Source organism: Channa argus, chromosome 16 (genome assembly GCF_033026475.1).
Source record: "Channa argus isolate prfri chromosome 16, Channa argus male v1.0, whole genome shotgun sequence".
In the NCBI taxonomy this organism is placed as follows: Eukaryota; Metazoa; Chordata; class Actinopteri; order Anabantiformes; family Channidae; genus Channa; species Channa argus.
In genome coordinates this window covers 8411082-8551157 of record NC_090212.1, presented here as the reverse complement: position 1 = coordinate 8551157, position 140076 = coordinate 8411082, and the positions used below count along the sequence as shown (strand labels likewise).

At 39.2% G+C, this 140076-nt stretch overlaps 14 protein-coding genes across 27 annotated transcripts in view; 7 read left to right on the top strand and 7 right to left on the bottom strand.

The window, feature by feature from the left end:
- akt1 (v-akt murine thymoma viral oncogene homolog 1) overlaps positions 1-1243 on the top strand; it is a 26555-nt gene extending 25312 nt beyond the window's left edge. For all 3 annotated transcript variants that reach the window (XM_067480178.1, XM_067480177.1, XM_067480179.1), the window contains exon 14: positions 631-1243. In XM_067480178.1, coding sequence (XP_067336279.1) covers positions 631-710 — 80 coding nt within the window. In that variant the 3' untranslated portion in view covers positions 711-1243. The remainder of the gene's footprint in view (positions 1-630) is intronic.
- A 3721-nt stretch (positions 1244-4964) lies between these two features.
- Positions 4965-20876, top strand: cep170ba (centrosomal protein 170Ba). 5 transcript variants are annotated; one of them, XM_067480168.1, is made up of 19 exons: positions 4965-5172; positions 6576-6713; positions 8141-8230; positions 9064-9144; positions 9907-9963; positions 10258-10414; positions 12560-12688; positions 13348-13839; positions 13922-14808; positions 14971-15129; positions 15510-15648; positions 15767-17377; positions 18202-18343; positions 18753-18885; positions 19290-19424; positions 19515-19603; positions 19915-20008; positions 20093-20144; positions 20271-20876. In XM_067480168.1, exons 2-19 carry the CDS (start codon positions 6609-6611, stop codon positions 20492-20494), a joined length of 4776 nt encoding a protein of 1591 aa, XP_067336269.1. In that variant the 5' UTR covers positions 4965-5172; positions 6576-6608; the 3' UTR covers positions 20495-20876. The 5 variants fall into 5 exon arrangements, with proteins under 5 accessions (XP_067336269.1, XP_067336271.1, XP_067336268.1 ...); XM_067480167.1 differs by having other exon boundaries at positions 4966-5172; positions 14971-15090; positions 18097-18343; XM_067480166.1 differs by having other exon boundaries at positions 4966-5172; positions 18097-18343.
- A 1290-nt stretch (positions 20877-22166) lies between these two features.
- On the top strand, positions 22167-26070 carry LOC137101577 (5'-3' exonuclease PLD4). The gene is made up of 11 exons (XM_067480176.1): positions 22167-22312; positions 22484-22557; positions 22658-22818; positions 23266-23449; positions 23538-23658; positions 23751-23878; positions 23952-24152; positions 24322-24461; positions 24543-24708; positions 24818-24914; positions 25068-26070. The coding sequence occupies exons 2-11, from the start codon at positions 22507-22509 to the stop codon at positions 25268-25270; spliced, it is 1452 nt and encodes a 483-aa protein (XP_067336277.1). The 5' UTR covers positions 22167-22312; positions 22484-22506; the 3' UTR covers positions 25271-26070.
- Positions 26071-26306: 236 nt separating this feature from the next.
- On the top strand, positions 26307-28727 carry srp14 (signal recognition particle 14). The gene is made up of 5 exons (XM_067480183.1): positions 26307-26440; positions 27248-27320; positions 27436-27548; positions 27634-27666; positions 27813-28727. The coding sequence occupies exons 1-5, from the start codon at positions 26417-26419 to the stop codon at positions 27900-27902; spliced, it is 333 nt and encodes a 110-aa protein (XP_067336284.1). The 5' UTR covers positions 26307-26416; the 3' UTR covers positions 27903-28727.
- A 154-nt stretch (positions 28728-28881) lies between these two features.
- Positions 28882-33127, bottom strand: LOC137101582 (cytoglobin-1-like). The gene is made up of 5 exons (XM_067480184.1): positions 32912-33127; positions 31408-31515; positions 30023-30143; positions 29762-29842; positions 28882-28965 (listed from the first exon to the last, which is right to left on the bottom strand). The coding sequence occupies exons 1-5, from the start codon at positions 33070-33072 to the stop codon at positions 28888-28890; spliced, it is 549 nt and encodes a 182-aa protein (XP_067336285.1). The 5' UTR covers positions 33073-33127; the 3' UTR covers positions 28882-28887.
- Positions 33128-34812: 1685 nt separating this feature from the next.
- On the bottom strand, positions 34813-39691 carry LOC137101579 (neuroglobin-like). The gene is made up of 5 exons (XM_067480181.1): positions 39399-39691; positions 37998-38105; positions 36367-36487; positions 36118-36198; positions 34813-35205 (listed from the first exon to the last, which is right to left on the bottom strand). Exons 1-5 carry the CDS (start codon positions 39563-39565, stop codon positions 35134-35136), a joined length of 549 nt encoding a protein of 182 aa, XP_067336282.1. The 5' UTR covers positions 39566-39691; the 3' UTR covers positions 34813-35133.
- Positions 39692-48863: 9172 nt separating this feature from the next.
- LOC137101498 (neuroglobin-like) lies at positions 48864-51631 on the bottom strand. Its single transcript, XM_067479960.1, has 5 exons — positions 51172-51631; positions 50915-51016; positions 50492-50612; positions 50270-50350; positions 48864-49441 (listed from the first exon to the last, which is right to left on the bottom strand). Exons 1-5 carry the CDS (start codon positions 51300-51302, stop codon positions 49358-49360), a joined length of 519 nt encoding a protein of 172 aa, XP_067336061.1. The 5' UTR covers positions 51303-51631; the 3' UTR covers positions 48864-49357.
- A 975-nt stretch (positions 51632-52606) lies between these two features.
- Positions 52607-83035, bottom strand: LOC137101338 (pleckstrin homology domain-containing family G member 3). 4 transcript variants are annotated; one of them, XM_067479638.1, is made up of 19 exons: positions 82838-83035; positions 77711-77778; positions 68209-68750; positions 65736-65836; positions 63388-63457; positions 63245-63291; positions 62991-63141; positions 62756-62887; positions 61760-61942; positions 61470-61562; positions 61030-61116; positions 60908-60938; positions 60579-60680; positions 60374-60406; positions 59539-59549; positions 58815-59177; positions 57920-58036; positions 55662-57117; positions 52607-55537 (listed from the first exon to the last, which is right to left on the bottom strand). In XM_067479638.1, the coding sequence occupies exons 2-19, from the start codon at positions 77757-77759 to the stop codon at positions 55170-55172; spliced, it is 3936 nt and encodes a 1311-aa protein (XP_067335739.1). In that variant the 5' UTR covers positions 77760-77778; positions 82838-83035; the 3' UTR covers positions 52607-55169. The 4 variants fall into 4 exon arrangements, with proteins under 4 accessions (XP_067335739.1, XP_067335740.1, XP_067335741.1 ...); XM_067479639.1 differs by having other exon boundaries at positions 58902-59177; XM_067479640.1 differs by lacking the exon at positions 58815-59177.
- A 3854-nt stretch (positions 83036-86889) lies between these two features.
- Positions 86890-96586, bottom strand: spint1a (serine peptidase inhibitor, Kunitz type 1 a). 2 transcript variants are annotated; one of them, XM_067480017.1, is made up of 10 exons: positions 95837-96586; positions 95133-95290; positions 94765-94906; positions 92691-92858; positions 92187-92234; positions 89400-89528; positions 89232-89282; positions 88894-89064; positions 88121-88180; positions 86890-88005 (listed from the first exon to the last, which is right to left on the bottom strand). In XM_067480017.1, the coding sequence occupies exons 1-10, from the start codon at positions 96237-96239 to the stop codon at positions 87818-87820; spliced, it is 1518 nt and encodes a 505-aa protein (XP_067336118.1). In that variant the 5' UTR covers positions 96240-96586; the 3' UTR covers positions 86890-87817. The 2 variants fall into 2 exon arrangements, with proteins under 2 accessions (XP_067336118.1, XP_067336119.1); XM_067480018.1 differs by lacking the exons at positions 89232-89282; positions 89400-89528.
- Positions 96587-98768: 2182 nt separating this feature from the next.
- ppp1r14d (protein phosphatase 1 regulatory inhibitor subunit 14D) lies at positions 98769-105384 on the top strand. Its single transcript, XM_067480016.1, has 5 exons — positions 98769-98980; positions 99119-99331; positions 104345-104425; positions 104726-104758; positions 104901-105384. The coding sequence occupies exons 2-5, from the start codon at positions 99152-99154 to the stop codon at positions 104967-104969; spliced, it is 363 nt and encodes a 120-aa protein (XP_067336117.1). The 5' UTR covers positions 98769-98980; positions 99119-99151; the 3' UTR covers positions 104970-105384.
- A 114-nt stretch (positions 105385-105498) lies between these two features.
- Positions 105499-110455, bottom strand: zfyve19 (zinc finger, FYVE domain containing 19). Of its 2 annotated transcripts, none has more exons than XM_067480013.1 (11): positions 110230-110455; positions 109961-110082; positions 109819-109872; positions 109549-109733; positions 109296-109438; positions 109085-109193; positions 108700-108918; positions 108439-108515; positions 108107-108208; positions 107849-108012; positions 105499-107621 (listed from the first exon to the last, which is right to left on the bottom strand). In XM_067480013.1, the coding sequence occupies exons 1-11, from the start codon at positions 110281-110283 to the stop codon at positions 107543-107545; spliced, it is 1308 nt and encodes a 435-aa protein (XP_067336114.1). In that variant the 5' UTR covers positions 110284-110455; the 3' UTR covers positions 105499-107542. The 2 variants fall into 2 exon arrangements, with proteins under 2 accessions (XP_067336114.1, XP_067336115.1); XM_067480014.1 differs by having other exon boundaries at positions 109549-109715; positions 110230-110454.
- Positions 110456-110508: 53 nt separating this feature from the next.
- Positions 110509-114777, top strand: bub1bb (BUB1 mitotic checkpoint serine/threonine kinase Bb). The gene is made up of 9 exons (XM_067480015.1): positions 110509-110620; positions 111983-112138; positions 112246-112305; positions 112391-112535; positions 112628-112824; positions 112933-113096; positions 113209-113402; positions 113485-113585; positions 113942-114777. Exons 2-9 carry the CDS (start codon positions 112008-112010, stop codon positions 114228-114230), a joined length of 1281 nt encoding a protein of 426 aa, XP_067336116.1. The 5' UTR covers positions 110509-110620; positions 111983-112007; the 3' UTR covers positions 114231-114777.
- Positions 114778-117921: 3144 nt separating this feature from the next.
- Positions 117922-134454, top strand: LOC137101777 (serine/threonine-protein kinase PAK 6). Of its 3 annotated transcripts, none has more exons than XM_067480593.1 (9): positions 117922-118377; positions 126604-126851; positions 128132-128794; positions 129370-129903; positions 130348-130481; positions 131483-131609; positions 131691-131816; positions 131915-132049; positions 133033-134454. In XM_067480593.1, the coding sequence occupies exons 2-9, from the start codon at positions 126648-126650 to the stop codon at positions 133198-133200; spliced, it is 2091 nt and encodes a 696-aa protein (XP_067336694.1). In that variant the 5' UTR covers positions 117922-118377; positions 126604-126647; the 3' UTR covers positions 133201-134454. The 3 variants fall into 3 exon arrangements, with proteins under 3 accessions (XP_067336694.1, XP_067336693.1, XP_067336692.1); XM_067480592.1 differs by having other exon boundaries at positions 117922-118475; XM_067480591.1 differs by having other exon boundaries at positions 117923-118480.
- A 64-nt stretch (positions 134455-134518) lies between these two features.
- LOC137101778 (uncharacterized) lies at positions 134519-136702 on the bottom strand. The gene has a single exon (XM_067480594.1). It carries the CDS (start codon positions 136665-136667, stop codon positions 134949-134951), a length of 1719 nt encoding a protein of 572 aa, XP_067336695.1. The 5' UTR covers positions 136668-136702; the 3' UTR covers positions 134519-134948.
- Between the last annotated feature and the right edge of the window lie 3374 nt (positions 136703-140076).

The window sequence follows — 140076 nt, the reverse complement described above, 5'->3', positions numbered from 1 at the left end:
TCTTTCAGGATGAGAATTTTTTATTTTTTTTTTGTTTTTTTTCTAAAGGTTACTGAATTACTATTTTCACTATAAAGGCTACTAATTTACCGTCACTGAATTACTTGTGTAAAAACCTTTTGAGAGAAATCACATTTTGTTTTCCCCTTAGTGTTTAATTTTATATTGAAATCTGAGCACTCTGACTCATGAGAGAAACCTTAAAACTGAGCAAATTCATTAGTCAGAAGGGCTGGGTATTTTCCTCTGTGCCAAAATTTATACTAAATTCTTGAGTAGTTGAGACCTTACTTGGTTAAAGGAAGATATAGGCGATTAAAGAAACCATACTGCAGGCATATTTTGTTCCCTTGAGAGCAGTCTGCCCTCTCCTGGAGAGCTAGCACCATAAAATCATCAAATGCATGTGAATGGCAGCCAGTGTCTTTATGCAGAGGCGTGACGAAAAAGTTCACTCTGGGGTTAATATCACAGGAAAACAGGATTTACAAATATTAAAAAGTTAATAAACCTAATCATAGTTAAATTAAATTCCACCTTAAACTGTTGTTAATCGACATTCGGCACTGTGTGCAATTCACCTACAACAAACTTTTAAAAGTAACTTTTTTTATGTTGTTCTATCACCAGATGACAATATGGAATCCTTTGACAGTGAGCAGAGACCCCACTTCCCCCAGTTCTCCTATTCTGCTAGTGGGACAGCCTAAGCAACCTTCAAAAATTCCTCTGGTCCAACCATCTTCCCTCGACCCACCTGACTCCACTCTCAGAAAGAAGGGGGCCACTGCCCTGTCCTGCCAGCAGTGTCTGCAAATGCTGTCGGTGGATGTAACCTTTACAATCTGCAATTTGTGTTTTTACAGGAAGGAGGAAATTTAAGACAAATATAGTTATGTGTGGCCTTTGAAGACTGACCATGGAGAGACGGTTAACACTACCCTGCTTTTCCTGGTTGTTATGTTGTATACTGAGCGGGCATCCATACACCATAATGAATGGGGAAATGTAGTTATGCACAAATTTTTGTATTGAACGTAATTAAATACAAGTAATTTCCAATATAACATGGGCATACTGTGGACCAAAAACATCATGTTAGCAGAGAGTGTTTGTTGAGTGGGTGGTTAAAAACTGTTTCCTCTTGAAGAGTTCTGAACTATTTCAAAACCATTCAGACAAGACCTTTTTTGGCTTCAAAAGTGAATGTACCGTATCAAATAAAGTTATTTCTGCATACATACTTGTTGTAAAACATGGCTGATTCTCCTAAGACTGAAAATAGATCCTCTTGGAGAGGATTTTTATCACTTTTCTACTACCCTGTTTTTCAATCATGTCACACCATGAGGTGTCTGATAAATCAATTGTGCAATACAGTCTGGTGTGAGGAAGGGCAAGACACACGAAGAGTGCAGAGTGATTAATCATTAATTTCAAAGCTGGCCTGCAGTGGAATCCTTGTTATAACTGGCACTGAGAGACCCCCAGTTTCCTGTTCAGGATAATAAATACCTTCATCCCCCACCCAAATAAGTGCTTATAATTCCAGATGCCTTCTTATCTCGATTCTGTGCTGTGACACCACCTGGTTTCCCTCTGATCAGGGTCAATGCTGACCTATCAGAAACTTTTCTTTCCTCTGGGTTTTTCCTTCATGTACAGTAGCGTATTGGGTGTTTTCCATCCAGTGCATTCACTGCTGCCTCAATGAGGTTACTTTTACATAATACACATATTTAGGAGTACTTTGCAAACAGAAAACACACAGTCATGTGATTTGCTTCTTTCGGGACCGTTGTCCCTTGAGCTTCTGAGTTATTTATGAGACCAGCAGTGACTAAAATTAGTTTTACTGTGCCAATGATATGCACTTTGCTGCCCCCAAATTATTGTATTTTGACTCTTATTTGTACTTTATGGTTGGTAAAGACTAAATTAGCTTCTTGTATAATGTAAATTCAAATGTGGATGCAAATAAAACAAGATTTGTTTATTTTTTTTAACCCTTTTACAGACAACTGAGGCTAAACTAAGACTGAGACTCCTGGGAATTGCATTTCTTATTTGAAAGTGTACTAGGAGGTTTCTAAAAGCACTTCAGTATTTTTAAGATAATTTTTCAAAAGTGCATAATTTTGAATGTAATGGTTTTTTATCATATTGCAAAACTTTGTTTAGTTTTTGACTCTGATTGTTTCTTATTCCTATGCACACTTATCCTTTGCTGTCGCCTCCTGAAAATAGGGAAATTCATTTTATACTTTTTGTTTTTTAGTTCAACATTTTTGTACCTGCCCTCCCATATTCCTGAGAGTGAGGACACCAGCTTTAGGAAAAAAAAATAATATAAACGTTGTACACTGTTTTTACTTGTTTCTTTCAAATTGATGAAATAAAGGGTCTTAACAAAAAGCTGAGCATGCTCATCTTTTATTGTTAAACCTTAATTTGAGTGAAAACATAATTAATGAGAGAGACTGTAAGATTGTGATGACTGTGTCTAGACATTCTAAACATTTTTGTAGGAGTTGCAATCTTCTGAGGAAGAGAAAACATTTTTTTCATTTATTTCTAGTGCAGTTAGAGAACTTTCACACAGTTACTGTTTGTTTAATATCTTCCTTTGAATTTTTTTTTTTGTGGTTTTTGGTCATTGGAAGTAATTTTAAGCATGCAAAAAATGTAAATGGTAACCAGGATAGAGGAGTTTCTTCAGTTTCAATAACTAAATCAGTGGATTGTACCTACTCTCTGGCATGAACAGTAAAATAATAAGTCAATAGGAGCAGGAATTTTGTTTACCTAAACCCCTCCGCGCTCACACCCTACAGACAAAATGCAGCTAAGTGTATAAGACAAATGTTCCAGCACTCAGTGGCACTGACTGAGGATTGCTCAGGTCCACGTCTGTGGCTCTGCAGCTGGTCTGAGACAGAGAGAGATGCGCCCCCTGGGTCCTGGGCCAGATGGTACAGTCTCTGGAACAGATGTTGACAGCCAGTGCTCAAAGTGTGTCTTTGAGCCAGCTGCAATGTGCAGTGCTACACCGAGAGACCAAGGTTTAGCCCATAGTGGCGCTCACCTGACAACCATCCCTCACCTGAATCAGCAGGGCTCCCCAAAACACACAGCAGGGCTGGGGTTGCAGCTTTGCCACCGTCCTCCCATGGGTGATGTAGTGTTGTGCTGTGTGTAGAAGGTGTCACTCACGCACAGACTCCAAGTCGGAGGACATCCTCTCTTATTTGTACTGGATAAAAAAATACTACCCATGATGGCATTATGTCAAAACACACTGATCAGCCACTTCAGTAGATACACCTGTACAATCTAATGCGATCAAATATAGCAGTTGTGCTATGAAATCTACTTTTACATGGTGCATTATTTCTCTTTGAATGCTATGGGACACTATGCTTCATTACTCAAGGTAAAGACCTTTTTATTTCTCAAATACACTACTGATTTTAAGTGATATAGGCTATAAAATCATTGCACATATAATGAACTTTTAGTGACTGAGGGTCACATTTTCCCTCTGTGTTATTTACTAAGTGCAATGTATTAGCATGTGTTAACTAAAATGATTGTAACTGTAATGGACATAAGGAAACACTGTGACACTGAATCTATTAAATCGCCCTGAACAACTTAAACTAATTCCGCTACCAAAACTGTAATTTAGTTTGAGGCCAAAAACGGTACAACGGACTTACAGCGCCATCTAGTAGGTGCTGCATTTCTGTTGGATACGTGTTCCATATAATCAAATCCTCATATAATTGTTTGAATATAAGTGACAGACTGCGAGTTGCACGTTGAATATAGACTTAAAGAATGACATTTAAACTAATTGTCAACGTAAGAACAATAAGTCAGCGTTATGCGAAACTTATGTAAACCTGGTTCTCCGATGCAGCAGCTGCAACTCTTATTTAGCTCACTGCAAACATTGATTTTCTTGTACTCAAGGCAGAAAAATATTTGTATCCGATTTCCACTCGTTCATGCCAACGAGAAACAAAGGATCAACAAAGTCCTGTCGGGCAGTGAATAGAACCGAAGATCGTTTAAAACGACGATGCTTTATGTTAAAACTCTCTCCCGGTCAGCAAAGAGGAAACGATCACGAATATCTACGCATGCGCATTACGCTTGCATTTTTATTTCAAGATTTTTTTCTTTTCTTTTAAAATTATAATGTTTTCAGTAATTGTCCTACAGAGATCTACTTAAATGATTAGCTGTGTTACTATATTGTCATCAGTTTATACAGGAGTTTTAGTTCTTCATAAATTCGTGGATAAAGACTTTTTATAACTATATTATCACGTGCTACACACCATTTATTGAATGTTAAACTGTTTAAAATTGAGAACATTTTTAAACTCTTTCACGTTTGATCCTTTGCAGCCAATTTAATGCCCACTTCTTCTTACTCTTCTGTCAGAATAGATTTACAAAATAGCAATTACTCCACCTATATATACATGTGAAGGCTTCTTACATTTAATGAAGAGGTAATTGTGATATTATGATACTGATATGTAGATATTTGAACTTAAAGTGTGTCTGTTGATTTACTTACTTTTAAACACAGGATGTTCCCATGCACTGTAGAATTTATAGTTGTATTGGTATTCTTTTTCATGTAAGGGGCAAGTATATCGAGTACATAGACTACACATTCTACCAGTATAAACCTTAAAATACAACTATTCTTACGAAAGGCTACAGATATATTGTTTTCGGTAAAGTGTATGATATATTACATATTTTAACTATGTATCACGATGTTTAAATATGACACATATTGGTGTTTTAACTGCGCTACCTCTGGGAGCGTTCATAGTTCTATCCACGCTGTGCTTTCTTTCCCCGCACACCGAAAACGGACAGAGTGAGAGCTCCTACTTGTCCCACCTCTTAGCTCCAGCCCTGTAATACCTTTGATGGGACTTGTCAGGCTACGTCACCGTGTCGGGAGAAGAGGCGTTGGAGCAGACCCGTTTGTCATTCCCGGAGGAAGAGGAGGGTGTGCTCGACATTTACCTGTCCACTGTCACCTGGTGCTCCTCTTGTAAATACAGGTCGGTCGTCTAGTTTCATTTAGCTGTTGGACGTCAAACACTGGCTTCACTCAGGCGTAAAACGGAGAAGGCATTAAAGGTAGGTTAACTTACGTCCTTGTTGGGAAGAAATCACTGAGGAAAGCTTATCTCGGTCCCGCCGGAGACTCTCTAACCCAGGCGAAATAACCACAAAACAGTAGTTCCTGCGGTCATTTAAAACATTATTCGTGTTGCCTTTACGATACAATAACGTTGCATAGATTGTAATTTAAGCCGTAGACACTATTTTAGCTGATATGCCTTTGACACTAATGTTGACTTAACCAACAGGAAGTAAAAACCTGAGCACTGGAGGTTTGGTGCAGTTGTTGGTTAATGCTGCTCACTTTGCAACAGGTTTCCAGGCATGTTTAATAAAACACACACTTGCTGTGTTTACGTGGACACACATATACCACTGATAATTAGATTAAGATCCCAATCAGAATAAAAATGTGTAATACAAGCACGTTAATCAGAACATATTGGCCTCATCAGGATGATTTTATCCTGTGCATGAAAGGACTGGTTTATCCCTTTTGTTAATCTGATCAAAAGGGAAAACATAGCCTTTGAAACTCTTGATCTCATTATTTCTCTCTCCTTGGGCTAAATATATTCTTTCTGAGCACATTTGCCCGACTTGATGATAACATTAACTAAGGTGACATGAGGAGTTTCTTTTTTTAATCTTGACAAGGATTTGAAAAGGTCCCTATTGCACCGCACTGTCTTGTTTGAAAATTGCAGGAACTATATATGCTCCTTAAACTGCTGTCTAATGAGAAAGATCAGCAAATATTATTTCTATGACACAATGTGACTCGCTCCAGCCATCTGTATTCTTCTATTGAATAACCCCCCCAAAAGTTAAAAAACATTTATTGTCTTACATTTCCAACAGACTAACTGCTTCCCAGCAGGCAGACTGCTTTTTCCATGTAAAAAAAAAATATTTTCTGAAATAATATGAACATGTAAACACACATCTGATCAGATCAGACCACATAAACACTACTCAGAATCTGATTAATGCGATTTTCTCCATGTAGCCACAGCCACTGCTTATAAAGGGGCTTACTAGACTCTGGTTTATACTTTTATTTAGTTGAAAAAAGTGTGCGTGAACATGCTGTGTGCCCCCTATTGACACATGGAAACCTGGCTGTCCGTAAGCCATCTGACTTGGATGATTGGTTCTTTAGTTGCATTACCTGAGCAGTAACACAACCGGACCAGAATTGTTTGGATAAACAGGTCTTACTTAAGCACCTTTATGAAACTCCCTCTGTAATCTCTACATTCAAGAAAGCTTTCTTCAGAGCAGCATTGTTAGGGCACCTGGCATTGTTCAAGGACACAGGTATTGAATTTTGCGCATGCCTTCTTAATGCTACCTCATGATAGTATGGTTATTCAGTTCTCAGGTTTTCAAATTTCACATTTGCTGTCTTTACACAGGATGCTAAGAAGATCCTGACTCGTGGCCCCAACATGAGTGTGACATCATGGTTCCTGGTTAGCAGCTCAGGCACACGCCACCGGTTGCCACGGGAGATGATCTTTGTTGGCCGGGAAGATTGCGAGCTAATGCTGCAGGTGTGTGTCTTTTGTGTATTTAAGGGAGAGACAGTGAGAAAATGTGCACACAGAAAGTTTGCATTTAAACAGCAAACACAAGCGGGATGTCAGATGAACTGGTCTTCACTATAACCTGTGAGAAGGTGCCTAGGATACATTGCAGTAATGCACTAATGTCTTACAGTACGGCTAGCCACAAAAATATGTGAAACACCAGTGGGAGGCTTCCTGCATGTTTCGTGTATGTGCATGTCTGAGTGTGTAACCCAGTGACAGTTTCCTAAAACAAAGTCGGCCCTGACTGACAAACAGCGACTTAAAATGCAGCTTAAGCATTCCACAGCATTGTTTTTTCCATGCTGTGTCGGTTATAAACACAATTCCTTTCCTCCAATTTTGTCCTCCAGTGAAATGTTAGACCAGTAAAATGTCTGTCTCAGAAGCAGTTTGTGCTTTACTTAGTGTGTTATGCTCAGAAAACTGCAAACTGCTCACTGCCAACTTCAGAGGATCATTACATTTAAAAATCGTTTAGGCTCATGTTTTTGGGCGTTGCCAGATCCAGCCAAAGCCTCCGTTTCTCACAGTCTGAGATAATGCAGACTTTTCTATTACTCAGCTTAAGTGCTAAGAACAGCTTCCTGAGTTGGCAAACAGTTTGTTTCTGCCACAAATTATTTCAAACATGTTCATCTGTAGCTTTTTTGCAGTTTATAGCTCAATTCATTTTTTCCATTTAAACCAAAGTTGAATGTCTGTAACATCATAACTCTGTTGGGAAGAGAAGCGGAGAATGAAGTGGAGTTAAGTAACTAATGTGGATGATTGGACATTATTTCACAACTGGTTTCTAAGCAGTCTCTATCTCCATGACCAATAATTTGACCACGTATCTCCTACAATCATAATGACTGCTTTACTAGAACCAGAGCTTACTTTTTCTCTCTAATTAAAAAGGCCCAATATCAAGTATCAAGCATTTACAGGCATTTTTTTTAAAAGTCAACTTAGTGGAAAGATGGTGGTAAATTTGCAAATGAGTTTGGCAGTTAACTTCAGTCTATGTGATTGTTGTGATGAAGAGGCCCAGAGTGCCTAATGAGCAGGGAAAACACGGAGTTAGTCTGAATCAATTGTTCAGTTTGTACTCAATTGATGAAAGCCCATTTTGCTGGGCAGTATTTAAAACGTATCCGTAGTGTATACAAGGGGTAGGTTTGTTATTGGTACATTTTTATGCACTCACAGTGTAGAAAGATGATGCCTATTATGTCTGCAACCCATAAACAGACCTATTCATTTCTCAAAAGTATTTACCAAAGTTTGCAGAGCTTTGTCTTTAAATGTTGTTAGAGAGTGGTTCCTAAATAATTTTCTGTTGATTGACCAAAAAGATAAATCAACGAATCATAATAGCATTAACTTTTCCTTTACTTTTGTTGCAGTCTCGCAGTGTGGACAAACAGCATGCGGTGATCAATTATAGCCCAAACACAGACGAGCACATGGTGAAGGACCTGGGCAGTTTGAACGGGGTGAGTGAGTCCATCTCTAGCATCGGTCTACCTGCCTCAGCCCAGGGTGATAAAAGCCACAAGACTCCCTGAAGGCTTACATTTCAAAATACATCTTTGTGAGTGCCAGAGACGGTGGGGGGGGATAAGAACAGTACTAATCGGAAGACTGGATTTTCCTGCAGCTCTGGACCTTCTTCTTTCTTCTCATTCTTTCTGTCTCACTCTGCACCCCCCCTTTCCTGCTTTGTTTCCACTTCATTGCACCATTATCCCAATAAAATCCAGAGTTGAGCAGTGTGAGAAACCATTCTTTGTTCTCACAGTGGGTTTCTTCTGGCCTTGGTTACAGCAGACAAAGTAATCAGAGCATAACAGTGCAAAGACCTGTAACTGAAATCCAACATGGCAGTGTTGTATCCCCACTTACCTTTATTTAGACTGTGCAGAGTGAAATCTGCTCCTCCATTATCTCCATTGCACATGCCTAGCAGGGTTTTTCTTTACATTTAGTGATCTGATGGCAAACTCTGAAACCTTTGTCTCAATAATTGTTAGTTTAGACAGAGGTTGACCAACAAACTGCCCAGGGTTGCATGTATTTATTGCTACCTGGCCAGTAGGCAGTCTACAAAACAACAAGACAGCCATTGCATAACAACAAAATCTCATCAGTTTTAATGTGCCGTAGGATTAACTGTCAACGGGAAAAGCGCCAATTACAAAGACCCTTACAGTGTCTGGGTGTATGCCAAAAGTAATTTAAGAGCCAGTTACCTCTGACTAAACACATTTATTTCATGAAAGAACACTGAAAATTATTTTGAATTCATATTTTTTTCTTTATTTTGCAGACATTTGTGAATGACCTGAGAATCCCTGATCAGACATACATCACCCTTAAGCTCTCAGACGTCATACGATTTGGTTATGATATCCTTTTTTTATTTGTTATTTTAAGTTTGGGTTAAAAGCTTAACTTTGATGAATATGATTCATGTAACACAGTGTAACACTGTTCTTTGGATGGAACAGTTTGTTTACGGGTAGCAGCCCACACCAAAATGAGCCAGTGGTTGGCAGCTGTCTCAGTCACTAATTTTTTGCATTTCTTTTTTCCTCCATGGTTTTTTTGCTCCATCGGCATGTTAATCCTCTACAGTTTTCAGTCAGGGGTTTTAGATTATAGTCAATTGTGGACAGAAAATCGGCTGCACCCTTTGACCCCAGACCAGCACACTCAAACATGGTGAAATGTAGTTTAGATAACAACCAGCCATTTAGAATACAGGGACATTTAGGAATGTTTATGATCAGAACTGAACACACAAAGTGTGTGTTGAGCCATGTGGTATTGTGTGTTTCAAATAGTGGGTCTTGGAAGATTGTTTCAACAGCAAGTTTTTTATGCAAGTTTTTTATGCTTATCTATTTTCTTACCTCTTGTCAGCAGTAAAGAATATATATACTTCTTACATAGTTGGTAGACAAGGTGGATAAAGGCCATGAACCCAAATTGAGTGACTGAAAACTAACCGGGTATCAGATATGTGTTTTGAATGTGTGTTTTGTCCCTGTGCCAATACACATCCTCCCTGACCAGACTCACTGAACTCTCTCTATATAAATAGACATATTATCGCACTATTTTACAAAAGACATAGAAATGTCTATATACTTTAACTCCTCCTGCACATGCTCATGTATATATCCTGGAGAAGAGTCAACACAAGGTCCCAGAGGAAGCCCTTAAAGTAAGTAATACTGACAGTTTGTTCAATTTGCAACCATAGATCCCTGTAGGTAACTTTACTTTATAACATTAAATTAATAATTTAAATTGATTGATCAACCAGTTTTTGTTAGAAAAGTTTCAAAACTTTAAATGTAAGTTTTTACATACAATCATTACATACAGTTATCACCATTTCTGTGAATGTATCAACTAAATATCAAATGTAGTTCCCTGAGAAGTCTGTAGTGAATGTCCTTCCTGCCATATATGCCTGAGGATTTACATCCTGCTTCCCTCCTATGCCTGTCTGCAGCATGAGAAGTACACCAGCCAGTTGCAGCTCGGTATAAAAGCCCTGGAGGCCAAGGTGAAAGAAAAACAGCAGCTTCAAAGCTCAGAGAAGAGCAAAGACTCTCTTGCCAATGTAAAACTTCAGGACGGGGCTGAGAGAAGATCCAACCCTTTCACAGGTAAACATCTCTGTCCACACACAGGAAGGCAGTGGGTTTTATAATAACAGTTAGTTAATTGTATTGGAGAGGAACTGCTTTAACTGAAGTGGATTTAAATATCCTGTTCACACATGAGGGAAAGGAAGTCTTTGTGGCTCCATGTGCTGCATGACTCTGGCTGTGGATCCCCTGATAGTCGGTGGTGGCTTCTTTTATTAAGAGCTTCCCCCATATGAGATTAGGATGCCATGTGAGCTCAGAGGCTGAAGCTACAAGCCAATTGAGACGGTAAAGAAAAACATCTCAACAGCCTTGAGTTGGCAGAATAAGTGTTCTCAAGTAAGACCTTGACAGACAAGCTAATGGGTTGAGGACAAGTAGTCTTATCTTACACAGCCACACCGGACTTGAGATGTAGCTGACAAGAGGTGGGGTGCTGCCACACACACGAATGAACAGCGCAACACCATGTCATAGAGGAATTAGAAAGATGTGTTGCATTTCAGTGCTGGGGTTCTGGGCTTTTTAGTCCATATAGTTGGTGGAGTTTGTTCCTGCACAAAGGGTACAGAACAATTTTATCCTGCTTTACAGTTTAGGCAGTAGAGGAACAGTTCAAGAAAGGCACATTTGAATGAAGTTCATTCATACTGACAAAACCCATTCCAGCTGCTGTTGATTTAGCCATTCTCATGTTCTGCTCTGTAATTGCCCCTGTGAGCTTAGAGAGAAAACTACAACTTGTTCTTAAAATAGGACTTTTCCAGCGCTAGGCTCATATGTTTATTAGAAGCCATATTCTTACTGACTCCAGTCTGACAGTAGCTCATCCCTGTGTTGTTGTGGCCCAGACCCCCAATGAGATAACTGAACTAAGTTAACAGTTTTAAAAAGATAAGGATAGTATTCTGTAGTAGAAAATAATGCTTGACTGTGTTAACTCTTAGAGCCAGTGGAATGTGTTGTGATAACCAAATTTAGAGCCTCTCCCTCACAACACCAGTCTGTATTCTCTTTCATTTTGTGTATTTAAGTGAACTGCTGCTATTTTGCCCACAGTGAGACGTAGTCGGCATATGTCTGTTTACTTCATGCAAATGGGCTCTTTCTGGCAAAGGATATTTCACTAAAGACCTTGATATAATGCTTTTTAGCCTACTCTGGTTTGGATGTTTTATATTGGTTTGGTTCTGTTTTTTTAATTCCACGACCCTTGTGCAGTACTGCCAAAAGAGCTGTATTTCTTTTTCTGTATGCTCCTGCTTGTTTTTCCTTGCAGCTGTACAGGATGTGGAAGGTGTCCAATCCTCCAGCTGTCTGCAGGGCAGGACACTTCACTAGTGCAGTATGTGACTCAGTCAGGCCTACTTTAGACTGACGGGGCCTTTGGGAATTTAGCATTTACTAAAGGAGCATGCAATGGATGTTTCCCAGTGTTCCCTTCTACAGTACTCATCAGATCTACATGGTGTAAAATGTCTTAATGCTTCACGCCATTTGTAATTTATTACTGCGTTTTCCAGTTGTTTATACAAAGCTTATATAAACAATAACAAGCATAGAAAAAGTTTTTACTTGATTTATTTGCAACATTTTATTGAACCATGCATTTATGCCACACGAGAAATTAAATAAGACGTGGTATTTTGATAAACTGTTGGCTCTCTGGCTCTCTATACCCTCAGTCCAAAAATAATCTTTTAAATCTTTTAAAGTACTTTGCTCGTTAATAAAGCCATAAATGCAATATAACGCAGTCCACTTTAGCTGTGACACTGACCAATGTTGATATTGGCTAAAACCAAAGTACTGTGTATGGGAAATGGATAACTTGGCCCTTTGCTCACCTTTGATAGATTATTGTATGTGTCAAAGGCAACAGTGGTGAAGCGCTTTAGATGCTAAGGACTGTGAATCTCCACATTAAAAAGCTGGGAATTTGTTTAGTATATCAAACCATTAAGCAGCTTCTAGATTATCTGATTATCACCATATAGAAGGGTTGGCTTGTATTTTCTCATGTCACTTACATAACCGTGTTTACATATACTGGGGATTCTATAAATTCAGTTTATGTGGCTCTTTACTACTATTCCTCTCTGTGATGTGGCTAACGGTGTGTGTTTGTCTTTGTGTGCTTGTGTCTGTGGACTTATCTCTTAGCTGCCACAGATTCTCCAATATCCAGGCCTACTCCTCTGTATGGTCAGCCGTCCTGGTGGGGGGATGATGAGGACCCAGCCAATAAAAAACAGAGCAAAGATGAGAAATTGCCAGAGCAGGAGTCTTCAGGTCAGAGAATGTGTATTGATCGCACATACAGTAGTTTATATTTTTAACAAAAACATGCACTGCTGAATTTATAGTTTGTTCTATAATTATTTTGGGTGTCCCCACATCTGTGTATTACATTCTAATTTGTAATAACTTGTTTGTCTTTGGCACTGCAATGTGATGCCCTTTGTGGGTCACTTGGAGATGGATGTCGTTAAGCCCACGGCAGGTTTCTGGCTGCCAGTTGTAGACTGTTAGCCAAGCCATACCATGCCAGACCATTGGGCAGTGTCTGTCTGCCTCGTGATGGATTATGACCCTCTAAGCTGCTGGAGGGGGAGGAAGGCTGATTGTTTGTCTCATGTTACCCATGCTGAAACAGATTATTCCTCCTCAACAATGCTTTGATGCACGCCTGAAGTGCTTTTTGGCCACATCCAACTGGCACCCAAAAACCAACTGGCACATTGGTTTTCTCTGTAAAAGGACTGCAATATTTTAATGTTTGTGTATTCCCAGTACCAGGGATTGTTGTGACAGTGATGTCCCATTAAAGCTTTAAATATTAAATTTTTGATTATATGGGAATTTCCTTAATTATGCGAGTATAACTGTGTAGAACAAATCCATGCTGTGTGTTCTGTGTGTTTTAGCTTACTACTTTTTATTCCTAACAGAACCTGGTAAAGACATGGCCAAGTATGAAGTCAACGGTTCTTTATCTGACAGCCAGGCTAAGTCCGTCCTCTCCTACCGCCAGGAGCCCAGTTATTTTGAGATCCCAACAAAAGAATTTCATCAGCAACCTGTCAAAAAGCCTGATTCACAAGTTCACGAGGTTCCTACGAAGGACATTCCAGACCCCACTCAGTGTGCCATCTCCACTCCCACACCTCCTGTGGTCCAAAGCCATGCATCCTTCACTATCGAGTTTGATGAATGCACACCAGGTAAAATGAAGATCAAGGACCATGTGACCAAGTTTTCTTTTCGTCAGCAGCGCAAAGTACCTTCCATAGAGGTTGTTACCACACCTAGAGAAGTGATGTCAGCAGAAAGCAAAGTTGCTGATTGGCTTGTCCAAAGCAATGCTAGCATGATGAGAGGGAGGTCACAGGCTGAAGACATGTGCAGCACAAACAATGACCCAACACTGAAGATCACTAAAGGTGAGTCTCTAATATAGTGTCTGCTTTAAGTTGATTTTAATTTTCTATGAGGCCAGCTAACTTCTAGTCTTTCTATTCTCAGCAAGCCACGGTGAAGATGGCGCTTACAGTGATTCAAGAGATCTTGCAGTAAATGGAAACAACTTTCCACAACCTCTGAGAACCTCCCCACCACAACGCTTTGGCCCCCCTGACACTGAGGAACCTGTTTCCATCTCTCCTCCAGAGTTTCAGCCTTTTTCCAGTCTTGGCAAGTCTGAGCCTCACCAAGCCTTTGTCATTGAATTCTTTGATGATAGCACAAAAAAGAAGCGTTCCCAGTCCTTCACCAATAACGTAACCCCAGCCGAGTCCTCAGGCCTCAGGGTCCAGCTGGAAAAGACTAGGAAGACCTTAAGCCCACCTGGGGAGAAAGTCCCATCTTCAGCTTCCACTCCTCCCCCAACCCAACGATACACTGTTCCCCTGAAGGGCCCTGCTTCTACAGGTCCCCAAAGAACTGGCTCTTTACGAAGGGAGAAGACAGAGGACCGAATCAGCACCAGCTTTTCTTCCCGCTCTTCATCTTCTGTCTCTGTAAGACCCTTTAGCAGCGTGGGCCGGAGATCCAAACTAGCTCAGGAATTTACTGCTGAATTTCTCAAACAAACAAAGCAGGCCCCTTCTGCCTCTTGGGAGAAAAATACATCTAGTACCCCTAAAGCAACTAAAACAGAGGCAGTAATAGTATCACAGTCTAGTCCTCCTCCATCTAACACTCCATACCAGCCACAGACGTCCTCTCCTATTCACAAGCCTGTTCCCCTTAAGGCCCCTGTGATGCCCCAATCTCAGATTGTGGAAGAGAACAGCCCTCTTGTTGGCCCCAGAAATGAAGAGGAGGACAGTCTGAGTGATGCAGGAACATACACCATTGATACTGATGTCCAGGATAAAGAGCTGGAAGAGGCACGGAGCAAGATTGACCAGGCATGTTATTTAATCTACCTCATTTTTATATGAAAAGTTCATCATAGCATCTTGCTTTAGGGAAAACGTTCTTCACTGTCTCTATTACTCAAAGAAGTTTCCGCTCAGAATGGCAGTCCACATTTTCATTCCATGACACTTCCAATGCTTTGTTCCTGACAGGTGTTTGGTCTTGTTGAGAACCCAGAACACATGAACCACAGTGATGCAGAAACATCATCAGCATTTAGACCTGTTATGGCTCAGGGCAGGGAGCAGCATAGACAGAGTAGCTGTGGGGAGGTGAGGCCAGCTCCAGAGCAGGGACAGGGTCTTGTGAAGGTAAATTTTCCTGCTCCGGGTGGAACAAATGATTGGCTGTAATCAACAATTTAAAAACCTAATTCCAAAGAAAAAAAGTAAAGTAAACATAATGTTTACATGCCCAAATGCTTATTCATTATTATCTTGATTTATCTTCTATTTCCATGCTTTTTTTTGGTAACTCTCTTTGGCTTTTCTAGATTTGTCTCGTCTCTTCCTCACAGGTTATGGGTTCTTTTTTTATTTTATTTTCTGTTTAACCAAATAGCAGAAATTCCACCAACTCAAAAAACTAAGTCAATATTATCTTAAGTTTATTGAATAAAGTTCGGACTTTCTTTAAAAATTTTAATCTTTTGTTATTTTTTTTTAAACAAGTTGTATGTTATTTTATGCAGGTTCATACAGCAGGTGCAGTATTACAGGGCGGCCCTAAGTGGATGTCTTGCTGGGCCAGCTTGGCAGACAGCTACACAGAATCTAGACCTTCATTCGGACTCTTTGACATCCCTTCCCAGATGGAGCTGTCAGGAGGGGGTAAGCTACCTGACCAGACATGAGATTATTTGAAATGATAATGAGAACCCTGATGAATATGAATGATATTCAGTTTCTGTATGTGTGGTTAATATGCATTAAAACCATTTTATTTCAGCACAAGCTACGATCATCCACAAGGCCACACAGAGCCAACGCCATGACAGCATCAGCTCCAACGGTTCAAGAGCTGAGCGCATCCTGCCCCAGGTAGCAGCGGGGGAGGAGAGTGACATTCCAACTCCCAGCATCCATGTTCATTATGACCCACATTCAACATTTAATGTAGAAGAGAGAAGCTTGGTGCCCCCCAGGTCACAAGATGATGTTCACAGGTTGTTAGTGCAGGAAGATGTAGAGCCTGACAGCTTGAGTGATGCCAGTAAGTCCGATGATGGTTCCATCCTAGAGCAGAGGAGGAGACCACTGTCAGATTTGGAAAAAAAGAAAAACCAAGAAAAACCAAGACCTGCAGACAAAGCTACATCATTCTACATCGGGTCAGAGGGGCCTGCTTCCAAACCTGAATGCGAAGGCTCAAAATCCAGCACTTCTGGGACTGAGATAAAACTTGTAAACAAAACTTTCTCAACAGCCACTCTTACTAAACAGAGGGGTAACCAAGACTCGGGAAGGGTGAAGCCTAGTCTATCGGCTCCTATCCTGGGCCAGGGTACGGAGTCCAAGGAGGGCACAGTCTCCTCATTAATTAGACAAGAGAGCTTCACCAAGGAGCGACCTAGCAATGCCAGATTGCCCAAGATCTCTAGCCGACCTGCTCAAAAAGACCCAAACCCTGATTTTTTCTTGGGACTTGGCAAGCCGGACACTCACTCATACCTCAAAGAGACAGAGGATGTCTTGGCTGCTCTGGAGGCCAAACTCCAAGCAGGTCAGTCAGAAACAACTCCATCTCCCACGATGGACTCTCTTTCTGGAGAGTCTGATGTTGATACCTCAAGCACAGTCAGCCAGCATAGCAATAAGACCAAGCCAAACATGGCCTCTGTTCATGGCCTCTTAAGGGATAGGTCTTCTGCTAGTATAGCTAGTCAGGACTCAAATTACCAGTCCACAATATCAGAAAAGCACCGCTTTCAGGGAACAGACAGCAAAAATAAGACGGAGATTGTCAAGAGGCCAGTGGGACTTAGACATAGTGTTGGCAAACGTGGTTCCACAGACCTAAGTGACGACCCTCAGAGCTTGCCCTTCTCTGATCATGAGTCTAATAACCGCAAGAAATATACTGCGCCCCTTCAAAAAGAGGATGGCAAGACCCCCCGTGTGTCCCAGGCTTTAGGACGTGCCAACAGCTTGTCAGCTCCAAGACCCACCAGGGCATCAATGCTACGTCGCGCTCGCCTGGGAGAAGCCTCCGACAATGAGGGCACAGAGACCGACAGGCTAACCCAGGAAGTGGTTAACGTCTCAGCAAAGCCCCCCCAGGAAACCAAGAAGCTCTCCAGGCTGGATCTGCTGGCAATGCCCCGTAAGCGCACAAGCTCATTCAACACACCCAGTGACACTGAGGCCTCTTCCACTCCACAGTGGTCAGGCAAGAGCACGGGGTTCTCCAACCGGAGCACAGAGTTAGGCAGCAGTTCTGTTCGAAGGGCTTCTGCCCCGGGACCGAAGCCTGGAGAAAGGCCGCAGAAACCTGCACTCAACAAGCTCTCAGTCACTCGCGGACGTTCAGGCAGTGCCAAATATGCCAGCAGCACAGCGAGTGAGTATACTAAAGACCGACACATATCTGTTTCACTAAGTGTAAAGTCATTCAACTGCTTTAAACATTTACTTAGGCCTTTGTCAAACCTACTTTATAGGAAGGAAAGTAATTACTTAATACCTGTTCTCCAGTTAGTACAAAGCAGTGAATTGGTTTGATGCATTTTTAATCCTGAGTTCATGGACTGTACACTTCTGGAAATTTTACGTGGGTTCTGTACTCTGTCATTTGGGAAGCGAATTGTCTCTGGGCTTCCACTAACACAGTAACACATTTATTCAGCGAATACTTCAAAATACAATTGATTGTCCTTCATTTTTACAATGTTCCCATACAATGTATGATTTTAACTGAATTGACAGTCATGCTATGAGGATATTGTGGCTATGATGAAGACAACAATACTGGCAAAATGATTTACACTGCTCTTACCGTTTACTATGGTTCTCACTGCTCTACTTTGAAAATCAACTACTCATCTCAGATTGTGAATGATTTTAAACCTAAAAGAGCAATAATGAGTTAGTAATGGAGACATGAGATGACTTCCACAGCAACTTCTTGTCTCTTCTTGTGGGAGGAACCTTGGTGACTACATAAATACTTGGTGGTGTTGTTCTTGGTTGTATTCTCAGATGGCATCTCTCTTTCTTTTCTTTTTTTCTGACTTCTCTGCCCTTAATCATCTGGCACTCAAACTAATTCACAACGCCAAGGCTCCAGGAGACGACAGAAAGGCTCTGACTATACCTCTACCTCAGATGAGGAGTACGACTCAAACCAGAGCACTCCTAAACACAAACGCTCCCAACCTTCCTCAGCTTCCCACAGTCCTCGCAGTCAGCCTCGGCAGCAGCCTGTGGTCGCTCTCCGTCCGACACCCCGCAGCAGAGATTCTGAGGACGAGAACCATGAACAAGACACTGTCCACAACTGGTCCACCCACAGTGCTGAGATTGCACGGTAGGACAGGGAAGTGTATTTGTCTGGTGTAGAAGCTAATATGATTTCCGTCAGTCTGATATTTTTGTTACAAAATTTTCACTGACATGAAAGTCAGTTGCACAGCCTTTACAACATATAGAGCGTTGTGGCAAAGTGTGGGTACCTCTGTGTGATTTGCACGATTTTCTATTACAAATTTGATTTGAAATTATATGCGCACTATAACCAATAATGACTTGGTTGGACTAAATTAATTAAACCTCCTTAACTAATATGTCTTTTAACTAAAAGTATTGACACCCTTAATTTACAACTTTGTAGAAGTGCCTTTAGACTTACTCAAGTCCTCTTTGGTAAGTCTTTCCAAATGTACTTTTTGAAATTGCATTTCTCTCAGACAAATTCAAACACATTCTGTCCCCGCTAGGTTGAGTCAAGACCTAGCTAAAGACCTAGCTATCTTGGCCAGAGAGATCCATGACGTAGCAGGTGATGGTGAGCCTCAAAATCTTAGTGCAGAGAGCAGCATTCCCGTCACTACAGTGACTGCTCATGAACAGGTACATCAAGGAGAACATAGCATTTTTTGTTCTTACCTACGTCACCCATGCATCAAATATCTATTTGATTGAATGGCTCACACTGACCGTTCCTCCTTTCTGTTGTGTTTGTGACAAATGTAAGAATATGTCTACAATCCTTTTTGAAAGTATCTTTCAGTTCTTTTGTTTTCTTATGTAGTACATTGTTCTACAGTAGATATAATGATTTATTTTAAAATCTTAAAGTTATTTTGTATCTTAGTAATTAAATCATAATGCTGTACCCTAAATGAGTAAATCATTCGCTTCTAGTTTGTAAAGAACAGTAGATTATGGTCTTATTTTTATCAATTTGTTAACATATCAGCTCTAATGTTCTAAACAGTCTCCTTTGATAACACTGATTTCTGTTTATATTGCAGTTGATTCAGTGTGTTCCTGAGGCTGGATTGAACTATCAAAGAGTCCCACAAAGTTCTGCATCTACAAGTCAACCTGACCTGAGCTCAAGTGACCAAGAGCAGATTTCCAGACAGCGAGCATTGAGCAAAGACGAGGTGTGACACAATATGCCCTTTGGGCTCGAGTTTAAAACCTCTGACACTAGATCTGAGAGACCCTTGTTAACACTGTATTTTACCTACCAGGTAAATTTGGAAAATCTGATGCTGAATCCAGTATCTCAGATCATCATGGCCATCAGAGAAAACACTGAGCAGCTTGCTGAAAAAATGAAGTAAGATGTTGAGGAAACTTAAATAAACATTCTTGATTCCTGTGCTTAATCTGAGGTTTGATGAAAAACATTATTGAGCCTTTCTCACAGCCAAACTACACTGAGACGGTAATCTTATTAAATTACTGCCTCTTAGTAAATCAGCACAGTCTGCCTAACAATATGGGACTGAGTGAATGTTGAATTTACTTTTACTTGGTCTGAAACCAAGTCTCGTAGTTTCAGCAGCAGTGTTTTGTGCACAACCATTATTTTCTTACAATGGAAAAACTTCACTGTTCTTAGAACTGTACTTTGCATTATCCACACAGGGTACTTTTCCAGGACAGGATGGATATCTGGGAAGAAATTGAGGCAAAAGCTAATTCTAACATTGATGTCCCTGTTGTCCAAACATCCAACAAGGTAAGTGACTCTATTGTCCATTTTAAAGTTAAATTCATGTTAGTGAATCTTGTTCTTAAGCCAAGTTTGACATCTGTATTTCAGGAAATCGCAACCATCTTAAAAGAACTGAGGAGAGTTCAACGCCAACTTGAGGGTGAGTCACTTTGACCCTTTACAGATAACACAACATCTTCTTTTATAATATTTTTGCAAAATGAACCTGAATTCATGGCAAACAACAATCATTTTGTTTTTATTTTTTTTCTCTAACTCTATTCAGTCATCAACACAGTCATAGAGCCCAGTGGGCAACCTCATGTGTCCAAGGCCTCAGCTTCTGCCATGTCCCCCTTGTCTGGAGCTCAACCCTCCAAATCTCTTTCCTTGAGAGACTGGCGAACAGTCCACTCTGTCTCTAGACGTGGTGGTGGACCGAGGCCTGGTGATGGTGTTCGGAGAGCAGCTGTAACACCAAATGACCTCAGAGAGGGCTATTTGGTCTAAGATTTAATGCAGTCACATTGCTGAACGTCTTCTGCAACCCCACAAACCCAGGTGCTGGACCATCACACACTAAATGAAACAAACAAAGCAGGGGAAGTGAGACTGCATACACAAAACTGTAATACACACCTACGTGTGTGATATGCAGTCACTTCTGCACTACACCCTTGCAGTGCCCTCAATTAGAGCCCTGCGTATGATGTGCTGGTTTGAGGAAGTATCACAATACATAAATTTACTTTTCACCTCTGAAAGGCCTCTGAGCTGTGCTTGATTCTCTCTTTTTTGTTTTTTTGTTTTTTGCCAATGATATGACCAATATTGCTGATTTTAAAAGCTCATTGTAATTACTTGGTTTATTTGAAAACCAGCCTGGGCTAAATCAACTCAGGGAAATGTATTTATAATTACATATATATGTTTCGTGACACTCTTGAGGAAATGGTTCAATCATTTGTTTTTAAGGCAGAAAGAACAGCAGTAAAACCTTGGAATAATGAGTATTTGTATCCTTGGTAAATCCACTGCATTTGTGCACGTTTTGTCATTTGTCATTCTGTCTTTGTCACTTCTCTTTGTTGGCCAGATTTATGAAAGAATGTATAAAGTATTTATTAGGGGGCTTCTGTGAGCCGCAGGTTCTTTTTAACTGAGACAGCATAACATTAGGAGAGATTGTCACTTGACAAATTCATCATGTATTACACAGGTACAACCATCCATTTTTTGAGTTTGTTCATTTATTTACATTTATCAGTGTAGTGACTTTGAGCAGGTCGTCTTGTTCAGGTGAAAATCCCTCAGTAATGTGTCTCTGAGGAAGTTGTAGAAACCTGACAACCACCAACTCAACTTGCTATAAAACACTAGTTGTCAAGCATTCCTGGCCTCTGTCTTCAGAATAGTGTGTTTGTATTTGCGTCAGACACATTTGAGGGCTTGAAACTAGTATTTTGTTCTGTGTCCCGTTGTGATGCACTAATAGCAAAGCACTGTGATAAGTCTGTTCAGTCATAATCTTATGATGGCTCCACACATGACAGAAGTAATGTAATTTATAATTGTAATGTAATCTGATTATTAGTTTTTCACATTTTCTTGTTCAATATGTAAATATCTAAAGATATCCAAATCTCCTACAAATTACCTCTCAGTCTTTTGCACTAATGTAGTAAATTATCTCCTCCAACTGATGTGCCGCACACTGAAAGCTTTTACTCTCGTGTCGAAGATTGTAAACATCTGATTCTGCTGAGGGTGTAGGAGGGGAAAAGGCAACCGAGTACATCAGCAAGTTTCCCTCTTCCCAGTCCAGATTGTACATTGGGAAGTACCTAAACATACAACAGGTCTGTGTGGTTGTTAACAAAGTCAAGCAGGAATTAAAATGTTTTTCTTTTCTCTTTTGTGATGCTGCTGTTTATATTCTGTAAGAGTATTTCCCATTCTCTTTATTTAATGAAGTTAGAGAGCTGGGGGTTTAAATCTTGTGTGTCAAATTCTTTTTGACATTTTGATAATCAGTTTCCGTGTGTGGGGGGGGGGGGGTTAGATAGTAAAATGATTCTGTCAAATAAAATTGATGATAAAAACAGCTGTTTTATTTGAATGTTTGTCGTCTGTTCACTTCCTATATCTTTTTTTTTTTATACTGAGCTAATAGGTCTGTTAACCAGAAATGAAACTAAAAACAGGAACTCTGCTGTGTTGAATAGCAGATACATTGCTTCAGCTTACTTTTGAGTTAAAGTTGGAAGGGAGAGAAGCAAGTTTATCTTGAGCTGGTTGTGGTGGCAAAGTAGCTGAAACGACTGCTGTGTAAGTTGCTTTTTCTTCTCAACATTTTTAAAACTAACTTGTTTTTTTCTGAGATTTAAGCCATTTAAGGAGCCAGATGTTGAGTGCTACTGTCAGTGAATTGTAGGCTCTAGAATGGTTTTTTTTTTTAATTCTGTATAAGTATATTTTCCTGCATTTGTTGTTTAATAGGAGAGCAGTACCAAAAGGGAAAAATGTCCTCTACATACAGAAGCCTTCATGACGACTATGTTTCAAACAAAGGGGTAGGACCGTAAGAAACATCCACTAAGTTATTCACTGTCTGTTCAGAGGAATACGTGTTTTTACTCTTAGATATATTGTTTTATCAAACTTTGTTGCCAGAGGCCAACCAGCTGTGTAATGCTAGCTGTGATTTTGGGCTGTTTGACTGCTCTGGGTATTCTGATTGCCATTGCTGTGCTGGAGAGGCCCATGTCCCCCAAAGATCATAAGACACTTCCAAAGGACACTGGTGGGGGCAATTTCTCTACAAACCAGTGCAGGTAATGCTGCTGTTAAAACTGTTCAGTGTCTCTGCACCAAATCACATCGTGGGTTTAAAATACTTTGTATATAAAAGGGAAAGACTCATGTATTTGTTGACTGTTTTTAGTTAGAGAAATGATAATAGATTACAAATGTGTATACAGAACACAAAGTAGTGGCTGTATTTTCTGGCCTCCAATGTTTCGGAATACTTCAAATCTTGATGTTAACTTACTTAAACAGCTGATTTTGTTATGTGGAACAGTCTACATAGTGGCAAAGTAGCTGAAACAAATACAGTTTTTTCAACTCTTTTGTGCTCCATGGTAAATATCATGAACCGCGCAGTATTTGGAAGCACACGCACTAAACATACTGCAGCAAAATCGTCAAATCTATCAACTTTTCTAAACTGCATCGAAATTTTCTCCTGGGAATAAACTTGTCCTTGTTGAATACCTCAGTATGGATCTTGTCGAGAGCATTCCTCAACACTTGAAATATAAAGCAAATGTAACGTTCGGGATCCCTCTGGAAGAAGTGTGGAAAGATCTTATGTCCATGGCAATGGACGAAGTGGAAGTAGCCTCTTTTTACTGGACTTTAACTGGGGAAGACATCAACATTAACTCTACCTCCGACATACCTGTGAGTTATCAGTTGAAACAGAAAGATAAACATGAAAACATCCTCTTGAATCAATATTTTTTGAGTTCTGTTAGTCTGTCCTTGTTAGGGAAGGAACATCCTGAAAGAACTGGAAGAACTGCCCTCGAGGAACGTGACTGTCCGAGTGGTGACCAGTGTTCCCAGCACGAGAACAAACTCCACAGATTTAAAAGTCTTAAAACAGAAAGGTGTGGCATTTCTTTACATTCACTACAGCATGCGTTTTTTCACGCTGTACCAACTCTCCTTAACTGCCTGTCTCCATTTTGGATGTCTGTAGGAGTTCAGGTAAGAAAGGTGGATTTTGGCCATCTCACAAAGGGTGTCCTCCACAGCAAGTTCTGGGTGGTGGACAGAAAACATGTGTTTATCGGTAGTGCCAACATGGACTGGAGGGCTCTCACACAGGTAAATCCAACAACGAACTATTATTGGTGCTTGCTTGCAAACATTGGCCTAAAATGAATTTTTTGTTCCACAGGTGAAGGAACTGGGAGTAGTTGTCTACAACTGTTCCAGTCTAGCAATAGACCTCCACAAGATCTTCCAATCCTACTGGGTGATGGGACAACCCAACAGCTCTCTGCCACAGCCTTGGCCTTCAAAGTATGAGACTGACATCAACAAAGATCACCCTCTGCTGGTGGAAGCTGAGAATGTCTCCAGCAGGATTTACCTCTCAGTGAGTTCTTGTTTTCCATGTTTCAGTTCCTTTTTACTGGACACTGTTGTTCTGATGGACATGGAATTGTTTACAGAGAAGTGACCATACAGAGTTTGTATCACAGTTTTACCCTGGAAATCCCATTTTAGTAATGAAATGATTTCTGGTATTATTCGTTTTACCCCAGGCTTCTCCACCACCCTTCTGTCCTGCATCGAGGACTCAGGATCTAGAGGCGATTCTGTCTGCCATCTCAGAGGCTCAACACTATATAGATGTAGCCGTCATGGAATACTTCCCTACCACGCGCTTTGAAAAGCCCCGGAGGTGCACCTGAACCACAAATGAAGCCATTTGTTTCCCACTCGTTTGTTTCATTCCCTAACTTTGAGCTATTTATTTGAACAGATACTGGCCCCTCATTGATGACGCCATCAGGATGGCTGCATTTGAAAGGAAGATAAAGATCCGGATGCTGATCAGCTGTGGTCGGGACTCTGATCCAGCTATGCTGCCCTTCCTTCAGTCTCTAGCCTCGTTGGACAACCTTCACCTGGACATCAGTGTTCGGATAGTAAGACAAACATTACATACGTGTGTCTGTCTGCTGAGGGTAAACACGTACCCTTCACAAACATATTTTCTTTATTTTTTTTCATGCTTTGTTTTTTTTTTTTTTTTAGAAATTGTTCATTGTGCCAGTAGGAAACCAGTCTGATATTCCATTCTCCAGAGTCAACCATAATAAATACATGGTGACTGATAAAGTAGCTTACATTGGTGAGTAAGGCATCATCTTTACAGATAATATTTCTCTATGCTTATTGTAAAGTTTAAAACCAGGTAAATGTGTTGAGCAGTCAGGTGATTTTGAGGCCATGTTACATGTAAATTAGTTCATTATTGGCAGAATAAAATGTTGCTGTTCCTCAGGTACCTCCAATTGGTCTGGGGACTATTTTGTCACCACAGCTGGAGTGGGTCTGGTGATTTCCCAACATGCTCCTCATTCTATATGGCAGACCAAGGCCCTGCAGAGCCAGCTCAGAGGAGTCTTTGACCGTGACTGGTACTCTGAGTTTGCTATAAACCTTGCTGATCTGGGGCACCATCCAGACTGTGCACTATCAGAATGACAGAAACGTCTTGATGAAAGAGTTATTTAAATATGTTGTAAACATAGTTTTGATGTCCATCATTTTTATGATTTTATTGCTGTATTTTCTATGTTAAAATTAGCAGTTTTTTTTAGATTTCCATTTACTGAATGCTTAAAACAAGATAGTATAAATTATATTTTTCAAATCAGCGATATTTGTAAATGCACTATATTAAATGTTTAAAGTGTAGCGTGTGTGTCATTTTCAGCTATTTGACTTTAGAATGTGAAGCATCTGTATAAGGCTTGGTAACTTGGCTTGGAAGAGCAGTAGGAAGGGAATGCAGAAGTCAGCAGGATCAAATCCCAGACCAGGCCGTCAAATGCCGAGAAAGAATTTCATTGTAACATGTATGTAATGACAATAAAGGTTTCTCTTCTAATTGAAGTATTATTTCTGTATGTAATAGAAAGTTTGTGTTTAGTGCTGAGCTCACTGCTTACAGGAAATAATCCAGTTACAGTGTTTGGTTACTGAACATAATCAACAACAACATTAATACCAACTGGTGTTTCAAATGTTGTGGTGGATGGGTCAGTATGGACCTGTGCCTACACCGCCTTATACCAAGCAAGCTGTGATGCAGTGCTTGTTTTGAAACCTGTCAATCATGCACAGTATTAAATTTGTCCCAAGCTGGCCCCTGTCCACAACATTGAAACTATCCGGTGATGTAAAATATTATTAATGATTGGTGTATACTGTATATGATTAATGTGTTTTATAATTATTTATGATTGATGAACAAACATGACATTTTATATACATTTTTTGGCAAATTAAAGCTGTTAAAAAAACAATTATTTTTTTCATTACCTTTTTTAAATGAAGTGAGAATTTAAAAGAAGTTCCTACTGCCGCCATGTTCACAGCGACAACTGCAGTGGCCAAAGCCTGACGTCTATATTTTTGAACGTAGCCTATGGGTGCAGGACTGACGCCAGTGGACCTTTGTGTGCCCGCCCTTCCCCCCGGCGGTAGGTGGCGCTGTGTTTATAGAGCAGACTTCACAGTGAGGGACAGGGCGGTGTTGCGGCTTGTAGTACGTGTGCTTCACAGCGTCACAGCATCACAGCAGTTAGTAAGGTAGCGTAAAGGCTTTTAGCGGTAACAAGTCAAAACATGGTGCTGCTTGAAAATGATTCGGTAAGAGCAAAAAGTTAATTGTAAATTAATAACTTTGTCGTCGCTGTCTATTGTAAAAATAAAATGGTGACATTGATCTTTAGCTGTCCAACGTTTAGCCAGCTAACGCAGTCAGCGTTAGACAAGCTAGTCATCACACTAGCGTTAAGTCAGTAACTGCCCGCTAACGTTGAGCTTAACACTGGTTTAGGTTCGATATAATATAATATAACCTTGGACATAAACTCGCTTTTGTAATGTGAAGTCTTACAGAACTAGTTAATTGTATGTCTTGCACTATGCTACAGCTATAATTTGGCACATGAACTAACTGTGACTGTTACTGTTACATTAGCACTTAGCCAACATTTGGTGTGTCAAGCGAAAGTTAACAAGATAAAACTGTCTAACGTGGACTAAACTAAGTACCGTGTTATGGTTTTATATGCTAGATTCTCTATGGGAGCGTTCAGGTTTATTTGGTAACGTTTCAACTAAATTTAAAAATCAATTGTATTTTTTTTATCATGAGCTTAAAGTGTTTTTGATGTGTTGCCCTTCCCGTTTGTACTTGTGAGTGTAGACTAACACAGTTAAGACGTTGGCTAATGCAGTTTACCAAGTATGTATTGAAATTGAAATGCACTTAATTCACTTGAGCAAGGTTTGCCCGGTTTCTAGTTAATCCACGTCTTTTAGTAAGACAAATAAATGTGTTTTATTAAATGTGTTTGTGTATCTATGTGCTGAGGACAGTGTATACTATACCAGATTGCTAAAATGTTAATATTTAATTATTAAAATCAGTGTTTTCTCCGTGTTCTCCAGTTCCTCACGGAGCTCACACGGCTCTTCCAGAAGTGTAGAACATCTGGCAGTGTAGTTATCACGCTGAAGAAATGTAAGTAGAAGCCTCCTGAGTTTGGGGATGAATTGTTAAGTTAAGGAAGTAAAGATGAGTTTCTCCTTTTTCTAACTCTAAGTGGCTAGACTTAGGATGTTGTTTTTCTGCCCAGATGATGGAAGGACAAAGCCAGTGGCCAAAAAGGGCCACTCCGAGTCATTTGAACCAGCAGACAACAAGTGTCTCCTCAGAGCGTCTGATGGAAAGAAGAAAATTAGCACAGTGGTGAGCTAACATGCTTTCGCAAATTTTGATTTCAAAACTTTCACATACTGTTTTATGCTGAACTTCTTTCCTCCCTAAATTTCAGGTCAGCACGAAAGAAGTGATCAAGTTTCAGATGGTAGGTTTACCTCGTTTCATGTTGGGAAGTTACTAGTCTGCCCCACTGTTTGCATACTCTCTTGATTAAGTCTTAAGTTGTTAAACTGATCACAATAGTCTTTGATGCACAAGTGACTTAATTGTAATCTAAACCTGTCTTTGCAGGCATACTCAAACCTCCTTAGAGCTCACATTGATGGACTTAAGAAGAAAGACAAGAAAAGCAAAAGCAAGAAAACCAAAGCAACCCAATGAACAACAGACTCTGGCCTGTTCAATCACGAGGGAAATGGGAAAGGCCTGCTCTTGGTCTGTGACCCACCCGGATTTCCCATTTAGCCAAGGCCTTGGAATCATTTGGTGACTGCTTTGATATTTTGCCACTGCCTGCATGATAATGTCTCATCCCTGGCTGTTCAGATCCATCAGTCATTTGGAAAAGAAGACTGGAGGTTTTCTCATAACTAATACAGGATGACACAAGTCAACTTTGTTGAATCACCACCACCGGTTCAGAAAACAAGGGCATTAAGAGTGGTTTACCTCTTCTCTGAGCCAAATTAATGGGGCCCAATAATAATATTAATGGTTAACTTGGGAGCTGTGTTGGCTTTTAGCAAGTGGACTTTTTCTTTACAAGGATGTTTAATTTTCCACTTATTTGAAGCATTGAATTTGCAGAGGGGATGCTCAAAAATTATTTTATTTTTGTTTTTTTGTCATTTTGGTCAATGGTCACTGTATTTGACTGCTTGATACTAGATATTTTTTAATTTACCTTTTGAAGTACAGTGAGTATTTTTGTATCCCCTTGATTTTGAACCACGTCTTTGCCAAAACTGTCAAACTGTACGTGTTAATTTGCTGAATACAAATAAAATTTACAGAGAGTTAATGTGGTTCATTATAAGATTCTGAATTATGTTATGAATTAAATAGTGTGGACACTTAGGAGTGCCAACTATAAGGCAGGTTCAACTACAGCCTGTATACTGGATTTCATCATGAATTTGTACTGTCTGCTCAGGATCCTGAGTCTTGACTACATGGACAGAAATAAAGTACAGTTCAGGAAAAAAATGCTTTAAGACACCACTTTATTTTTTTCAATTCGGGTGAACAATGACTGGTTAACATGAGAAATGTAGATATATTATACACACACAACATTTCTATGCTGTACTGGTATAAACAGTCTGAGATGGGGTTAAGAGAATTAAGATCTCAGACTGCTGTGTGCTTATTTTTTTTTGTGCAAGATGGCGTTCTCCTCCTCATATCCTTTCTTCATATGCTTGGTCACGTAGCGGAACAGGGCCTAGATCCCAAACAGTGGACAATGAACTGCATCAGTGCTGCTTTCTTTAAGGTAAACCTATGCGACCATTGAGCTACAAATATGTGTTTGATGTGTCATTGTTTATTAAAAACAAACCAACAGTGTGTTAGGGAAAACAACTGGTTAATTTATCAGTCTGGAAGAAGACAAGCAGAGTTGTTCAATGTGCCTCAAGCCAATAACTATGATCAAATCATGTTTTTTTTCTGGGAATAACACAAAAACCTGGTTTACTAAAATAAAAAAAATAAAAAAATATATTTATCTATATATATATCTTTCTATATGTATATAGAAACACAAACACATGAGACCTAATTCTTGTGAATCTGTGTTGTTTTTTGTTCTAATGTTTTGATGAAATAGCTGTGTCCTGTAATTTTAAAGGGACAAATATTTGATATGATACAAATGAAATGAAAAATAACTTCATCCAACAGAGCAATAGAGGTCAACCACTGACAAATCTAAATAACAATGTATAAAGACCCAAATGTAACTTAAAATAAACTATAAAATGTAGATGAATTATGTCTTAAACCTTTTAGGTGTTATCTCTTGTCACATACACACCTGTATTAATTGAAAAACAATTAATAGAAAGAGAAGAGCTATTTACTGTGTGTAAATACTGAGCAACAACAGGATTATTTACGTGCGTCTGTAGTGGGATAATATGATGTGAGAGTCATGTTCCATTTTTCAACATGCTCATGTATTTCTCAGTGAGATGGAAATTTTCACATCAGCCAAGCTTGTGTTGCCAACTTCCTACCCTCCATGCCTCCTCTAGCTCAGTGGTCCACCTGTCCTTTATGGCGGGCTGCACAGCACTGATGAAATCTTCTACCATGTACTGGAAGATAATTAGAGAGAAACTCACTGATGGGGATTTTAGGGTCCTTAATATACGGGTGAGACTAATAATGAGCTACATTATGAATTGACATTAGAATATGTGTACTGATCTCTAAAAAAACACTATCACAATAAAACTGTCCGCAGCTCAGTGTTGTTAGCATCACTGGGGTCTTACATCATAATACTCTGCTGGAGCGTTGTAATTATAATGGTGTCTTCCCAGCTCCACAGCCAGTGCCTCCAGTCTCTCTAGGTTATCCAGTCTCGCCACAACTTTCTCAATAAAAGACATGACTCTGATGAAATATGGAGAAAAAAAAAAGAGGCTCAGGATGACCTACTGTCTTGAACCGATCCATCCCCACTGCAGAAACGTGTAGCACTACTCTGCATTGAACAGCAACAATACATCTTGGTTGCATATCTATTAATCTACACTGACTGTGCAGTGCTTTTTCCAACTTATCTTACATTTTTCTTGCTGCTGGATCAGTTACTTTGCAGGTTAGTGGGTGAGTGAGTGAGCGGGCGGGTGGATGGTTGGTTTGGTGTTGATTTTGCTCTCTCTTCATCACTATCAATGTGGACATTTACACTAAAGTCCCAGAGTGCAGTTAAAGGGTCATTTGGCCTGAATTTGAGAGCTGCATATTCACCTGTAACGTATTTTGACTGTGCAAGGATGTTGCAGTGCCACAGTAGCTTCTGTACCATCAGGTCCTTTGGCAAGGTTCCCACTAGCTTGATGCACCCGGGGGAACAACACACAAGTGCCTGTGATAGATGCTACAAGCTCGTGATATAATGATAATGATAAATTCATCCTAATGGCATGTAGTGCATGTGGCTGGAGCCTCTTATTTTTCTGTGCCACAGAAGCTGAGTGTTGTCTAAAAAGTATTTAAAGAAATATTAAAGCATATCAGTGTGCACTGTACAATCTGTTTCTTCAATAATAATAAACCTGCACATTGTAGGTTTTTAAGACGTTCCTCTAACCATAAATATTCACTAGAGCAGTATTCAGTGATTCCCATCTTAAACCCCAGTGGGTACATCTCTCATGGCGTATGTGGACCGTTTGCTAATTTAAAGAAAAAATATAATTACATATTTGTATCTGGGAAGAAAAATGAATGAGGATAACAAATGTTTAAAGATATTAGTACCCGATAAAGCATTGAAAAGCTAATTGGACAAATCACTGAATTAAACAAAAATATAATAATCCACAGCTAGAGAATTGTCCTCAACAAATCATCATTTTACACCAGTCTGAGTAATGTTGGCTCAAACCTACAGTATTTAACTGTAACATTACGGAACCTTATTTTAAAGCTGTTTAGTTTGAGCTGTTTAGTTTGAGCTGTTTAGTTTATCGTTTATTAAAATTCAGCATCAAGCAAACATTTGTTGAGATAGAAAATAGCCAATGGCTGTTACACTGTAACCTGTCAGTATAAGTTAGAGCCAGCAGAGGGAACTGGATATCACTGTTTTACTTTCCAGTGTATACTACACTATGCTTTCATTGAGTGATAGTGAACTGCAGTGTCTGACCGTAGGCCATGTTCTCTGAGCTCCCGGCTGGTCTTTAATATCTTCAGGTCCTTCACTTCTCGAAATAGGACGAAGACATCCTTGCATTCAGGATGGATCTCAAACAACCTGTTAACAAGACAACAACAGCACAATCAGCTGAGTATCTGAGAACTACTCACAAAAGATCAGTCTCTTACATTCATTCCCACACCAAAACAAGCCTCCCCTTGAGGCTTCCAACTACCATGACGTAACCCTAGAGAGGTTTCGGCGTGGCCAGTCGCACAACTGTAATCCTGAACTGACAAGTGTGAATGTGCACGTTGCGATTAGGGTCCTCGTTTTCATTCTTTAATCGTTCTCTCCACCCAAGACTTATAATTGATATCTCATTTGGCCTTTCTGTGCTTGACCGTGATGGTGGACCTGTGTTTGTTAGTCAGGAAACCCACTCAGAGCTGTGGTGTGTCAGAGCCAGGATGGAGTTAAAGGGAGCCACCACCTCTGCAAAAGTTTTCCATTTTCTCATTTAACCTCAATCAATTTCCTTAACCAGAGAGGAGACCTGACATGTAGGTTATAATCCGACACAGACCATCATCACATCTGTGGCAATGTTTAAGATCTAAAATTCTCATGGGGGTAACAGTCTAAGTGACGCTAATTCTGTTTTATTACTATGTTATCTTGTTTCTGGGCTTTATTTTAGAGTAACCCCACACATTGTTACTGTTTTCATTTAGTACATTATGCTTGGGTTCAGTTCTGTATTGGTTTTCTTGAACTTGCAGCCTCACAAAATAGAAATTGTAATTTTTTTTAAAGAATTCTGTATTTATGCTTGATTGAACATTCAATGTTACAGTGTTTGTACATGGTGTTTTACTTCACCAAAGAAGCCATAAGATAATTCATTTGGGGCTATATTAAATTACTTATAATTTAAACCCCTGCTCACCAACTTCACTGATGAGGGAAAAGAGAAGGCTGCTGTTTTCATTCTCGTCTCTATCTAGAAAAGATGTATTTTTCCCATTGTGAGTAGCACTTGTGAATGTGGTGCACGTGCAAGAATTAATAACAGAAGCCGACAACATAACACAATCTATAGCTCAAGTAGAATTTTAATTGGTTCTGTTCAAAGGTTGTCATCAACCATGTACTGAGACTTTGGAGTATCTCATAATGCATACATTTGACAAATTTTACTCCTCTTGTAAAAAACTTTCTGTACATTGTTACAACAACTAGTTAAACAAACTTAAAAGCTAAACTTCAAAGGCTAACACTTCAAAGTCAGTTATGTGACTTGGTTAATGACATCATCAGTACACTTAAACATACTTAACTAACCTTAAAATACATTTAAACATTCAACAATTTCAACATTATCAAAAATATTCTAACTTTATCATCCTGTTATATAGGCTGCTGTCGTGACAATGTGCCAAAATAGCATTTTGGACATAACTGTTTTAACAGTTATTCTGAAAAGTATTTTTGAAAGGGTCAATCTTCTTACCTGATGAATACAATAACCCCAATGGCATTTATGTCGTCGTGGATAATTTTCCATGACTCCTTGAGCATTTGGACCTGAACCTGGCTGAAAGGAGAAGGAGAATCCACATGTCTCATTTCACGCTCCTCTTTGTCTTCCAGACCTGACACTCTGCAGCCCATTTTTCTTTTAATGAAAAATTATACAAAGATATTTTCGACAAATGCCTGAAGAACACGAATGTTATTTAACGAAATGTGATGTTTCTGGCATCTTTGTCAAGTACATCCCTTTTTAAACTCCACTCCTCTGGGGGGCAGGTCTCAGATAAGTGTCAAATTGGTTTTTGCCATTGGTTTCAAAATAAAAGCCCTCTTTTATGAGGACATTACCGAAAGGCATTGAACAGTATCAAGCTTTTATATTGAAGGGCCTTCCTCATGGTGTGTGCATTTTTAGTGGCTACATGACACGGCTGATGAAGGATCCAATGATTCAGTTGAGGGAAACATGGGCTCCATCAGGACATTTGGCTGTGTTTAAACATTGCAAATTAGCGAACAGTGATTGATATGATACACACCTGTCACCTTCAATACACCCACTAGTTATGTATCTCTTTGTGATGGGTGTAAACCTATATATTCTATTAATATTGTTCTTTTAACTATTATGTTTGTTGACTCTGTCTTTCTTATTTCCAAAAACAGAACCCAGAATTTGCTCGTTATGTCCAAATAAATGACAACTCTTTCCTTTGCTCCATCTGGCCTTATATTTGAGTGACAGAAATAAAACATGTTATTAAATCAAATATGTAACTGTTCCATGTACCTTGTGGACTGTAATCTAATACACAGCTAACATGCTTTCCCATATTTTGATTTCAAAACTTTCACATACACACATACATCATTATGCTGAACTTCTTTCCTCCTTCAATTTCAGGTCAGCACGAAAGAAGTGATCAAGTTTCAGATGGTAGGTTTACCTCATTTCATGTTGGGAAGTTACTAGTCTGCCCCACTGTTTGCATACTCTCTTGATTAAGTCTTAAGTTGTTAAACTGATCACAATAGTCTTTGATGCACAAGTGACTTAATTGTAAACTAAACCTGTCTTTGCAGGCATACTCAAACCTCCTTAGAGCTCACATTGATGGACTTAAGAAGAAAGACAAGAAAAGCAAAAGCAAGAAAACCAAAGCAACCCAATCAACAACAGACTCTGGCCTGTTCAATTACAAGGGAAATGGGAAAGGCCTGCTCTTGGTCTGTGACCCACCTGGATTTCCCATTTAGCCAAGGCCTTGGAATCATTTGGTGACTGCTTTGATATTTTGCCACTGCCTGCATGATAATGTCTCATCCCTGGCTGTTCAGATCCATCAGTCATTTGGAAAAGAAGACTGGAGGTTTTCTCATAACTAATACCGGATGACACAATTCAACTTTGTTGAATCACCACCACCGGTTCAGAAAACAAGGGCATTAAGAGTGGTTTACCTCTTCTCTGAGCCAAATTAATGGGGCCCAATAATAATATTAATGGTTAACTTGGGAGCTGTATTGGGTTTTAGCAAGTGGACTTTTTCTTTACAAGGATGTTTAATTTTCCACTTATTTGAAGCATTGAATTTGCAGAGGGGATGCTCAAAAATTATTTTATTTTTGTTTTTTTGTCATTTTGGTCAATGGTCACTGTATTTGACTGCTTGATACTAGATATTTTTTAATTTACCTTTTGAAATACAGTGAGTATTTTTGTATCCCCTTGATTTTGAACCACGTCTATGCCAAAACTGTCAAACTGTACGTGTTAATTTGCTGAATACAAATAAAATTTACAGAGAGTTAATGTGGTTCATTATAAGATTCTGAATTATGTTATGAGTTAAATAGTGTGGAAACTTTCAAAGGAGTGCCAACTATAAGGCAGGTTCAACTACAGCCTGTATACTGGATTTCATCATGAATTTGTACTGTCTGCTCAGGATCCTGAGTCTTGACTACATGGACAGAAATAAAGTACAGTTCAGGAAAAAAATGCTTTAAGACACCACTTTATTTTTGTCAATTCGGGTGAACAATGACTGGTTAACATGAGAAATGTAGGTATATTATACACACACACACACACACACACACACAACATTTCTATGCTGTACTGGTATAAACAGTCTGAGATGGGGTTAAGAGAATTAGGATCTCAGACTGCTGTGTTCTTATTTTCTCTTGTGTTCTTTAGGGAGCAAGAGGGGCTTTCGCCTCCTCATATCCTTTCTTCATCTGCTTGGTCACGTAGCGGAACAGGGCCTAGATCCCAAACAGTGGACAATGAACTGCATCAGTGCTGCTTTCTTTAAGGTAAATTTATGCGACCACTGAGCTACAAATATGTGTTTGATGGGTCACTGTTTATTAGAAAGAAATAAACAGTCTGTTAGGGAAAACACCTGGTTAATTTATCAGTCTGGAAGAAGACGAGCAGAGTTGTTCAATGTGCCACAAGCCAATAACTATGAGTTTAATCATGTTTTTTTCTGGGAATAGCACAAAAACCTGGTTTACCAAGATTTAAACAAAATAATAATAATAAAATATATATATATATATATATATATATATATATATATATATATATAGATAGATAGATAGATAGATAGATAGATAGATAGATAGATAGATAGATAGATAGATAGATAGATAGATAGATAGATAGATATACATCTTTCTATATGTATATAGAAACACAAACACATGAGACCTAATTCTTGTGAATCTTTGTTGTTTTTTGTTCTAATGTTTTGATGAAATAGCTGTGTCCTGTAATTTTAAAGGGACAAATATTTGATATGATACAAATGAAATGAAAAATAACTTCATCCAACAGAGCAATAGAGGTCAACCACTGACAAATCTAAATAACAATGTATAAAGACCCAAATGTAACTTAAAATAAACTATAAAATGTAGATGAATTATGTCTTAAACCTTTTAGGTGTTATCTCTTGTCACATACACACCTGTATTAATTGAAAAACAATTAATAGAAAGAGAAGAGCTATTTACTGTGTGTAAATACTGAGCAACAACAGGATTATTTACGTGCGTCTGTAGTGGGATAATATGATGTGAGAGTCATGTTCCATTTTTCAACATGCTCATGTATTTCTCAGTGAGATGGAAATTTTCACATCAGCCAAGCTTGTGTTGCCAACTTCCTACCCTCCATGCCTCCTCTAGCTCAGTGGTCCACCTGTCCTTTATGGCGGGCTGCACAGCACTGATGAAATCTTCTACCATGTACTGGAAGATAATTAGAGAGAAACTCACTGATGGGGATTTTAGGGTCCTTAATATACGGGTGAGACTAATAATGACCTACATTATGAATTGACATTAGAATATGTGTAAATACACTATCACAATAAAACTGTCCGCAGCTCAGTGTTGTTAGCATCACTGGGGTCTTACATCATAATACTCTGCTGGAGCGTTGTAATTATAATGGTGTCTTCCCAGCTCCACAGCCAGTGCCTCCAGTCTCTCTAGGTTATCCAGTCTCGCCACGACTTTCTCAATAAAAGACATGACTCTGATGAAATATGGAGAAAAAAAAAAGAGGCTCAGGATGACCTACTGTCTTGAACCGATCCATCCCGACTGCAGAAACGTGTAGCACTACTCTGCATTGAACAGCAACAATACGTCTTGGTTGCATATCTATTAATCTACACTGACTGTGCAGTGCTTTTTCCAACTTATCTTACATTTTTCTTGCTGCAGGATCAGTTACTTTGCAGGTGAGTGGGTGAGTGAGTGAGCGGTCGGGCGAGCGGGCAGGTGGGTGGGTTGGGTGATTGATTTTGGTGGGTTTTGATTTTCCTCTCTCTTCATCACTGTCAATGTGGACATTTACACTAAAGTCCCAGAGTGCAGTTAAAGGGTCATTTGGCCTGAATTTGAGAGCTGCATATTCACATGTGTAACATATTTTGACTGTGCAAGGATGTTGCAGTGCCACAGTAGCTTCTATACCATCAGGTCCTTTGGCAAGGTTCCCACTAGCTTGATGCACCCGGGGGAACAACACACAAGTGCCTGTGATAGGTGCTACAAGCTCGGTCTTCTGCAGAGTGGTGAGCAATGATAATGATTATTACTACCTGAGGTGTTTTTCTCTTTCATTATCTTTTGATTTGTTACTTTGCATGTTTTTCAATATATGGTGCATTCTATTTCAAATATATTCAATCATATGTTTCTGTTCACTTTACTGAATGTGGTGCATGAAGACATAAAAAATTCCCTTTAATAATAAGGGGGATATTGTTTTATGTTCAATTCATTTCATGAAAAAAACAAAACCAATGATAAATTCATCCTAATGGCATGTAGTGCATGTGGCTGGAGCCTCTTATTCTTCTGTGCCACAGAAGCTGAGTGTTGTCTAAAAAGTATTTAAAGAAATATTAAAGCATATCAGTTTCCACTGTACAATCTGTTTCTTCAATAATAATAAACCTGCACATTGTAGGTTTTTAAGACGTTCCTCTAACAATAAATATTCACTAGAGCAGTATTATTGATTCCCATCTTAAACCCCAGTGGGTACATCTCTCATGGCGTATGTGGACCGTTTGCTAATTTAAAGAAAAAATATAATTACATATTTGTATCTGGGAAGAAAAATGAATGAGGATAACAAATGTTTAAAGATATTAGTACCCGATAAAGCATTGAAAAGCTAATTGGACAAATCACTGAATTAAACAAAAATATAATAATCCACAGCTAGAGAATTGTCCTCAACAAATTATCATTTTACACCAGTCTGAGTAATGTTGGCTCAAACCTACAGTATTTAAATGTAACATTACGGAACCTTATTTTAAAGCTGTTTAGTTTGAGCTGTTTAGTTTATCGTTTATTAAAATTCAGCATCAAGCAAACATTTGTTGAGATAGAAAATAGCCAATGGCTGTTACACTGTAACCTGTCAGTATAAGTTAGAGCCAGCAGAGGGAACTGGATATCACTGTTTTACTTTCCAGTGTATACTACACTATGCTTTCATTGAGTGATAGTGAACTGCAGTGTCTGACCGTAGGCCATGTTCTCTGAGCTCCCGGCTGGTCTTTAATATCTTCAGGTCCTTCACTTCTCGAAATAGGACGAAGACATCCTTGCATTCAGGATGGATCTCAAACAACCTGTTAACAAGACAACAACAGCACAATCAGCTGAGTATCTGAGAACTACTCACAAAAGATCAGTCTCTTACATTCATTCCCACACCAAAACAAGCCTCCCCTTGAGGCTTCCAACTACCATGACGTAACCCTAGAGAGGTTTCGGCGTGGCCAGTCGCACAACTGTAATCCTGAACTGACAAGTGTGAATGTGCACGTTGCGATTAGGGTCCTCGTTTTCATTCTTTAATCTTTCTCTCCACCCAAGACTTATAATTGATATCTCATTTGGCCTTTCTGTGCTTGACCGTGATGGTGGACCTGTGTTTGTTAGTCAGGAAACCCACTCAGAGCTGTGGTGTGTCAGAGCCAGGATGGAGTTAAAGGGAGCCACCACCTCTGCAAAAGTTTTCCATTTTCTCATTTAACCTCAATCAATTTCCTTAACCAGAGAGGAGACCTGACATGTAGGTTATAATCCGACACAGACCATCATCACATCTTTGGCAATGTTTAAGATCTAAAATTCTCATGGGGGTAACAGTCTAAGTGACGCTAATTCTGTTTTATTACTATGTTGTTATCTTGTTTCTGGGCTTTATTTTAGAGTAACCCCACACATTGTTACTGTTTTCATTTAGTACATTATGCTTGGGTTCAGTTCTGTATTGTTTTTCTTGAACTTGCAGCCTCACAAAATAGAAATTGTAATTTTTAATTTTTAATTCTGTATTTATGCTTGATTGAACATTTAATGTCACAGTGTTTGTACAAGGCTGCTGTTTTCATTCTCGTCTCTATCTAGAAAAGATGTATTTTTCCCATTGTGAGTAGCACTTGTGAATGTGGGTTGCACGTGCAAGAATTAATAACAGAAGCCGACAACATAACACAATCTATAGCTCAAGTAGAATTTTAATTGGTTCTGTTCAAAGGTTGTCATCAACCATGTATTGAGAATTTGGAGTATCTCATAATGCATACATTTGACAAATTTTACTCCTCTTGTAAAAAACTTTCTGTACATTGTTTCTACAACAATTAGTTTAATAAACTTAAAAGCTAAACTTCAAAGGCTAACACTTCAAAGACTTGGTTAATGACATCATCAGTACACTTATACATATGCTTCTTAAATTAACTAACTTTAAAATACATTTCAACATTCAGCAATTTCAACATTATCAACAGTATACTAACATTATCATCCTATTATATAGGCTGCTGTTGTGACAATGTGCCAAAATAGCATTTTGGACATAACTGTTTAACAGTTACTCTGAAAAGTATTTTTGAAAGGCTCAATCTTCTTACCTGGTGAACACAATAACCCCAATGTTGGATATGTCCTTGTGGATAATATTCCATGAGTCCTTAATCATTTGGACCTGACCCTGGCTGAGAGGACAAGGACAAACACCACCCATATGTTTCCCTTCAAACTCCAAATTGCCTGCCAGACCTGACACTCTGCAGCCCATTTTTCTTTTAAACAAAAAATGATACCTAGATGTTTTTCCACCAATGTCCGAAGAACACAAATGTTATTTAACGAAATGTGACGTTCCTGGCATTTCTGTCAAGTACATCCCTTTTAAAACTCCACTCCTCTGGGGGGCAGATCTCAGATAAGTGTTAAATTGGTTTTGGCCATTGGTTTCAAAATAAAAGTCCTTTTATGAGCAGATTTGCGAAAGGCATTGAACAGTATCGAGCTTTTATATTGAAGGGCCTCATGACTTCCGGTGTGTGCATTTTTAGTGGCTACTTGACAAGGCTGATGAAGTATCTAATGATTCATTTGAGGGAAACATGGGCTTCATCAGGGCATTAGGCAGCGTTTAAACAATGCAAATTAGCGAACAGTGATTGATATGATACACACCTGTGTTACGGCCCTGGCCTTATGTGTTGTTGTTCTTTTGTTGTTCTTATAGGTGCCCTGCCTGATTGGCCGGAGGCCGTACCGGAAGCTGATTGGTCCATCCTACACTTCCTGGAGTTTGAAAAGTATGGCTCCCAACAGCCATCCGGGCTTTTTCTGGCAGCAGCACCTGTTCTCTGTCCTTGGCCTCCAAACCTTGTTAAGCATTTTTGAAGTGTTAGGCTTTGTGCCATGGTTTTGTATAGATATTGTATATTTTGTAAATAGTATTGAATCTGTAGGGGTGAACCGCCATTTTCTTTTGATTGTTTTCTCTTGTTTTCACATTAGGGAGTTAGGGTTAGTGACTGTCTCTTTGTTTGTTTCTTTCTAGAGGCTAGCTAGCACTTTCATTGGGAAATAGCTTATTTTGTTTATTATTTTGGCCTTGGTTCACCTTGAGTTATAGTGTCATGTTTGTTTGACATTTTCTTTCGTTTAAAATAAATATCATATTGTTGGAACATCTAAATCCTGGATTTTGGTTTGGAGAGGAAACAGCTTAATTTATCTTTGTATGTTGAACCCCTTCCCCCTAGACAGGGGCGTAACATACAGTGGGGGCTCGTCCGGGATATTTTCTTCTTCTCATCGTCGCTCAGCGTTTTGTTTGGTAAGATATTTTGTCTTTACTTTTGGTAGGCAGTTTTTTTGTATGTGTGGTTTTATAGTATGGAATTTAACATGGATGAGTTTACAATAAACCCAACCATTGAGAAGTTGCAGCAATGCACCAAGGCAGATTTGTTTTTAATTGCCAGTTTTTTTTTTATGTCTCTGTACCTTTAAATGCCAGGAAGGCAGAGGTTAGGGCTATTTTGTCAGAGAAGTTATTTGAGGAGGTGGTGGTCACTATGCCCAAGCCTAAACAGAAGGTCATGAAGGTCATTCTGGGTGTGTAGACCCCTTAAGCTCTACTCCCAGTAGAGTGTGTTCCCTCTCCAACATCTTCTGACTAGTTTGATGTTAGTAGACACATTGTTACTTTAATGCTTTTGAGTGCATTGCGGCAAATTTAAAGTGGCCAAAATCATGTCTGGAGTTTGCTATTACAGTGCAAATTGGTGGGAAAAGCCCAGGAAGTGTGTGCAAGTTTGTCTGATGAAGACAGCTTGAACTATGATGTTATTAAGACCACGGTTTTGCACGGTTGAGCTTGTTGTGAGGCATATCGGCAAAGGTTTAGATCCTGTGAAAAATCTGCCAACCAAACGTATGTTGAGTTTGCAAGGGAGAAATCTGCTCTATTTGATAAGTGGTGCACAGCCAGTAAAGTGAAGTGGCTGAACAACTCCGTGAATTGATGTTGCTGGAAGAATTTAATACATGTCTTCCAGAGAAAATTGTGGTTTATTTGAATGAACAGAAAGTGGACTTTCTGTCCTAAGCTGCGGTGCTGGCAGATGAATTTGTCCTAACTCATCGTGTTGTGTTTCCCTATGTGCACGGCCAAAATAAGCTGATTGGTAGCACAGACAAAAAAAAATAAGTTATTTTCAAAAACGCCACAATACCCTAATCCTAGTTTCACTGAGAGCCGGGAATGCTTCTATTGTCACAAAGCCGGTCATCTCATTGCCTCTTGTCCTGTACTTCAAAGAAAGGAGCTGAGTAAAAGTGCAAGAGGTCCCAAAGCTGTTGGTTTCATACGATCTGCTCCTGCTACTATACCTGTTCATTCACTCCCCGAGAAAACTGGCTCAGACAGCCATAAAGCTGATGAGAGCTACAAGCCTTTTATATTAGAAGGTTTAGTCTCCCTTACAGGGGATGAAAAGGATCAGGTACCCGTTACTATTTTACGGGATACTGGAGCATCACAGTCGCTTATTTTATCAAACGTTTTGCCGTTTTCCAGTGACTCATTTTGTGGTTCAGATGCGCTTATTTGTAGTACTAAAATGTGCGTTATGAGAGCTCCTTTGAACACTGTCTTTTCAAGCTTTCCGTTGTTTTCTGGTCCAGTAAAACTTGGAGTTTTGCCAAGCTTACTCGTCCAGGGAGTAGCTTTAATTCTCGGGAATGATTTGGCAGGGGGGAGAGTTTTTCCGAATCCCGAGGTTGTTGAAAACCCCGTTGCAGACTCGTCTTTTTCGGCTCCCGCTGCTGTCAGCTCGCCCGCTGTGTTTCGTGCTTGTGCTGTTACACGCTCACAGATGCGCAAGTTTGATGATGTGATGGATTTGTCTGTTGACGCCTTGTTTGCCGAGGGTCCTAAAAAATAGAGCCACGCTTAGATAGCTGTGAAAAGCCTGTAACTGCCAACTTACTGCCTACTGCTGCTGATCTGTCTTTTGCTGTTGACAAAACCGAGCTTATAACCCATACAACAGACCGACCCATCTCTGGCTACCTGTCTATCCTCTGTCACCAGCTCTGACAAAACAGGTCCCTGTGCGTAGAACTTTGAAAATGGTGTTTTAATGCGTTATTGGCATCCTCCTCTGACTGGTGATTTAGGGTACAATTCAGTTCAGCAGATTGTTGTCCCAGCAAAATTTCGTTCTCAGGTACTTGGCTTTGCCTATGATAGCGTTTCGGGTCATTTAGGGATAATGAAAACTTATCAACGCATTCTGCGTTATTTCTTTTAGCCAGGCTTAAAAGCCGATGTTGCCAGGTTCCGCGCACCTGCCATGTCTGTCAGCTTTGTGGAAAACCAAATCAGGTTATTCCTCCCGCGCCACTGCATTCTAATCCAGTAATAGGAGAACAATTTAAACACATAATCCTCGATTGTGTTGGCCCCTACCAAAAACAAAATCCGGTCATCAGTACCTTCTGACCTTGATGTGCGCAGCACCCCGTTATCCTGAGGCCATTCCATTACGAACACTCAAGACCAAAGCTGTTGTAAAAGCCCTCATAAATTTCTTCTCCACTTTCGGCCTACCAAGGTCCATTCAAACTGATCAAGGTTCAAACTTCATGTCAATACTTTTTGCTCAAGTTATGTCTGAATTGTCTGTGAAAAAAATCCAGTACTTACCACCCACAGTCCCAAGGTGCACTTGAGCGTTTCCACCAAACCTTGAAGTCCATGTTAAAGAAGTATTGTTTGGAGTCAGGAAAAGAATGGGATGAGGGATTACCGTTCCTTCTCCTTCCCACACGTGAAAGTGTGCAGGAGTCCACTGGTTTTAGCCCTGCAGATTTAGCGTTTGGTCACACTGTGCGTGGTCCTCAGAGTATTGAAAGAAAAAGTTTTTTGTCGGAAGTTACAACCCCCACTACAAATGTGCTAGATTATGTGAGCTCATTTCGAGAGCGTCTGCACAAAGCCTGTGGCTTTGCACGCATGTCTCTCTCTGCGTCGCAGACTCAGATGAAAAAGAAATTTGACAGAAAGTCAGTAAGAAGTTTCCAACCTGGAGAGCAGGTCTTAGCACTACTTCAAATACCTGGTTCTGCCTTGCAGGCCAAATTTTGTGGCCCTTATGTTGTGGAAAGTAAAATAAGTGATAGACTGTTTTGTGCACCCCGGATACGAAACGAAAATCTCGTGTGTGTCACATAAATATGTTAAAGCCTTACTTCGCTCGTAAAGCTGCTGCTGCTTCGTCCTTCGTCGCGCCCTCTGCTGTGTCCACTGTTGCAGTTTCTCCCTCCCACTATTGTCCCGAGAGTGACGGCCTCACTGAACCCTGCTCCCGTCTCCAAAATTCAGAGATTGAGGATTTAGAAACCCATTTGTGCCACTTGGACAAGTCCGCTAGGCTATTCAGCTGATTAAAAATAATCCTACCCTTTTTTCCAGATACACTATCCTCTGCTCCAGCAGGAAGTTATCTACTTGTTGGAGAATGGTCTAGCTGTCCCTAGTTCCAGTGCATGGAGTTCCCCATGTCTGCTTGTGCCCAAACCTGACAAAACCCCAGGTTTCTGTACTGATTTTCGAAAGGTAAATGCAATAACCAAACCAGACTCGTATCCTCTGCCCAGAATGGAAGATTTTGTGGACCGCCTTGGTTCCGCTAAGTTTGTTACGAAGCTGGACCTGTTGAAAGGATATTGGGAAGTTCCTTTAACTCCGCGTGCTTCTGAAATTTCGTCACCCCCGATGGTTTCTTACAGTACAGTCATGCCATTTGGTCTTAGAAATGCACCTACGTTTCAGCGCTTGATGCACCTTGTCCTTGCTGAGGTTAACCACTGTGAGGTATACCTAGATGATATTGTGGCATATTCAAGTACATGGCCTGAGCACATGGAAACATTAAAAACAATATTTGCACGACTAATGGAAGCTTCCCTTACCTTGAATCTGGCCAAATGTGACTTTGGTAGAGCCACAGTGACATATTTAGGGAAGGAAGTGGACCAAGGTCAGGTGCGTGTGCTTACTTCAAAAATTCAAACGATCTTGGACCCTATACCAAAAACCAGACGTGAACTCTGCCGGTTCCTGGGCATGGCTGGGTACTATAGAGAATTCTGCAGAACCGTTGCTGATATTGTTGCTCCCCTCACCAGTCTCACTAGTGTTACCAGACCTTTTGTCTGGTCTTCTTCGTGTGAAAATCCATTTGGTCAAAGCTATCCTGTGCAGCACATCTGTTTTAGCAGCACCTAATTTTGCCTGCCCCTTTAAACTGGAGATAGATCAGTGGTGCCGGGGCAGTACTGCTGCAAGAGGATGGGCAGGGGGTTGATCATCCCAACTTTTACTTCCAAGAAATTCAACAAACACCAGTTAAAATACAGCACAATTGAAAAGGAACCACTCATTACTTTTGGCCCTCCAACACTTTGAGGTTTATGTTGGCTCCACCTCATTACCAGTTGCTGTATTTACTGATTACAACCCTCTTGTTTTCTTAGGACCAATGCAAAACTAATCAGAGCTTAAGGAGGTGGTCCTTGCTTGTGCAAGATTTTAATCTCGAAATCCATTACAAAAAAGGAACAAAATGTTGTTGCTGATGCTTTGTCACGTGTGTCTACCTGTTCCTAATTATCAGACATTTTAGATGTTCAAAAACATATGTATTTTAAGATCCGAGTATAACAACACTTTATTAATAAATCAACTAAGAATTATAGTTTAGCGTTATCTGTCAAGAACCCTTTAATGGACAAACAATGTAGTTAAAACTTTATTTAAAAATACATCCTGGAGCCTAATGCGGCATCCACAAATATCCTTTTTTTTTTAAAGGATTAATTTAAACAACTTTATTATGAAGATTAAAACAGTTGCAGAATAATTAGCTCACGACGGACTTACCAATCAATTAATTATTCATCGCTGAATAATTTAAATAACTTACGTTAGTCCATTTAAGGACAATGCAAGTCTGTTCTTACAATGTGCTGGCACACTAGGAGACATCTTTGGACAGCTATTGATACAGTTGTAGTCAAAGTTTCAAGATTCAGAAATGCTTCCAAAAAGTATTTTTAGATCCTGGAACAATAAATGACAAATCACACGGATAGCTCCATAGAAATTAATTTCTAGAAATCATATTTTCTTTATTAAAAAAAAAAACACCTTAAAATTTTCAACAAGCGTTCTTCATGACAAACAGATGACAGGGAGAAGTATTGCTGTGCTCACCATCTGACCTGAAAATGAACCAATTTAAATTTGCAAACTTCTTATGGCTACCTTTCTAAATAAAGTATAGATCTGTACAAGCAACTTAAAACCTGAGAACCTTTTTCCTAAAGGGTTTAATTTATTAGTTTTTCTGAATTAGATTCACCTGCATTGTGCCGATAACAGAGAGAGTCAAAAGGGGCTGGTACTCACAAATACAGAGCAGCTGGTCGATAAACGTAGCGTGGTCTGAAGCGTGGGAAGCAATTAAGCGTTTTCATGAAGGCTGGAAAGTTGCGGTGATTAGCAGACAATCTAGCAGCTTGGTGAAGGAACTGAGAAGGTATATATACAAAGTGATGGGAGCAGGTGAAACTGATTACTGGTGATTAGCAAATCTAGAACAATGTAACGGAACCAGGAAACAGGAAGTGACTGCAAAATAAAAGTCCTAAGGGCGGAAGTGAAGTCGGGGATCCTGACATAAATTCATGTCATTGCAGCCAGGCATCTGACTGGTACAAAGTTATATTGTGGACACTAGTATAACACTTTCATTAAATTGCTCACCTACAAAGTCTTGCTGATAACCTACCAATTCATTTTCCACAAGCCAAACCCCTACTTCTCCACCAGTCCACTGCTGAGCCAAAGTCTGTTAAAGCAAAGCAAAACACAGATTATATTGTATGTTCTGTAACATGATTTGGTATTAATGCTGCATCTATTAATTTTCTATATTGATAAATATATATTTTAAAAAAAATTACTATTTTCAGTAATTGGTTAATTATTATATACAAAATGAATCAAATGTCCATCAGTGCTCTGCATTTTTCCTATATGCTTTGTAGTTCATATGATAAGAGAAATTGACACGAATTCTCAAAGCTAAAAGTCAAACCAGAAAATATTTTGTCTTTTTTATTTAATAAATGACTTGAAAAATTAAATGATTATAACAATTATTCTATTAATTTTTTTGGATTTGGTGTTTTATGTCAATCAGAAGCTAGAAGACAACAATTCTGTTTGTCTTCCCTCTCTCCTCCCTCATCTTAGATGGTATTGTCCAGCGTCTGATAGACTGAAAACACCTTAAGTAATGGGCCGTGGGTAGGACAGGGATAGTTGGAACAGAACATGGACAGAAGACGTTGAGGATAACGGTTGAGAACCAATATAATTTATCAATTCAAAATACTTATTCTAAAAACCACACACGATCTGCTCTATTCAATGCACTGCTGTATTTCAGTATTCAAAACCTGCTCTACGGAATTTTCCATTCCATTCCGTTGCCATTTGCAATATGTCGTTACTTTCCAAATATGTAACGTTAAAGTTAATTCTATTCTTGCTAACACTATAGGCAGATTAGCAAACCTAACATTACATTACTGCTAACAAACAACAACACGTAAAAACGTTTGTGTGAAAATACTTTACGTTATCTATCTCGAAATCCAGAGATGAAGAAGACAAGTGGGAAAAAGTAGCGATACCGATGAAGGTAACTGCTGTCACAAAGAAGTATAATGTGGAAGAACCTCTTTTTTTCCGCGTGCGCACCCCGGGTGGGTAAATGGTAAATGGTCTGCACTTATATAGCGCTTTTCTACCTATTGGCACTCAAAGCGCTTTACACTGCTTCTTATTTACCCATTCACACTCACAATCACACACACATTCATACACCGATGGGGGAGCTGCTATGCAGCTGGCCAACACTCACCGGGAGCAACTAAGTTGGGGTTCAGTGTCTTGCTCAATGACACGTAACCGGAGGAGCCGGGGATTGAACCAACAACTGTGAGTTTGGTGGACAACCGCTCTACCTTCCTGCGCCACAGTCGCAGTGCGGTGTGGCCGCATGGTTATGACGTATATTTATATGTACTTATATATACGTAATAACCATAAATTCCACTTTTAGGTAGTTGGCAAGAGTATTAAACAGTAGGGTTTTTCATTATAATGAATATGTATCTATGCCATTTTCCACCATCAAATAATTTGTGTCAGTTTATAAGTAAACTGAATTAGTGGCTGAAGAGACACTCAGATCACTTACTTTAGTAAAAATAGCAATACCACAGTATATAAATACTCTGTTACAAGGAAATGTTCTGCATTCAAAATGCTCCTACAGTAAAAGTACAATTGTATTAGCTCAAACTTCTTTTGTGACATTAGACATCACATAAATATGTATCACTTTAATGTTGCAGCTGGTAATGATAGAGGTAAGGTGGTGAATTACTTTAAATACTGCTGGGTGACCTATTAATTTTTGTGAATTTTATGATTATATTATGTTTTATTTATCAGATTGTAAGGAGGACAAACTAGCATTGATTCCAACAATAGAGAAATTGAATTAGAAACTCCTCAAATGTGAATTTAACTAGAGTGCTTTACCACTTCACCACTTGAATTATGAATAAAAATCAAGTCAAACATAAGTGTGTGTGTGTGTTTGGGGGGATATTACCAACAGTGATTCTCACTGATGGCCCAACATTGGCCGACAGCTGACCATCGCCTTGATGTGTCAGTTATTCCCTTACAGTGAATAGTTGCTTTTTTGTTAGGGTTAGGCAAATACTAGTTATGATAAATAAAAGATGCCACAGGTTAATAAAAGCAAGTATGTGTGTGTAATCTGTGCAGTTGTGTCTTTGGCTGAGTTTGGAGGTTTGAAGACTTTTTATCAAATTTGAAAGAACAACTTTTGAAACAATCTGATGACGTTAAGAAGCCAACTGCCAACAACACTTGCAGATTGACGTAGACAACAGCGTTGGTCAAATAACAGTATCAGTTTTTTAACCTGTTGCTGGCAGTCTTTTCAATTTTAGGGTTAAATTCCACTTTTAGCTGGCAAGAGTATTAAACAGTAGGGTTTTTCATTATAATGAATATGTATTTATGCCATTTTCCACCATCAATTAACTCAAATAGCTAAGAGTGAAGAACCTTTACTTCTTCAAAGAGCATTTGTGGTACCCAAAGAACCACTTACAAACAAAAATGAATCTTTATGCCTGCATGGATTTTCGAAGAACCGTACAAGCTTCTGAAGAACCATTTAATAACCAATTTTTTTCTGTGTTTGACACAAGATGACACAAGTCAACTTTGTTGAATCACCACCACCGGTTCAGAAAACAAGGGCATTAAGAGTGGTTTAACTCTTCTCTGAGCCAAATTAATGGGGCCCAATAATAATATTAATGGTTAACTTGGGAGCTGTGTTGGCTTTTAGAAAGTGGACTTTTTCTTTACAAGGATGTTTAATTTTCCACAGAGGGGATGCTCAAAAATTATTTTATTTTTGTTTTTTTGTCATTTTGGTCAATGGTCACTGTATTTGACTGCTTGATACTAGATATTTTTTAATTTACCTTTTGAAGTACAGTGAGTATTTTTGTATCCCCTTGATTTTGAACCCCGTCTATGTCAAAACTGTCAAACTGTACGTGTTAATTTGCTGAATACACATAAAATGTACAGAGAGTTAATGTGGTTCATTATAAGATTCTGAATTATGTTATGAATTAAATAGTGTGGACACTTTCAAAGGAGTGCCAACTATAAGGCAGGTTCAACTACAGCCTGTATACTGGATTTCATCATCAATTTGTACTGTCTGCTCAGGATCCTGAGTCTTATCTACATGGACAGAAATAAAGTACAGTTCAGGAAAAAATTGCTTTAAGACACCACTTTATTTTTGTCAATTCGGGTGAACAATGACTGGTTAACATGGGGTTAAGAGAATTAGGATCTCAGACTGCTGTGTGCTTATTCATTTGTGTTTTGGCGTGGGGTGGCGTTCTCCTCCTGATATCCTTTCTTCATCTCCTTGGTCACGTAGTGGAATAGGATCTAGATCCCAAACAGTGGACAATGAACTGCATCAGTAAACTGCAACTGCTAAACTTATGTAAACTTATGCGACCACTGAGCTACAAATATGTGTTTGATGGGTCATTGTCTATTAAAAACAAATCAACAGTGTGTTAGGGAAAACAACTGGTTAATTTATCAGTGAGCAGAGTTGTTCAATGTGCCACAAGCCAATGAGTTTAATAATGTTTTATTTTCTGGGAATAGCACAAAAACCTGGTTTACTAAGATAAAATATATATATCTAGATATATATCTTTCTATATGTATGTAGAAACACATGAGACTTCTTTTGAATCTTTGTTGTTTTTTGTTCTAATGTTGTGATGAAATGGCCGTGTCCTGTAATTTTAAAGGGACAAATATTTGATATGACACAAATGAAATGAAAAATAACTTAATCTAACAGAGCAATAGAGGTCAACCACTGACAAATCTGAATAACATTTGTATAAATAAAGACACAAATGTAACTTAAAATAAACTATAAAATGTAGATAAATTATGTCTTAAACCTTTAGGTGTTATCTCTTGTCACATACACACCTGTATTAATTGAAAAACAATTAATGGAAAGAGAAGAGCTGTTTACTGTGTGTAAATACTGAGCAACAACAGGATTATTTATGTGCGTCTGTAGTGGGATAATATGATGTGAGAGTCATGTTCCATTTTTCAACATGCTGAGTGAGATGGAAATTTTCACTTCAGCCATTTGTGAAGCTCTGACACTGACACTAGCAATGACAACCAGTTAGCGTAAAGGTCTCTAATTAACACATACGTGAATGCAGTGAAACTTCTTACTTTCCAAGCCTGCTCGAGCTCAGGGGTCCAACCCTCCTTCATTACAGGTGCCACAGCATAGACAAATGCTTCTCCGAAGTACTGGAAGATAAGAGAGAGAGAGAAACTTGCTGATGGGGATTATAGGGTCCTTAATATAATGGTGACACTAATAATGAGCTACATTATGAATTGATATTAGAATATGTGTATTGATCATTGTTGGCATCGCTGGGGCCTTACACCGTAATACGTAGGTGGGGCTTCCCAATAATAGTGTTTTTTTCCCAGTTCAAAAGCCAGCGCCTTCACTTCGTCCTCTCTATGGATTGACGCCACGACTTTCTTCATGAACGCCATCACACTAGATGGGAAGAAAATCTCTCATTGGGTATGCCGAACGTTTGCTAATGTAAAGGAAAAATATACTTACATATTTGCAATTTGCATAAATGCAATGAGGATAACAGATGTTTAAAGATATTAGTACCCTATAAGGCGTCGAAAAGCTAATTGAACCAACAAATCATCCTTTGACACCAGTTTGAGTAATGTTTGGTAAATGTATTTAACTGTAACATTATGGAACCTTATTTTAAAGCGTTTTAGTTTGAGTTGTTTAGATTATCGTTTATTAAAGGGTAATGAGTTACTGCAGCTTCTGACCTTAAGGCATGTGCTCTGAACTCCGGGGTTTTCTGTAACTTCTCCAGATCCTTTGGAAATTGGAAGAAGACATCCTTGCACTCAGGGTGGACCTCAAACAGCCTGTTACGAAAAACTTATCATCCTGTTTATAAAGGCTGGTGCCCTGACAATGTGCCGAAATAACATTTTGGATAGAATTTAATAATAATTTAATAATAACTGTTAAACATGTGACCAACTCTGAAAAGTATTATCGAAAGGCTCAATCTTTTTACCTGGTTAACGCAGTAACCCCAATGTTGGGTATGTCTTTTTGGATAACTTGCAATGACTCCTTGATCATCTCGGCCTGATGATTGTTGACATGATAGGTGCGACTTGCCAGACGTGACATTCCAGCTCCCATTTTCTTTTAAACAAAAGACGAGACGATATTGATGAGAAGAATGCGTGAAGAACACGAAAGATATTGTTTTAGTGATTTCGGTCAAGTGCGCGACTTTTTAAACTCTACTCCACTGGGGGGCGGGTTGCAGATACGTGTCAAGTCGGTGAAGAGACGCAGGAAACAAGTTTGGCCATTGGTTCCAAAATAAAAGTCATCCTTTATAAGCACAGTTGCGAAAGGCATTGAACAGTATCGAGCTTTTATGTTGAAGGGCCTTCCACATGTTTTCCGGTGTGTGTGCATTTTCCACACACATTTCCACTGCTGTGTAAACACATGCACCCTCGAAAAAGCATACTGGCTACATAAGTCTGTCCTTCTGTAAGAAAGACTTTTCTTTTTTTTCCTTAAAAGTGCATGTCTCTCAGATTTGCGAGTCATGCAGTGCTTTGATCTGAAGTAGGTTTTATTATTTGGGGGATGTCCGACACTCTGCATGTAAAACAGTTCTTTCAGACAGAAACACTGATTCATTTCTGTCCAGTCTTCTCTGGACTGATATCTACCTATTGCAATCTTGGTCATTAAATCATTGTCTATTTGTAAGCTACTGTACTGTAATGGTTTGGTTGGAATGGGTTCAGGCGTTGGTCCTAATGGTATATGTGTTTCCCTTTTTCTTCTTGCAACTGCATTTTCATTTTCCTAATATGCCAAGGCTAAGGCTTCACCTTCAGTCCATCCACGTGCTTCTCGCTCCCACCTCTGCATGGCCACTCTGCTCTCGTTTCTTTTCATCCTTTTCTTCTTATCTGAGAGTTCAGTGATTCTGTTATGTCACCCTTCCTCCTCCTCACGGCAATACAACATTAAACATGTTTCTATTTAAGTTTTAATTTTTTTTCCGGTGGTAAAATACAAATTATTGTATGCACAAATACATAAAAAGCTCTCAGCATTGAGTTGTTAAAGTTTCACTGCATTTAATTTGATCATGTATGTCATTAAGGTAGTGTGCCAACTACATTCGCCTGTGTCAGCACTCCAAGACACACATTTTCCATGAGTTATGCACAATACAGAGATCCAATAGTTCATTTGTATTTTATTTTTTCCAAAAAATGAATTTAACCATCTGATGTTGTTGATTTCACTTAAACTACAGCACAAATGGATACACAGCATGATGAGATGGAAATCGCCCTGTGGACACTTTATTTCTGTTTTTTTTTTTTTTTTTTTTTGAAAATATGGGAAACTTCAAGTTTGAAACAAAATATATTTTCTGGAACTAAATAATAAAAATGATTGTGTCAGAAGAATCTTGTTTTAGAGTTTTAATTGCAGTAAGGAATTAATACATGTATTTTTGGAGTACAGTATCGACTACCAAAATGCAGTCAAGCCACACTTTCAGCTTTGTAAAAAAGATGACATTAGATCACACATAGGGCGATGCTGCTTCAGCCTTGTACTTTTTGTCAGGGAAAATGAGAAGATCTCTGGGAGAACACTTCCTACCTTCATGTCCTGATAAAAGGAGTACGACCTTCGACAACTACAATTTTGTGTAATAGTTTAAATGTAACACTAACTTTTTAAACTTTCACGCTGGAGCTCTCTTTTTTCGAAATGTGGAACAAAATGTACCAGACACTTTACAAAGAACAACTTATTCTGACTTTCCCCCCCTTCCTTTTATGTCTAGAGTCATTCTATTTTGGCCTACCCTCCTGTCAAGTCATGACATGATCCATGGCTCAATATTGCGACAATTTTAAATAGGCTATGTGGTAGAATAGGTTTTCCTTCTAAACAGGGGTATAATTCTTTGTATTGATTTATTTTTGCCTCTTTGTTTTCCCATTTCTTCTTTTCTGTTACTGGTGCGGTTGTCTGCTTGTCTTTTAACACTTGTTGATTGATATGTGTATCTTCTATTTTTGTAAACATTATGTCAGTTGATAATGATGCTGCTTTTTTAGCTTCCTCCTCCGCTTTGTGATTCCCTCTTGAAATGGGGTCAGGGTGTGGGCCACGTGCATGTGCTGCCCATTTACAGATTGCAATGCAACTTCTTAAAAAAGTGGCACTCAATAAGTCTAATATTATATTCTTTTGATTTATTGGTTTTCTGTGGACATAACCATTCTTCTGTTTTTCCACTGCTGTGCAAACACATGTACCGTCGAAAAAGCATACTGGTTGTCAGTATAGATATTAACAACTTTGTTTTTAGCGAGTTTGCATGCTTCTGTCAATCCTACCAATTCAGCAGCTTGTGCAGAATAATGTTTTGGTAATAGTTTAGTTGTGAGAACTGCATCTAGAGTCACTACTGCATAACATGTTGCATTTGTATCATCCAGGTTTTTTTGTTGTTGTTGAACCATCTACAAACATTGTTATCTCTGAGTATACATATGATGTGTCAGTCAGGTCGTGTCACGTTCAGTCTCTGAAGTCTTTTTGTGTCTGTAGTCTCTGGCCCAATGTCCAGATTCGCAACACAAATTATATACGCCTCTACTTCCTCTTCCCCAGTCTAACTGCATAAATAAGAAAAACGTTTCCCAGGTTTACCGATCATATGTTTTGTGATAAAGCTACATATCTGAGGTAGGTTTTATACCTTCTCATTGCATTATCTGGGGGATGAATGCCACTCTGCATGTCAAACTTTAAGCCTGATACAGTGATTCATTTCTGTCCAGTCTGCTTCGGCCTGATATTTACCTCTTGCCATCTTGTTCATTAGATTGTTGTGTATTTGTAAGCTCTGCAAATTTTGGTTGGTTCAGCCTGAGGGCTTTGTTTTTAGAAGAGTCACAGACTCCCCCGTGCATGGAGGAAAGGCTGTTAATATCTGGCAGGAAGGACCAAGCTAACAGAACCCCATTGTGCCTAATATTTGAGTGAAAAAAAATATCAAATATGTAAATGCTCCATGTACTTTGTGTACTGTAATATAATACACAGCTTGCATGAAAGATCAACCTTAATATCAATATAAAACAATGTTAGTTGCAGTACTAAATGGGGCCCAAATCCAAACAGAACATTAAGGTTAGTGTTCACTTTTTTCCCCTCAGTGTTGAAACACAAATTATTGTAGGCACAAATACATAAAGGGCTCTCAGCAAGTTTCAAGGCTGAAGCCTTGGACATTTTTTTTTTTTAACAGTTGAAATAGCTGAGATGAGCCCCAATCTCTGAGAGAACAAATACCTCCACGTCCGGATAAAAAGTGTTACAATTTTGTATAACAGTATAACTGGTCAGTATGAGGTCAATATCTCCCACGTATACAGTCTGATAAATAATATTCAAGAAAATATACACTTGTTAGGAAAATTAAAGCTCCAGTGATGTGCAAAAACCTATTTAGATGCAGCTACACTACACATGGAAACAAGTCCGTGCTGTAACCACACACATTAAAAGCTGAACAAAGAAACTCTCTTCAGTGTAGCTTCAGAAGCACTATGGATCTGTTGGCTCTGGATTTGTTTTTTCTTTCCCCTTTAACTCCAGCTCAAAGTTTACATGGGTAAATGCTCAGCGCTACTATGTTTTTAGCAGGAATTACCAACAGTCGTAATAAGACTAATCTGCAGTTGATACAAGGGATTATGTACACAGTTTTACATTTAACTTTGTATTGAATAGTGCAGACAATTACCCAAATGTACAAAAATACCAATACATCTATTTTACACAAAACACTTTCCCCTCACTGACCTAACCAATGACCAATATCCCTTTTTGGCTTAACTGGTGCAAACATCATCTCCCAGAGTCCCCTACACAGAGATTATCGTGCACACAGTAAATTACTTTCCTTTGGGAGAGACAACTGTGAAAAGGGTTGAAACTGTACACAGTTCACATGTTTATGAGCTTGTGCTTAAACTCGGAAACTTCTCTAGTACAGTCTAACAGAGCTTTGTGAAGGTCAGAGGAGCTTTTGTACTTGAGTGAACAGCCATTACACATGTTGGTAGAGCGTTCTAACGTCCTGCTTGGGATTGTGTTACTCCGGGTTACTTTTGAGCGGGGGGACTCTGAATATTTGGAGCGCAGCTCCTGCACATCAGGCCAATGGAAGGTTTCTGACTGTGGACTGTGTGGGCTGGTTAGTGTGCTCTGGGCACTGGCTGCAGAGCTGAAGGTCTGGGCTGAGCTTGGAGAACACACTTCATTGATGACTGGCTGATTGCAAGCATTCAAGGACAATTTCAGGTTGAGTTTACCTGCATACATAGAGACATACAGAGAATGATTTCAGTTCTCTATATTTGACCTTAAGTAGCAGATTATTGCAAAACAAAATCAAATATAAAAAATCAATATACCAAGCATTTCCTTCTTATTTACCCTTTTTCCTCAGCTGCGTCTTCTCCTCATGGACAGCAGGCATGTCTCTGAAGCCCTGTTGATTTGCCGTTTCTTGGTTCCTCTGCAAGACAATAGGTCTGTTATTTTTGATGCGTTGGCTGTACTGGCGAGCCAGCTGGAACACCTTGTTTTTCATCTTTCCCATGTCTTGTAGAATCTGGTCTTCTTCCATGCTTGCTCGAAAGCTAATAATCTTAGGGAGTTGGCCATGGAGGACACGATTCCTCTCTTGTGAGAGAGGACCATCACTTGGCTGAGAGTCCTGCTTAGGTTTACCCTCTATTGCTGGAGAAGATGTGGTCGGCGATGTAATGGAGGAGCTATCGGAGGCTGTGCTTATTTCAGACTCTCCTAAAAACCAAGACAGTTGTTTAATGGTTTTAACATCTAAAGTATCTAAGCTGATATCCTGCGTTACATTTACTCTTGATTCATTCAAGTTCTCTTTTCCCCTCTGCTGGACAGCCTGGTTTTCTTCTTCCATTTCAATGTCTTGCCAAGATTTGAGCATGTCAGATGATGATCTGAACTCTTCTTCTGTAGACGATTCATCTGTGAGGTTTTCCGATTTACCCTTGGGTGTCTCTTGGGGACTCAGTAGTTCAGTTTTCTGGTTAATTTTACTATTTTGAATTTTTTCTAAGCCAGGAAGGTCAAACACAGACCAGGAAGTGGGTCGGTTCCGGGTTCCTTTTCTGCAGACTGGGATGGCCTGATCCTGAGGAATACTGTTTAGTTGTCGACTCAGGTGCCTGACTAGACCTGGTGGGATATAGGAGAGACTTTCCCTGCGTTTGATGCTAAAGTTAGCATCTTGGTCCTCAGCGTGCTCGTAGTATCTCCTGATCTTGTGGATAAGCAGTCGATCTTGTTTAGAAAGAGTTGACCTGCGTTCCTCTTCAATGAGGGTGTCCAGTGCAGGTTCACATGCAGGGCTTGAAAAAATGTCCTCTGAGGTCATTTGTGGATCTGGGGTAGAGGTGGCCAACATCTGTGTCTGTTTGTCCAAGTCCACTCTGGCTGAGGGGCTTTTAAAGAAATCATTATCTGTTGAAGTTAAGGGGCAGGTAAAGGAGCTAAAGTCCTCTGAAACTTTACTGCTTTGTCTGGACAGGCTGCTGATGAAGCGCTCAGCTATTACACCAGCCTGGCCTAATACAGAGGAAGGTAGGGTGCTTTTATTGTCTAGCAAATCCTCTTCCTCTTCTGAAAGCTCCCCATTCGTCAATACACTCTTCTCCCCAACCCGGAGAAGAGAGGAGTCACTCACTCCATTTTCCTCTGCAGTTTCTGTACAGGTATCCTGACATCCTGGAGCTTCTTTTTGGGCAGGGGAGAGTTGAGAGGTGGGGCTTTGAGAGTAATTGTGTCCTCTTAGCAAAGGCAAGCAATCACCTGGAGCACCGTCTAAAAGGCACAGCTCCTCCATACTGACCTGAAACATGACAGAAGTGTTTGAAATAGTTGTCTTTTATTCATTATGTCCCACTTTGCAGAGTCAACTAGGCTGTTTAATGTAAATCATCGATACATTATTATTGCATTTGAAGGCTGATGCTAAAGTCCTTTTGTTGTACAGGTGGGTTACTTTCTGATAATTTAATGGTGAACAATTCCTTGGCCCAAACAGTCTTTAAATTGCTGATATTATTTCAGCCTGCCACCAATCAAAATTTTTTTTCAACTGCTGCCTCCTTTTTGGAATGCAAAAAGCACAGCTTGTATCTGTGGAGGGGAGATGAGCTTATAAGGGAAAAAAACCCTACACTACGCCCTTATGCAAGAATGCTGTGCAATGTTACTGTGAGAAGCAAATAAGAACTACACATGGCCTCCAAATCAAATTTGGGTGGAAGCGCTCTCTGTTTGTGTGTGTATGAGATTGTACAGCAGATACTAATATACTTTAGCTCCAGCTGTGACCTGATCTATGTCAAAGCTTACCAATTAGGTAGCAAATATATTTAAATGTTCAATGTAGTTTAAAATCAGTTTGCTTTTATTCAAAGAGACACACAAAAGCAAATACATTGCTATTAAAAACAGATAATGGTCATATAATAAGTTTAGTCATAAACAAGGCAATGTTAAGGACACGAGAATAGATTGAATGGGGAATTTTTTTTTTTTTTGACACGGTGAATACATGTCACACTCCAAAGTGGGATATGGTGTCAGAATGGAAATAAGGCTTAATGAATGTGTGTACAAACATTACATAAGGCTTTATTAGGTACCTGTGTGGTGGGTGTGTTTTTCATAGCTACATCCACACATTTGTCCTGCTGCCTGCAAGTTTCTGCCTCCTCTCTCATTGTAGGTTTCAGTTCAGTTGTATATCTGTTCTGATCATCCTGAAAGAGCAAAGGATAACATTAGGTGGGAGTTTTTATTCTAAATCCTCCATGAGAGATTACATTGGGAGGTACAGTAAAGTAACCTGTGGTAGTAGAAAAACTCTTCCTAGATACTTAATGTGTATTCAGGTCACCTTTGAAGCACATACTACAACAAATATAATGGCATGTTTTAATTCAAATTCAGAAACACTAGTAGCATTACAAGTAACCCAATTATGAGCACACAGAGAGAAAACAATTAGGAAATATGATTCCAATTGTATATGAATATGATTCTTTTATAGTTACCATTTAATGTGATGGCTAAATTAACCTTTGAAGTCAAGTAAAATTTAACAGAGTGCTTTAGAGCATAAGTTGCATCAATCATGTCCCAAAACACACAAGTATGAAGAGGAACATATACAATAATATAAGCATGCAAAGAAGAATGGCCTTCAACTCCAATGCAAAACAATGTAAACATAAACATGCAACAAGGTATATTTTCAAGTTTTCAGCAAGATGTTTTAGGATTCACCCTTAGTAGGTATAGGACGTCAATCCATGCACTATACAATAACATAAATGTGACCTAAGGCATTGAATGGGCGTAATGCAAAATGGTAGCAGTTGTTAGTTGGTTCTGTTTATGAATCTCACTCACACAAACACACACACACACACACACACACACACACACAAAGAGGAAGAGGGACAAGAATGGGAGAAAAAGTGAGAGAGAAAATTGGTAAGCCTATAGAATGAAGCAGGAAGTGGCAGAAACCCTCACCGTTGTGAAGTGAGTAGAAAGCAAAGCCCTGGCTCTATAGTGCCAGCTGGAGATGGCTGCTAGCACTGAGCTGGCAAAGTCAGCTACCTGGTCGTTTCCAATCTGTATATCTTCCTTGAAACTCTCCCCCTCTTCCTCCTCTGCCTTCTCCATCTCTAGTCCCCTCTCACTGGATGAAGAGTCCAGTTTCAGGTCACTGTCAGTAGGACTTAGCTGCTCCACAGAGTCTCTTCTAGGATTTAAAACCTCCACAAGTGACTTCTCAGCCTGGGGCTCATCATGAGTGGAGGCCACTATACTGACACTGGTGGCTGGCTGAATGGAGCACCTATCCCCCAGCAGTGCACCTTCACTGTCTGCATGCTGTGGCATGAAGTCATAGAGATGTAGTTTGTTACTACAAGGTCAGTGCTATAGCCATGTTGTAAAAACAAGGCCAGGAATGGGATGGAATCTTCAAAAGATGCTATAGCTTTGGGTGAGATGTGATTTATATTCTCCTTAGCAAGAAAATCTTTGTTCTGTGAGGATTCAATTTCCATTTTCTCAAATTTGGATGGATTTCTTTTGCATTTATAACAGACATTATGAGAGGCTGAATTGAAACCAGCTAAATCATATCTCACCCCAACACAATGGCCTACATAAACTGCTTTGCTACAAAGGAATGATAAAAGCTTTTCAAAGCCAAATGAAAGACAACCTTAGGATTTCAGAGGCTTACCTTTAAAACAGCTACATGTTGAACAAAGATTGGGGGTTGGGGTGGGGACAAATAAATGACAATGTCAGTAACACAAAAGCAAGTTAAATATTATATGCTAAAATAACGTCAAAACGGCATGTATCTGTTACTATTAAACAATTATGGTCAAAACACAATCTCTGGCAGGGAGAGCCTGAGGCTTAGTCTAACCCAGACTTTGGGAAAGCCATGTGATTAGATAAATACCAATTAGAACCATCTCTCAGATGCTCAAACTGGACATGATGCAATTAGCAAAGGATGTGATGAACTAATCCTTCACAGATGGGAAGGTTGATATGAAATAGTCTTCTTCATTACATTGGTTTGAATCTCTGTTCTAGACAGTGAGGAAAGGAGGACAGTGGATTAGGACATGGAGGTGGTCTCTTTCACAATGGGCAATTAGACTAAATAGGAACAAGACGAACCACAGATCTGAGGGCAAGGCTGAATTTGACAATTGAAAAGAGCTTGTTTATGGCAAACCCTTTGACCAACGTGGCATATAATTAACTTCGTTTTGGGTGAGGCCAGTGGAGTGGGAGTGGAAGTGAGAGTGAGTGTGTGTCCTTTGATCTGTTTTCCAGGTGTCTTTGTGGGAGAACAAAACATCAGTGCAGTGGAGACGTGAAAACCTCTTTTTTAAAAGACACAAAATAACCTTGGTTTGGGGGTTGTGGGGTAGGTGGGTCACTGGATAGCACACAGAATGTGGTTCAAACTTATCCACAGTTAATCAATCTGCCCTTTTGTCTGCTAAATACCTACTGAATATGCAGTGAAATAAACATATACCCCACCAGGTACAAACCTTTTGTTCCCTGCATGATTTGTTTCACAGGCTCTAAAAACAGAGAAAATTTAAATGGGACAATTCACTAGAGGTGTATTTGACAATGCGAAAAATATCAGTTGAATAAACAGTTTTAGAACATCACCCCCTATAACCATAAGAAATAGGGAGCAATGGTTGAGCGCCTTTAAAAGGTTACAAGATGGGCACAGGGGTCTTTTACCTGATCTCCTTCTCTCATTTCGGCCCCCAAAATGCAAGTCAGTAGCCTGGCAGGACTCAACTTTCTTCAGCCTCTCAGGGCTATAGTGGTACTTCCCTGAATCTGGGTAGTGGATATAGAAGATTGTTACACAGAACTGCAATTACACAAAACAGAAATTACTTCATACAAATAGATGGTTAAGTGGGTCAAATGTTAAATGTGGTAAATCCTACATTTTCCACTGAAAATAAACTGCTCCTCTCTTTCATAAGTGGCATCTTTGCTTGCCTTAGCAACATTTAATCTGGTACAGGCATAACAAAATGTATTTGATTTATAACACTTACAGTTTGAATTGACTGGTACAGCATCTTTTGCCTTTAAAAAAAGAGACAGTGTGTTTTAAGAAAAGGCATTTCTTTAGTAACGTTGGAGAAACAGCGGCTGTGTGAATGACAATGTTCTTGACCTTCTGTGGGACAACGGCGTTGTGGTTCTCAAGAATTAGCCTCTTAATGTGATGGGCCCAAAGATGCTTCTCTTCTACTGACTTGGCCTGCAAGAACAAGCACTTGTCATGTAGTAAATCTATCACATCAATAAGGACAAACCAGGTATATACATAAAGAAAAAAAACTGACTCCTATCAGGATTTGTTAATGCAAAAACATATTTTTAATAAAATCTAATTTTTTTAATCTCTAATTTTCTCAATTCAAATTCATTTTCTTGTAAAACTTAACATCCAACATAAAAAGATAAAAACATTAATTTGAAACTAATTAAACCATATTTAATAGGAGCACTGAAGGTCTTTTCTGATATTCCTGAATAGCAGCTATTATGCAACAGTATGTGTTATGTTGCTTTGTGGCAGAAGGAAAAAGGTTGACAATTACTCGTGCTCACCTGCACTGTGTGGGGTTGTTTTGGGTGCTTGAAATGGATGACACTAAAGAGCAGGGGATCCTTGGCACTGTCAAGTAACATTAGGGTGGAGCACTGAAACCATTATGAATGCACAGATGTTACTGGGGCTTAACTTAGATTAATTTGTCACGTTATTAAAATAATGCCTCTATGATATCAACTGTGTGTAATTTACCAGAAGACCAGAAGATTCTGCCTGGATAACATAATTTGACTTTCATTTTTTAAACCATTTAATCACTAATTAAAGAAAATGACAAAACACATACTGAGATGTGGATCTTGTAGACATAGTGTTCCCCTCTTTTCTTGGTAATGAGGAGCATCTTTTCGAAGAGGAAGAGTGTACGGGAGTTCTTCGCCCTTAGGACATGAAAGGTGCCCTCCAAAACCAACTCTCCATAGGTGGTCAAGTCAGGACCCTTCCAGTTGATCAGTAAAGACTGTATCTCCTGCAGATACACAAAAAAAAGCACATGCCCCCAAACAAACTCTTAATTATGTTCATTTGGGATTAAACAAACAAAATACAAAAAACAAATACAAACACAGTTTATAATCTTCATAAAGCATCAGAACAAAGAAAAGCGTAAAACTGAACAGACCACTCAGTCAATACCTAAACCAATTAAATCATTGCTGTCAATACCAAATTGTTTATGGATTTGCTTTGTGGATACTGTTTGGTATAAAGTCACTAAAACTATATACTATAAAAAACTACCTTTGGGCCAAAACACCAAAATTGAAAGAATACCTAACTATTGAAACCTTTTTCAAATATTCAAGGACTGGGGTCCAACCCTCGCAGCTACATGGCAGGAGTAAGGTACAGTGTGTTGGACACACAAACATTCCGTCAATAACATACTTAAAATGTCCGTGGCTTGCTGTAAGCAGCACACATTTCTTTCTGCAACCTGGCTGTGTGGGCATGATCGATCTTGTCAAAATCCCTAATATGTTTACACCTGGCCATTTCTGGCAGATGCAATACACTGATTATACATAAACTGACGACTATCATAATTTTTTGACAAGTGATTTATGTTTCGTTTAGTTTTTTCAGTTCTTTAGTAAAACTTGAAAATATGACTTACGCCATTATTTTAAGAGGGTGATGAACTATAACCCTGACCTTGACATATGCCATCATCATTGTCATGAGATAATCGATATTGACATCAAATGTGATTGGTCAACATATTTTGCCATAACATAAAAACACTTAAAATGATTTTGCAAACATGGAATTTTCATCTGACCTGCACTCTGACAGTGTGTTCATGTTTCCTCTTCATATCGTTGATGTACCAGGCCACTCCTGTCATAGTGTTTATTGCTTCCTGAACCACCTCATAGCCAGCCTCATCTGGATCAAAGTGCTTTGCAATTTCCTTTAAAAGGAATCAGAGATCAGCTTTTGACGAAGTTACCTCTGCAGGAAATAAGTTAAATCCTTTTGCTTTTTTAGCCTCTAGCCATGGTCAAGCACTGTACCAGAAGCAGCAGGTGATATTTCAAGATCCTCTGAACTGGCTTGAGCAGGTAGGAGCCCAAAGGGAGAGAAAGCCCAAGAGCGGCTTGACGATCCCTGAAGAACTTGCCTAAAGGTTTACTCCTCATGCAGTCTTTCAATGCTGCCACTGAGCTTGAGGATGACAAACAATAGTATTGATTAGCTCACCAAAGTATGTTACATGTGATATCATCAGCAAAATGTTATATAAAAATAAATATTTCTAGATACTTACTTGGGATAATTGGTGCAATACTGAGTGTAGATTTCAAAGTAATCACTCTAGGGAAACACAAAACATCAGACAAAACATATTAATAGTGATAATGAATTGAATGAATCACTGTAAATCTCTGTTAGGAAGACTATGTTGCTCACCTTATCTACAAAGCATTGAGCAATGGCCACAGGGTCATTTTCACACATGTCCAAGGACTGCAGGAGTTCACTAAAATGCAGAAATAGAAATTGGAATAGTTATGTGTTAATATAAAGGAATACAATAAATTAGTGTTATTTGATGGCACTTGATGGTCTTTCCCTTGAGTGAGATTCAACTCTTCTTCTCCACTAGAGGGAAGCATACACTACTTAACAAGAACCTTGTTTCCTGGAATTGTAAGAAATATGAGTTTGACTTGAAATTCCTGCTCATTTGGTAAAGGCAGTCGACCAAAGACTACAGGGTCAGTGGTTCGATCCCCGGTCCCGGCTATATGTCAAAGTGTCTCTGGGCAAGACACTGAACCTCTCACAGCCCATTTCCATCCCCAGCTTTTCAGTGCTGTTCAAAGCGCGGTAGAAACTGGGGAGGGTTGTGTCAGGAAAGGCATCCGGCGTAAAAACTGTGCCAAATCAACATCCAGACAATGATCTGCTGTGGTGACCATGAACTCATGGGATAAGCTGAAAGGACGGGGGGGGGGGGGGAAACAAAACAGCTCTAGGGAATGGGCTTGGGGATCTAGGTACCATGTCTTTTATTGCTTTATAAAGTGTGACATTACCTGAGTACACTGCAAGAGTTAAAGAAGGTATATAAAGGGAGAGTCATTTTGAAAAATTAGAACTGGGTAAAAACACCTTAACAAGTCATGTTTGTTGCATGCCAAATTTTTCATTGACATAATACAACAAAAAATATGAATTCATCTTTACACAGATCAAGAAACTTACTAAAAGCCATGTGTCAACATGTTCAGCATTGGTGTGCTGGTTTGCTTTCAGTACAGTGATTGCTTGGTCAACATTGATTATGGTCTTAACAAAGAAATACAAATTCCTGGATGAAAGGAAGACTGGGGCAGCATAGTGGTGCAGTGGTTAGCAGGTCTGGATATGAACCGGACAGCTGGCTGGGGCCATTCTGTGTGGAGTTTAAATGTTCTCCCTGTGTGTGTGAGTTTCATCTACCAATCCAAGGACATGCACTTAGTTTAACTGGTGACTCTAAATTGCAAGTAGCTACAGTAACAAACTGTACTGTTAGGGAGACATTTACTCTACAATCTTCTTGTAAAAAAGATGGTTTATATGGTCATTGAAATGTTACTTATTTACATGTCCATAACAGATGCTACAAAAGCTCTTCTTTATGTTTGAGCTGCCATCAAGTCTGTTGCTATATTAGGTAAATATACTATGAAATCTGTTCACAGGTTAACATGTGCCTTCCTGTACCAAATTATATTGTAAAAAGGAGAGTATCACTATCTTCATTGCTAATATAAAGAAAGCAGAACTCCCAAGTGCACATTTGGAAAAAATGTCTCTCTCTTAAAAAGGGCATTACATGACTGTAAATTGGTAAGAATTCCTCTTACACACTTGGTTACCATTTCATTCAAAAGTTAAAAGGCTCAAATCCATATTTGTTTGTTTTGAGCTTTGCAACAGCATTGGCCTTAGCAGGGAGGCTCATCACTGTGGGAGGGAAGTGAAATGATATTGTGTTTTGGCAAGCGGGATGTCCGGCAATAAAGACTTGTTGAGAGTTGAAGAAGACTAAATGTAAACTTAAGTGTGCCAACTATTTTGTGGTGGTCATATATTTAGAAAAGAGTTCTTAATAGAGAACGTGCAGCTGCATTGTTTCATACTTTGTTTGATACTGGTGCTTCTAACATTTTGGTCACCCCATTCAGTATATCAGTGAGGACAGGCTAAATAACAGAAACATCTGTCCGTATAAAAATTCATTACACTGTAGATTAGACTGACTTAGTTTTAACTGGGTAGACATGTCGTAGACTGAAAAATTTCTCCCTAAATTATCTCTTAAACATAACGAATGAAAACAAAAACCCTCAACAACCTCATCACTTTAAGAAGTTTAAAAAGTATTAAATAGGATTAAAATCAGTCACTATCACTCATTCATCCACTGTCCTGTCTCTGCTTCAGATATTATTCTAAATAAAAATGTGAAAAAGCTAATTGTCGTTGGTTTTCAGATTATTGTGTGTGTAACACCATATGTACTGTAACTTATCAGGACAGAAGAAAACAAGAATGACTTATAGAAACAATAAGTCACCATTGTTGTGTCTAGTAGTGGCAAATTTGTCAGAAAACTGTCCTTCTGGAGCAAAGCGTGAAAATAACAAAAACATCCCTAAAACTATTAGCAAGTTGCACCTGATGATAAAATGTAGTTGCACTGTGTCCAAAAATGGCTACATTCTGGAGCCCTGGATTGTGCAGATCAGTGTTGGGGGAGGTCTTACCTGTTGAACACATAGATGTCCTCTATATTTCCAAACAGGGCACACACTTGCTCTGGCCGTATGGGAAGGTTGCTCATGTCAATGATGTGAACCAAGTAATCCTGTGAAAATAAAACAGAGATTACTTTAAAGCTGAAATACCTCTTTTAAGTCATGTGTCATGCAGGCACTTGTAAATTCCTACCAGTGGAGGGAGCAAGCATATAGGGAATCAATTATATCTTTGTGTTCCTACATCCTGAGTGATGTAACATGACATTTGGTTTGTCTAATTGTTTGTTAGCATTTTAGGGCTGTGAAAAGTCATTTAATATATGAATACTCACTGGCCTTGTACAATCTAATGCAATTTTTGAAATTCTGTAGCAGATAAAAAATATTTAAAAACACAGAAGCTAACATCTGGATGAGTCTCCTCTCTCTTGCCCCTTCTGTGGCATACAAACAACTTCAAGTTGGTAGGACTAAGTTGACAAGTCGTTGATACACACATGCAGTAGCTATATAAAAAGACTTCACCAGTAAACAGCTTGTACACACAAATCAAACTCCCAGAGGATGTGGTTCAAATACACACAAACACAGGCACACACTTAGCTGGCCTGCACACACAGAGCAGAATAATCACATCATGCAAATAATGAGTTCCAGCCTGTTATAGATGGAGAATTCTAGTTTAGTGAAAGCAACACACATTTGAAGTCAGTTGGTATCTCAAAATCTCCTACAGAAAAGCTTCCCACCAGTGTTACACCATACATTAACATGTGGCCTTTAGCGAAGTGTGACATATTGTGTGTGGAGACTTCAAATTGTTCTTTAATGAAATATGAGCAGTTAGCAGGAGTGTTTCATTTTTCTAGCATTTTGTAAGATTAACCCCCCCTCAAAAAAAAAAAGTCTTATCAAGAATTGAACAACAAAGGTGATGTGTAAGACCAACTTTTTTTTTTCCTGAATTCCACAACCACTGTCCACTTTCATCAGAAAGTGCTCAGACCAGGTGTTGGGGATCTATTTGGACATGCAAGAACAGCTGCGTCAAACTGCTGTTCTTAAAACTTTTTTCCATGGACAGATATTAAGAGAGTGAGGGATTTGAAAGTAAGCACTTCACTAGATCTAAAGGCAAAGTGCACATAGCCTCCACAACTGTTTGTGTGTTCCATGTCAATATCAACTGAAAAATAGTTTAGCTGAGGAAACAATGCTAAATAGGGAAAGATTTTCACACATGTATGTCAGATTTAAGGCCCGGTGTGAAATTAAAATGTGCTGCATGGAGTCAAAAACCCATACATTATTTCATGAGAGGATAGATGATACTGTGTATTCACAATTTCTATTTTTTCACTTGTAATATTTCTCCAGTTGGCACAGAGCTGGAAGAGTGTGTGTTGGCTCAGGATATATTGCTGTGTGTGACTGAGACCACACCAGGCAGCCCTGCTGTTCCTCTCAATTTAAATAGTTTGAAGTCCTGCAAGTGTCCGGACCACACAGTCAACCCATACTCCCACCCCACCAACTGCCAGACGCCAGCAGAGTTACAGACGGTGAGGAGATGTGCTAATTATTTTACTGTCAGTCTCAAGAAATGTTTCACGACATCAAAGTGCACGTGATTCTATGCAAGACCATAGAGGGAAGCTTTGTTGGCTAGGACGTTTTGTGTGTCTGGAAGTCATTTCCAGACTACAAAGGTAAATAAGGTTATAAGGGGAAAGCTTTCTGGTGAGTGGAACATAGTGTTCTTAGACAATTTACCCTACTTCACATCTTTGACTTGAGGTTTCTACTATCTGAGATCATGTATCCTAGATTTACTGCCATGATGCAGTCTATGTTTAAACTCCAGATATGGGCATAGGCCAGATAATCCTAGGCCACAGGCTGTAGCTACACTGTAAATATAGAGAATGGTTTATAAAAAAAAAAACATCATGACCAGATCATAAATTCTACAGCTGTTATCTCTACAAACTAAAAACCTATAAACAAGGCACCCAATTAACAGATGTCAGGATTGCATACTTGTGGATTACACATGGATGATTTGTTTGGAAAGCAAACAAATCACAGAGACCTTGGATCTTGGGATCATCATGGAAAAGAAAAAGCAACTGGATGGTTTACAAGTACCAAACTAATTTGTGGAAAGAAACAGCTACTTAGAACACAGTAGACATTATTTGCTCTCAGCATTAGTTGAACTCAATTCTCCCATTTCTTTTTCAGGCTGGCAAACTCAATTCAATTTGCAATTCACCTCCAAAAAGTGCTGCCAAAATTAAGTCATAGGTGTCTATTAATCCAAGTTAAACACATGCTCTAAATACACAGAATAGTGATGATTTACTACCTTTGATTTAAGTGGTTGGCTCTGAGAAAATGCTTGACTGAAAAGGAAAAACACTGACTTTGGTGGAAATTTTAATTTGAGTACAGTCAGCATAACCCTGATACCACTCACCTCTACAATGCTTCGCAGGTCCTTCACATACATGCGCTCCGTCTCAATGATCTCCATCACAACACGGTCCACATAAGTCAGTTTTGGGTTGGGCGCCATAGTATCAGAGATGACAGGTGAGGTGGGGATGTGTAGTATTTCACCACTTGCCTTCCCGTTGGAGGTGGTGTTATTGTTGTTCCACTGGTGGCTGATTACCATTGACTTCAGTCGATCCTGCCAATGGCCCCTGGACTCTGTCAGGGTGGGACTTCGGTCTACGGCTTCCTCTCCGGTGCCTGCGGTTGGGCTCAGCTCCAAATCTATATGCTCCTCACTTTGTATGGGTGGGGTGGTTGAGGAAGGAAGGGCAATGGTGCTCCCATAAAGGCTGTGACTATCACGTGAAGAGCCAGAGGACAGGGTGGACACCAAACTCACAGGACGCTCACTCTCTCCATCCAGTAAATCCACACTTAGCCGGCTGTAACCATCTGGGCCAAAGTCAATGCTTTCCTGGTCATGTTGATTGGGGGAGAGGGGTGAGGACAACTGACAGGATTCTGGGACAGGTAGGAGGAACACAGACAGAAATGTAAAGATAAACAGTAAGCCAGTGTCTTTAAACATGTCATAGACCAAACATTTATATATCCAACTGCAGGAAAATTTACTAGACCTGTTTAAGCAATGTCATCAATCAAATTTACACAAGATCACAAAGCTGCCCTGTAATCTGCTTTTTACACCACACATTCACATCTTTCACTCTTTGTCATACTACTTCATAGTTTCTCCAATGTTTTGTTAATTTGTCAACACATGCAGTTATGTTGGCTTTAAAGTTGCAAAAAGTTGAGCCTTCAAAGTGTTGGGGTTCTCCTACGATGCTGCTTAACTATTAACAGCTCAGAAGTCTGCGTTTCTACTTTCAGACCAAGACATAAAGGAGATTTTTACAGTAAAAGGTCTGTCTCAAATCTTTAACTACATGGCTTAATTACAACACTGCATATTGAATGGAAACTCAGTAATTTCCTCTGGTTCTACTGAAGGCCAAACCTTGGAAAAACAGCAAAGGGGAAAATGAATGAGAAGAAAAAGAAAATGGAAATGGGACCATGAGCTTTGTTTATATTTTTTTTATTATGTCTAAATTTGTCTAAATTTAAAAGAAAGTATTCAATTTCACGTGCTTCTTGGCCAGATAGGGGATTTCCCTAAGAAATGTTTCGGAAATATATTAAGTCAGGGCAGTGTGAGAATGGGCCACTGAGTGGTCACTGTGCAAAGAGCTCAATTTCCTTAAAATATATAGGAGGGCAAACCCATTTCGGCAAGCTAAAAAAAAAAAAAAAAAAAAAAAGGAGCTTTGTTGCCAAAATTAACTTCAGCCTAATAAGCAAAAATCTATGAGGTATAAACCACTATTAAGCAAAAATTAAATTAAATGACTTAGTTAGTGTTATTGCCAAGTAGGGATGGGTTAGCAAAATGTGTTATTGACAGCCAACAGATGTAGCATATGTCAATAGCCTGAAATATTATTATTATATTTATTTCCATCAATATTTTCATCATTGTTCATCATCTGGCCATAGATACAGACACAAGCTTTAAGATAAACCTTTATTTGGCCCAGAGTGGGAATATTTTCCATGTTACTGCAGCAAATACTGTAAAAACAAAACAAACAAAAAAAAAAAAGGTATTTTGTCAGTCTGTACGAGGATACAACAAAACAAATTCACTACTATCGTGTGTATTCACTAATCTACCATATTTACATTTTATCTCTCGTGTAATAATTTACATTAAACAGAACAAATACTTCCCATGAATGCATGGGAAGTCCCCACACTTAATGATTTATCACATTTTGGGAAAAATGTGGTGAGCAGCTGGATAAGGGCTTCACATGAAGAATCAAATACACTTTCAGACAAACAAACATACACACATGACCTTCTGGCAAACAGAAGCTAACCACTAGAGTAAACTCAATTTATGCTCCATGACAAATAGCAGGTTTGATAGTTTAAAGGGAATGTTGTAGGAAACTACTGCACTCACAACACCACCACAAATTAAAACAAGGCACCCGCTTCCTTTTCCGCTTCTGTCTTTACTTTTGGTTTTGAGCTTTGGCATGTCAAACTCCCTTCCTTCTTCCCACTCTTCCTCCCACCCAGCATGTATAATAAAGCTGCTGTACTGCAGACTGCACTCAATGCCAAGTTAAAGGGAGGGGACAAAAAGCACAATGTGAAGTAAGGATGAACCAAAATCAGCACCAGCCTTTCAATATTTCCAGTCTCCATTTTATATACCATAGCCCTGAATCATCACCTATATCTTCACATGCACATCTAAAATGCCCAAAAAAGTAAAGCATGACTGATCATTAACACACATGTACACATTTGAGTCCAGTACAAGCTCAGCTCCAACTACAGTGATTGACCACTTCAGATACAGACTCTAAAAGCAGGTGTATCTGTGGCTGATACCTCTCACCGCATGTTTTGGTGGAAAACAGAGCCAATGGACCACTTACTAGCTTTGATAAAACAAGCTGTGCAAAGGAATGCAAATGACCCTGTAAACATGTAGGTCTAAGCTAAGCCTTACGTCTGGTCCTGTGTGATACCCTGTTTAAAATTGGGTCTGTCACTTTGGACAAAGATGACTTGTGATCAACATAGCTGAGTAGATTTATTCATTTTTTTTCTTATACAAAATTTTTCTTTCCTAGTGTCATTCTATATTTTAACACGATCCTCTGTGTACCAACTGTGTCATGGTTTGTTTGTGTTTGCTTGTATTTATTTGCAGTAATAGTGTAGTGTGTGTGAAAGTGTGTGTGTCACACACACACACACACACACACACACACACACAATTTTTAATCAATTCACCTGTCAGTGTTTTCATAATCTGTTCTTGTAACTGAGAACTGTTCTTTTAGTATAATTCTGTTTGTGTATGATCTATAAGTAAATAGGTTTTTATTTACTAAATACTTGGCCCTTCCCTTCCATCTAAATGGCTCGCGGACTGACCTCTTAAATTAAACTTTGCAAGGTATACTTGTAGAGACTTGTAGTTTTGGACACTTAAATGTAGGACACAGTACACATTTTCCATTGCAGCTTAGGTGGAGCTCAGATTTTTTAATTCTCACACACCGCAATTTTACAACACTATTTTGTCTTAGTAGCACAGCAATACAGTTGTTAACTCATAGAAACAACCATTAACCGTATGAATACTCCTTGACTCCATGACAGGTGATTTAAAGGAAAAGAGGGATCATGTCATGAGAACAGACAGGAAATTCAACCACTAAGGGGCATGATGACTAATCAGTCTAGAACAAAAAAAAATATAGTCTAAACTTGTTTCTATTTCATTTTGAACATATCAGAATGTTATCTATAGAGGCTGTTAATAAATTCATCTGCATCTGACATCATGGTTGCATGAATGACATGCAGGTTTTAATAAGATGGTGCAAGAGGGGAACAGAAACCCTGAAATGAATAACCCAGCACCTGGTTATCAACTTCTCTAACAGGCACCTGTCACATGTACAACAGTGATGATCTGTCTCATGCTGTTGGTGTATGGAAAGCAAAGCATTTCTTTACAAAAAGAAAATTCTCTGGTTTGCATAAAAAACATTTTTGCATGCTTGCTCAACAACACTAAGAAACAGTCACTATTACATTCTTGCAGTAATATCCTCAGACATAATTTGAAACAAATCTATACATAATTTTTTCCAGCTAAATATTACCACCTTCTTTGACAACTTGATAAGTCACAGCATGCAGCTCTGACGTTAGCTGTTGGTTGCAAAACCCTGTTATTATGTAACTCGCTTTTTCACATCAGTTCATGCAAACCAGCCTCGATGCAGATAACATGCAAATTCCACCCAGAATGACCTAGAGTTTTCTTTTCTCCAACATCAAAAACCTGCAATGTTAATTTACCTGGCACATGTAGCATTTAGTTTGCACTCACAACAGGAAACAAAGTTTTTTCTATGCCTATCACAATGGATATTTGACATGGTACTGGGAAACAAACTAGACATACATGAGGGTAATAACTTCTGTAAAAGACTATAGTGCAGGTTCTAAACAGCATAATGGAAAATGTACATCAACAACAGCATAATACAGTTGTATTAATTATATATTTAAAATATTTTTCTGACGCAAATATTATTAAATCCACTCATTGACACATTTAACATGTGTGAATTATAACAATCACCACATTACCATTTCCACACAGTACCTCAAAGATGGCAGTGAAGTGCCTTGAAGGGTAAAATCAAGTTATCAAAGAGCATGATTTCCAAATCCTCTTTTCATAGCTCCTCGTCTATCAATCCAACTCCTGTGACCTGACTGGTAAAATGATAAATGATGAATGAGCTCTACACAGACAAAGAGCATCCGTTTTCCAGAGGGAGACACACCTGTATGACTATTTCAGCAGAACTTACTGAGAACTTACAATTCAAACTCATTTGTCTATGAGACGTAAGAAAAATAATCCATCATTTGTGTTAATGTTCCCCTGTGCTATCCTGTTGGTATGTGAACATTTGTGTTCTAACCAAATACGGGGCAAAGAAACAGGAACAACACAGCTTATATCTGTGCTTAACATGCAAATACTTCTTCTAAAGCTGTAGAGGAACTTGGCATTAAACAATAACTTATTTTGGAATCATGTGAGCAGATACCAGAAAACAGAAGCCATTCTGAAGTACCTTGGCTCCTCTAAATATTTGCTGCATGTGGCAAGTCTGTTATATGCATCAGTGTGAAAACCAGAAAAAAGAATGAGAGCAACACCAGCAAGGACAGAACATCTTACAGAAAAAACAAGCCCATGCCCGTTCTTTTAGTAACCATGACACAACCACTCCTGCTTGATTCACACTGACTCATGTATCAGACAGTGATGACTTTAAATCCAGCGACGATGAATCACACATTAAGTTACCTTGTGATATTCCTCCAGGCACAGGCTCAATCATATCTGCAACTGCAAGATCAGTGAAAATAAAAGCCTGCAATATTTGTAATTTAAGTGCTCAGTTTCCCCACAGTGAGTCATTTGATAAGCTCATTCCTTATTTCCTGTGTGCCTGCACTGTGTTTTGTACTTATACCAACTGTACTCAAAATCTACAACTGTTCATGCAGTATTTCCTTATCTTTCTTAAGAAAACAGTTTGATCATTATTTCTTTATAGAGTAAAGCTATTTGTTTTTACCATGTCTGTATAGAGGAACATTTGGTGGAGAATGACACAGTCAATAAAGAGAACTCTTACCTTCCTCATGTCAAAGTGGAACGTCATGGTTCCTAACTGGCTGATTAGTATGTTAATTAAGAGAAAGAAAACAAACTAAACTTTAAATCGGCTAATCTGCCAGTTTATCAAAACCAAGGGCACAGTGTGTAACGCTGTTTCCCTTTAAGGTATGAAGAGGGAATCATGTTTTACACTACATTTTATTCAGACAGTCTCATCCCAGTCTGAACTTCCTTATTCAACACCTCTCAACAACCTCTTCAACACAACTCCTCGCCTTGTGGTTAATAGTAGACAGGAAGCCCAGTCCTTTTGGGGAAAATTCTCCTCCCTACCTGGCAACAGTGAATGGCTGCCCCTCAGGAGGGCTGGGGGCACAAGCACAAGGGTGCCTCCAAGGATTATGCCTCAAGTCTTCACAGACCATTATCAAAACAGCATGAGACAGAACACTGGTGATTACAGCCTGAGACTTTAGGTCTAATTTCTTGCTCCTTAATGGAAAGAAAAATGTAGGTTACTTTAATGACTTTCTGCTTTAAACAGGCCTATATATGAATAAGATAACTTGATTAACACCTGCGTATTGTTCCACAAGGAGCTTTTGATTCTGTGTTAAATATTAACTTGAAGGTCTGTAAATAAACTGCACTGGACAACAGAGGCTAAGTATACACAGACGCAAACTCAACCTCAACCTGCATTCCATAGTGGCAGTCAAGGTCAAATTGCTGTGCTGGGGATATTTGGGGGGAATTCTGGTGTTTTAAATTGAAACTAGCTCATTTACTGGATGTAAATATTGAAACATTTTTGTAAATATGGATGCCAAACAGTGATGCTAAAAATACTGGACTCGCAGACAGGCTACTATGAAATAAAAGATTCCACCTTTTGAATTTACATAAATAAAAACAGGATATCAGGAAGGGCAAAATCATTCCACCTGCGAAAGAGAGTGAAATGTTGCAGATAGACAGGTTTTTCTAAGTACCAAAAGGACAAAACTACTCCAAAAGCTATAATTTAATCCTATAAACCTCCCCCATGCTTGACCCCGGCTCTCAAAGGATCCAGCTGTGCCAGCTGACCTCAATGCATAAGCATGTGATGATCCACTTAGAAAACTCCACCATCAACAGACCCCCTTCCAACAGCCACACAGCCAGTCACAGATCTATTCAAAACTCATTTAGCATTCACTCAGGACAAAAAACGTACCGTCTGGGCCCAGAGGTGTGAGTCCATTGTAAATTTTACCACCAATTTGAGAGTCTACAACCAAACTGCTATCTTGTTAGTGCCTCTCTGTTAAGTGCTGACATAACAGCTGTGTGAAATCTGATTGGAAGTAGGGTCATTGAGAATCCCCTTAATTACTTCACATCAGGGCTATTTTTGTACAGTAAAATCCAAATGAACAAAAAGCTGTTGTTTTTTTTAACATTTTCATAACCTGAAATAAAATAACTTACTAGATTTCAAAGAAATGGTATAGGCGGATCACGTAGTCAGTCCAAATCAAACCTTCAGGATAAAATGAAATGGTAACAGCATATGTGGTGTAAAAATCAAAGGGTAAAACTTGATAATTCTTATAATTTATTTTGTAGCCACTATTAAAAGGGAACATGTTGATGGATAAAGATGAATGAGATTCATGTCAACATGTCATTATATTGTTAGCACACAACAAGCAGCATACTGTAACACACTGAAAACATCAGTTGACTACTCTAAGCAATACGTTACAACGCAGCCATTGATGTATTTTTATTGAGACAGTTAATTCAACCATATTAAGTGACAGTGCTGCACTTATGCATTATTTAATCAAGTGGTTTGAAAATGCAAAGTACAACTCAGAGCAACTCAGTCTTTTATTAACACAACAAAAAAAAAATCATATTGTTGATGACTGTCAATGTTTCAAATTTAACATCTGTTGAATTCAACTACAAAAAGTATGAAATTGTGAATGAACCCTGAAATATTATCAAAATAAAAATCTCAAAATGTTATCTCATGCATTGTTATACAGGTCGTGATGCTGTTTTTTTTAGGTCTTTTTGACACCTACACTTAACTTAAATTGGTTTTAGCATCACAGCAGTTTAGGTTAAACATTTGAAAGCTCTGCATACATGCTTGAAAAACGTCAACCGAAGAGGCCATGTAACAGGAACACTCAAAGCAGAGAGGCTGTAACTAATGTGGATAATCCACCAGAAGACTGCTATTGGACGAATTCTATTGTACCAGGCTGTAAAATAACTTACATTAAAATAAATTATGTTGTGAAAGGAAGGAAGTCTAGGCCAAACAATAAAATCAAATTCAGTGAATGCAGATCTATACAAATTATATTACAATAGCAAGTATGTTTGATTGACTTGACTTGTATGCAACACTAGTAAGATGCTGAGTACATGTATGATAAGGAACCGCCAGTAGTGTCAGTGCACAACTTCAAGTCTTTATTGAACAGGAGTTGCTGCCGACTCATCTGAGGCTGCCTGTGATTAACGCTACATGCAATTAAGCAGAGAAAGAATCCCAGTCCAGGAGCTCCATCAACAAGTCCTAACTCAGGCCTACCATCATTTATCTATGTACACAACCCTATGCCCACTGGTCTGGAAAAGCTGCAATGAATGGAAATGATCTGTCCATCCCCCAAAACCCCTTTAAAGCTGTACATTCTGCACACACAGCTACATTCCTGCCTTTGCCTAAGTAGGTCAGAGGGAACCCTTATCTTTGAGAGAGCTGCTTCATGCTGCCTCAGGTCTGTTGATGCCATACAAGAACCACTGTCATTAGATCAATAGTCCAGAAGTACATTAGCTTATTAAATGTTTCACATACATTACGTGGAGGACTAATTATGTAGGTCCATGTTCCACAATAGTGATGAAAAGTTAACTTTTATGGAAATTATAAAGTCTTAGGTAGGTTCCATTCATCCAGTTGGGTTAGGAAAATAATTCAAAGTGCAGAATAAAGAAAAATGCTTTTAACAGCTGAAACTAACTTTTTTATGTTAGTTTAATCTTATAATGCATGGTGTGAAGCAAGCCACACTGGTGGTAAAACAACAAAGATCCATTTTACTTGAAAATTTTAGACCTTTTAGAGGAATTAGTGCTGGATGGTAACCACAACCATTTTATTGTTTAACATGACCAGACAGGGCACTTACTTTCATTCCTGTGTGCATTCCTCCTGCCTGTTAACCACATCCAATCATCACTTCAGACATATGCATGTGCATTACCAGGAGAACTGCCCCTTAATTACCATCCAACCATCTACAGCAAGAAAGCCAAGTCAGTCACACTTAAACCCCTACTGCTTCACAAACAAATGGGTCTGAAAATGTTTCAGCTGCAAGTAGGCGCTCTGTCTCCCCAAGGTGATTTTGTACTACACATACGAGCTGCAAAATTATTATTATTATTATTTTTTTTTGTCCTTTCAGCTTAGCTGTAATAATTTCTCATCAATGCAGAGTGGCCTTTTGAGGAAATGAGAGACACAAATTTTCACGAGGGCAGCACACTTTTCTCAGAGCCAAAAGCCTTTTCTAGCCAAGGCTGAAGGAAAGGGACAGGAAAAAGGGAACCATTGACACATTTGTATTCTCCAGCCAAGTGGAAGCCCAGTGCCAAATGTGTTCAGTAGAAAAGAGTGGAGGTGAAGTGGCAGTTGGGGGGTTGAGTTGACAGAGAAGGCAAACAAATACAAAGAGGAGTTGTGTCAATGTCGTAGACTGCAGATAGTAAACACTAAAATAATATGTAATTTGAATTGCCCCCTGTATACAAGGTCAGCACCACTGGCTAGACTAACCATCTTGGCTGTCTGTCATTCTGACACATTCTGGTTTGGTGTTCAAACGTTCAGGGGTTTCAGCTGTATGAAGGGGTTTGGCTGAGCTCCATAGCCACACAAAAAGTCTCTCAGCCAGCCAGGTCTGTAGGAGGAGAGCTCATTGCTCATTGCTGTCACAGCTCTGCCACTCAAAGACTCTACCTTTCCTCTATTCTTCCATTTCTAAAATATTTCCATTCATTTCTGCTGAACAGTACAGTGTCCCGGGTAACCATTTAAGACTGGTCCATTCATAGGCAGCTATTACCTGAGCCTGCTTCGTACAAAATATAAATGCACTGATCTTACCTTCCCCCATTGGGCCCTGGTGGAGAGCAGAATGGGACTCCTCTGGCATGGCACTGAGGCCTCTGGACCTGATAAAAGAACATGTAGGGTCAAAATTAGCCCAGGAACTTTATTTCAAGGCCAACAATAGATTTCTTTAATCATTTGTCATGCAACTCTTTCACATACTGACTTGGCCCACTGATAGCAAACTAGCTATACTTTAATCAGGCCTTAAACAAAAAGGGAAATTCTTTTCATTCCTCTGGTTATTGCCCTGCGTCGGCTATTGCCATCCATTTGGTAATATATAATGAAGCTGCGGTTGAGTAGTAGTAGGTAGTGGCGACTGTGATTTGAGCTCATAAAGGGGGCCTGGTGTATCAGTGGTTGGAATGCAGAGGGCTGTGCGGTCGAATCCCGCCAAGCCAGGTGTGGCCCCGCCCAGCCACCAAGGGCCAGTCCTGAGCCTGGATAAAAATCAACGTGCGGAAATGCCCTGAAGGGACAGGCCGAAAGCAGTTGATCTAATCAGCACCAAATAACCAATGATGTAACTTAACAATAGCGGGCGTGTAAAAAATGTTTCACCAAGTAATTGTTAAAGCAAATGAAAAGCTTTATGGCTGCCAGATGGACCTCAAAGACATCATTTCAAATAATGAATAATGCATAAATGGAAATCCAAGCTAGATAAAATTATAAAAGTATAAAAGTGGTGAGCTCACCACAAACAATTACGTTTGTTTAAAATTGCCTTGTTTGTATAAATCTGTCTGGTAGGTGATCTTTACCACATCAAAACAAGTCTCATTATCAGTGTAATCATCCAGTGAGATTACAGGTTCACCCCCTAGGGCATGTATTCTTCTAATCCCCTATGCCAGGCTGTGGTCTAGTTAATGATGAGATGTGTCCCCTCTGAGCCACTCTGTTGCCAGTTTCTCACATCACTGCCTTTCTAGTTCCTTACAGCAAATCAACATAAAAGACTCAGCATGAGAACGTGTCTCCTTGTGATTCCTGGAGAGCCTCTGGTGTTGTAAAAATTACATTCTTGAATCATCTAGAACCGAGGAGCAGGAATTCTTCAGGCATTAGAATGGGCATTGTTCTTAGTGCTTTTGCTGGCTACTGTGCCAAGCTGACAGGGAGACCAGCCTAGGAAAAACTGAATCCACTGCCAAGAGGGTCACCAATTAACTGTGCAGGAATGCAAACAGAAAAGTCACAGAGCTGGAGCCATGCATAAAGATCACTGATTCAGTGCAGAGTCTCTGCTGCTTCAGCTTGGACTCAAGTAAAGCTTTTTAATTAATTAAGAAACTATTTTGTTCATCTTACGGGAAAATGCAAGTTAATTGCTTTTAGAAATTACGGCGAAAAGGATAACAAATGCTATAAGACGTGCTCATTTTTACTCAGACAATGTAGCACTCTTCTAGAATGAAGCCTTCTCAAACAGTCTTTGACCTAGCTTAGCCAATTGATTTTCAAGAGGCTGGTTAGTTTGCAGAACCTGCAGAAGTGGTATTCATGTTGAGAGCCGGGCTTTTTGTTTGTCTCAGTAAAGAGTGAACTAATAAAATCTGCTAATAATGCCAACTACAATGACCCCTGAACTAAGCCTGCTTTAAAAAAACAAAAAAAACAATGTTAATCTGTCTTTGCTCATTGAGAGGCTAGACTAGGAATAATGTGGGGGCAGGGGGGAACCAAGATATACTAAGTATGTCTAGGTATTAAAATGTTTATTCAATGTCTTATCAAGGGATTTCTGTCAGTGTAGAATTTTAGTTTGGGTGGGGAAAGTAAAATGTATGAAACTGTCTAACAGGACATGGTGAAACACTGCCACCCATTATTTTAACACATCTGGACAGAATCCAAAAACGTAACTCATTAACTTTCACGTTCTGTCTGCTGGCAAATGGCAATTCCAAATCCTTTTTTTACTATGGAGGGGGCATGGACACATTTCAAATCCTTAAGAAAACACTGCATACAGGCTAAAATTTCTCCCAGGCTGACCACCTGTGTCTGAATGCATTGCCATTTCACACAAATGGAGAGCTTTTGGTTCCCACAGCTGATGACTGCGTTACCCGCAGCATGAACCTCCCACATAGGAATCTGCAACTTGCCTCTTAATTGAAGACAGATGCTGCAAGAGCCAATCTGATGGTTATTAAAAGAAAGACCTAGATTGGATCACTTCTTCAGATGGGCTGATAAACTTCCTTGTTCCTCAAGCAGCTAGGCTTTACACTGATACAGGCAGTCGAAGTCTGAATTTCTTTTTTAAAAACACAACAAATAGATGATTAAAGAGGACAGAAGTTGGCCAAGACACAGCCCTAATGCAAAGAAAGAGCAAATTTATTGTAAGTCATCACTACAAATTTGTTAAAAAGTTCACTGTTTGACAATATTCAAACAATCATACACCTTGCTAATTTAAAGGAAAGGGGCCTTGGGAGGGAACTGTGGGGGTCAAGGAGTGATGACTATCTTAAGCACTTTTCAACATTGACAGTCTGTTAAGGTCATGAGAGAACTGAAACCAACATGTCTACAGAGGAAGAGAGGGAAAAAGAAGACTTCTGTTGTTGCTATTGGCTTTCTGTCCGTCTGTTGCCAAGACATTACAGGGGCAAAAGACAAATCACTGATGTCAGAATGTCATACTCAAACACCGTGATGAAGGCCAATTAATGGAGTGTATTTACATTTAAATGATTAGGTGTCGTGATTGCAGTTATGTAAAGAAAACTCCATTCCACCAATGCCAATAATTTATTCACACAACAGATTTTGATCCAGTTACTGAACACAAAAGAAGAGCTTAATAACTCTGTGGATGACAATTTAAAAAATGTACATTTCCACATGTTAATGGGAGAAGAAGAGAAAAAGATCATCCGAGGATTACAGATCCACAGACATCAAATGCATCAAATTGCATTCATTAAATGTTCTAACACCGTCCAACTCCATGGGATGTGGATTGGACACCATCCATCAGGACAAATGGTTACATACAGAAGAAAAAAAAAAGATTGGCAAAGCGGTTCTACAATCTTACTGAGACAGGGGGTCTTTATTATTTCAGCACTGGTGACACTTTTATCTTGCATGACCTCTCTCTTACCCTGTTATTCTGTCTTTCTGCAACAGAAAATACCCCGACAATCAGCCTCTATGTTAGTGCCCTCTTTCCCACATTACTTCTGCAGTTTGTCCCCTCATACAGAGGTCTTAAGAGACTAACAGCTTTTCATTCACTGGGGAAAACAATAGATCCTGACATTCCCTCTTCACCTAAATCAAATCCACAGCTCCTACAAAGGCGGTGCTCTAACCCATGACTTCCCGCAGACACAGAACATATGAGTTTTTATTTTAGTTCACTGCATTTTGAGCACGTTGCTTAGATGTGGCACTAAGTGATCCATTCCGATGAATACCCATGGTGCACACTGAGGAGTTTTGCCCATATGGCGCAAGAACAGCCTGACCAAAATATCCCTTAATCTTTGAATAATCATTCCCTGCTGTGCTGAAAATAGAGATATAGCAATTTTTACCTCACCACCAATGACCTATAACCACAAAATGCGTACCTGGCAAGTAAAGTTGGCATGTACCACCTTTACTGGGAAATGACAAGTGAAGCTTTCCAGTTCTTTAAAATTATATATGGTAAACAATCAGAGGGCGAGTAGTCCTCCATAATGTCTCATTGTAAGGCAAAACGGAGGGCTACAGGGCAAATAATACTGCAAGTCTTAAAATTGCAGCGTGCCCATTTAAAAGCTCATTACACGACATCTGCAGGCAGACAGTTCCATTGCGACTTTAAGGGGGCTTGCCAACATTATAACAACAACAAAAACAGAAACTCCAATGTTAGATCACTTATGGCAAACACTCACACACACAACTGTGTTGCACTTCATTTAAATTGACTTTTAACTCTCACTATGTCATCCCAGATGTAACTTGCAAAACTGAACCTTTCTAGTCTTGTGAGATTTAGGTATGTCAAAAGAAGTGTTGAACAAGTGAATAACAAACAGGGTTAATTATGAGAAGCTTATATGCAGCTTATGAAAATTTTAAGGGACTATTTTACAGGAACCACCTCTGGACTCTGCAGCTCTTGTTATTTTATCACATCTGCAGCATACCAACACTTGGGAGGAAAGAATCAACTGCCAACTCTGAGATCTGAGACACACTTAGGCAGTTTCCTGTCTGGACCACCTAGAAGAGAGTGCTGTTCATCTCAGCGAGGCAACATTTATCTGAAATGAAGTTGAGACATTATTGGCTGATGTGTCAATTGAGGTCAAAGGGGAAGAATATAGAACTTTTACTGGTAACTGATTGATTTTGTCCCATTCTTATTCAACAGCTGGTGGTGAGAGACACTGATCAGCCTGCATTTTAAAACACCCCCTGTGTCTCAATGGGGTGCTCATTAGAAAAAACAATTAGCTTTTCTAGGCCCAAGTATGGGCACCACAGGGTGTAAATGATATGCAGGAAAAGAGGAAACGGCAAATGATTCAGCTATATCATGGATGTTAGTTTTTCACACAGAACAAGTCTGACATCAGTGCTAAAGTGAAAAGAAAAAATACGCGCAGCTGATCAAAGTTCGCCCAACTGAGAGCATTTTGTTTCAAAGACAAACACAACTTATCTGACTGAAACTCCTGCCCCCACCAGACCTTGCAGCTCTTACGCTGTGAAATGTTATGAGAAAAGCATTTCAAATGCGGTGCGTTCAGTGTTTTACAGGACTACACAACCCTAAAGTTTCTTGGCTGAATTAATGAGCAAAAAAGGCTACGCGCTTGCAGATGTTTCGTAACCTTTTAGAGTTTATAACTGTAGAACGTTTTGCTGAAATTGAGCAATTGCAGGCAGGTACAGTTTACCCCATGCGTCAGGGATATTTTAGAAGCGCAAGACAAAGCTGGCAAAATCTTCAATGTTTATTATAAGCCCTCAAACACACTTTGAATATCAACAATACAACAATAGAGAAGACGCCGCTTTGACATGTAGGAGGACTGTTATTGAAGTTGACGATAAGGTTGCGGAAAGTAACTTAGCTAAGATTTGTTACAGTTGTCATACCGAAATGGACAAAATCCTCCCTCCCACGACTCTTGTCCTTGGCGAATTTTTTCTCGGTCGTTTCTTGTTGACGTTTGACCTTAGTTCGTTGGTTTCTTCTTTTCACATGATTAAAAGCGCTTGTAGATCAGACACACACATACCAGCACTGGTCATCAGGCCTCACTGCGTCCCACTACCACACACCCCCGTCGAAGAACAAGCGTTGCATTCAACATCTGCCGGGAAGATAGCAAGTGATACTTTTCGCAAATGAACGCGACGACAAGAATGTGGATTTCTCATTTCCAAAACAAACATATGAACAGTTACTTCAGAATGCATCAATAAACTTTAAAGCTGTGTTTCCATTTTTGATCAAACTTATTGGGAGATAAACAGAAACATATTTGAAAGCCACCCATGTCAAGAGTCTCAACTTTACGAGGAGTAGGTGAATGCAAAGAAAGTACCAAATGTTTTTGACTGGCCAGCGAGTATTTGGCGAGTGCCGGTGAGATCCCACATCTAAACATCTGGTCTGCATAGTTTGGTAATTTTTTTTAAGTGGGAGAAGGTTTTAAACAAAAAGAAAGTTAGTTATTTTTCAATAAAATTACTGCAAACCAGTGATTACCTTGTGAATAGACATTATAAATTGTAACCCTGCCAATTACATTTATGAGGGTCAGGTCAGCAGAATGGGGGCTTCACAAAGACTAGCTTAAGTGAATCTTTTGGGTGGGTGCTAATTTATGTGTGGCCGATAAACAGAGGCTTAAACGATCCCCTTTTCTTTTGGAGATTACCTCAAAATCCCCATATACACAGAATGCTTAAGGACTGTACTGAGTTAAGAGTTAACACAATGTCAAAATGTAACTGTCAGTGTCATACACGGGTGTAGTAGACTTAATTTAGAGCAGTATAATGTAGTCGCATAATTTATTGTGATCATTTTGCATAGAAAGAGATCTGTTATACCAGTGAGAGCTTACCAACATTGAGTTGATATAGGAATTTGAAATCTGAACTGGCTGCAAACGCTGCTGAGACAAACATCTAAAGGCAAAAGTCGCCATCTGCTGATAAAAAGCAGCAATAGAGCCCACTGTTTATGTAACACTCAGGGTTGAATGATATCGTTCTTAATCTAGCATCCGGAAGAGCTGACAATGTAGCTTTATTCACATGATCAACAATAAAAAACACATCAGATGCTGAAGTGCTAAGGAAATCAAGAATCTGACGTCAAGGTTACATCTACCAAACATAAGAGGTACATAACAGGATTTAGTATGAAATCAATTTCTATGTCTCATATATATTTAATCATTTTAAACATTCCTTTGATAATTCATTTAAAAGCAGGGATTAATTTGATGCAACACTGTGTAGATGACAATAGACCAAGTCACCTCTTTCTTGCATATCCTAAGATTAAAATTGAATAATACTTGGAAGAGGGAAGTAGCAGTTATTGTGTGCTGATCTCGTGTGGCGTGCCATTTGTCACAGAATGTTTACAGACAGACCAGTTTCAGACCAAATGTGGCAAAAGCTGTTTCAGGCTGTCTGGAAACACCACTGAAAGAGGACTTTGACAGGAACCAGAGGGTCTATTATATTTTTACTCACAACAACAATTTCTTGCTTCAACAAGACATATACAGAGGTGTCTTCCTGAATGCTCACTTAACTTTGTCTCACTTTTTGTTTTTTACATGAGCACATACCATTTCTATTTCTCACAGAACAGTCAGTCTGCTGTTGCAGATCTTATCAGACCTTGCTTCATGATTGACTCAGTTCCCAATAATTCTTTGAAGCAAAATTCACACACACTTAAATTCCAAATTAGCATACGGAGCAATCCCTTAACCTTCTGTTTGTGCTTCCCCTCATGCTACTTCCTCAGCAGCCCCTGTTGCATATAAGCTCGCACTGCTTTCTACTTACCAAAACAAAAACTATAATTATTCTGTTACCCCCCCAAACACACACACGTAATATATTGGGTGAGACCATGTATTCATTAGTTTTAGATAGCAAATATCAGTGGTTCATTTAATTTCTCTAACTACATACTGTATAATAGCAATATACAATTTAACAGAATTGTATTATTACAAACCTACAGAATTTCTAAGAGAGTTTCACACACGGATATTTTGACTTACTTTTATTTAGAGTTCACATCTTACTCCGAGTTTTACAGAAACCTGAATCAGGCCATATTTACAGGTACTTCAAAGATTTAAAATATTGAATATCATTAATACATATCAATATAAGCTACTAACAGCATTATTTAATATACGCTTGTTTTAAAAAGAAATACTTGAAAATTATTGACAAAATAACCATTAAATAGTCAAAATTGTGAAATTATGCGCAACATTAATCGTGTATGGTCAACCCAACAGAGTATGTAACAATGAAAAGAAAACAAAAAGAGATACATGTACAGCTTACAAATCGAAAGAACTGGCAGGGTGGGACTTTTGGGATAAACAAGGGATGATAATGTGATTTTAGCTGGCCACAAAAGAGGCCAGTTTTTGGTAACGTAAAATAATCTAGACTCTTTGAAGTAACAGACCAGTATGGACCTACTGACAACTTAAGATTCTGACATTAAAGTAGTTTTATGATTTTTTGATTAGTCATTACGATCAGTTCATATTATGGAAGCAAAGGCAGAAATGTACAATATACTGTATAGTTTTAGCATGATCCAAGTGGAACAATGACAACAATAATGAAAGTGCCTCCCCTTTAACCTGAGTACAAACAGTTGTCCAAAAACGCATTAAACAAAGCCACTGCATTAAAACAAAGTCTGAAAGTCAAATAATTAAACATCACATTTAATCAATAGAGACATTCTAACTCCTGTGTACCTCACCCTTAAAAGCATTTCCATATATTGACAAAAGTAAAACAGATCCTCAAACATTCAACATTATGCAACTGACATTTCCTCCCATCACTCGCTCTGTTTATGGCATAGTTCCAGCAACCTGTGTCATTTACCTTCAGGAATACGGGTCAAAAATGACAGCTGAGTAGTCAGATGGGCTTGGTGGTACTGTTGTATATCAGACGTTCTTTGTCCTCTAACGAGGTGAACTGGGCGGTGTTGGCAGGCACACTGCGGTGTTGTGAAGAGCTCTGTTATACCAGTGAAAGCTTACCAACATTGAGTTGATATAGGAATTTTTAATGTGAACTGGCTGCAAACGCTGTTGAGACAAACATCTAACAAACTTAGGTCGCCATCTGCTGATAAAAAGCAGTAATAGAGCCCACTGTTTATGTAACACTCAGGGTTGAATGATATCGTTCTTAATCTAGCATCCGGAAGAGCTGACAATGTAGCTTTATTCACATGATCAACAATAAAAAACACATCAGATGCTGAAGTGCTAAGGAAATCAAGCAGGGCAGAACATAATCCAAGGAATGTTCTTATGTTCTATTGTTGTTAAAATAACATAATACAATACTGCAGGGGGAGTATTAGGTTTACATGGGTTAAATTCTGTTGTATTCTGTTAAATATCCTGATTTGTCACTGAATCTGAGGTCAAGGTTACATCTTCCGAACTTAAGCGGTACATAACAGGATTTAGTATAAAATCAATTTCTATTTCTCACAGAACAGTCTGCTGTTGCAGATCTTATCAGACCTTGCTTTATGATTAACTCAGTTCCCAATAATTCTGTGAAGCAAAATTCACACACACACACTTAAATTCAAACTTAGCATACAGAGTAATCCCTTAACCTTCTGTTTGTGCTTCTTTCCATGCTACTTCGTCATCAGCTCCTGTTGCATATAAGCTCGCACTGCTTTCTACTTAACAAAACATAAACTAATTATTTTGTTACCCCCCCAAACACACACATGTAATATATTGGGTGAGACCATGTATTCATTAGTGTCAGATAGCAAATATCAGTGGTTCATTTAATTACTCTAACTACATACTGTATAATAGCAATATATAATTTAACAGAATTGTAATATTACAAACCTACAGAAATTCTAAGAGAGTTTCACACACGGATATTTTGACTTACTTTTATTTAGAATTCACATCTTACTCCGAGTTTTACAGAAACCTGAATCAGGCCATATTTACACGTACTTCAAAGATTTAAAATATTGAATATCATTAATACATTTGAATATAAGCTACTAACAGCATTATTTAATATATGCTTGTTTTAAAAAGAAATACTAGAAAATTATCGACAAAATAACCATTAGATTAAATAGTCAAAATTGTGAAATTATGTACAACATTAATCGTGTATGGGCAACCCAACAGAGTATGTAACAATGAAAAGAAAAAAAAAAAGAGATAAATGTGCAGCTTACAAATCGAAAGAACTGGCAGGGTGGGACTTTTGGGATAAAAAGGGGATGATAATGTAATTTTAGCTGGCCACAAAAGAGGCCAGTTTTGGGTAACGTAAAATAATCTAGACTCTTTGAAGTAACAGACCAGTATGGACCTACTGACAACTTAAGATTCTGACATTAAAGTAGTTTTATGATTTTGTTTGATTAGTCATTACGATCAGTTCATATTATGGAAGAAAAGGCAGAAATGTACAATATATTGTATAGTTTTAGCATGATCCAAGTGGAACAATGATTATAATATCCTGTGGTAATCTAATGAAAGTGCCTCCCCTTTAACCTGAGTACAAACAGTTGTCCAACAACGCATTAAACAAAGCCACTGCATTAAAACAAAGTCTAAAAGTCAAATAATTAAACATCACATTTCATCAATAGAGACATTCTAACTCCTGTGTACCTCACCCTTAATAGCATTTCCATATATTGACAAAAGTAAAACAGATCCTCGAAAATTCAACCTTATGCAACTGACATTTCCTCCCATCACTCGCTCTGTTTATGGCATAGCTCCAGCAACCTGTGTCATTTACCTTCAGGAATACGGGTCAGAAATGACAGCTGAGTAGTCAGATGGGCTTGGTGGTTCTGTTGTATACCAGACGTTCTTTGTCCTCTAACGAGGTGAACTGGGCGGTGTTGGCAGGCACACTGCGGTGTTGTGAAGACTTCTTCTTTCCCTTCATCAGGCAGTACATCAGGATACCTAGTAAAACTGCAATAGCTACACCCAGGAGGGCAGCTATCACTATAACACCTGTTGAATAAATTGGTATAGAATTTGACACTAGAGTTAAATAAGGCTTTAACACCAATATTGACGATCAAAAACTCATTGTTAGAACAAGTAAAAATAACGAAGGGTAATATACCTGTCTTGTCAGCAGACACACTGCGTTCAATCTGCCCTTGTATTATATACACGTCCTTTTCTGAAAAAAGTGATATATATTCAAAATATTATGCAACATAAATATTGTACAATAATGACTTCAAACACTAATTTGCATTCATTATCAGAAGGGAAATGTAAGCAAACTGCTGCATATTTATTACATCCAGAAGTCATACAACAACCCTAACAGTCATTTTGAGTTGTATTCACCTGATGGATGTAGACCCAATATCCACTCTTGCTATATTTTGAATTCCACTAACTCGTGTGGGGAAAAATATCTGGCTCCTTAGCTGCTAAATGTTCACCTGTTAGTCTGTAACGTCTGTGTGCTGTTGGCACCCACTGGGTGTTTGTAGGAGCTACATGATTAAAACAGAAGCCCTACTGTGACTAAACATTCTCATTCTGTCTCTCAAGAATTGAGAAGCATCAGAGTCTGAAGGATTACTGTAAATCACTACATGCAACCCTCCTCCTCTTTGCATGTATATTTCCTATGCCAAAAAAAACTGTGTAGCATAACTTTTTGATATCGGTGAAGTACCTACACAGGAGAAAATATGATTAGAAAGCAGATATGACAATAATCCACACACCCACACAAGACTGGTTCTAAAATGTAGGACATTTTTAATCATCCCCATGTCTTGAAAGGCTTCTTTCCTATATAGGAGAGAGAAATCTGGCATATGTGGTATTCTGCAATTCTGATGCTGAAATATCTGCTTATAATTATTAACAACCCACCTGTCACTCCACGGCAAAAAATCATACAGGACTCCTTCGAGTCAAATCTGTTCTCATTTCCTTGGCAGCCACCATAGTTGAAGCGGAAGCAATCCTGTTTTCTGGGGCTGTAGTACCACTTAGTGAAACTGTCCCTGCAGGTTCCTGTGTCAGGAGTCTGTGTGCAGCGCACTGTGAATGATAATATTGTAACATCTAGGGTGAGATTGCAGGTGGTTCAATGACTGCTAGAATGATGTACATTTAGTAAGAATGGCAAAAAACAGCATAACGGCCAGTTTGGAAGTCACAAATCTAAAAACAAACAAACCAACAAACAAAAAAAAAGTTAAAATAACCTTTTTGTTCATCGACTGGAATCTGCAGCAGAACCTCAAACACGTCAGTGACTAACAGGCACATAATAGGACATAACACACAATTTAAGTTAGCACGTCTTTCTTTATCATTTGTGCTTTTAAATTGCCTGTAAGAACAATGAAGCTTAAATTGTAGTCATTGCTCACGCTCATCGCATTTCTGCTCATCAGAGCCGTCGCTACACTGCCGGGAGGCATCACAATCCAAGCCTGGATCCAAACAGCAACCGTTTGCACAGGAGAACTGCTCTGGGGTACACGGAGCACCACATTTTTCTGTGGCACACATACACAAGTAAAAATGTTACTTGTAGTGCAACACAAATGTTGCTTAAATATATATAATGTATGACAGGTTGCTTATTACCCATATCTGCAGCTCTCCGTGGCTTTACGGGACTTATTCTTACAGTACATAATTTTACCCTTTAATTCCATTCCTGCTGTTTTCTTACCCACTAAAAACCCACTGACATTACCTGCTCATCTTTAAACAGAAAATTCAAACATTAAATCATAGTGTCCCAGCTCCATCATAAATGGAGCTATGATACTATGATTTACCCAGGCAAGACTAAATCAAGAGCAGAGTTGACATTTTATTTCTGAAAAGCCAAAAATAATGTGCTCCATTAATATAGATAAACCTTATCTTGTTAACAATTAACTGTAGTGAAAGGTAAAAACTTGATGAATTAACATTATTAAATGTCCTTTTATAATTTAGTTTGTAGTCAATGCTCACAGTCCGCTTGGATTTCCTCTGAAGTCAATAAAATGCTTGACCTACTTACTCATCTACAATAGGACTGGGACAGCGAGAAAAATTTAATCTAAACACAAGATATAGACCTATAATTATTCAACATCAGGAACATCAGTATGACCCAATAAAAGTAATGGTACAGAGGACAAAGCATTGAGGTTAAAATGCTGATAAAACAGGTTCAGATATTATATACAGTAATGATTCCAAAACTACTTTTAAACATTTTGTCCACTTTTTATTTTTTAGCTTCAAGTTTCTGCGACTGCAATACAAGCAGCCACTTATTATATTTCCATATTCTCCAAAATAAGATAACTATGAAATTAATGCATCATGATAAATGAGATCAATGTGTCATGTTTTTAAGGATTCCAACGTTCATGTTGAGTAAATGTTTCAGTGCTGGGGAGTTGTTTTATTATCCACATTTTATTTTATTCTGAGGTAAGGATAAATGCACACTGTCTTATATTGTAGCCTAAATAAATGGGAGAGGAGATTAATGTCTTTACACTGGCTGATTGGTCATAAAAACAATCAGAATAAAGAAAGATCTTGAACTAATAGGCTACTGCTTAATTGGGATTTATAGCTTGCTCTTTTCAACGAAAAATAATTAAAGCAAGTGAACGGGCATGTTGATGACATTTCTATTAGGTTGACTGCAAACGCATCTTTCTTTTTTTGGGGGGTGCATGTGCTGTAAACCAAACATAATTCCCCGCAGCCGAATATTTTGTCTCTTCTGCTGGATGTGCTGACTACTCACTTTAGACCAAGCGATGTCTTGAGTTCATTTGTGAAAAAGGGTTTACTAAGCCTGCTACCCAAATACAGCTCCTCCTCCTCATAGAACTACACCAATCAGTACAGATTATGTTAGCAATTCATTACTCCCACACTACTGCAAATCATGTACGATCTCCCCGCAATACCAACATTTGCTTCTTAAAATTGTGCTTAATTACAGTACACAAGTGAAACACTACATGGAGGGAACCAGTGCCCGAGAAAACGCCAAACAAATACACAAATAAAAATCCCCAAAACCTTGAATAAAACCTTGAGGTAGGCAGAGGAGCAGATTCAGGACTACAGGTCCCAGTAAAGACCAGTCAAGATAAGAGGAAGCTAGTCTGAGGATGAAAAGAGCTAAAGAGGAGTGAATACTGAACTCAATAAGAAACATTATTGTTGTTTTATAAGTGATGGATTGACACCATACCGATTTCTGATCATTTAAGTAAATACTAAGAAGTTTAGTTAAATATAGTATTTACAGAGATGCGTATTAGGGATATCCTGTTTCATCTTTTTTTCTTTGGATCCTAACCCGATCTGGATAATATGGATTCCAATCAAATACTTAAATTGCCTTACAAATAATGTTCAATGTCAGAAAATACTAATTTAAAGTTTAGTTTAAAAAGGTAAAAAAAAAACAACTTACGTTTATTGGCTTAAACTATTGATATCAATGAAAGAATAACTGGCAAAATGTGACTCTGAAACTGACATTACCGTATGCTACAATATAATTTAGTCCTCACGTACCAGTGTTTTTAAATACATCTCCTCTCACACTATTTCAATACTAACTAGGAGTTACAGAGATGCTAATCAACAAATGTTTCACTAAATGAATGTTCATTATTGAAGATGAAACCACATTTTACGTTTTGAACCAGTAAATGGAGCTAATAATAAGAAGCAAGCCGAGTGCATCTCTCTGAAGTCCACAAATCTTATACAATAAACTGGAAATCTGGTATTTTTTTTTCCTTTAATATCATAAGTGGACCTCTCACTGGCTGCTGTATGTGGACATGAAGTAGAGTGATTGCACTGTCAGGATGTTTTGGAAGGCGTTTAAGGACTTGTACGAGGCATAGATCATCCATGCTTTAAAAGCACTCAGAGCCTTCATATTCTAAGATACAGCCAAAATAAAGATAAATAGGGAGCAGAATTTAATAGTCTTTAGTTTGGCCAATACTGATATTTTGAGATATGGCCACATCAGCATCAATACAGATACATTAGTAACAAATCAGGACTTCTCTATTGGAAATCAATTCGATTTGCCTTAGTTAGCATATACCTTAAACTCTGAAAGGGCACAAATTGATTTGTTAAAAATCAGGCAAATATCAGAATTAACCTACCTTGAGGGTTGGAAATTGGCAACCCTCTACCAGTTCCACTTTTTTTTTCTGAAAGAAAAGAGTAAAATAGAATTAATATCCAAAACATCTTTACAACACTGTCACCACAGACAGGGGGACACATTCAACTAAGCTGAATGTGTCCTGACTGCAGCATTGTGCTTATCATGGAGCCATAAGAGGGGCATCAATGTTTTCAAACTGAGTATGTCATAATGTCATACTATTGGTATGGTAAACTGTATTGTTAACATTCAAGCTATTTCTGTTACATTGGCCACCTTCAAGCCATGAATAAACTTGTTGGATAATTACAGATCACATTAATGTGCCATACTGTGTGGGATTTTAAATTTTCTAGCAGCACAAATGTTGAGATAAATATGCAAAATGCAAAACACAACCTGGAGAAATTTCAACAAGTGTATCCTTTTTCACCAAACAAAAGCTGTAAAAGATAAATTGCACACATATTTTAAATGTATTTGAGCACAGCACAATTACCTGAGCCATAGCAGGCATTGTTGCACTCGTCCTTGGTGAGATAGTTGTTAAGATTCTCCTTGCAGCCCCCAAATGTAAACTTCTCACACTGTTCTGAGGCAGCATTGTAATGCCATCGAGGAAAAGAACCGCGGCATGGCCCAACTTTCTTTGGAGCCATACAGTGGTCTGGTAAGACACAAAACAAAGCATTATGTTCATTTCCCAGTTCCTAATAATTTTTTATAATTGGGTTATAATCTTAAAACCAATGGTCATCTCATAGTAGTAATAATATGCACTGGAAATAACCTATGTACCACTGGATATTATTCATTTTAAAAGACAAGCAATGTGATGTACATGTGCAAAAAGCATTTACAGAAAGAAGCTAAACTCATAACTATACGTTTCTGTTTTATGTTAAAATAAATCAAAACAAGTAGACTTTTTTTTAAACTTCTGTCCATGTTGAGAGTTAATGATTCATGGTTTCATTAGTGGTGCAAGTTCAGTTGATTGATGGTGAGAAATGCTGGAGCACTAACCAAAATTGCCTCTACATTAAAGTTGTCAGGGCACTTCATCTTGTTCAGAAGTACTTTGTGATACTAATTTAAAGTACATCAAAAAGACTAATTTAGACATTTAACAAAGCCCCACTTTTGTTGTCTCAAATCCGTAAACCAGTTTAACCAAAATGGGTCTGCCTTATGTCTGACACCAAATTTGGGGCCATTATCCACTGTAGTTTGTGCTAACTTCTCATTCCTTCTGTCTCGTGAGTAGACAGACATTACACATGAGTTAGTTATTCTACAGAGAAAAAAAACCCAACAAATACAGGAAGCTGTGTGTTTCAATAGACAGCGTGGTTAGACATGTTGATAAATGTCGTCTGCATATGGTTGATGATGCATTTCATGTAAGAATGTGGCATGGCTGTAGAATTAAACAAGGAACTGTAAACCACAATTGCAGCGCTGTGTTCTAGAGTTAGTATCTCTGATTGTTAATCATGAATCAGTTGAATTGTTATTCAAACTAGTTACTATGGTGGTGTAAATGTGGCACCACTGTCATATAGAGCCACTGCCATGCCCAAGCATATTCCATGGAAGCACATTCCTTACACTATTCAGGAATCAAGCTGTTAATGGGTAACTGAATACTTAAGTCTTCTCTTGTCCTTCAGTCAGCAACAAACCAGCAACTGGCAAACACAGAACTAGGTTAAAGAACATAAATTTAAAAGAAATTTTAACAATTTAGGTTGATTTTAATATTTACTGAAGAGAATCACAATGGTGACTACAATCTTTTTGTTTGTGTAAGCCAAGCTGAAACTGGACTGACAGGTTTCGTTTCGAGTTGGGGGTGGAGAGAGAGAGAGAGAGAGAGAGAGAGAGAGAGAGAGAGAAAGAAAGAGGGCAGTAAAACAGTCAAAACTACAAATGCTGCATTCACTTCCGTTTTCTGAGGAGCCCCAAACACCGCAGTGCTGAGCTTCACTGTTGATTTCTCTCTCGTGTTACAAGGGACAAAACCTGTTACTTGCTGTGATAATTGGCAAACCAGTTTCGTGTGGCAAAGAAAGACCCAGTTCTAGATTTTAGCTCTTTGCTAGCCACAACAGCTGAATCTGCTCTAATCTACTTACAGCATGAACTTTTATCTCTCCAAATCCACAATATTTCGTCATTAAATTGACAGGAATTAGGTGAACATGCTTTGACATGTTGGTTCACAAATGCAAAATAAGCCCAGATGAGTTGACTTCCTCTGAACAAAACCTTTAAGGCCAATAAAATGCAATAGAAAAAACTGCATGACTCATGTTTCTCATTGACTCTCAATAGTAATTTCTTCTGTCAAATGCCGTCACTGAGTTTACATTTGTACACAAAACAACAAAACTACAACAACCAATTACTCCACCCCCCAACCTTTCATACTTGAAAAAATGTCTGTGCACAAAACAGCAAAAGAAAAAAGAAAAAAAGCAGGCAAAAGAAAAAAAGCAGGGCGTTTTAAATGAATATTATCTGATAACTATGAGGTGTCACCCAGCACTTTTATAGGTCTTGATACTCACGCTCAGACTGCTCAGGAGTAAGGACCAGAATCGTAATCTTGGTTGAGTCTGACTGGCCAACGGTGTCTGTGACGGTTAGCTGGAACTTGTACACCCCAGATGACAGATTTGACACAATAATCTGGTCCTCAAAGTTGGCTTTCTGGAGAGTATGACAAAATGATGGAGTACTATACATGAGTGCTAGGACCTTTTTCAATTAGGTCAAAGAAACAAATAAATAAAATTATACTGTAAGAAATTTAAGAAATTGGACACACAGATGCAGGATTGTTAGTATTTCTGGAGAATTCTAATCATAATTTCAAACTGGCCTCCCAGAAAGAATTATATAAAGATAAGGTTTGCAATGTGGTTTATGGACTCACTTCAATGACAGCGTAAGGATTTCCACTGAGCATTTGCCAGTGGTATGACACAATGCCATTATCATCTTTGCTCTCTAAGCCGTTTAGAGTCACAGTGTCATGAGGTTGTACTACCCGGTCTGGTCCTCCATTGGCCAGTGGAGCACGGTCAGATGCATCTGGAGTGACCACATGCGATTAATGTATTTCACATATATAAAAACACAAGTTCTGTGATAACTTAAGCATAAACCGGCAAAACTGCTGCATCTGATGAGAAACTGAAATCTGAATCCATGGAGTAGGGCCATAATAGGCTGGCGTGTGTGAGCATGCAACACTGAAGGTTTCTGCCACAAATATGTGGCCTGATTACAATGTGTGGTTTCACATAGACCATTGAAATGTTGAAAAAATTAAATAATGAAATCAAATAAATAATTGTGCTCACATGGAGGGAAAAGTTTTCCCTGATGCTCAGTGACTGACCGAAAAAAGATGTAATGAAGTAGTGACAGTTCCTTTGATTTTCAAAGCATAGTTCCCTGAAGGAACTGTCTGCTATTGTCAATATTTCATCTGCAACATTCTACATCACTGAAGGACACTAGTCACAGTTTCTCATTAGGGAAAAACTGTGATCAGTGTACAAATTGTTTATAAGAACATTTAAAATCTCCTGCCATGCAAGTATTTTACCATGCTTGAGGCAACTTTGTTCTTACCTGGGGGGCCGCTCTCGACAGCAAGATACTCCTCATAAACAGAGTCTAACAAGTAACTGATGTAATTGGGCTTAGTAACAAAGCGACAGACGTATTTCTTTTTGTACAGACAATCAAAGAGAAAGCAGGAATTGACGGAGCCTCCCGAAGTTCCTCTCTCCATAAAGGCGACGTTGCACCTCGGGTCTTTGCAGCAGGCGCTCACACACTCTTCATATCGACTCAACTTCGGCGACGACAGGAACGTAGCTCCGTACTTGACCGAGTCGTCCACGTCGAGAATAAAATCCTCCCGACCGCTCTTGAATTTGGCTAAGCAGTCCTGGCTGCTAGTGGAGTCAAGAAAAACTATTAAAAGCAAGAGTGCAAACGCTCCGAGTTGCCCTTTGAGCAGTGAATTCATTTTAAGTCTTATAAAAAAATGTCCACACAGGTAAAATCCACAGATCACCTGTGAAGCCGGTAGAGAATTAAAAAAAATACTTGTTTGTTTTAAAAAGTCACCGTCTACATGCGGTAATTAGGCCGCAAATTGGCAAAACACCTTGTCTCTTCTAAACAATCAGCCTTCACTACAAAGGCGTGAAATGACTCCTCCTTGCTTCCTGCTGTTCACACAGAAATGCTCCAAAACCTCCACCGACTCAGACTCATTTGAGAGAAGTAGTCACAGAAGAGTAGAACCTGTTCTTTTGACTGAAACCTAAGCGATCGACGACATTACGTGACTCACCTGAGAAACACAGGAAGTGAAATTCCACCCTCGCCACACCCTTCTGGGTGACTCGTAGGCCTCCAAACAAAGCAAGGACGGAGTGAGGTGTGAATGTAAGCATCTGTCTGAGGACTGAGGACATTACCTTAGATATTATATACATCATTATTACATCATACATATACATCATAAAACAGATCGTACATGTTTTTGTTACATTCTTTTATTTTCTTTCTCTTATATGAACTGATAAAGTATTTCACAATACTTAGTTAATCCTAGTTAATACATACTAGTTGAGTATATTAATAAATATTATTATTTATTTTTATTATAATATAATTTTATAATTTGTATTTGTCTGGCTAAAAGTTTTATTGTTGTTAATGTTTTTGAGAATATTATTCGTTGTTTGCCTCGGTTCAAAGGAATTTCTAAATATTTCGGCTTTGTTATAAAGGCAAACTAATGTGTAATAGATATTATTATTATTTCCTTGTTTATTTCTTATTACCAAGTTTAAATGCAAAATACTACTACTAATAATAATGCAACAATAGGTATACAACAATAATGACAACAACGACAACGACGACAACAACAACAACAACAACAATAATAATAACGATATAATAATAATAATAATAACAATAACAAGAAGAGAAAGCTGACCAAAACCTGTTGGTAACACTGAGCTATAACTATCAGGTTTGTAAAAGTGTGTTTTAGTCAATAACTAAAAACTGAGACTGTATCAGTCAGCAGGACGAATACACTTGCTTCGTTTCGTTTTGTCACAGCTACATTCAGGCCTCTAACTTTGAGTTTTAGATTTAATCCAGAAGGTGGCAGTATAATCCCATCAAAGAGCTGTTCGGGATAAAATAATTTTTAATCAAAGCATGCTTTGCTCATACGTTTTCACATACAGCACAACCATTAGCATGTTTATTTGTTTATCTTCACAGGAGCCCAATCTGTCATACTAAGTAATAAATATTGAGTTATCACATTACAGTATGTGATGAATCATGAAGTGGATACTTAAACTATGAAATGTGAATTAATTGTTTCAGTAATTTTGACTGACTCATAATTCCACCTAAATTTAGATAGAGGATAGTTTATTTTCATAAGAATTAACATAATATCTACTAACTCCACAACTACCAGATGACAACTGTTAGGCTAAACCAGCAAAAGCCAAGCTCATTTTAATTGCTTTTATTTAGTGATGGGTTAAGCAGCCTGATTTGATGTGAGAAGGCCTAAGGCAGGTCTCCAGTCCACGTCCCCTATTTTTATTTATTTTTTAGGCAAGCTGACGATCCAGAACGAAGTAGGTTAAGACAGTATGAATGAATTTGTTTGCCTGGAAAGTTGAGCTGTCAGAGGGCCTCAATAATTCAGTGTGTGTAACAGACGGTGCATTGATGGGTGAACGTGCACAACTACGGCTGAATGATAGTCTCTGCCAAAGCAAAAAAACTGAACCCCATTATTGATATTGTAATAGGATCTGTGAAAATTCTGCACCGTGTTGTCTCACCTGTAATAATTTGGCAGGTACTACAATCCATTGCTGACCTTGGGTTATGTCCCACTGTGGACATTTGACTTTACAAAACATACTTTCAAGAATTTTATTTGACATTTGACTAGCAGCCAAAAATAGTGCTCTCGTATCCATGCATTATTTATAGGTGTGTAACTGAGAATGCCAATTTGACTTCAAGGCTTATTAAACGTACACCTGATAATGGCTGTTATAAAGGACAAGGCAGATATCACACTAGAGGAACCCTGGCTCACCTGTCAGGGGGACCCAGCTATTGATGGAAGTGTTTGGAAACACAAAAGCCCTTAGCATGTCCAACTCCTGACTTTGAGCAGATAAATTCTTTAGATACTCTTACTGGTTGAGTAATAATGTATAGTTGGTGTGTGGATATATAGATGTTTCTGATGATATGTAAGTCTAGAAATCATAGAAAATAAAAGAAGAAAACACACCTGTATTTCTACAGTTTGTGATGTCTGTAGTACACGTTGGCATGTTTAGACTTCTAACCTGCCAGCTGTCATTGCCCTATCACCCTTTCACAATTTTTTTATTGCTCTAATTGACCTATGCACTCCTTTTTGCTATAACATAGAAAGAGCAAAAAGCACACACCCTACAGGGTGCAGGTGCACACACACGCAAATGAATCCACAGACTCATGCACACACACAGTGGAATATCTCATTACCATCGTTCTGATAGTTCAGCCAGTGGGTGTTGCAAGAGGAGGAGGGAAGGAGAGAAAGACAGTGAGCTTTAGAGGGAAAGAGAGAGATAGAGAGGGAGAGAGGACAGGCAGAGAACCAGCCAGCATTATAGGGAGGAAGGATACAAACACTTAACAAGATAACAGGAGATACGTGCGGTAAGAGCAGCCCAGTAGAAAAGCTGAAGCGGAGATATAGAGACAGAGCAGGGGAGCTGGTGTGCAAGCTAAACCTGTCAGAACCTGTGTGTGTGTGTGTGTGTGTGTGTGTGTGTGTGCGCCTGTGTGCTCTAACAGTGTTTCCACGGTTCTCCTGAGGCCGTGGCAGCCATGGCGTCAGAGCCTAGCACCCAGTCCAGGGTGATGTTCCAGGCAACAAAGAAAACAGAAGAACCAGCACACCGCAAGTTGGGCAAGCTAACAGTCAAATACAATCGCAAGGACCTGCAGAAGAGGCTGGACATAGAGGAGTGGATCGACGGGCAGCTGCACCTGCTGTTTGACTGTGAGGTAGGGTATGGCTGGCTCACACAGACACACACTCAGGCAAATCCTCATAGTTGGCTACTGTGGACTCCATCATATATGAGAAATTAAAGTGGTCTACAAGAGGAGTAGGTTGAAAAAAGTAGATGCTACCATCATGTGCCATCAACCTGAATGAAATACCAGCCATGTGGTGTACACTGTGATGTGACGCCATATAAGGATAAGATTAATTTGCAGAGATATGATATGAAATGGAGGTCACAAGGAAGCTTTTAAAGCATCTTGCCACCTTGACAACACATCATTTTAAACACATACTTGCCACATGGGTCCAAATATAGGCACTGAGAAGATGGTTTACACAGTCTGAATCAAATTAGTAACATCAGAATATACCAGTGTTGGGGAGGAACAGAGACAGAGCATTAAAAACAACATTAATGTAACTGTAATGTAATTAAGTAATAACGATGTGTCAGGAAATGTTAGAGAATTAAAGCTTTTTCTCTTTAACTTCACTTTACATTCTGCTTTGTCTTGGCATTGATGCATCTATGATGTTATGTCATCATTCTGGTGTCTGTGAGTCCTGTACATCTTCTAGACACATTCTTGTGAGCACAGTCACTCACTTTCTATCCATGAAGTACATGCAGTACTTGGACAGCCTCTTGTACTATATACATTAAGGATGAACGTGAAATATTTATTTGTTCACAACACCATTTCTGCACTAAGATAGGATTTATGGCAGGGTAACACATGCTTCTCATATCTTAAGCTTGATTAATTAACAGGGGATTACTAAGAGACTTTAGCCAGCTTGCACTAGCAGCAACACAGCCTTCATAACTCTACTCCTGTAGGGTGGGATGCAATCCAATTATGTCAGAGGCGCCATATTGATTTGCTTGGCATTCTCTGAGGGGAAACCATGGCAACAGATGTCTCATCGCCCACATGAGGCAGTATGGCACAGTAGAATTAGGGGTGTTTCTGAAGAAGCACAGGAATCGTAATGATGATGCAGATCAGATGACAACACTGCCTCTGTTTCATCCTGGAGATGCCACAGATAAAGTGTTTTTCATTTCATTCTTGAACCACACATAGACCCTGGCTATAGAATAACTGTAGCTACCTCTCTTTCTCTGCCTCTTGCATCCTCTTATACTACCAAGGAACCATTTGCATATGACATACAGTATCTATCTGACTGGCTGGCTAAAATTAAAAAGTTTTGTTTGCTTGTTTGTCATAACAGCAAAACTAGCATCTATGGTTAGGTCTCAATTCAGATCAGTAAATTTTCAGGGTTAAAACACAGCTGGTTTTATTTAAAAAGTCACACTTGAGCACAAGGATTTTTTTAACTCTACATTATTTCTGAGCTCTATTCCATTTACACCCCAAGTCTTCCTTCCTATGGTAATTTGGTTGCGAAGCAGGGGGTAGGAAAAAAAATCAGAACATGCAGATCACAAAAACAGATCAGAAGTATCTCTTGATCTTGTGTTCTCTCATGTTCTGGCTCTTTCATGATCTAACGTAATTATTAATGTACAGCACATTTACGGCTTGTGAATGTTAGTCAGCAAGCTGAAGGGTGGAATGGCATGGCTAAAAGTAGCAATGACAATAGAAATTCTGCTTATTCAATTATCATAACACTGGTTGTCATACACTGAAATCATTGAAGTATTTTCTCTGTGAACTTTTCCAAAATGTAGTCTGTGTCATTACAAGATGAAAATAAAGGCTTTCTTTTCAAGCTGACTATTTGCATTAGCCTATTGTGTGGAATTAGTCGTGACTTGTCCATGTGCACTGACTAGTGTACTGAATTTTGCATGGACTCAGGGGAAGGTTACTCTGTTGGTTCTCAGAGTCTTCTGCATGGAAGCATTTACCATCATTCCCCTGTGTCACCACCTGAATTATTTAGTTGCATCTCTAATTCATACAAGCCTCGGTCTGGAGTGGCTTCCTTCTTTGCAAACTTCACACCTTTTAAGTAATGGTAAAATAAAAAGGAGTACAAAAAATAATACGCAAAAACAACTAAAATAAGGTCTGTGTTTGTAGTGTAAGCAGGAACCTGCACTGGTGCTTTTCCTACCCTTTTCTTTTTACATCACCATAACGTTACATTTCTCTGAGCACACACAAGCACACAGCAATCACATAACTCTTTCCATTATTCTAAAGTTGATGAATATTTTGAACTGTGAGCAGCTCGTGCCTTCACAGGAAACAGGAAGGGTCTGATAAGTTAAACACAGCACTGACAACTTCTTGAAACAGCTACTTTTCCTGGGTTTCTTCTCTATTTTTAATAGGAAAGAGCATGTTTCATGTTATGTTTTGTTGTAAATTTTTAATTTTGTGTTAATGTATGTTATTAACACTTACAAGTAGAGAATCTTTTCGGTTTTCTATGCTAAAGTCTGCTAAGCTAACTTGGATTCTGCCTATATCTAATGTACATTTATGAAAATAATATCACCCCTCTGTTTCGGATCTCTGTGATCAAGTAAATTTTACTAGTGACCCTAATAATTTTATGGAGGACAAGGGTCAGCATGGCCACTCTGAGCAGTCTGCAGCAACACAGCCTATATGCAACAAAATGTGATACACTGTGTGCAGAGGTGGTAGAAGTCACCAAACTCAATACTCAAGTATAAGTGAAAGTATTGCCGTAAACAAATTCTCTTCCAGAAGTACAACTTCAAATCTTTTTTAAAATAACTAGGCAGATTACCTACACTTTATTTAAATACAACAGTAAAAGTTTTCTCTCAAAAAGTAGAATTACTTCTTCTAAGAAAACATGTGCCACAACCCTCCCATTTTATCCGGGCTCGGGACTGGCACCAACGTCGCTCTTGGTGGGGTGGGATTCAAACCTGTGGCCTTCTGAATCCCAACCCAATGCTCCACCACTGATTCACCAGGCCCCTTTTTAATGTATTTAAATGAATACTAATGATAATGATTATAGTAAATGTCTACTGTTAGTAAAAAAAGAAATAAAAATAAGGGTCAAAGATCACTGTTGGTAAAGGTTGAGCTAATTTTAATTTTAACACATTATGTGCTGACTGGTGATTAAACCTTAATGATACATCAGCATTTATTACTCAAAAGCACCAAGTGGTATTGTAGCCAATTGGTAAATGCTGTAAATACAAAGTAACTAAAAGCCTGGCATACATCTGCCTCATTACAAGCACTGAAGAAGATGAAAGAGATGTAATGTACCTTGTTTGGATTATCAATTCAACAAAAAGCTGAAAATTGTGACTTTGTCCAACGTAATATACTGTAAGCTCAGTGGAAGGGTCATCGTATTTTTCATCATGTATGCATGTTACCCTCAGCTCAGTGAAAGCATCTTTTACTGATTTTCAGTGGTACTCTGCATAGTCCTGCAGTCACAAGGCAGCCAGAGGAAGTTTATAAGCAGTTTAAGTACAGGGCTTTTTATACATAACTCATGCAGTAGTAGGTTTAATTTCTACATATATTCCTCACTTACTAGTCACACGCAGTGTTTTAAAACTGTTGTGGGAGCCATAAACAATTCTAACTGTGTGCATATTAAAACTCCAAAGTTCAGGTAAAGCAAACACAATCATCATATCATAGCAAATTAGAGAAGCCATTTCAAGTTATTGTTATTTACAGTAGGAATCTAATGCAGTAAAGAGGATATATTATAAAATACCCATTCCTATTTATTAATATGGGCTGCTGTTCCTACTGCTCCCTCTGGCTAAAGCAGTCTTAACCACAGTGTTTTAATGCAGATTATTTCTAAAATTACACTTACATATTCAATACATGAGCACTGAGCACTAACCTCAGTAAGACCTCAGCGTTACGTATTAGAGCTGGTAAAACAAAGCCCACACATCACAGAACTGCACAACAGGGACTGAATGTGAAAACAAGAGTTCAGCCCTCGTGCATCCTGCAGATATCAGCAGAGTCACAAGGAGTCCAAACTGGCAGTGTGTATCAATTAGAGTGGGAACAGGGGACACTGAAGGTGGGCCCATCTATTCTGCCACTCAGCACTTCCACATTGATTAGCTCTTTCATCCAGAAAGCTGTGCAAGCTCCATTCTCACCAACCATGAAAACTTCCCAACTGGAAAATATTACTCTTAAAAAAAGAGGCCCCGCTTGTCAAATATAAGTGTACACCTGCTGACTCGAGATATCTTAGTGTTCGGGATTCCTCCAGTGCTCAGCACTCCTCATTCCATCTTAAAATATACAGTATTTGGAAGGTGGATAAGTGCTTGTGATATGAATTGATTACTTTGCTGTGTTTGCTCTTTTTAACTGGAGACTGCACAAGGTTGGCATGAATCTATCATTGTGCCACCAACCATTGTTTAGTTAATGCTTAGATAAAAAAACAACTATATATTAGGGTTAATGTTCCCTGCGGGTTTGTATCTTATTTCAGGTTTATACACAATGTGGGACAACCCATGTGAGAATAATATATTCTTTATAAAGCACTTAAACTGGAAAAGCTTTCTCTAGTAGCTTAGCTAAATGGCAGCAGAGTAAACCATCCATGAAATGTGATGGTGGCATGTAGTATGGCCTCCTAGACCCTTCTTTGCCTTCATGCCTCATCGCTCCTCAGCCTTTTCTTGTGTGCAAAGCACATCAATCACTTTATTGTTGTCAATTTAACAATGTAAACAAACATTTTTTTGTCCTTATTTCTACCAAACTCCAAACTGCAGACAGACTGCTGATTAAAGTAGTGTTGACACCTAACAATCCAATAGCCCATAGTCTAGTGTGCAGCAGTGAAATTGCCATGTTGCGTCACATTGTACACACTCTCTCTTGCTTCTGAATGCCTCTGCTCAGTGGTCTGGAAAGTGTTATCAGTGTGAGTGAAAGGATGGCAAAAAGCCCACATTATAGTGTTAGCAAGAGCCTTTGCAGCTTGCATAAGTAAAACAATTAGAATATTGTTTCTTTTATTTCTCTCCAATTCTACAGGAAGAAGACATCCCAGAGTTAGAGATTGACATAGATGAACTCCTTGAGCTGTCAGATGAGGGACAGAGAACTCGGCTGCAGGTGAGACTGCGCAAATGCACCTATTTATATATCCAGTCATTTACAGCTTAATTGAAAATAGACCCAAAACTGCAATTCTGCAAAATGACATTTTGAGTCCCAGCAACTAAATATTAGAGCTAAAGAATTTTTAGATTTCATCACCTTGCTCCTACTTGACACCTGGGTACGTACCTGAATATTTGTGGTGTCTATAGCAGCACTTGATGGAATCCTATGTTGCAATGTTTGTAGTGGAAAAGCAATGTCCGTAGTGGAAAAGCAATGTCCAATGTTTGTGAGCCTATTTTTCTTTGTTAGGAGTTGCTGCAGGAATGTGGGAAACCAAAGGAGGTGAGACACAAATGTATTATCTACATGAAACCACACACCAGCAAATAAAAGATACATTCAATTTTAATGATTTTTTTTTTAATAAAAGTTACATGCAGAATCACATGTAAAGCTTTAAGAAATGTCGTAATCTTCCCCATAGGATTTTATCAATGGGCTGCTCTACAGGATAAAGGGTCTACGCAAAATGTCAGGTCCCTTGAAAAAATAATTATAGGTCAAATAAAAAAAAATACAGCCCCCCCCATCGCCACTGTTAACTGTCTGGATGCCTGTATGTGCAGTTTGCATGAGTGGGACTCTCTTTGTGCCCTCTGAGCACTTCCTGGGAACACATCAACCAAGTCAACACATGAGAAGTTGGTTTTAAATTTTTTTTATTGTTATTGTTATTTTACTTTAATTTATGGACTGCTATAACATTTAGCCCCCCATAAACATTACAATAATGCACATGAGATAAATGTATACTGAATATTACTCAGATGGACTGTTTTTGTGTAAGACTGTACATTTTCAGTTGCCTATTTATGTACATAAATATTTTTGTTCTAATACAGTGTTGTACATCAAATAAAATCAAACATTTTCAAGACAAGGCTGTTGCTGCATTAAAAAAAAAAAGATTTTCAACATTATTGGTTTCATATCACATTTAAAATATACCCAAATATTCACTTCAGTAGTATTTATACCACTTTACTTTTTTTTTTACATTTTAGTAAATGTGTTTTACACACACACACACAGTATTTGAAGAAAGTCTGCTACAGAGTGCATGGTACCTGAGGATGCGATGACAGTTCAACTTTCAGCAGGACAGTGACGTAAAGCACGCAGTGAGACAAAGCTGGAGCAGTTTCAAGAGATGACTCTGACTGTCCTTGAGTAGCCCAGGTAAAAAGCCCAGATCCCAGAAAATGTGTGAAGAGACGTGTTGATGGAAGTTCACAGAAACTTCCCATTCAATAACTAAATCAAGGTGTGAGAAGCTTGTAAAGACAATGAGAAGTTTGAGATTTTTAATTTTATTAGCTTTGAATAACTTTCTAAAAACATGTTTTCACTTTGTCATCATGAGTTATTGTGTATTCTTTGGAAATAAAAACGGAACATCTTCCCATTTTCAATTAGATGCAACACCCAGTAAAATGTGCAAAAAAACGGTGATATGAATACTTCCTGAAGTGACTGTATATTGACTTGTGCATTATACCCATCAATTTACAGAGCCAATTTTATGACTCTATTACCACTATTATTATTTTTTTTTACTGCTCTAAACACCTAATTGCCTTGAAAGAATGTCCTACTGTCAAAAGACAACTGAAATGTTCAGTACATGAAGGCTGTTAGCATATCATTCCCAGGATACAGGGTTGTGTTTTCTAGCATAAATTTTTCAACAGAGTGACTGAAACAAAGGAGACATTGACATGTCAAGTCTAGGAGTAAACACAGCAAAATCAGCAGCAGGAAGGTTCATTAAGTATGCGTCCATTATCATTATCCATTTCCTGTGTGTGGCGTGTGTATGACATGGCCAGAAATTGCAAACAGTAACAGCTTCTATACAAACCTTAATGGACCAAGCCCAGAGAGAAGAGAGTAATTACGGTTTCTCTTCAGTTAGCTGGACAGTAATGCACACTTATGAAACTGCACTTTGGCCATCTCCCTGTTGTACACAGAGGTTCTTTCGGCCGAGGGCTCCATTATAGTAATTTACTTTGTTCAGCAACACTTATACTCTTGCTTTTCTAACATGTTTGCCATCCACACTGTAACACTAGACTTGTGACCCAGCCTGGCAGACTCAGATATTTTTAAAAGTAAAAATATCTTCAATCAAAAAAGTGTTATAAATAAAAATAAAACAAAAAAACCTATATGATGGCAACACTAAGCCTTTACCAGCAAGGACTAGAAAGGCAATAATCATGTCAGATTTGCCAAATATAGATTATAGAAGTGATAGCAGTGCCTGCAAATGAAATAAAAAATTTAAGTAATCCTTTTATGCTTACTTTGTGCTTCTTTGCACCAGAACTGACAGTAGTGTGGGATTGTACATCATCCCAGATGAACTCATGATGTGGCTGTTTTGCTTTATGTACTTGCTGTCAAAATGTTTAAATAATCTGATGATGACAAGTGCAGAGTGCACCTAGGATAAGCCTTTGTTGCCTTTAAGAAGAAAAAACCTTCAAGTTTCTTTTTGAGTTGTACAGTTTAAAACTTCAATGCGAAGCTTTACTAAAATACCAACACTGTCTAGCAGCTTCTGCACTATTTTTATAATTTACAGTAAAAAAATAAGAGTTATGTTACCGAAATGATACATATTGCATTTACATATAATGTATGTCTGGTCTTACTGTGCCATAAATGTTGCTCATCGTTTATTTATTCTGCTCAAATATATCTGCATTTGTTGTATTATGGTGCTCTTATTGTGGTGTTTACAGATTCATCTTAAAGATAAGTTGTTAGGTAGTAAGATGAGAGGTTCTGGTTTGCTTTGGATAAATGGTAGTTTAGATCTTCTGAGAGACTTTTGTTACAATGACAGCTGTTGTTACAATAATAGGTCACTTAAGGCTAAAACACAAAGTCTAACAATGATTGCGTTTACATGCACTAACATAACGTACCCCAATTTCAGAAACCAGTTTTCCCGTTTACATGACAGTTAGGAAATGTAGCTTTCCTCAGAAAAGCCGAGCACTGAATCATAACTGATGAGACCCTAATATGGCAAACACCTACAGCAAAAACTCACTATCATGTCTTCCTCTTTTCCTTTGGAGCAGTGTAGTTAGTGGTGCGATGCTCCATCCTGTCATATTTATCATGGCCTTCCCTGGGGAGATAATGGAGTGTGGATTGATAATTTATCACTCGAAATAGTTTATATTCATGCTGCTTAACAGTATGGCAGTGGCCTGCCAACAATCTATTTGGGTCATGGTATCCATTTCAAATCAGAGGCATCTTTCTTGGCTATCAGAGTTAAGGTTTCCATTCAAAGCTACACCGAGTGGAATAGAATTTATAGTATTGAATTTACTGTATGTTACTATGTTTTACCTGAAACAACGATTGCAGTAAAGATCTCCATCACAGGTGTGACAGCGAAGTGTAGCGTCTTGGTTACAGATGCAGCACCATGGAAGCTCGTCCTCATCAGTGTCTGATGGCTGATGTTCAAAAGCAGCTGGAGGAATCCTACTCATGGGTGTTCGAGCCTGAGTCTGTAAAACACATTAGTTCAAGTAGAGATTAAATGTTACTCTCTCTTATAGCATTAGAAATGTATAAATATATATTATGGCTGTAGTTTAGTACCGGTTTCTTAGTAGTTTGTTTCTTTTCTCTGTTCCTTGGCCCACTCTGTTCTAAAGGTATGTTGTAGCCACTGGCCTCATCTAAGGCAGCTTCTTCTGAAAGCTAGAAAAAAAATCCAAAATGCATCAGACAAACAAGGTTTTACAAGTAATTTCTAATTCACATTACTAAGGACTAAATGGAAAAATAGCAGCCCCTTGTGGAAACACAGACTGGTCTGCTCACCATGATATTTAGGGGATGTGACATTTACCTAAAAATGCATTTATTATGCAGCAATAACTATCAACAACTTTAAAATACGTAGGTTTATTTTGCCTTAAGACCCACACCTGTTTTAACACTCTCCTCACAGCTTCTTCCTCAGTCTCCTCCTCACTGTCAGAATGCTGGAAGTCCTCCATAGTAACTAGGAGGGACAATACAATTTCAGCAGTGATAGGTGACTGACATATTTCCACTTTCACATTTTGATGTCAATGTCAATATTTACAGTTGTTTACAGTCTTATATTTTTATTTTTTTCAAAAGTCTTGTACCACACTATGAATAACAGATCCAGTTAAGAAAGTAAATATTTGTGTGTGATGGACCTTTGCCTGGGTCCTGTCCCTTCAGCTGGGCCAACCTCTTGGCCATGTCGAGGATCTGATCCTGGGAATGCCGCTTGTTTCTCAACTCCTCCATGGCCTCTTCCAGTAGACGGGTCTTCTCAGCCTCCAGCTGCTTGACCGCGTCTTGGTTCTCTTCCAAATTTTCATCCAATGTTCCTCCAACTCCCTTGTTGAGATCATTCATTCGGCCATCTACACCTGCAGGGGGGGATAAAAGATTTTAACACTTATTCATTCAGCTCTGTATAGAAGCTGAATGAGCTGAGGTTTCAATGTATTTCCTTTTTAAGACTGTATAAGACTAGGATTTTAAGGATTATTAATTAGCAATCGATTAAAATCAAACAGATAAATAGCATCTTACTGCATTCAGGATTTGATTGCTGGTCATCAATAGCAACTTCCTCTGCCATCTGGGTAATGAGATCATTGGCTTGTTCAGTCTGAGTCCTATTACTTGCCGGCTGGTACACCTGTACAGATGAGCACACATACAAGTTATCAATTAGCAATAAAGCAAACAATATGCTTTTGCATTAAGTCAGATGTTATAAACATGCAGGGGCTTTGCTCACAGGGGGGGGGGCTTGAGATGGTGGAGGTTGACCACGTAGAGCTGCCAGACGATCCTCCATCTCCTGTGCAGAAGGCACTGGCTGGGTAGGAGCTTTCAGTGCAGCAAGGCGAGACTCAATTTCTTTTTCAGAGGGTATAGACTCTGAACAAGAGTTTAAAGGTTTAAAATAGTGTTCACCAACAGAAAACAATATATGCAATATTTATTAGATTGAATCAAAAGCATTGGTGCTAAAAATCCAAATTACTTACTTGGTGTAGTGTCCTCCTTCAACTTTTGAAGCCTTTCAGCAATAGCATGATCTTCTTTAGTCAGGCCCTTGGCTGGTAGATGAATTGCTTTGCTATTCATACTGCTTCCGTGTGCAAGGGGCTGTGTCAATAGTCCCTGCTGTTTGGCCTCAAATGCAGCGACACGTCTGCGGAATAAACATGAACTTTAGATTGATTAGATAGATTTAGATGAAACCACAGTGGTTTTGTTTTATGTTTTGTTCTTTGCAGATGTGATCAATTACTGACTTTTTGTAATTTTCAGGAGGAGACCATTTTTCTGCACTGTTTTGACACCCCCCACTAAAAGTGAAAAAAAAAGGATATTTTAAGGCTCATTAATAAATGTTAATCAAAGTGCATTTGTTCTTTTGCATGGTTAGACCTTTACCTTGTAAGATTTCCATGGCACTGCTTACAGACTTTCTGCTGAGTGTTGCCACAGCGAGGCACCACAGCAATGAAAGTCAAACAGCTGGAGCAGAAGGAACGGCCACAGCCCTTACAGCCCAGCTGCGGGGACAATAAAAAAATTATACATTTGTAATGTCATTTATAGTAATGTTATTTTACTTTGCTTGAAAATGTAATTGTGTCCATCTATGCAAATCATTTGTCACTCTGCGAAATGACTAAATGTAAATGTAAGCAAGACCTTACCTCCTTCTTGAATAGACTGAACTTTGATGCACAACAAAAACAACGGTTGTCCATGCCGACACGCGTGGAAACTCATGAGACAGCCGATTACAATTTGACAACTATTTTATATTGTGGGTAAACAGATACAGAAAACCCGATATATAAACGATAGTTTTTGGTCCAACTCCCAACGTTCAGCCTTTCAACGTTGCTATTATCAAAACAGGAACCATCCCGGACGTTGCAACATGACGTTGTTAACGTTTTCCGGTTTCTGGTTTCTCCAATCAGCTTTCTCCAAATTGTCTCGCGGTCCTTGTTCAAAACACACAACCGACCGCTCAGGAACGATCCTGGCTGCAGTTGCTTTGTGGTGCTTAACATCAGGATAAGAGAACAAAAACCTTTGGTATGTCGTATGAATAAAACTCGAATTTGTCGGTCATCAGTTTTTGCTATAGACTTGACTAGTAAACAAAAGTAATATTGCGAATAAAGATTGAGTTAAAGCTAACGTTAACTAACGTGTTTTTTTTTTTTGCTTCCCATGTCATGCTCTCGCTAACGTTGACTGGTAGCTAACTGTTAGCTGGTCTTTCTCTAACATAAGGAGTTATCAACAAACGTGGTATTCGTAATACTCTTAACGAACTTTCTGTGGTTTTTGTAGCAACTCGTGCTGAATTAACCCTCGACTCTGTAAAAGTGTACTGTTTAAAAAACTGCTAATCCTAATCCACAATTTAAGCACTTTTCCAGTAAAATATAATCTCTTTTACCTGTTCGGTCTTTTACGGGAATAACATTAGTTCTGAAATTTGTTGGCAAAAGGTTTGATCATTACAACAAATGATCAATGACAAAACAAGATAAATATCCTCTAAACCTGATTCATAGAGTTTATCCCTCCAGCCATTATTGTACAAGATTTGATAGGACTATCAGTACTACTAACATTTTCTATAATCCTCCCATTGACACTTTGCTTTATTTATTTTGGAACTGTCAATACCTTAAAAGTTTCTGGAAAGATTTATCGACATTTATTACTCCCAACATTCAAGAAGAACCTCTCTCTCAGAAATTGAAAAATGTGTTGGTTTTACATCTCCTTGACCACAGCGGAAAGTAAATTACATCTGATCTTTTTTTTTAATTATGGACAAGATTTTCTAACTGTAAACTTTTCCTGTCTTGATTAAAGAAAATAATAACTTTAGATTTTGTTGTTCAGTTGTATAAATGTACAAATTACTATTAAGTCTAAGAAACGGTTGTTTCAGTCTTTCATTTCAAGATTTCTATGCTCCATGTTTTACATTATTGCATAAGATGACAACATTTAACCACTTGGAATTTTATTAAGTTTTATTATCATATCACTAATATATTATTGCATCTACCTAACTAAGTAAATCTCATTTCAGGCTATCCTGAAAATGTTTAAAATAATTTTGCTGCTCCATAACCTTTTGATTCTAATAGGAGCCAACATCCAAGTCTATGGGAATATTCAGTCTGACAATGTCTGGCTGATGATCATGTGACGATTATATAAAACATAAAAGCAGCATATTGTACATACTGGAGACACTAAAAGCAACAATTGGCAAGTGACCATATGTTTTCATTGTAAATTGCTTAATTGATCTATCAAAATTGGACCTTAGAGGGAAAAGGCCTTCTGCACAAATTGTAATCACTTTAGACGACATCAAGTGCAAGAGCTGATAGTAACTGATATGCTTGCGTTTTTTGGTCTGTCTGTCAGGAAGCATCTAGTGTTAACTTCCACAATGGCAGAAGGAGGAGACATTGAATGGGAGCTGAGCAAAGAAAACATCCAGCCACTGCGGCGGGGCAGAGCCATGTCAGCCTTGCAACAAGCGCTCAGTCAACAACAGGATGCCATCCACCACCAAAGACAGTATGTTTTTAGACATGCACAGTAATTAGGTACTGCAAATCTAGTTGAACACTTCTCCCCACAAATGTTTACATAATAAAATTGTTTTTACACCTCTTTTTGTCCAGAGCCTTTGAGTCAGAGCTGCGTATGTATGACGGAGATGATCCGCTAGATGTTTGGGATCGGTAAGTGAAATATGTAAACAGTAAAGTGTACTGATATGTGCTGCTCTTAAACCTGAGAGGCTTTATATGGTTCTGACTTTATCAGGTATATAAAATGGACAGAGCAAACCTTCCCTAAGGGAGGAAAGGAGAGTAACCTCATCACGCTGTTGGAACGGGTTGTGACCAGATTTACAGAGGAAGAGAAGTACCGCAATGACCCTCGTTATATTGACCTCTGGATCAAATTTGTATGTATAACATTTTCAGTTCTGATTCATTTTGCTACTTTGATTTTTTTTTTTAATGCAGCAGCAATAGCTTTTGCCATTTGTGTCATTAGGCAGCGATCTGCCAAGAGCCCTTAGACATTTACAGGTACATGCAAGCTCAGGGAATAGGAGTGACACAGGCTTCCTTCTACATTGCCTGGTCTGAAGAGCATGAGAATCAAGGCAACTGTCTCAAAGCAGACCAGGTCTACCAGGAGGGATTCAAGAAGTGTGCTGAACCTCATGACAAGCTCCAACAGTTTCATAAGTATGAGTCATTGATGTATAATATTGGAAAACTTGTGCTGGTAGTTTAAGTACAGCAATAAATATTCCTGCTCATAAGAATCACATTTTTCTGGATTGTTCTTTATAGGGCTTTGCAGGCCCGTGTGTCTCGACAGGTGTTGATGAATGTGGAGGAGGATGATAGTGATGATAAGCCCAAAGAACCTGAGAGAGTTTGTCTGGCCAGCCTCAAATACAGAGGGAAGAAAAAAGCCATTGCCCCTATCAACAGAGTTGGGCCTGCAATCAAAAGTAAAGACATAAACATACACTTTTAGTGCTCTAACATGTTTCTGTGCTTTGTATCATCATTATTATTATTATTGGAGGGAATGTTTAATTTTGATACTTGGTGTACGGATAGGTATTTCTGGAGGCCTGCAGTCACACGCTGCCCCTGTCCTCAGCAACGCTTCAAACAGTCAGCTAGTGATTTATGACGAGAGCACAACTCAAGGTGCTGGTCCATCAGAGCCCAAACTGGAGTCCTGGATGGCTCCTCCTCCTTCCAGGGCAAAGGAGAATGAGCAGAAATCTGAGAAATGGTGTGATGTCAAGGTATAACAAGTGCATGTGTGTTAAAATGTGTGTAATATAACCCAATGCCATTAGTCTAATATTCCTACGCTGTGCTTCACAGTTGCCCCAGAAATCTAAGTTTGGACACACAGTTATGGCACCACCACCTCCTAAACCGACCTTCCAGCCATTTGTTGAGGAGTCAGACCAGCCTCCAACAATGTGAGGGACTACAAGAATTTAGCTTTTTTGCAGTTTTAATTAGTTGATGTTATTAACTGAAAATTTTATCTGCATCACATAGTTCATTGAATGTATAAGAATAAGAATATTCAAAGAATAATAATAAGAAACTTATTCTTAAAATTGATAAGTCGGTTTTGATATTTAAAAAAGGCACTTCGTGTTACAAATTGTCAGTTTTTAAAGATTGCTAAAGCTGACTACTTATGGTCATCTAATCTATTATAGTGATTATTTATCCTTTTTAATAAAAAATACAAACAACTGATACATTAATGAGTAGTTACAAAAGTAAGTCTACACTCTTTTCATGTGTGATTCTTTTCCTCTATCAGGACTCCATGCAAGATCAACCCGGCCGTGAACACAGTTTTATCAGCACGTAAGCCCAGCAGAGAAGAAACTCCTCTAAAGAGACTACAGGAGCACCATCAGCAACAGAAGGACGCAGAATCAGGAAAACCCCAAGAACAGAGCATGTACTGTAAAGAGCTGCTGCTCAGTGGTGCCACTGAATTCTGCTTTGAGGAACTGCGTGCTGAACGCTATTTCAAAAAAATGTTGGAGGAATCACAGAAGGTCAGAGCTTTAATAGCTGAAGCTAGTGCCAATGCTTCAAACTAAGACCAGCTAGGGTTTTTACCTTCTTGTTAACAAGATTGTATTTGCGTGTGTCATGTTATTACTGTCAAGTATTTTTATGTTATGTTATTTTGCTGTACATTTTTGTACGTTTTTAGAAATCCAGTAAAAATATGAGTCGACCAAGGAATAAGAATATGGACAGTGAAAAGGCAGAAGTACCACTTAGTTGAGCTGGCTAATATGGATTGAATCTTGATTCTGTTTTTTCAATGTTCTGGCCAATACATTGTGATTAAAAAAAAATTCTGTTTATATAAACTCAAGAAAATAGATTATTTAAAAATGGATTTAATAAAACTACATGTTATTCCCCTGTAACCACAGAAAAACGGTAAAGATTGCTAATAGTATGGCTTCCATGGACACATGGTATTTCTTTTAATGTGCTAGTTTATGTAATGCCAAGCTCTACTACTCAGTTATTTTGAACTTCAGTTCTTCTCATTTGTGTTGTTGTTAACTTTGCTTTTTTAGGTTTGTGAGTCTATATAATTTTGAACAAATCCCATAAAAACAATGAATTGTGTCTTCTAGCATCTGTGTCCAGCCTTTACAGCTCTTTTTGTGAGGAAGAAACATGTAACGCAGTGAAGTGTTGTGGCTTAGTGATGTTTTTAAGGTTTTGAACACTGGAGGTCTGTAATCTAACAAATATAGAGAGAAAATCACAGACATCATTCTTTAGGCTGTTTGACCATATCTTTTTTTTTTATTAATTCCAATACAATTTAATTTGTTTGGCAATTTAAAAAATAATACTTTTTTTACAGAGCGTGATTGTATTAATGCACTGTCAGCAGGGGGCATGGGAGGGGAAAACATGGACTGTATTCTTTGTAATTGTGTATGGATTACTATTGGACTTCATTAGTAATTTAATGCTGAATAAGCTCTCTGTTAGTCAACACTAGTGGTGGTTGGCAATGGGTAAAATAGCTGCATTTAAATGGTCATTTAAATGTTCTAATGAAGTGACTCAAGTTAGGATGGGGAATACTTACACAACAAAACTTACTAGTCATGAGACTATTATACAGCGCTTACTCTTGCTTTCATCTATCCAAATTGTTAATCATTGTGCAGGAGAGGTTACCCAGAAGCTCACTGATTGAAGTGGTGGGAGTGAACCTAATCTAGTGTGCTGATGGGATCCACTTCACATACTAGCCCAGCAGACTTTGATGAATGGTTGGAAGATGCGTAGTTGCCTCATTAGCAAGTGAAATCCACCCTTTGCAGTTGTGGGCAGAGAAGGCCTCGACTTTCCCTAAGAGGCCACTATCCAGATGTACTGTAGCACAGCACAAAGTGTTACTGCTTTTACATGCTTGCAGTACTGGAGGGACAGACTTTAATCTCATACTGGAAATATGACACTGCCAACGAAGAACCTCTCAACTGGTAAGTTCCCAAACTGTCTACTTTAAATTTGGGCTTAGCGCTGAGAGCAGCTGAAATTCGGTGATAAATGATAGGCAACGTGATGCGCTCCCATCATAATAACACAGCATAACCACATCATAATGCATCCTCTATGGCTTGCTAGTTGGCAGGGCTTATTAAAAGCTCATTCCATGAAAGCAAGCAGCTAGTGACTCTGATAGAGCTTCCGACAGAAAATCTTTAACTCTCTGTTACTGCAGTGGAGAGATGGTAGAAGCAAGCTACCTTTCCTAAATGTGCTTTAGACAGACCCTCAGAGAAGAGCTTTTGTCCAGTGCTGTTGCTTTGATAGACAAGAACACTCAGACTCTATATGGGCCATGTTTTACAGTCAGTGCACTTAACCTATTTGTAGGTTTCTATTTACATGCCTCAGTTCACAGAGGATGTTCAGCCCAAGACATAAGAGACTTTGTTGAAAAATAAAGGTAATATAATGTTAAGGAAACCAACTGCAAATCCGAGGCAGCAAATACTCATAATGTTTTCCCCAGTGTTATTAATATGGACACCTATTTCTGCCAGGGGGAAAATTTTAGAGAAGTGACTCATTGTTAATCACAGGGGCTTCAAATTTCTGTTGTATGTTTGATTTGTTATTTTACAGTTCTGACTCACTATCCAATAATTTTACAATACCAATGCTATTATGCTGAGTGACAATTTTATATTTATCTAACTTTAACATTAATTACCTCACAATTACATTTTACTATATTTAATATAATGTTTTAATTTCCAGATCAGAAATGGGCAAGCAGGAGAATGAATGACATGAGCTCTGTCTTTCTTTTTACTATAGTAGTCTCACTTGAGCCCTGATAACCCCAGGTGTTATTCTCACAAATTCATCTCAAACAATAGAATGAATTGAAATGCAAACAGAGTAGTATCACATAATATGTGGCTCCTCCTTTCATTTTAATGGCACCATGGTTTAAATCTAGCATTGTCATTCCAAACCCCTTTTTTACATGCTATTAATCCAAATGGGCCAATGTTTTTAAGAGATACCTTAGAAAAAATGACAAATTAAAAAGTGTCTTTGCATTGTGTCACACTCTTGAAAAAAACTTTGATTGCAACATATAAGATATAGGTTAACTAACATATCCCATACAATTATCAAACATCATAAAATTTACTTTATTTTCTTATAAATATGTAAAAAAGCAATTTAGTCATTGCTAGCAACTGTATTATGGAAATACTCTTCTCTTTGTAATAAAAGGTATATTTTCTCTTTGGCCTGTCCAGCTTTCCTTCATACTGGCCAACATAAATAAGTAAATGCCTACAGTAAACAGCTCAGATATCCTAAACAAACAGGACTGTTTTATGAAAACCACCATATATTTACACATAAGGAGACCCTTTTATTTATGCTTGTAGCTCTGAACTCAAGTCATGCCAGGCAGTAAAACCTAGCAATGCCAAGAAATATCTGTGACAATAATGCTGACAAGACTGAAAGAGAGGGAGGGGTCCTATCTGCATTACCCCCAACAGGCAAATCTGTCATTGTTATGCAGATCGGATTCAGTGAGGCTTTTTTCCACTTGACTGTATTTGATGCGTAAAGAGGTAGATCATTATTTACATCTGTAAAGAGTCATAGCAACATACCATGTTTAGCATGTATGCCCCAAATTTGGCTCACTCTGCAAGCCATTTCTGCACAACTTGACCCTAATACATTTTCCTTCTTTGTGTCTGCTGTATAAATAATTCAGGAAATGATTGTGGTGAAAAGTGAAGGGAATGTTTGAGTCTAATAACCAGGATGCCAAACTAGGGTTAGCATTGGAACTTCAGTTTCTTGTGCCTTCATCTCCAAAGATGTTTTTGGGTCACATTGGTTTCAACAGAGATTGTGAGGATGAGGATTCCACCCTCTACAGAAATAGCCTCACACTGTGCCCCCCCCCCCAACCCTTCACTCACAGACACACACACAGAAACAACAATCCCTCCCACCATCTGCCATCCACGACCCCATCATTGCATGGATAATGCATTTGAACAGTGGCACCCTCATGTTATCATGTTGCCCATGTAAAGGGGACTAGAGGGAGAGAGGTGGATGAAACATATCCCAGGTGATGAGGTGTAGAGGAGCTATCCTTTCCTCACAGTCACTGGACACCGGCTTAAAAACAAAGACACATGCACAAACTGCTATCAATTGTTTTGCAGCCCATTGAGGGAGTGGGAGGAGGCAGAGAAAGAGGGAAGTGATAAAGAGAAAGGGAGAGAGAGGAGGAGGAAAAGGAGAGAGAGAGAACGAACGAGGTGGCAGCGCGTGCGTGCATGTGTGTGTGAGACAAGAGCAAACGAGAGAAGGAAAGGAAAAGAGGGGGGATGGAAGGAGCTGTTTGGGGATGTGATATTCTCTCCTCGTGGATGGTGCCTTTCCTCTTCATGGCTTTTTCTCTTCTTTGTACGGTCACCCTGTCATCCCTCGGAGCAGGCAGCCGTACACAGACCAGCACTCAGCCACGGAACAGGGGCTGAATCAGCCCCAACAAAGAACCTTTGAGATGGCACTGTGTGCTTCTGCCTGGAGGGAGGAACGCATCAGGCTTTCCCAGGCAAGCGGCAGCCTGCAGTGTGCGCTTGCTTGAGAGCCGACCCTCCTCATCGTTGTGTGTAGGAAAGAGGGAGCGCGTATGTCTGTGTGGATGTGAGTAAGCGCTGTACAATAGTGTATGTGAGTGTGTATGTGCGCACTCTTGCTTCCAATTCTTCCTGAAGGAGATAGGCTTTCCTCTTCACTGGACGGTAAGGTAAGGGGGATGACTTCTTTTTTTTTTTTTTTTTGTTAGTTTTTTAATCTATCTCTCCAAAGCACTATTTTGTCTTTCCATGGCAAGGATAGTAGGGAAAAGAAGGGAATAAGGTGGGGGAGAAAAAAGGAAAAGGGGCTTAACGTCATTGATAAAGAGCAGGCTAGTGTGTGCCTTCGGTAGACATCAGCTTTGGTAGAGGAAGAGAAGAAGGAGGTGGAGAGGCTGTGAGCAGAATGCAGTGTAGCCAGGTGCTGATGTTGGGGTGAAGGACCGGAAAATAAAGACTGAGAGGGTTGCTGGATGTATTCAGTGATGGACTGCATCTTAAAAGAAGAGTGTTCACCTTCTGTTCACTCCTCCGCCTCTAAATCCCCACATCCTCTGTCTCTGTCTACCTCTATTTCACGAAAAAGGATGCAACAACCGCTTAGAATCCTGTCTGTGTCACGATGGATCACACTTGGCAAATACAGACTGTTCCATTGCCTGGACAGAAGCTCCCTGTTTTTACCATTGTGTATCCAAATGTGTGCATGCCTGTGTGTGTGTGTGTGTGTAGGCTAAGCTCTCAGGTGATTTCTCTACCGGTGCATAAGGATTTGAGCTACTGCTGTACATACACACTCCAGTAGATGGACGGTGTGTGAAAACACGCAGAGGAGAGGCAAAAGACATATGACATTTTCATGTGTAAATTGTTATATTTATAAAACCTATTGTGGGAAAGCTTGCATGAATTTGGGAGACACTTAATTTGAAACAAAGAATCTGCTCAGTATTGTGTAAACAGTTTTTAAGTCGCTCTATTTGTCTCTCTATTAGATACTAAATCTCCAGTCAAAATCAATGTAAGGCTAAGGTGTTTTGAAGAAGTGTATAGATTTTAGTCCAGTTGCAGTCATTCTCTTTGGCAGCATCACGACATTCGTGCACTTCAGAGAAAAAACTATGCTTGACCTCTTGTTTGATTCCAACCACGAGCTGCGACACTTGGTGATACCAAAACCAACATTTATGAACGTGAAAGATTCTTATATTCACTGAAGCTCAATTCAATCAGCATTTTTTTTTTAAGTAGTGTGCAGACTGATAATGATGTAACAAGTCTGAAACCACCTTGTGTTTGTGTCTGAGGTTATTCATTGATATTCAAAGAGGGAAAAGGAGAAGGGAAAGAGTAGAGGAGGTGACAGAGAAGGTCTCTTTGGGGTGTGGATACACACATGCACACACAACTGGACATCGGCTTCACTGAGGATGATGTGTACACTTCTTCTGAAGTTATTTTGTGGTCTCAAGTCACCCATCTTGCTTTTAAGCTTGCTCAGGCTGCAGCACGGACTCTTGCTCATGAAAGAACAGGAAGGAATAAAAACCTTTAACACAAATATGAACCCAACACACAGGAGTGGTTGATCCACCACTGGGACGTGCCTCACTGTACTCATGGAAGTTTTTTTTTAGAAATACCTGTGTTAGCCAAATGACGGGACAGTGTACAGTGCTATCACCAGTCGTGAGGCGTCAAGGGCTTTTAAGATTAAAACAGTTCAAATTAGGACAGCTTGCCATGAGTCCCCTCTCCACGCTGAAACAGCACCCCATGCTGGGTGAGAGAGGCGGCAAAGTCAGTGTAGATTGATACCACAAAGCAATCAGAGGTTAAAAATGGTTGGTGCTTTATCTCTTGCAGAGACATGCTGAGGCTAGGGCTGAAAAACTATAAATCAAAGCTTTCATAAGCATGCACACGTACTGTAAAGCTTGCACTGAGGCCCTGGCACATCAATAAATTAGACCCAAGAGAGAAGAGTGGGGCTCACACTATTGGTTAATGCTGATCGGACGCCTCTATCAGCAAAGCATCAAATTGTTTAAAGCACAAAGTAAAAGCCAAGGGGATCTTTAATTAAAGAGATTGTTGGTCAGTGCTGCATTTCCTTACTGTACTGACTGTAGTCTTTTGTATACATATTGTTATACTGCATGGAGACACTATACTTTCTGAGTGTGAGTTTTTGTGATGTGTCATTAGTAGAACATCCCTTTAAAGCCCCGGGACAATGGAAGTGCTGCTTTTACAATGCCACTATGTTAAGGTGTTTGGAGTACAACTATAGGAACTATAGCTTTTACAGTACATTAATGTTAATGCACCTCACTGCATGGTTGAACAAACTAGTTTACTTGTCCATTTTCTCATCTGAGAAAATCTGTGCCAATACGGCAGTTGACAGAATGATGTATTCACTCTGTTGGTGTGACTGTCTTAACCTCACATCCCCTTTATCGTGTTTATTTAAAATAAATTGGGCCAAGATTATGCAGAGAAGTAGTTACAAATTCCGTCATACACAAAATATGTCAGTAATTTTCAAGGCACTGACAGCTTCAAATCCCTTGTTTTAGCATATTTACTATTTTCCTGTTGGTCCTTTCAATTTCTTTTTTTTTCCATCACTAAATCTGACTTCCCACACTCCTTGACCTGACCTTTAATTTCTTTAATTTCTAGTTTCTTCCTGTTAATATTAACAGAAAACTAACCTGCACTCCTGTGCAGATGTCCCTCGTAGAACTGTCCTTTAAAATACACTTTTCAGTCCTGAGGCCAGAACAAAATGACAGACGGGTTCTTTGATTGTTTACTTTCTCAGAATCAGTGCTGTGTGACCAACTTGCTACTTCATGCAGAGGGTTGACTGAAATCCTATACATGATGCATCACTGTGAGTTATGTGACATTTGAAATACCCCAAGACATGTCACTATCAATGAACTCTGTTTGAAAACAGGTCATTTCTACTTAAAGTCCTATGTTACAAGCTAAAATATAAATGCAGATCAACATGGTTTTCCTTTAGTTTTTTCTTCATTTGAATCCTGATGTCCATTGGTACTTTACTTTTCATAATTTATATACTGAAACTAGTCCATAATGTCCACTTAATGTTCCCTTGGGTATGCTTTACACAGTGTCCTTAGCTTTGAGTGGAGCCCCTATCAGACATGCAAATGCACAGAGGACTGGGAAAGTTTTTTTGTTTGTGTTTGTGTGTCCCACATTTTTAGTTACTTACTTTCATATTGGCTAATTTTTGGGTGTAATACAGTTGGTAAGGCAGTCGTCCACGGACCACTGGGTCAGTGTTTCAATCCCTGGTCCCAGCTATATGTCGAAGTGTCTCTGGGCAAGACACTGAACCCCTGACAGCCTTTTCCTATCCCCAGCTGTGCAGTGACTGTCCAAGCCCGGTAGAAATTGGGGAGGGTTGCATCAGGAAGGGCATCGGGTGTAAAAACTGTGCCAAATCAATATGCGGACAATGATCCGCTGTGGCGACCCTGAACTCACGGGATAAGCCGAAAGGACAAAAAAAAAAAAGTATGAGTCTCTTCTAACAGTTGGCAGCATTACTTTGGGCGGCAGTAGCCTAGTAGTGTTAACATGCTGTTGGTCTGCAGGTATTATGTTTATTGTGAAAAACATTTCAGCATGTTAACATGGTAACATTTGCTATAGCACAACACACAAAATATAGCTGAAGGGAATAGAAAGGGCATTAATTTAGGAGTTTTAAATTTTTGGCTTGATGGTGCAAGTTGTTGGATCCACATAATTGTAATCAATCATGAGGAGGCCTATGAGCATGTGTTTTAAATTTCATAACATCTGACATTGATCTGAGGGTTATTAGGAGATTTTACTCTAAAACCTTGTGGTCACACCAGAGGAAAGTCTGTGAATCACCAGCATCATTAGAAATCCTTCTTTTGAGGACATAAAATGTTTCATTTCATTCCCAATTAATAAGATATTTCTGTCTGGACAAAGGTGGTGGACCACTGCTACAGCCATAGAGGCCTTTGCTGAGTGGGTGGCATTAAAGAGGTAGTAGATGCCTGCCGTTCTCCGCTTCTTGGATTCCTGGTACTTTGTTATGCATGATGTATCAGGCCACTAATATAAAATATGCATGGCAGCAACGTACTATTCCATGTCACTGAATGCAGCTTATTACATCACTTGTCATTTCCTATTGACAATTCCTTGTTTTCTGCAGAGGTGACTTCAAAGAGAAAGGAGTCATCAACTTATATCAGAAACACTGCTATTGTACTGTCCGGTCACGTACTTTTTTATGCCCTCAGATGTGCATGTGTGTGTTTTACAAAGCACAAGGATAAGATGACCAACAAAGACCCCTCTTTCTCCCCCCTTGAGAGCCAGTCTCATTACACTCAAAGGGCAAAACGGTCATCATAATGAAGCTGATAGAAGAGCAATTTGCCAGCCTTCCATACAACACTATACAATCCAGAAACAGCAGACATTGTTGCTATGTATGAGACTATAAAGTAGATGTAGCCCCATGTATTTCAGTATAGCTGGATTATGCTTATACATGCAATGGCAAACACAAAAAGAGGATTACCTCATCTCCACTGTCTCCCACCGTCACTCCACTATTTGACATAAATTCTGTACAAAATAAACCCACGTATGGTGCTAGAGAGGAGGGGGAAATGATGTGTCCTAAAATTAGATCAGTGAGGGACTGAAATACTAATCCTGCAAGCACAGTCACCTGCACACTCACTAAATTTCTGCACGCACGCCAACACAAAAAGATAGAAGCAGAAATCAGGGCAAATAAAAAAAAAAAAACATTCAACTGAGCTTGGAGCGCTAAAATTGAGCAAATCCAATGTGTCTCTTATCTCTCTATCCCCTCCCACTCATCCACAACTCCTGCTAGGGGTGATTTCAGCATGAGAGGAAAGCGATCATGCCCTCTCCTCTATCATGTTGTCTGTGAGGAAACGTATGGATTGCATTTCTGCATGGCATCAGAGGCCCAGTCACTCTGTCAGGTGAAGAAGGCTGTGGTTGGATTTTCAGTTGGGATCAAGCAGGGACTATCTGAAGGGAAATAGGGATCTATTTGTATGTTGTTTTACAATTTGCACATTTCATCATCTTTTCTTTTTTTAGATTTGTGTTATTCAGACTTTAAATTTGTTACAAACAGCTGTTTCCACATGTAATTTTCAGTGTGTGACGTTTTATTTCTCAATGGTGGGATTTATGCATTTTGAGGTCATGTATTTGGAGCTATTTCACTTTTTTGCATCTGTGAAGCATTGCAGAGATGGAAACACCTAATGTAGCACAATTCTTACAGTGACCTCATCCTTCTGGCTCTTCACATCCCTGACAGCAGTTGGCTGAGTTTTGTCTCAGCACTTTGATAGATTCCAGACAAGCCACTGCTACATAGGGTCAAGTCCCTGCAGTTTTGAGTGATGTGACCAGAAAGTGTGAATATGTGCTGTGCAAGTAATCTCTGTGCATAATATTATATAGCAATATTATACAGAAACTTAATCAATAGCATATTGTTATGTGTCTGTATAAGACAGTCATGGGCTTGGCAATTTCAGAGAGATTACTTAAGACTACTTGCATGTAATTAAAGCTTGTTAATCAATAATTGCATCAACTTTTTAATTCACTGCAAATAAATCAATAAAGGCTATGTGGGTTTTCCTACTAACTTGCAACATCACAGTGGCTTTGAAATGGAACAGTGGTCAAGAATGAACAGTGAACACTGTGATATGTTCGGTTCTCTGCTGCTTTGAATTGATGAAGCTTGATAAAGTACCATAAAGAGCAGCTGTCCTACTTTTGCTGCTGTCACCCCATTACTGCTGGCAGTGAAGAACTGTAGCAGTTTGTATTTCACTCATGAGTAAATATTGATTGATCTGCTTGTAAAAGGATACATGAGCGCTATGTGTAAATATTTGCTCAGGCAATGCCAACGTCTGCATGGTGAACGAAAAAACGAAAAAAAAAAGAGATCACTATCTTCTGTTTGTGACTTACTTTCTCAGGCATTTGTTGTTTAAAAACCAGCCACAATTTGGTGTTAAAAGCCTTTCGTTGTATGCAGTAAGCCCGCCTCCCTAAAAAATCCAGGTCTGATGATATTCTTGTCCCCAACTCCTCTTTCCCCCCCTCTTGAGATCCCTAGCACCATAATGTCCCTGTCAGACAGAATTAAAGTCCTTCCCAGCATCACATTATGTACATAGGGAGAGCACAGAATGATACACTTATGCAACATTTAACATATTGGCCTTCTGAGTGAATTATCCTTGGAGGGTGACACGTCTCTCCAAGCAGTATTCCCCGCCCCAATTGCTAATGTCAACTTCCTGTAAAAAGGTTTAGTCGATGGGCCTGACCTCCTTTTACCCTCCAGTGATGTGGCAGGGCAAGCGGCATGAGTTAGTCACCAATACAGCTCATAACAGGTGCCGCTAAACACGATTAGAGCCATGCTGTTCTGATGGCGCAGGAGGAGAGAGGAGATGCTGTCAGTGTGATTGCCTGCCGCGCCGTGGACTGTGCAGACCTTATTTTATCAGTCCCACCAATTCACAGTGAATGATAGGAGATTGTATTTGATATTCTTAGGACTCCTGACAGGTCACTGTATTGGCCACATAATCCGGGGCCTTTACATTTAGCTAAAAAAATTGTTGTATTACACAGTTGAGGCTGTATTTAGACACAGTGGTCATACTAATGTTAGTATGCTGATGTTTTGTAGTATTTAGTATTTTCGCTTGCTAACACTTAGTAATGTAGGATTAGCTGTGTTATACAACATTAGGTAAAAAAAAGTGTGGATAATAATTACTGTATTTTTGTATTTTTTGAACTCTGACCATTTCTTTGCTGCTTCTTAATTAACTGTAGCAGTACATACAAAGTAAGTAGTTGGTGCCATTATATTTGCAGGCATTTAGTCAATACATAAAGAACTGGGCAAAGTTTAAACATAATGTCAAAGCTCAGCAGATCAAATGCCAAAATTCATCGCTTGGTCTTAAATGTCTGTACAGAATTTCATGCCAATGCAACCAGTTGTTGCTATGATATTTCAGGCGAGAACAGAAAGGAAGTGGATCGCTAAAGTCATCCAAATACTGCCTCCGGGAACTATGAATGTCTGTACTTTTTAAAAGATATTTTATTAACCCTTTGTCAAAGGAGAGGACAAGGCAGAGGATCACCCAAGTCACTAAAATATATCCTCTAGTAACTTTAAGCATCTGTAATAACATTCACAGCAATCCATCCAATAGTTGTCAGTCTGACCCACCAATTTCTACTTCATAGTGGCAGCAGTGGAAAAGTCACCAAAGTCAGTATGATTTAAAATCCGGCAACCCTGAATGTTGGTAAAGCATTTCATATTAATCCTATAATTATAGAGCTTTTTAACTTTGGACTAAAAGTGATGGACCCACACAACTGACAGATGGGTGTTATCCCTAGAGCCATGGCAAAAGTGTGACTAGCTGGGACATCCTCCATACAATGAGCTACATGAAACAGTATTAATACTAACCAAGAGACTTAAATGTGAGTGATTATCTCATAGTACACATGTGCAGCTTAGGAAATAAGATGTAGTATAATTAATTATTTCCCTACACTTGAATGGAAACTAAAGCTGAAAAGTAGTTAGTGCAGGACCATCCATCCACAGATTAAGATGTTATACCCTCCCTGAACTCAAGGGTACACAAATAGCTAATTAGGATAGGATATGAAATGGTTATGAAGGATAGCCTGACATAGTGTATTTGTGTTTGCATGTATGCGTTTGTGTTCGTGTGTTGTACTCATCCTGGTAAGGCATTGAAAGCCTGTGGGTGCTGGCCAGCACTGCCTCGTGCTCATCAGCAAAAGGGCACTGAGAATGAATAAGCCTTAATTGACCAGATATCCTTCATTGCACATGTGCTTACAAATTCATCTGCTCGCCTTAGAGTGGTTCTCAGAGGCACAAGCTTGTGACAGCTAGCAAAGCAGCATGGGACATATGTATGCCAGACACGAAACATTTCTTTGGAAATATCTGTTGTCAGAATTCATTTGAATACAACCATCAGAGAAGGGTGGTCATTCAGTTGTGAAACCTTTTCGATTCACTTCACCAACATTCACTTATATTTAAAAGTCATGATTACAGTTACTTAAACATGTGCTAAATGTGATGTTGGGTTGTCCATTAAAGGCTGATTATATTTCTCTACAGGGACATTTTGAAGCAGGCAAGCTGCCATCTTCGTGGACCTGAGGATGTTTCGCAAGAAGAAAAAGAAGAGGCCTGAGATATCAGCACCCAAGAACTTTGAGCATCGTGTCCACACCTCATTTGATGCACAGCGTGGCTGCTTCGTGGGCCTGCCGACCCAATGGCAAAGCCTGATAGAAAACCTGCGCAGGCCCAAACCTATGGTGGATCCTTCTAGGATCACAGAGGTCGAGCTGAGGCCAAAGAAGGTACAGCACACTACAGTATGACTAGCGTAACATTCATGCATCGACCGATTACAAAGCCTTGTCATAGGAAAGGTTTAGCTTTAGCCAGTGCATAATGATATGCTCCTTGTTGTATTGATGCAGCATTATCCCTCAGTGCTGCAGAAAAGATCCTGCTGTCACAGAAAATGCCATAATCCTCTGATGACAACATGGAAGGAAGGCTTGCTCCCCTCCCAATTTTTCTGCTTTCTTATCTATCATGGAGCTGAGCTAATGACCCTGCTGTGTACACTGACTGTACAATATTGAATACTCAAAGGGGCAACAAGATTTATTACTCAGTGCACTCAATTAATCAGTCCATGGTGCCTTCCCACAGATGTCAGACAGAATGGATAAAAAGTGTAGGTAGAGCAATAGAAATACCAGTGAGTGATAAAGCCTGCAAGATCTCAGGCTTTCTACACTTCCTGGAGCATACTGTGCTGTTTACGACCCTTCAGAAAAAACCTCCACCTCCAAAGTGTGATTAGTTCTGTGCCATATGCCATGTTCATGTCAGATTTATGGTTTTTAATAGCATTACCCGGATGAATTTACCAAAGGATGCAAAAAAAAAAAAAAAAAAAAAGGGATGCAGAACATATAAGAAAATACTTTCACTGTAGCATCTGCTAGAACAGTTCAGCTCACCACAGCCATTCTGCTCTCTCAGAGAGCCACTACTGTAGGTGAGATGTCATCTGACCTCTACCCCAAGTGCAGATGTGATGGTACTAAACCAGTGAAACAGGAGAGGCTGTTGACTGGCTGTGAACTGAACATAACTCTACTGTGAGACTGTCTAATGAGCCACCATGCACTATTACAGTTAAAACACTCACTATTCTGGCAAGATATCATAGCTTTGCCTGAACATTTTATGAAGGGCAAGTTTAGGCTCTTTGCTTTTGCTTGCCTGCTAACTATGCATACCATTAGAAAGGTCATGCAAGTGATTATCTCTAAAATCTGAATTTTACAGCATTTAAACTGCAGTATACTCTAATTTGAGTGGTCTCTTGAAACATTTGCTTGGTACATTTGTCATTGTATTGTCAGAAATGAAGCCACTTGGGAAACGATTTAAAGTCCCCATCTTTGAAGAATGCCAAAGATGTCCTTTACAGATTCTCATGTATAAATTTAACTTGCCTCTGAGCAATGATTACGTCACCCTAATTATTCCTTTTAGTCTGAAATCTTTCTGTAATCTAATCATGGCACGCTCAATGTGATAAACGCCTCTCCTCTTTCAGACCATTGTGCGTGGGAGCATGATAGGTCACGGGGAATACATCGCAGCCATGATCAATGATATGAGCCGCCTGTCTGTGACCAGTTCTAACTCTTTGAGGAAGAGCAGCCCCTCAGCCAGGAAGAGGGCCCAGTCTCTTGGAAGGCTTGGAGAGGTAAATGAGGGAGACACTTACCAGTATGAGGGCTTGACCCAGGATGATGAAGATGATGAGGATGCAGGTCAGAACCAGTGGAAGGAAAAGGCCCGAAACATCCACAGTGAGACCAATACACCATACTTGGGCATGAAGAAGAGCATCACTCTGCAACCCAATGGGACCTTGCCAAAGGCCAAGTCCACCTATGAAGTTAGTGTCAGCTCCCTTGAGGGGCCTTCGCAACCTGTTCAGTCCCAGAACATCCCAGTGCCAAGTTACGAGGCTCATATGAGTGGTGAAGTGGGCAGCCCTCAGGAGACACTCATATGGAAGCGAGATTGCCAGCTGCCCAGGGGAATGCCACCAAATCAGAGGCCTGTAGCTTGTTTCTACAGCCCAGCTATGACTCTGCAGCAGTCCCATATAGATCAGGGGACAGTTGCCACGGAGCTCCGACCCAACTTACCGATGTACATGCACCCACAGAACAGCCCCGGGAGGCCGTTCTCCTCCTATGACCTGAAAGTAAGAACCTTACAGCAGTTTCTTTGCACATCTTTGCAGGCTTTAAGTGCACTGATAATAAATTATTCATTAAACACACAATATATGCATATTACTGCAAATTCTATGTACTGTACATTCTTATATTTGTACTCAGCATATTTTTGCATGAGCTTTGAATCTATTAAATACATGTTTTTTTTGTCAAGAGATCAACAGGGATCATTTGCATGCTTAGCTTGTGGTAACTTTAGTGAAGCAGCACATTGATTGGTTTTACACTGAAAGTGATTAAAGTTTGAGTTTGAGTGTTTTATTTAACTCCAGCCTTAAAATAATGAATGTGGGTTTAAAGTGCCAGTGAGGTTGTAAAGCTTCAGAGATGGTATGTTTGGCAAAATTTCAACAGGACACTTGTCCACATACAGTAGCAATGTCTTTACATGGGTCATATTAGGTGAAGTGGATGAGGACTTATAGTGAAGGACTTAATTTACATTTACTTTTAAAGACGGTCTTAAACCTTAGGCACACAGCCCATTACCTTCCTACCTCTCTCCAATAACGTCCCTCACCTTATTTCTCTCATCGTGTAGGCAGAGTCGGCAGTGAGGTACCATTCCAGCTTCCTGCCCACTGGCACCAGCAGTCCTCTTGTGGGTGGCATCAGACTCCAGCGGACAGTGCGCTCCTCAGCTAGCTACACCCTAGGCCTGTCTCCTAACATGGGACTGAGGCCCAGTGTACCAGATCCCTACCTGAGACACTCTGGATGCCCTAATCCTCCTTACCCCCGCCAGGACAGCCCTTCCCAGCCTCGACCCTCACCTACAGGCTCACTTGCTACCAGTCCACCCGGCACATGCTCCCCTGCCTTTAGACCACCACAACACCCTTCACCCAGACCACCCCCGGACCCACCCAAGGTGACCCATGAACAGTTCAAAGCAGCTCTGCAAATGGTTGTTGACAAGGGTGATCCACGGTCTTACCTAGAGAACTTTGTGAAGATTGGAGAGGGCTCGACGGGGGTTGTGTGCATTGCTACAGAGAAGCACAGCGGCAGGCAGGTAGCCGTGAAGATGATGGACCTTCGGCGGCAGCAGAGGAGAGAGTTGCTCTTTAATGAGGTACAGTGTATAACTACTTTCAAAGTGATCCCTATGAAACATAACACTATCCACTGGTTAAAGATTTCTGTAACTAATTTGAAAAAGAATCATGTTTTACTTTACTTTAAGCTTTAAGCTTTACTTAAAGTTGCTCCTTAATTACTTTATACATAAAACCTATTCACTCACGATTTGGAGTACTAGCCATCACATGAAAAAAGTACTTTTTTCTGGCTTTGTATAGAGATTGTATGTAGATGTTTACCAGGCCATAATGTTAAACGAAATACACTAGCAATTTAAGTGTTTGATGCATGACCAATGCAAAAATGCAAATGTCACAAGTGCCCCCACATGATCAAAGTGCTAAATTATATTGCAAAAGTACCTCTTTACAATTCTGAGCACATTACTGATAATATATCCTACGATTTTTTTAAATGTGAACATTTTGTGCTGCAGGTGGTAATCATGAGGGATTATCAGCACAGAAATGTGGTGGAGATGTTTAAGTCTGCTCTGGTGGAGGAGGAGCTGTGGGTCATCATGGAGTACCTGCAGGGTGGAGCACTAACTAACATTGTATCTGAAACCAGGTATGAGTATCACCGTGGACATGAGTTTTGCATTCTGTGTGGTTATGATATCATCGTTAATAACAAAATCAACCACAAGGGGGTAGTGTGGTATTGACTGGCAAGTGATCGGTGTTCATCCGAGCGACACAATGACTGTGATTGAGCCTCATCTTGTTTTTCAAGCCTGCTGCTTTTATTCTGGTGGAAATAATACATTGATTACATACCCAAATTAGTGAAATGTTTAGATGCTATGTGTGAGGTCAATTTTGGGTTGAGGTTTTTTATGACGCTATCACAACATTCATAAAATGTGACAATTAAAAACTTTGACTAGAAGCAGAGATTGAATTTGTTTTGTGCTGTCAGTGTATTTTAAATTATTAACAGATGGGTGACCCAATCTCCATAGGGTGACCTCAGGGTTAGATTGCTTGATTCAAAGGGATGAAAAAATGTCCCCTAAGCCAGATAACATACAAAATGAGCCAGCTGTCACAGCCACTGCATATCAAGGACTAACAAAATAATTATATTGAGAGTACAGAAGACAGACAGCTTAGTTTTTTCACATTCTTGTCTGAATAAACTATATATTTCAATTCATTAACATCTTCTGAAGTAAAAAAAAAAATAATTTGTCAATTTAGAAAGTTTCTTTTCCAAATCCTGTTTTTTATGTGGGAGGTGACTGTAACCCTGTAAAGCCTAGCTTGACTTCGATTGCTATTTGAAAATTGTTTTTTTTTTTTTTTTGGTCTCCTGGTTCTTATATCTTTGCATTGCACTTGTAAAATATCAAAACAACATTTTACAAGAAATGGACGTGTTTTGTTAGTCATTCTGATGTGTGGGTTGTTTTAAACCTTGCACTCTTTATCGTTTCCTTTAATGTGCATTGATTCATGGATTTCAACTTTCTTCCACTGTTGATTTGTTGTAGCGTGTAATGAAAAAGTGTAAAATGGTAATGTAAATACTGCTTGTGCAGTGTAAAGTTGTGTATGTATTATGTGCAGGCTGAATGAAGAGCAGATTGCCACAGTGTGTGAAGCTGTTCTGCAAGCCTTGGCCTATCTCCATTCACAGGGGGTCATCCACAGAGACATTAAGAGCGACTCTATACTTCTTACTTTAGATGGAAGGGTATGATGTGTTTTTTTTTTCTTCAGTTATTTTTTCCAACTGCTAAATCTATATTGACATGTTTTCTTTTATCTTTTACAGGTCAAGCTTTCCGACTTTGGCTTCTGTGCTCAGATAAGTAAGGACATTCCTAAGAGGAAGTCACTAGTAGGAACACCCTATTGGATGGCTCCTGAGGTCATTTCCAAATCACCATATGGCACTGAGGTGAGGAGGCACATATTCAAATCCACCCGAGCTGAATCACAGTGGCAACCTCTGCTATAAAATCTTTTGCTTAATTTACCTTTGTGATGGTGCACCAGGTGGATGTTTGGTCAATGGGTATCATGGTGGTGGAAATGGTGGATGGAGAGCCCCCGTACTTCAGTGAAACCCCTGTAGCAGCAATGAAGAGGCTGAGAGATGAGTCAGCTCCTACTGTACGCAATGTCAACCAGGTACGAGTACAGACATGTGGCATTATCTTTATTTTGAAATACTATGCAATGGAATGAGTACCATCTAGAGCACCATCTATTCTGAGCAAACATTGGTCATGCACTGTTGTTTCTTGACATAGTCAGATATACCAGTTCACATGACTGAGTGGACTGCATGGTGCAATAATTGGTTCAGCTGAGAAAAGTAACAAAGTGCATGTACTTATCACTGTGATTACTACAGTTCTACAGGTAATGTACTTAAATATTTCAATTTTATTATACTTTAAACATTCATCTGACAGCTGTGGCTTCAAGTTACTTTACAGATTCAATAAACAGATTTAATAAAATAACATTTTATTAAAACATTAATGTATTATATAGGTTTAGACAAGACTTTTTAACAGTACATTTCTATACATTTTTGAAAGTTTGCTCCATCTTCTGATAAACACAAAAATGCATTAACATTTACAATCATATAATATACTTCATTACAATATATTACTCTGAAAATGGGCTGCATACAGTAACAAGTAATTGAAGGCAAAAATATGTCTTTCCAATTGAATGTCTTTTCAGTAGAAATATTTTCCAAACTTGTCTGCTATGAAATTAAACTCACTAAACAATCTGGCAGCAGTGCAGAGACATTCACATTCACTCCTCTAAAGAGAGAATTTCAAGGATTTCTGCTGTAATAGTAAGTTTTGCAGCTTCTATTTCATTGTTATTTGGTAATTACTAATACCTAAAAGGCTTTGCAAAGTTTGAGGGAGCATATGGTAAAGAACAAAAAGTACAGCGAACCAGGGAGAAGAGCAGTGTTTGTGTGTGTGCATATGCATATATACATATATGTGTGTGTGGTACGCCTGGACACAGTGGCCAATCAGTGTTCCAACACCGCCATGCCACATTTCAAGACCTACTCAAAATAAATAGAACTATGTAATAATTTAGGGTGAAATATATGCATCAATTGTCTTCTGGTATAGATATCCCCTGTTCTGAAAGACTTCCTGGACCGTATGCTGACTCGGGACCCTCTAGAGCGGGCCAGTGCCACTGATCTGTTGGAGCACCCATTCCTGCTGCAGAGCGGTTCACCTCAGTGCCTGGTCCCACTGGTGGAGCAGTACCGCAAGCGCATGTCCCGCTGCTGACCCCTAATGGGTAATAGGTCCCCAACACCGACCTTCAGTGTCTGACCTCTCCAGACCTTGGACGAGGACCAGCACTGGGGTCCATCTCCTCTAGCACCAAAGCCAATGGGCAATCAGCTCCAGAGAAGCAGACCCAGACAGCATGTTGCTGCCAGAATATTGGTGGCTGACAGACATTGCATGGTCTCGGGCATGAGAGAAGCACTTTAGGAGTGAGTTAAAGGCAGCATGCAGTTCCTCACATCTCAACTCGGAAAACTGATTGGCTTTCTGTGACATTTAGTGGGATTCAATACAACATGGAGCATATAAAGTGATAGCAAAAATCAGTATTCCACATAATTACTGTAGGATAAACATAATGAACACATGCTACTCTAAAGATCTTGCATTGTGTTCATAGTGGGCATTATTGCTAGACATGTAAACCTTATAAAACTGGTGTTAGGGTCAAACTACAGTAGCTCATTGTGACTTTGTTAAGGAAGGGTAAAGTTACCTCTGCACACTTACTCTCTATTGTGGAAACTGGACAATCCATTTGGTACACTCTAGACTCTTTACATGGCCAAATGGAGGTACACCTGGCCCAATGTGAATGCTTGAATATGTACCAAACTGGGATGTGAAAGATGATTCTCCTTCATTAGCATAACAAATGGGTGGATAAAAGCCCAGCTGCTACTATTAGGATGTTGGACAACCACCAGTACCGTGTTGCTCTTTTTCATTTTTATTGTTTATTTCCAGGAAGTGTTGTGAGTTTGTTTGTATGATGTGAAGTTACAAATAAGGTTTTATTTCTAAGTATGGACTTGTAACACAAACAGATAATTTAATAATGTAAATAAAAATATTAGGTTACACTATACCTGCTGATTCACACAAAATGTTTTCTTTACTACAATTGTGAGTGTATAGTTGTGCGTGTGTGTCTGTATGTGTGAGGCGATATCTCAGTGTTCGCTTCGGATACAACCCTGCTTGTATTGTGACTGACTTTTTAGAAACCACAAAAGGTTGTGTATGACTGTATTTGCATTTGTTTGCCTAGAAAAAGCACACAGGCCTGGCATGTGATGCTGCAGGATGTCCATCTGCTGAGAAACACTTTGCACATAGTCTTTGTATTCTCACACAGATACATGTTGATATGTTTCATGTATTTCTATCTCTGTGTGGCTCATTCATGAAAAAGAGAATTACACATTTTAATTTTGTATAAATTAATAAATGATGCATATTGAATCTGAATATGTTTTATCCTGCATTTTCCTCCTTCAAAGAAACACACATCCATAAATGCGGGTTGAATATGCTGGTGTTTTAAAGCATTTATTAGGTATTCAGCATAAATCATACAGTGCACAGTCAATTAACATCTTTAAGCAAATATACATACAATATTTTTTTAAACACAGAAACATTAACAAGTAGCGAAAAACATACTATAAATCTTATATATCTGACATAAAAATAATCTATTTCAGTGCCTCACAGACTGCTTATATTAATTTATAAATATTGTAAATTTAAAAAAGCAAAAGTGTAAGCAGGTGTATGCAATTGAACATTAAGCTTTAAATTTCTCATTTTGTATCAACAAACATTGAGAAAAACTAATAAACTGCAACGTAATCGAATATTTATTTTTCTCAGTATATAGAATATTTTACTAAGCAATCAGAGCGCATTGTCAGTATTTTTTTTAATCTTATCACAAGCCACTGTCCTATTCGAGCCACTGTCTATTCGAGCACAGACTGAGAGGAATAGCTTTCAAACTCACACTTCACTCCGCTGATGCTGTCAACACTTTGCTGGCTGTTGACCTGCTGATGTGTGTTAGAGAAGGGGAAGGTTTCTGAGCGGGACATCCGCCCTCTGCCACTTGAAGAGACTGACGAACAGTCTATCACCATCCTCATGAACTCTGGCGCTGTGAATCGACGCAGCAGTCTTGTCCCAAGACCCACTAACCCCGGCGTACGGGTGGGCAACTTCCCTGACTCCATCTCCCCTCTGGTAAACAGCAGTTTGTTTTGTCTGCCGGCCGATCCAAAGCTTTCCCTTTTCTGCTGATCTCTCCTGCTTGATGGAGGTATATCATTAGTCTCTTCCTTCTGCAGTTTGACGTTCTCAAGTGCTCTCATGGGCTGACTCTTGCCATTTAAAAGAGGTTTTGGCACAGAGACAGTTTTGTCTGAATCGTTTGTCAGGCCACGGGTGTTACCTTGACATTCCATCTTGTCTATCAGGCATCTCTCATCTTGCAGTGAGGCTCGCTTTAATTTGCTGGCTGACACGCTTATGTCCTGCACATCTCCCTGATAGGACTGTTTTCTGGTGCCCAAAAGGTCCAGGTTAAATGATTTTGCTTTTCCCCAGAGAGGAAAGCTCTCTGGTGTTTGCACTGGCAGTTCAGTATCCCGACTGACACCTTTCTGGCTTGGCTCAGGCATACAGTTCAGTGTTTTAGTCCCTCTTAGCTCCTTAAGTTGGCAGTTTTGCAGTTGTTTGGCAGTAAATAGAACGCTGCGATCCCCTTCAATTTTCTCTGCCTGAGGAGGCAAAGCCCAGCTGTGCCGATGGTTGTCCTCTTGAGACTGGCTCCTGGGACATTTGGATAAGTGGTTCTGCAGCTCGTTGCCTTCTCCATTCCTTTGCTGTCTCTGAAACACCCTGGGCAATTGGTCTTCAGTATTTGACTGCTTTGAGAACCTCTCCAGAACCTGTCTGGAGAGCCTGTTAGGCAGCCGGCAATCACCTTCACCAGGGGCACCCACATCGGCAAGTGGATCATCTGTGCCAACATTCCTCCTGCATGGAAAGTTCAGAATCTGGACACACTGTTTGTGTCCAAAGAAGTTGGCCACTTCAATGGCTGAGTGACCAGCGTTATTGGTTCTGTCCAGCTTCAGTCCCAGTCTTTTGAATGCGCGAACCAAGAACTCCAGAACCTGGCTGTGCCCAGAATAGGCAGCATACATGAGAGGACTGTTACCCCAGATGTCAGACACATCCGGATCTGCACTGAACTGCACTAAAAGCTTGACAACATCCAGGTGGCCCATTTCACATGCATGGCTCAATGCTGTGCGACCATCCTCATCCTGGCAGTTGACGTCTGCTCCTTTTTCCAGTAGCAGTCGAGTGAACTTGGCCCTGGTCCCGTTGTCTTGCAGGCAGACAGCATACATAAGCGGGGTGCGGCTTTTTTCTGTCTTTGAGTTAATAATGCGTCCATCCAAGGCATCTAGGATGAAACGTGCAAGGTGAACTTTACCCCCATGCATGGCATCAAGAAAGGTCTTGGTGCCAGAGCCCTGGCGTAAATCTTTTGGTCGCATCATTTTCGAATGGCTGCTTGCCGGGCTGAGCCTTGAGGTGAGCCGACGGAGAGAAAAAGGGAAAGAAAGTGTGTAGCTGAAGTTATCTGAGGCTGTCTGTGTTGACAGTGACTGCATTTACCTCAGAGTAAGACTCAGAGTGGAGCTGCCAGTGTTTTTGTACCTCCCTCTCCACATGCCCTCCCCACGTTGCCTAGGCAACAAACGTCTGAGGACCATTACTCAGTGGCAGCATCCATTCAACCCAAGCACTCTCTGCCTGGAGAGAAATGTATGCTATTTGAACAGAATAATTACTCAAGGAGAAAAACATGGCCAGTATTTTTTCATTTGAGGTCCGCACTGTTAACTTAAATGCACTGTTTTTACTCTAGTTTGATACAAATGAAATTAACAAAATCTCACTGCTGGTAGAATAGTCAAAAGCAGTAAAAACAATCCAGTAAGTTCTATTTATATAATAGAAAACATTGTTATCAGGACTCTTAATAAAAGGTGATAAAGGCTATGAGAGTGCTCTTGAAAGGGAACGAGACTTTTTTTTTTTATCCAAGGTGCCTTTTAAATGCTGGCTCTATTCATCCCTCTATGTTTCATACACAAATAATACAGTGCAACAAATTCAAATGCTACCCAATTTTTCAGAGTTTGTCAAGGTTTTTTAAAATTATATTGAGTAAATTCAAGGAAAAGGTATCTATAGATATATCTATATAGATATCTATCTATATTTATATATAGCTATCTCTCTCTCGCTCTCTCTCTCTCTCTCTCTCTCTCTCTCTCTCTATATATATATATATATATATATATATATATATATATATATATATATATAGAAATAGATATCTACCTCCCTCTGTATATAGATATAGATATAGATAAAGATATAGCTCTATAGCTCTATCTATCTATCTATCTATATATATACAGAGAGAGAGAGAGAGAGAGAGAGAGAGAGAGAGAGAGAGAGAGAGAGAGAGAGAGCGCTTCATCAAATGCTCACCGGTTACTTTATATAGCACAGAGCACCATTCATTGAGCTAAACATGGAGGAGATTTATCAACAGACTGACACTTCCTCCTGGGTATCTTTACCCCAGTGAAACATATTCTGTTACTATATATAATAGCTTCAAATTATTGCCTCTTCTTTTTATAACACAGCATGCTCCGTAGGTTAATGTTCTTGTAATGTGAGAGATGCCACTCTAGATTTAGCATCATAATGTGTAGATCTCTGTGTGTCATGGCCTCAGAAATTAAGCTCTGCCATTGTAGAGAATCCAGGAAGTCATTTTAAAAAGGAGGGAAGAAAACTTAATCCAAATAGTAAAATCATATTGCTGATTGAATCAAGCCCACAAAATCTATGGAATATAAAGTTCTGTGTATGAATGTGACTTCATAGCTGTAGTAGCAGCTCTGTGAGGCTGTCCTTAGCTCCACTTTGGATTTGAGTTGAAATAAGCTAAACTAAGATAATGGCAATGCTGATATGCTGATGATATGCTGGTTTAATTATTTTCATCCATTTTTATTTGCTGCTCACAGTACTAGCTGCAGTACATAGTCTAGTACATGTCTAGTACTGCTCATACATTAAAGTAAGGGACAATTTGACATTATAGGCTTTATATGAAAAGTAAAAGGACAGGACTGTCTAAATTAAATTTAAATGCAATCTATCCAGTTATTAAAGTATTTTGCTATGCATTTCAAAAAACATCAGGGATCAGCATTCTCATTATAATTCATCCTCTGGGCACCACGGATGTCTGCATAATATTGCAACGTTTGCTGCAAACGTCACATTCTGCTCTATTCAAATCTTGAGTGAAAGCTGCCAGAGTAGACTGCACTCATTATTATGTTCTTTGGCTGTATGTTTAGTTTAAATCTTCTTCTTTTCCTTTCGGCTGCTCCCTTTCAGGGGTCGCCACAGCGAATCATGTGCCTCCATCTAACTCTATCCTCTGCATCCTCTTCACTCACACCAACTAACTTCATGTCCTCCCTCACTACATCCATAAATCTCCTCTTTGGTCTTCCTCTAGACCTCCTGCCTGGCAGCTCCAACCTCAGCATCCTTCTACCGATATATTCACAGTTTCTCCTCTGAACATGTCCAAACCACCTCAATCTGGCCTCTCTGACTTTATCTCCAAAACATCTAACATGAGCTGTCCTTCTGATGTACTCATTCCTGATCCTGTCCATCCTCGTCACTCCCAAAGAGAACCTCAACATCTTAAGCTCTGCTACCTCCAGCTCTGCCTCCTGTCTTTTCTTCAGTGCCACTGTCTCTAAGCCGAACAACATTGCTGGTCTCACCACCGTCTTGAACACCTTTCCTTTCATTCTCGCTGATACTCTTTTATCACACAACACACCTGACACTTTTCTCCACCCGTTCCAACCTGCCTGCACTCGCCTCTTCACCTCTTTTCCACACTCACCGTTGCTCTGAACCGTTGACCCTAAATACTTAAAGTCCTGCACCTTCTTCACCTCTGCTCCCTGTAACCTCACCGTTCCACCTGGGTCCCTCTCATTCACACACATGTATTCTGTCTTGCTGCGGCTAAGCTTCATTCCTCTGTTTTCCAGAGCAGACCTCCACTTCTCTAGATTTTCCTCCACCTGCTCCCTGCTCTCACTACAAATAACAATGTCATCTGCAAACATCATAGTCCAGGGAGATTCTTGTCTAACCTCATCTGTCAGTCTGTCCATCACCAGAGCAAACAAGAAGGGGCTCAAAGCCGATCCTTGATGCAGACCCACCTCCACCTTGAACTCCTCTGTCACACCTACAGCACACCTCACCACTGTCTTACAGCTCTCATACATGTCCTGCACCACTCTAACATACTTCTCTGCCACTCCAGACGTCCGCATACAATACCACAGCTCCTCTCTCGGCACCCTGTTATACGCTTTCTCTAAATCTACGAAGACACAATGCAACTCCCTCTCTGTACTTCTCCATCAGCGATTCAAAGCAAATACTGCATCTGTTGTACTCTTTCTAGGCATGAAACCGTATTGCTGCTCACAAATACTCACCTCTGCCCTTAGCCGAGCTTCCACTACTCTTTCCCACAACTTAATTGTGTGACTCATCAGCTTTATTCCTCTGTAGTTGCCACAGCTCTGCACATCTCCCTTGTTCTTAAAAATTGGTACCAGTACACTTTTCCTCCAGTCCTCTGGCATCCTCTCACTCTCCAAGATCTTGTTAAACAAACTAGTCAAAAACTCTACTGCCACCTCTCCTAGACACTTCCATGCCTCCACAGGTATGTCATCGGGACCAACTGCCTTTCCGCTCTTCATCCTCTTCAATGTCCTCCTCACTTCACTCTTACTAATCTTTGCTACTTCCTGCTCCACACCAGTGACCTCTTCTACTCTTCGTTCCCTTTCATTTTCCTCGTTCATCAACTCTTCAAAGTACTCCTTCCATCTTCCCATCACACTCCTGGCACCTGTTATGTTTAGTTTAAATATAACTTTATATTAC

Bases quoted from the DNA above. Each gene is read 5' to 3' on its own strand.
- LOC137101777 (XM_067480593.1), top strand. From the start codon at position 126,648: ATGTTTCGCAAGAAGAAAAAGAAGAGGCCTGAGATATCAGCACCCAAG. The intron at 128,795-129,369 runs GTAAGAACCTTA...CTCATCGTGTAG, and splicing joins TCTCCTCCTATGACCTGAAA to GCAGAGTCGGCAGTGAGGTA. The intron at 131,610-131,690 runs GTATGATGTGTT...TATCTTTTACAG, and splicing joins TTCTTACTTTAGATGGAAGG to GTCAAGCTTTCCGACTTTGG.
- LOC137101582 (XM_067480184.1), bottom strand. From the start codon at position 33,072: ATGGGCTGCAGAGTGTCAGGTCTGGAAGACAAAGAGGAGCGTGAAATG. The intron at 31,516-32,911 runs GTAAGAAGATTG...TCTTGTTAACAG, and splicing joins GGGGTTATTGTATTCATCAG to GTTGTTTGAGATCCATCCTG. The intron at 29,843-30,022 runs GTAAGACCCCAG...ATTATCTTCCAG, and splicing joins CTCCAGCAGAGTATTATGAT to TACATGGTAGAAGATTTCAT.
- LOC137101579 (XM_067480181.1), bottom strand. From the start codon at position 39,565: ATGGGCTGCAGAGTGTCAGGTCTGGCAGGCAATTTGGAGTTTGAAGGG. The intron at 38,106-39,398 runs GTAAGAAGATTG...TCTTGTTAACAG, and splicing joins GGGGTTATTGTGTTCACCAG to GTTGTTTGAGATCCATCCTG. The intron at 36,199-36,366 runs GTAAGACCCCAG...ATTATCTTCCAG, and splicing joins CTCCAGCAGAGTATTATGAT to TACATGGTAGAAGATTTCAT.
- srp14 (XM_067480183.1), top strand. From the start codon at position 26,417: ATGGTGCTGCTTGAAAATGATTCG. The intron at 27,321-27,435 runs GTAAGTAGAAGC...TTTTCTGCCCAG, and splicing joins AGTTATCACGCTGAAGAAAT to ATGATGGAAGGACAAAGCCA. The intron at 27,667-27,812 runs GTAGGTTTACCT...CTGTCTTTGCAG, and splicing joins AAGTGATCAAGTTTCAGATG to GCATACTCAAACCTCCTTAG.
- spint1a (XM_067480017.1), bottom strand. From the start codon at position 96,239: ATGAATTCACTGCTCAAAGGGCAACTCGGAGCGTTTGCACTCTTGCTT. The intron at 94,907-95,132 runs GTGAGTCCATAA...CATACTCTCCAG, and splicing joins ATCCTTACGCTGTCATTGAA to AAAGCCAACTTTGAGGACCA. The intron at 88,181-88,893 runs GTGGGTTGTTAA...CACTTTTTTCAG, and splicing joins TTTTTGCCGTGGAGTGACAG to AAAAGGACGTGTATATAATA.
- LOC137101498 (XM_067479960.1), bottom strand. From the start codon at position 51,302: ATGGGAGCTGGAATGTCACGTCTGGCAAGTCGCACCTATCATGTCAAC. The intron at 51,017-51,171 runs GTAAAAAGATTG...TTTTCGTAACAG, and splicing joins GGGGTTACTGCGTTAACCAG to GCTGTTTGAGGTCCACCCTG. The intron at 50,613-50,914 runs GTCAGAAGCTGC...CTTCCCATCTAG, and splicing joins TTCAGAGCACATGCCTTAAG to TGTGATGGCGTTCATGAAGA.
- LOC137101338 (XM_067479638.1), bottom strand. From the start codon at position 77,759: ATGCCAGAGGAGTCCCATTCTGCTCTCCACCAGGGCCCAATGGGGGAA. The intron at 60,939-61,029 runs GTCAAGAACATT...CTTTTTTTAAAG, and splicing joins ACGCCGTTGTCCCACAGAAG to GCAAAAGATGCTGTACCAGT. The intron at 55,538-55,661 runs GTAAATAAGAAG...CTATGTATGCAG, and splicing joins GACGCAGCTGAGGAAAAAGG to GTAAACTCAACCTGAAATTG.
- cep170ba (XM_067480166.1), top strand. From the start codon at position 6,609: ATGAGTGTGACATCATGGTTCCTGGTTAGCAGCTCAGGCACACGCCAC. The intron at 8,231-9,063 runs GTGAGTGAGTCC...TTTATTTTGCAG, and splicing joins ACCTGGGCAGTTTGAACGGG to ACATTTGTGAATGACCTGAG. The intron at 9,145-9,906 runs ATCCTTTTTTTA...CCTCCTGCACAT, and splicing joins TCATACGATTTGGTTATGAT to GCTCATGTATATATCCTGGA.
- zfyve19 (XM_067480013.1), bottom strand. From the start codon at position 110,283: ATGGACAACCGTTGTTTTTGTTGTGCATCAAAGTTCAGTCTATTCAAG. The intron at 110,083-110,229 runs GTAAGGTCTTGC...TTGTCCCCGCAG, and splicing joins TCAGTCTATTCAAGAAGGAG to CTGGGCTGTAAGGGCTGTGG. The intron at 109,734-109,818 runs GTCAGTAATTGA...ATCAATCTAAAG, and splicing joins CCTCCTGAAAATTACAAAAA to TTCATGTTTATTCCGCAGAC.
- LOC137101778 (XM_067480594.1), bottom strand. From the start codon at position 136,667: ATGCAGTCACTGTCAACACAGACAGCCTCAGATAACTTCAGCTACACA.
- LOC137101577 (XM_067480176.1), top strand. From the start codon at position 22,507: ATGTCCTCTACATACAGAAGCCTTCATGACGACTATGTTTCAAACAAA. The intron at 23,450-23,537 runs GTGAGTTATCAG...TGTCCTTGTTAG, and splicing joins ACTCTACCTCCGACATACCT to GGAAGGAACATCCTGAAAGA. The intron at 24,462-24,542 runs GTGCACCTGAAC...TTATTTGAACAG, and splicing joins CGCTTTGAAAAGCCCCGGAG to ATACTGGCCCCTCATTGATG.
- ppp1r14d (XM_067480016.1), top strand. From the start codon at position 99,152: ATGGCGTCAGAGCCTAGCACCCAGTCCAGGGTGATGTTCCAGGCAACA. The intron at 99,332-104,344 runs GTAGGGTATGGC...CCAATTCTACAG, and splicing joins ACCTGCTGTTTGACTGTGAG to GAAGAAGACATCCCAGAGTT. The intron at 104,426-104,725 runs GTGAGACTGCGC...TTTCTTTGTTAG, and splicing joins GACAGAGAACTCGGCTGCAG to GAGTTGCTGCAGGAATGTGG.
- bub1bb (XM_067480015.1), top strand. From the start codon at position 112,008: ATGGCAGAAGGAGGAGACATTGAATGGGAGCTGAGCAAAGAAAACATC. The intron at 112,825-112,932 runs GTATGAGTCATT...TGTTCTTTATAG, and splicing joins AAGCTCCAACAGTTTCATAA to GGCTTTGCAGGCCCGTGTGT. The intron at 113,097-113,208 runs GTAAAGACATAA...GTGTACGGATAG, and splicing joins AGTTGGGCCTGCAATCAAAA to GTATTTCTGGAGGCCTGCAG.